The sequence below is a fragment of the Elgaria multicarinata genome, chromosome 2 (genome assembly GCF_023053635.1).
Source record: "Elgaria multicarinata webbii isolate HBS135686 ecotype San Diego chromosome 2, rElgMul1.1.pri, whole genome shotgun sequence".
NCBI lineage: Eukaryota > Metazoa > Chordata > Lepidosauria > Squamata > Anguidae > Elgaria > Elgaria multicarinata.
In genome coordinates, this window is record NC_086172.1 from 45,209,033 (window position 1) to 45,353,211 (window position 144,179).

Genomic DNA, 144,179 nt, shown 5'->3' on the forward strand with positions numbered 1-144,179 from the left:
GGCAGGTGGGGAGTCTATGGTAGAGAAACTGCCAGTTCCTAATCCCTGGAGGGCTTGAACCAGCCACAGGAGAAGGTGAGGAAGAGGCTTCCTACTTCCCCTGCTTTTTTTCTCACTGCTCTCCACCTCTCCCATTGGTTCCAGTGGGAGGGAAAATAACTACATCATCTCCAGGGCTGGCATAGATTTCTCCCTGTTCTGGGAATGTCCAGGATACGAGGGGACTTTATTTATTTATTTATTTATTTATTTTATTATATATTTATACTGCCCAACTGACTAGGCTCTCTGGGCAGTTTACAACTAAAACCATAAAATCCAATTTAACATTTTAAAATCACAAAAACCCAGAATAAGTTACAGTCCAGGGAAGGCTTGTTTAAAAAGATGTTTTTAGTAGGCATTTAAAAGATATTACATTTTCTGTCCTCCTGAACTGCACGAGGGAGGGTTTTCCAGAGGGTGGGTGCTGATACAGAGAAGGCCCACTGCTGAGGTTCTTCAAGAGGACATGCTCTTCATCTCGGAATGACGAGCAGGGCCTCCTTTGAAGACTGTAAATGTCGCCTGGGTGTACGTATATAAAGGAAGGCGGTCTGCTAGGTATCCTGGTCCCAAGTTGTTTAGGGCTTTGTACGGTAACAACATAACCTTGTATGTTCCTCAATAGCTAACAGGCAGCCAGTGCAGTTCTTTTAACTCTGGTTTTATGTGGGCAGAGCTCAGCGTCCCCATGAGCACCCAAGCTGCTGCATTCTGCACAAACTGCAGCTTCCGAACCACACATATGGGTAGCCCTACACAGAGTGCATTACAGTAACAAAACTTTTCTTTTTCCTAAAGCTTTTAAAACTTGATGTTGTGCAGACTTCTACTGTTACTTTCTACTGTTAGTTTTACCCTACCCTGTGCCTGCTTACCCTACCCTGTACCTGTTTGCATTCTCTTCCCCTCCTTATTGTTTTACTATGATTTTATTAGATTGTAAGCCTATGCGGCAGGGTCTTGCTATTTACTGTTTTACTCTGTACAGCACCATGTACACTGATGGTGCTATATAAATAAATAAATAAATAAATAAATAAATAATAATAATAATAATAATAATAATACAGTAGTCTAATCATAAGGTTACCAGTGCATGAATGACCTTAGCTAGGCTATCCCTATCCAGGAAGGGCATAGCTGGAATACCAACTGAAGTTAATAATGGGCGCTCCAGGGCACCTGGGTCTCCAGTGACAAAGATGGGTCCAGGAGCAGCCTAAACTATGGACCTACTCCTTTGGAGGGAGTGCAACCCCATCCAGAACAGGCAAACACTCCAATTCCCGGACCTGGGAACCACCAACCCACAAGGTCTCTGTCTTATCAGGACCCAGCTTCAGTTTATTGGCCCTCATCCAAACCATAACTGTATCCAGGCACCCGTTCAGAATGTGCATGGCCTCTCCTGATTCAGATGTTACAGAGAAATAGAGCTGGGTGTCATCAGCATACTGGTGACACCTTGCCCCAAATGTCCTGATGACTGCTCCCAATGGCTTCATATAGATATTAAATAACATTGGGGACAGGAAAATGTGGATCCAAAGCTTCCCCCGATCTGCCTCTGACACAGTCCTGGAATGCCCCCCTGCCCTTTACAGCCAATGGAGCACCACAACTTTCTGCTGACCATCAAGGGTGAATGTTTGGAGTAGACCACCCTCACTGTAGGCGAACCTTCTTCTTCTTTGCTCATTGGATGTACCCTTCCACAGCTCAAAATCGTGCTCAAAAGCTGTTTTGTTTTATTTTCAAATAAATCAAAATGAAAGTGGAATTTATCAAGTTGCCAAATGCTGGATTATATGGTTGCATCTGTGGATGCACGCAATTCATACTGCCTATGAAAAACAGGAGTGGCCTGGCCTTGGGATACCTAAGAGTTCCTCTGTTCTATCAGTCTTCAAGTCCAACCAGTGCCTTTTTAATTATATCATCCTTTCTTAAATTGCAGTCAATTATAGCATGCAGCTGTTAGTGCTATAAGGGTTACAACCTCCTTCAGTCGTGCTGTAAGACATGTTTATCAGAGATTTTGTTTTATTTAATTTGCTATAGCCAAGGGCAAGTTGTGTTGCATGGATTTAGAAGTTGGGAGCATGAGGTGGGGGAGGTATGACAACCATCTGATGCCTTGCAATGGAGTAAACCAGCCTTACTCAACTTGGTATCCTCCAGATGTTTAGTGCTACAACTCCCATCTTCTATGCAGGGCCGGTGCCAGACTATTTTGCGCCCTAGGCAAGGTGAGCTACTTTCACACACACACACACCCAAAAAATGCCAACTTTGTTTTTAAGAACATACGTTTCCTGGAAAAAAATAAGAAGCACAAAACTTGAAACTGCTAAATTTATTTTAAAGTGCAAGAAATACGTCATGCCAATTATAGCAAACAAATTGGAAAGGAACGTTTATGGGTCTAAAATGCATTATTCAATAGGAATATCACCTCCAAATCATCCCCCCCAACTCACACACACGCGCACACACACACTCAGCATCACTCACTCCAAACAAACACACGCATGAACACATGCATTCACTCAAAGACCCCATGCACCCCATTCACCCATATGTTCTCTCTCTCTCTTCTGGGCACATGCCAGAAGTCCGAACGTGGAGCCGCCCCGCCCCCACCCCAGTGTCCCTGGCATCGCTTCGGCTGGGCGGGCGTAGGGTGCCATCTCGCCCGCCCAGGCCCAGCTGAATCCTCGGGCCGGGATGGCTCACAGCCAATGTGCGTGAGTGCTGCACTGTGCCCGGCACCCCTCTTAGCTTGGTGCTCTAGGTGGCCGCCTGAGTGGCCTCTATGGTAGCACCGGCCCTGCTTCTATGGCCATTGGCCATGCTGGCTGGGGCTGATGGAAGTTGCAATCCAAAATATCTGAACTCACTGGGACTTGCTTCTAAGTACATATGTATAGAATTGTGTTGTAAAATGCCAGTAAACCACAGATTCTCTACCACTCCTACATACACACACGATTGGTAAAGTCCATAGACTTTTATGGGATATTTAATATGGTGGCTCTAGCAGTGAATGCAAATTGGTATGGGAAAATACACCGTTTCCCACAAGCTGAGTTGCACAGAGTCATTTCACCTTCTGTCCAGAAGCTCCTTCAGTTTCCACAAGCCTATAGGACCTTCATTTTTCTGATTCCCTGTTAACAGGGCTCATTGAGTTTACCACCTTACCCCATTCTGCTTCAAGGTCTTGGGCAAAAGCTCCAGCTCCAGTTTGTTCTTCTCATATTGTGTGCAAACAGCCCTTTGCAACTGTGATACTAGCTCCCTTTCCCAGCTTTCATCTGAAGCAGTGCTGCTAGTCATCTGAATTTCCCCCCACTCGCAACCCTGAATATGGGCACGAACACGTTTTCTAAAGGTTCACCACCACCCCTCCCTGCATATTCCTGGGCTTCCAATTGCATGAGAAAAGATTGCATTTGAGAGGCGCATGTTTTGCCTTCTTCTGACCTAACTGGGTGAATTCAGAAATGTGGGCTGTGAATTAACACCGATATCAGGCTACCTGCACGCTGCGTGGGTCACTTGCATTGCATTGCCTGCAGCAACTACTGCACATGGCCCAGCAACCCACACTTCTCAAAGGTTTCTAGGCTCAATTGGAAACCATTCTTCAAACATATTGCAATATCAACCTCTCATGGCTGGTTTAATATTTTGCACATTCAACGCCTTCACCCTGATCCAGGCAGGCACCGCATGTGCCTGTTTGTGATGGTTCTAGCTGAGTATTCCTAGGAGGAGGAGAAATCATGCTTTCAAATGAGAATTATGCATGTGGTTTCTTGATCACTTCAGCAGATATGCAGCCCCAGTCAGAATACTGGTGATTCATCACCAATCTGCCATGGTGAAAGACAAGGAAGAGGGAATAAATACATCCTACACTTCACCCATCCAAAACAGCTGGTCAGTGCTATCTCTGGGCTTTAGAGATACGGCTACATGGGTGCAGTCCAGATAGTGTGCATACACGTGGCTCGATTGCAGCAGTTTCTCAGTTACTTCTCATTGGGGACGTTCTTGTGGGTAGGGAATACTTTTACTCCGTCTCCCCGATACTAAAATTCAGGGTCATCCAGCGAAACAGATGAGCTCTGCAGTATATTAGCACTGTTTGTCAGCACAGACAGAAGGAAGTTCTTCACACAACGCATAATTAATGTACACAATTCACTTCCACAGTGGTGATGGCCACTGGCTTAGATGGCTTTAAAAGGAGATCAGACAAGTTGATGGAGGATAGGTCTATAGCTGAATCTCCCCTTCAGAAGCAGCCTGTAGAGGAACACCTTAGAAGGGCTTTTGCCTTCACCTCCTGCTTGTGGGCTTCTCAGAGGTATCTGGCTGGCCACTGTGGAAAACAGGATGTTGGCCTAGATGGGCCTTTAATAAGGCTCTTCTTATGTATATTACTTCAATTATGAGCCAGTATTTCCAGTAAGGAATAATTTTGAACCTTGTTCTTTCAGTACCCCTTGATTTTTAATGCCCTCTGCAAAGTAATTCTAAAACGATTATAATAATTTGCTATTAGCAACCTTTTTAAAGAGCACCGGACTTCAAAATAAATTCAGAAACAGCATTTTGTAAAGTGCTTTTTTATTAGGCCTTGTCAATTGCCCAGTGAAGTGCTTCCATGCAAGCTCAACTAACGTTAACCTAGGAAAACCACTGCTATTCAATACATACAGTTAGGCATCAAAAGTGCTAAATGTGACTAAGTACATGCAGAATCTACAACTGAAATGGAGCTTGATTCGCTTTCCAACCACATCGGAATATTTCGGTTAATTAACACTAGCTCCGCAGCTCACCATTCCTGTGGATATTTTCCATGATGTTCTCCCTTCAGGCTTTTTCCTTTAAAGTTTTACATATCTTGAACACACTCTAGTCAAATGTAAGCAAGTTTAAGCCCTACTCATTTAAATGGGAGAAATGTAGCAATTCTCTCTCCTTGGATTCAATGAGATTTGCAGCCTGCAATCCTATATTGATTTACTTGGGAGTAAACCTCACTGTATTCAATGGGACTTAGTTCTGAGTAGACACACGTAGGATTGCAGTGTTAATCTGCAAACCATGCACCCTTACTTCAAAATAAGTCCCATTTAACTCAGTAGTACATACTTCTAAGGAAACATGCACAGGGTCTTTATGATGCTCCTTATTTCTAGTTTTCAGGTGACATAATGTACACTCTTGATTCAAAAATGCAAAGGCACATCATATTTCACAAAGACCAAAAATGAGGAGCATAATGTACAATTGCTAGGGGGAATGATCATGGTATATTTTGATAATTTATTTTAACTAAGGAACTCCTACTTGAATATTTCTTTTAAAAGAGGAGAGAGAGAGAGAGAGAGAGAAGGAGAGGGAGAATGCTATTTCTATAAGCTAAGAAAGCAAGTGTACGTGCTATATCATGGAACAATAGTTCATCTACTTACAGTAAAACAGTAGGTGAAAAAATAACTTAAGAAATATTTGTCTTCCCCTTAGAGCACACCAGGTGCATAATCTCCACGTTCATTAAAATGGATAAAGCATACAACTGAAACAGTACACCGGTAAGGGAATCATATTGGAGCCTGTTTTCAGGGGGTGGGGGGTGGACTCATACATGCACATTCATCACTTGACTGCAACAGTAAGTGGTGACTTACATGTGTGAATGCACTCATCACAGGTCTAACGCCACAGATGGAACTTTCATACGTTCAATGTCACCTCAAAAAAGTTACGTTTCAGTCTACAACTTCACCTGGGAGTTGTCAAGTATTGAGTAAACAGGAGATGTACGTGCAATTATGAAATAGCCCTTAATAAACATGAAGAAAAGTCAAACTACAGGTTATTTGTGTTCTGAACAGATGAAACCATCTTCAGTTCCTAGGTATACATGAATTATTATGTACTGTGAGCAAATTAACTGGTATACATGAATTATTATGTATTATGAGCAAATTAACTGTGAATCATTGGTAATTTCTAGTACAAATTATAGAGTTCTTGTACAACATCAGGGTATTAAGTTGTTTCAAAAAAAAATCTGGTAGATAATTGGATTAAAAAGGTATATTCCACAAATTATAGATGCATAAACATTTAACCACATTCTCCCAAGTAAGTTATAAATGTAGCTTGGTCAGTGGAACTGCATTTATTCCTTTTCATCACACGGTCTATTTCTTTTCATTTGATTTCCTGCAGTTGGCTGTTCCATCTTGACTCGATCTTCTTGAGAAGAAAGAATAGCTCTACAGCTTGAGCTCAGTAAATCTAAGCTTGTGCTTGTACCTTTCCAGAACATTTCATCTCTGTGACAGATATTTATGTCATAATCCATACAGCCTTTTGAATATGAACTGTAAACATTTTTGGTTGTGGATGTAGAGGCAAACAGACCGATGTCGTCATTTCCAGGTAAAAAAAAACTTTCCACATTATCAGATGAAATAGTATTTAACTGTTTGACATGTTTGATTGCTTCCTGAGTGCCCAGTAATTCACTACCAAACGGAAATGTTGTATTAGCAACTTCCTTTAAACTGATAACATTGCTAGTGCGTAGTTTTTGACAGCTGGCATCTTTATTGTGTGTTATTAGATTATCTGAGGTAATGGTACCTTTTTGTTTGATGTTTTCTTCAACACCTGAAAGATTTAAAACCTCTGGTGAATAGCCCACTTCAGAGTCAGTTATACTGAGCAGTTCTGAATTTACAGAGCATTTTCCTAGCCTTTCAAATACATATTCATAGGTCGAGTTCTTTGCTTGGCTCAATTCTGTTAATGGATTGTGAAAATCATCAGTAGGTGCTTCTTGCCTACAAAGGTTTTGATGTGGAAACATGTTGTTGTTGTTGTTGTTGTTGTTATTGTTGTTATTGTTGCTGTTGTTCAAATTGCTATCTTTATTATTCTGCAAGATGGGTTCATCATCAGTGTTTGTAACTGGTATAACTTCCAGAACATCAGCTTTAAGCTTTTCATCTTTCTCCTTTTCAGCACTCTGCACGATTGCATTATCACATTCTTTCACATTCTTTCTACTTCCCTTCTCCTTTTCTGATTCTTCAGCTTCATTCATTTTCCCTCGCACATTTGCTTGTGAGTCAAGAGTCTCATCTTTCTTTTTCTCCTCAGTCTCCCAAAGATTGTTTGCTAGCTGATGCTGGTTTCTGTCACCCATGCATAGTTTTGTACAGGTTCTGGTAGTCTCTTGTTCAGAAACCTCTGGGGGCCATTTTGGTTTATTAACTTTAACCTCCTCTTCTACAGAGAATGCTTTTTTCGGTGTTTCCATAGAAGGAGGCCATGTAACGTTTAATTTGCCCCTCTCTGTGTTCTGTTTTAAATTGTCACTCAAAGTTTTACAATGTACTTGCTGACTGTCAGGATGCAAAATTTGATCACTTGGTTTCTCCACCTTTGATATGGGTAGATTAACTTCTTTAGCATGAACATAGCCAACGGGACCTTTTTGATCTTTGGAAGCCCATAATTCTTTATGTTGCTTGTGTCCAAAGCCTTCATCATAATTTCCTTTGGATTTGAAAAGTTGCTTAAAATGGGTTTTGCAGTATATTTTGCCATGGAGAGAAGCATAATTTCCCAAGCTGACAAATCAAAGAGAAAATGTTTTATGGCATCTATCTATCAATCAAATATGCTCCAAAAATATTCAATTTTAGTTGACATTTTAAGTACCTATAAATAACAGGGTCTATAAATGCAACCTTAACTCACATCATTTCTAAAAAGAAATAATACATACATTTAATTTAATGTATGATACCCAAAAGAATAAATAATATTGGGTAGGATTCAGACTTAGTCAGTGTTGACCACTTGATTTCAAAAGGGACATTAAAATATTCACACAATAGCATTTGAATTTTTAAAAAGTGCTGTAGAGTGCAAAATAATTTTAAAAGAACGCTGCCTTTCAGTCTTCACCATTTTGAATATTATAATGCAATATCTGGAATATTAATTTCATATTGAAATTAATATGCAATGTATGAAAATGTACTAATTTTCTTTTTTGTTTTGTTGATCTTTTAATTAGTATAAATGTACTTTTTAGCCTGCCTAACTTTTAAGAAATCATCAAAATTATAGCACCTACATTAAAAAGTGCTTTAGTGCATGCTAAATACTTCATTTAAAATGGTGGGCTCAGAATAGTCCATTCCCAAGTAGTATGGATAGAACATAATGGGAGTATGAACACACAAAAGCAGTATATCCCCTATTGGCATGTGGAAGGTACCCACTAAAGTCCCTCTCTTGCCACTTGAGATAGGTCTCAATCTCTCCCTCTCATAAGTAATGCATATGTGAGATTTCCTTCACTATTAATTCTGTGAAAAGTAGGGCATACTTAGGCCTTAGCTAGACCTACCTTTTGTTTCGGGAGAGAGGAGGGGAGATCTCACATTGGGATTAACACGAGATATCTCCCCCGTTTACACGTACGATGCAACAACCTCAGGAAGAGAGGCGTCACGCCCACCATTTTTTATTACTTTCTTAAAGCGACGGTAGTGCATGAACGGTCGTGCACAAAGGTGAAGTTTTTTTTTTTAAAAAAAATTAAATTAATTTCCCCGCTCCCCTCACTCTACCCCCGATGGGCACAGCGCTCCTGAGGAGTGCTGCGCCCTGTGCGCGGCTCCCGGCTCCTTGCGAGTAATTGTGCGGAGCGGGGTCAAGCCGTGGAAACGGGCCACACGTTCCGTGGTCTTGGGCTCAGCAGGCCCAAAGGGGAGGGCTCTATCCCGGGGCAAGGGACGGATGATCCCTCCCTGATCCCGGGATCCCCTGTGCATCCCGGGGTATAGCCTGGTCTAGCTAAGGCCTTAGTGCCCATGTATTCTTATACTTCAAACACAGGCAATGGCAAATCACTTTCAAGGGACAAATCACCTCAAGAAATCTTGCCACTTCGATTCTAGTTCTAAGATATATATCACAATTTTCATCCAGCAATGACAAAGTTTTAAAACACGGAGAGCCAATATTTTTCTCCTTTTGATGGAGATTCCCAGAGAAAAAGAGCTCAAGTGACCTGCCAAATGGACATCCCGGTGACAGAATTCAACAGGAAATTCAGATTTCTTGACTTCTGATCCAATACCTTGGGCATCACTCATATGAAAACAGATGCCAGCATATGACAATATTCACACGTCAAAGCTTTAATTGTTTGCTTCATCTTACCTTAATTTACTGCCACAGTGGTGACATCGAAAACATGATTTATGAAAAGTCTGCTTGTCGGCAACCAGACACTCCATTGGATAAACTCTCTTTTGACAAAGCAGGCATGTTTCCTTTCCCTGAAGTTGCAGTTTCTAGAAATAAATGAGACAGGGTGTCAGTGTCATGGGGTGTTATTCATTTTCTCTCTCTCTTTAAGCTATGCACAACATGTTCCATCACCACTAGAAAAGCTGAAGTGCTTGGCTCACAAATAATTAACACCTAAGCCTCCAGTTTAAATGGCCAAATAAACTTCAAGTAACAAAGCAACCTGTGCTCCATTCTTGAGAGGCTGGACCAATCTATTTACTTCGAAGACACAGGCCAGGCTTTAATATTTCAATAGGAAGAGGGGAAAAGAGGAAGCGTGAGGTGATTCATGCTTCCTATTTTTAGATTTTCACTGAAACTTGCGAAGCAGAAACTTACACAGTTAACTTCCAAGGGCTCAACCACATCTCCTCACAGGGAAGGGGATGCATATGGCCCGGTTCCCCTTTGCAATAGACAGTGGAAGTACTTTCACTGTGGGTTTTCTGCTGGCAGAAGATCATACATTTTTTTAAAGGGATGAAGCTACAGTATTGATCACTAACATATATGTATGTATGTATTTACTTTGCTGAATCAGACCAATTGCAAGAGTGTTGATCCTTTGTGTGGGGATATGACCTGACAACTTGGACGGCTTTAAAAGGGAATCTGACATATTCATGAAGGGTAGGGCTATCAATGGCTACTAGTCATGGTGGCGACAGGTTACTTCCAGTATCAGAAGTACTGAGTCTCTGTATACCAATTCCCAGGGAACGCGAGCAGGGTGTGTGCTGCTGCACTCAGGTCCTGCTTGAGGATTTCCCCATAGGCATCTGGTTGGCCATGGTGTGAACATGGTGTGGGAAATGCTGGACTAGACAGGCTGTTGCTCTGAGTCATGATTTTTATGTCCTTCTGACATAGGGCACGTCTATACCAGCCCTATTTCCCGGGATTGCCCTGGGATCGTTCCTGTGCATCCTGTGCATTCTTCTTTCGGAGAAGAAAGAGGAAGTAAACAAAGACCTGGCCCTTTCAGGGGTCATTTTTATTGTGGTGCTTTTCCTGCAGGCAGCAGGAAATAGCAGCACATTTCGTTCCCCCCACCCCCCCCCACCCAAAAAAAAGTCAGATTTTTTTTTCGGGGGGTGTCAATTTTGTGATGGAAAGAAGGCAAGAAGGAGCATTAGGTTGGCGAGAGGTGGATGGCTTCATCTAAAGGATGCAGGAAAAACCGTGAGTGGGCAGTAGCGAGCATGCAATAAATCACTCGTCTGATGAACACAATAGTTTCCTGCTACTTATTTGTGTTGCTTGCAAGGCTGTCGTGGGGCCCCTTCCTATGTCAATGCTGCCTTCCGTACCTCCCCGGTGATGTGGATAACCATCATTTTAATTTCCAACAATTCAACCAGAGCAATGCTATTTTGGGGACATTGTGGGAAATAAAAATTGTGATTGCCTGACACAATACTGGTTGCCTGACATTAAGGGCTGGGAGGGGAGGAATTAAGGAGGTCCCGGGCAGGTGTAGGCAGTGGGTGTTACTGGGCCTTGGCAGCTGCCCCATGATGCTGCTTGGTGATGCTGACCTGCTTGCTTGCCTCTCTCTTCCCCAATTCCTCTTAGTTCCTTGTCAGTCAGATGCTTTTTGCTAGGATGACCCACCTGGAGTTCAGCTTCTGGAAGATGCTTCTATCAGTTTTTAAGCCAAGATTCTCTTCAGCCCACTGCATGCCATTGTATGCAGTTCAGAAGGGTCCCCTACTCCCTAGAGCAGGCATTCAAGCCTATGCTGTGGGCACTGCCCCAAATTGTCTAATCATGGATCACCACTGTGTCGCCTGTCACATCTATGGATTTTAGGCTGTGTCTTATTCAGCAAAAACTTTTGTTTCATGTCTATTGGACCCTGTAACATCTCTTTAATAAGGGGTTGTCTAATTTGGCTAATTGCTGGTGGTGCAATCCAGTGAATGCTTCTTTTAAATATGCTTCTTTATGATGTTTTTTTCTTTCTGCATAAAGCTCTGGGGCTATCATTCTATGCATACTTAATTGGAATAAATCCCATTAAGCATACTGAAACTGTCTTTTGACATGCTTAGGATTGGACTACAGATTTTTTTTTAAGGCTGCGATCCTACACAAACTTACCTGTAAGCAAGCCTGGCACTCACGTCTGTGTAGACATGTATAGCATTGCGCTGTAAAAGCTCTACACTTCACACTATCTTACACAAAATGAAATTAAAATGCATCCACTATGGGCACACTCTACTAACAAGGGCTCCTGCACTAGCCGCTAGGAAATGAATGGAAACTACTACACAAGCTCACATTGTATTGTATATGCCATGCAAAGCCGAAAGCTTTCATTCAGTTCAATTTCCCAAAGGTGCACTCACATACATTTTTTAAAAACTAAAACGCATTAGTTGAGGTGTTAATTTTTTTTCCACTTTACGTTTCGTGCTCAAGAAAATATTTTCATTAGTAGAATTCAAATATAATATTTACCTTTGTCAAAATAAAACCTCAAACTCTTTCAGTACTGGTTAGTCACATGCTCAGCACATATATTAAGGCACATGCCTTTGGAAAAAGAGGAAAGAATAAAGATTTCTGAGAGAGAAAGAGAGGGAAAAGACAAGTGAAGAAACGTTAGTATGTCACGTCACCCTTCAAATTTCATATTAATTGCACAACCTTGTTTTATTGCCGTGGTGTCATACTCTTTAGAGCCGTAAAAAAACACCTTTCTCCACACCTCACATGCCTTATTTACCACTTATAAACTCTGCTTGCTCATGGAAGCTGCTCCGCACTTCCGCTTCCGCAGCTTCTGATACGGTGTAGCCGAGACTTTTAAATACTCTCTCACTTTCTTGCCACGTCTTCTGAAAATTCCTTAGCAGTTCTTCCGGCGAATCGGCAGCAGAAATATCCAAGAGGTGGCCTGAGATCACGTCTTCGTACGTCGGAGGTGCGCGTTTGAAGCCAAATCCTCCAGACTGCATCCCGTCGACGCTCCGTGATGTGGAGGTGGCGGATCTCGATTCAACGATGGTGTTCTCAAAGGAGTCCAGGCCGGAAGAGCGTTGGGCATGAGACGTTGCGTCAAAGCACACCATCGGTTCCAAGGGATGCTCTTTAACGACACATTGCTTTGCTTTTGGTTCTCTTTGCCGCTTCCCTGGAGACTTTTGGAAACCATCTTTTTGCTTTTCGCTCTCTTGAGAAATTTCTCCAAATTCATCCTTCCTAAACCTCTGCCTTTCTTCCTTTATTTTGCCACTGATGACACCATTTTTGACATACCTTTTCTTGCATTTCTCTTCTGCTATTGGCTTATTATTCAATGTTCCTGACACTATATCTACTTTATCCTCACTCTCATGGCCTAATCTTTCAGGTATATCTGGTTCCTTCCTTATGTGAATCATCTGCTCAGATGCTTCAAACCTATGCACAAGCCCTTTAGGATCAGCCTTAGGAACCTCAAATGTTTGCGTAATGGAAATCGGGTCTAAATTCTGTCCAAGTGGCTCTAGGCCTTCTGGAATGTTTCCTCTCTTTTTGGAGATGTATGTTTTGCTTGTTTCAGATTCCTCACGAGTTCCTTTCTTTTGCTTCACTGTACCAGCAGTTCCATGTGATTCATTTACAGGTGACACTTTTGAAGATGAAACATCAGATTGTCGTGCCTCAATCTTGATTTGCCGACGGAGTGTTGCGGGGGATTTCACAATCTCTGACCTTCTTTCCACAATAGGAATTGGGGTTACTGATCGATTTTGTGTTGCTCCTTGAGACAGTTTTACTGTGGTGTCTTTAAGCTTGGCAAGTTGCTCAGAACGGCTCCTTGGAGGGGATGGAGAGAGGCAGGCAGCTGGCTGCTGCATCTTACACGTTGGGGTAACAGACCTGGGAGGGGGTGATGGTGGAACTGGAGTACTTTCCCTTTGGACAGGAGATGAGAGCTCCCTGAAAGGGGATTCAATGCATCTAGATTCAATTGTAATGTAAGTTGGCGAGGGTGCTCGCATTCTTAGGGATGGCGAAGAACTTTTGATTTCTGAAAATCTGTGCGCATTCACTTGCTGCTTTATTTCTTGATGTGCCATTGTGTCTTTGATCATCTCTTTCGTCTTCTGTGAATCTTTCCTGCTAGAGCCAATGCTTACTTTAGCCATTTTCTGTGGTGATCCTCCAACTCTAAGAGAGTCTTTTCTAGGTCTTAGGGGTTTCGTGGAAATCATGACTGTCTGGATTGCATCTTCGCATGACTCAAGCATTTTGGCAGCTTGATCTTTAATAACTGATAATACTTCTTTCATCTTTTCAACATTATTTTCTTGTGCGATATAAGTTAAGCTTTGCTTCCTTTCTTTTTCTACCAGCCATTCTGGAATAACATTTAGGAAGGTCTGAAATGTTTTGATTCCATTTTTATTTGGCTCAGTTTCAAACTCCTTCACTCTGGACAATACTTGCTGTACTTCCTCACGTTTCCGCAAGAATGCTAATACATCTATGGAGCCTTTCTCATTATTTTGTACTGATTCTCTTGATGGACTAGATAATAATATCTTTTTCTGTGTAAGTTCTTGTTGCGGCTCCATTGTCTTAAGAAGGCCTTTTTTCTGTTGCATTATCTTTTCCCTAGCACATTCCCTTCCTTGCAGAGTACTGTTTTCCTGGGACAGTTTCTTGTTTTTGATGTTTATATCTGAAATAAGAGTTTTCTCTTGTTCAGAAGTCAAAGTCTGTGACTCTTGATGTATACCAATTATCTTTTGTTTGACCATTTTTTCTGATTTATTGCTAACCTCTTCTTGTTTACTTTGAATTATTACTTTCTCCTCTTTAGGGCAAGAAATTACCTGCCTATGCCTTCCTTCCATAGCCAAAGAGACTCTTTCTTGTTTAATTTCGTCTTTCCCCATTTCTTTCCTTTGAACTAACTTTTGTTTCACTTCACTGGATTCTGTGTCCTTTACTTCATGCCTGCCTTCAGTGAATTTTAAAATCGGTTTCTCCATGTGCATCTTCTCATCAACATTCACATGATTATTTGCCTTTATAGTGCTTTGCTTTTTTCTATTAGAATTGCTTATATTTTCTTTTTGTTTTTCTTGAATGCGTTGGTTCACAACATTCTGGACGCTAGTTGCCTCTTGCGTTTTGTGGGTCACAGAATCCTTGTGGGTTCCATGTAAGCTTTGATCTAAAGCAGGAAGCTTGACAGTTCTAACTTTGAAAGTAGGGGACCCAGTTTTACTTTTCGTCATATGCAACTGCTCCTCATTTTGGTGCTGCTCTTTCTTTTGCATAGTGTGTTCTCTTTGGGTCTGTACCTTCTGAGAAGACACACAGTGTTTTGTAAGGCTTTGTGACTCGTGGACTGCCTTTTTTCTAATGTGCTCTTCTGCTGAGATTTTTAAAACGTTTTGGGACTGTTCCACTGTTGCTATGTTTGGCACAGGCTGAGGATCATCCTTTTGCAATCCCACGACTTGCGGCTTCACCTGACGTTCAGGCTCTGCAAGTATATCTGGAGTGGCAAAGGGTGGTGGACCTTGCAGAGGGTTTTGGTCCTCCTCATCTGGTTTTAATACTGGCAGACAATATTCTGATCCTGTCTGAATGGAACTTCCCCACGTTTCACTGTTTCTTCTCATAACTAGTTGACAAACATCTTTCGCTTGCTTTTGCTCCAGCTCTTCCCTTTGCTGTCTGAATTTTTCTTCTGCAATCATTAAAGGGGTTTTAAATTTCCGTACATAAGGCTTAGGCTTCATTTGTGTGGCCTCTGCTGGAAGGGAAGGTGACCTAACAAGCGGGAAAGCACTTGTTTTCTTTACTGCTGATGTCTCCAGCTTATTCGCTTCCATAACAGATGCAGCCCTTCTAACCTCTTCTGTTTTTGTGCAGACTCTGTCCTCTTTCTTTTCAAGGCTAACCATTTTCCGCACCATTGCGCTCTCCGTTTTTTCTCCCGTTGTTTTTGCCATATTGTTTTCTTTCTGCATCTGAACAACATTTGGTTGGATTTTCTGACCTGTTTGAGGTGAGCTTCCTTCTAACTCATTTGCAAGTTCTTTCTGGGGATGTTTCTTGATGTATGGGCCCCTGCCGGGTTTAATGCCAACAGGAGGATGTACGGATGGTTGCAATGCTTTCTCTAGATCTTTGAGGAAATGTTCTTTCTTCTGTTTTGGCAGAGGAGGAGGTGGTGGAGTCAAAGCAGATGCCAATCCACATTCATGTTTGTCTTCTGCTGGAGGTGGTGGAGGAAAATGCTCGCACTCCGTTTTCACCTGTCTTACTGGCGGTGGAGGTGAAGGAAACCCTTGTCTGTCAGAATCCATCATTAAATGAGTTAGAGGAGGGGGAGGTGGCGGCAGAGGCAAGTCAGCTTCAGAGGAAATGACTGACAGTGGTGGTGAAGGAGGAGGGGGAGGTGGGGGCGGGGAATCAACTTCTGATCTGTCTGGGCCCTTGGGGTTCTTCTTTGGATTCAGGGGATTTTTCACCAGACCTCTGACGTTTGACTCAGCGTCTTCCAACTTAGCCTTTCCCCTGAACCTCGACATGGATTTCTCATTTTGCTGGATAATGTCACACTTTTGCTTCCTTTCAGCTTCTTTAAATTGTCTGTGCATTTCCTGTGTGACTTTGACTTTTTGATTAGTTTTTATATTCTGTTCGGATGCCATGGAAACCTCAGCTTGGCTTGCCTTAACATTATTTTTCATCTCTTTGAGAGCCTCCTTTGAATGCAGAGATTGTTTTCTATCTTGCTGCACTTCTTGCGTTTGAAAATGACCAGCTGCTTTGGAAATCATGCCAGTTGACATGTTGACCAGTTGCTCTGCACCTCTGTGATGGGAGCTATAATCGCTCGTGGACAGTGCTGATTTTTCTTTCATCTCCTCGTGACAGTTCATGTCAAAATATTCTTCATCTTTATGTTCGTGAAATGCATTCCGTTTCTTTCCAGTAATTTGTTTTGCGGACTGTACAACACTAGATGAACTGTCTTTCCTCAGTATTCTGCTTGCTTCTGATTTCTCTGTTCCTTCATTTTTCTGAACAAGACTACAAAAAGCAGATTGATCAATCACATATTGATCAGTACGAGTCTTTCCTTCTCTTTTGGCAACATTCTGGATTCTGACTTTATCTAGAGATTTATCTGCTTTTTCAGTGACCTTGTATTGGGAATTAGATAAACACTTCACATTTCTCTGATCTGCCTCATGAATCTTGGTGCTCTGTTTTTGATCCAAATGGATCGCTCTGGTATCTTCAGTGAAGATGCTCTCCTTTTCAAACTTCGCTCCTGCATGATGTTCCTGATGAGATTTAATATTATTTTGTAAACGTCCAGTTACATTAACTTCGTTCTTGACTAATTTTTGAGATGGCTTAAACGGCATCTGGTTGGTTCTTTTCAGGTCTCTACGCACGCCTGCTTGGTGTTGCATTGTTTTTCTTTCTGCAGAGGCTTCTAGCAAGCTTTCTCCAGCGCCATGAACAACTTCTTTGGCTATTTCTTCTCTACCTACTTCTTTGAAAGACTGCTGAACTGCTTTTAAAGACTTGAGTGTGGACTCAAGGTCAGCTCGAACAACATCTTCTCTTAAGACTTCATTTTTTGTGTGCATTGCTTTCTCCAGCGATTCAATCGCCTGCTTAATATCGCCAGGGATGATATCAGGTTTTTCTGTTTCTTTCAGGCGATAAGCTGATTCTTTAAGAGACTTCAGGATTGCAAGGATATCAGCTTTGATAATTTCTTCCTTTTCTGTAACAGTTGTTTGATTTATGGCCTGACTAAGGGAATATAAGGCTGCCTTCAAATCACCTTTTATAATTTCTTCTTTGCATACATGACAAGATGTATTTTGCGGCTCAGTCATAAAGATCTTAACTGCATTGCACACATCTCCAGGGATGATGTCAGTTTCATTAACTGTCCGTTGAATTTGAGACTTCTTTTTCTTAAGTAACAGTTTTGTGCCTTCCACGTCACCCCCAATTATTTCCTCCACCTCTTCCTCCTCCTCCTGATCCCTTCTTGCAAATGTTTCATTTGTTCCTGTCTGGAGTAGTTTCAAATAATCCAGAGCCCCGGCTTCTATGCATGTTGTAAAAAACTGAACATTGCCCCTTTCTGAATCGTCTATTTTAGGCCTTTCCGATATTTCATTATTCATTGCAGAGGAGAGGAGGCTGTGAATCGTACGCTTCACATCGCCACCTATAACTTCATCTTGCTCGATTTTATTGTTGTCCTTTTTGTGAAAGAGAGAATAGACTGTCATGTTAATATCTCCCCTCTCATTTTCTTGAATTAAAATTCCACGTGTTGCAGAGTTCTCCTTATTAAACAGGCTGTTTATTGCTTGCTGTATATCACCTCTCACCACCTCTTCCTTTTCAATGTGAACATCTGTTGCTCTAGTCAGCAACTGCTCTTTGGTCAAATTCACATTGCCCTTTTCGTCCTCATTTATTTTAGCTTCCCTTTCAACAGCGCTTGGTCTGGACAGCAAGTTCAACATGATGTTGGCTAAATCCCCTTTAATAATCTCTTCTTTTTGTACTTCAGGTGCCTCCTGATTCATCAGTTTATATTTTGCCATTCGGACATCTCCAATTTCATCTGCCTCCAGGATAATTCCATGAGATGCCACAACTTTGTGAGAATAAAGTTCCTTTAAAGTTTCTTTCACACTTTTCCCTACGATTTCCTCCTTTTCAACCTTACTTTCATTGAATTCATGGAAAGGAGTGGTTTCAAAAAGCCATGTTGTGGTCTTCACATCTGCCTGTGGAATTTCTTCTTTATCTATTTTTGTATCGCTTTCATCTGTTTCCTTAATGGAGTCCAGGGGCTGGTTTTCAAAAAGCCACACTGCATTCTGAACATCACCTTCTTGCACATCTTCCTTTGTTACTGTCTTGACATCTTTGTACTCTGACCCCTCTCCTCTAATTTCGTCGATGGTATGTGATTCAAATAACCAAGTAGATGTTTTAACATTGCCTTGCTGTATTTCACTGACACTCACTGTTCTTACATACCTGCCTCCTTGGGTTTCTTCAGATTCAAATAATTTCTTGTTGGCTTTCACATCCCCACCCTGAACACTGTCAACTGTGGGCATGATGATTTTTTCTTCATCTGAAATGGTGTCCAATGCTTGCGTTTCAAATCGGTATCTGACTGAGCTAACATCTCCTTTCTGAATATCTTCCTGGGTGACTGATTTTATAACATACACATTATCAGATTGGTTTATTGATCCTAAAGGCTTCGTTTCAAAGAGCCACCGAGTCCCACGTACATCTCCATGAATCACTTCTTCCTTTTTAACGGTCGTCACTTCATGATAATACCCTTCTTTGTCTTGAATTGCATAGAGGGGCTGGGTCTCGAAGAGCATTCTGTAGCTTTTCACATCTCCTTTTGTGATCTCTTCTTCACTAATGGTTTTCTTGATGCTGTCTACCTCTACAGAAGATTCATCTTTAATCTGATCCAAAGAAAATGTTTCGAAGACAAAGCAACCTTTCCTCACGTTTCCACCCTGGATGTCTGTAACAGTTTTTGCTGAGGTCCTGTCTCCTTCGTGCTCCGTTAATTCATCTAGAGACTGATTCTCAAAAAGCCAGCAGCAATGCAAAACATCCCCTTTCTGTATGTCTTCATTTTGTATGGTTTTAATTTTGTTCAAAACTTCCTCCGAGCTGAAATTGATTGAGTCTAATGATTGGTTCTCAAATTTATACTTCATAGTTGAGACATCTCCAGGCTGGATATCAATTTCCACAACTCGCTTCAGCTCTTGGTCTTCTTCTCCTTGTATATTTTCTAGCTTCTCGGTCTCAAAAAGGAAACACGCGGTCCGGACATCGCTGCCCTGGATGTCCTCCTGCTCCACTGTGTGTAGTTTTACAGCTGTTTCTGATTCTTCCCCTATGGCATCAAGAGGTTGGGTTTCAAAAAGCAGAGTACAGGTTTTGACATCGCCTCTATGTATCTCTTCAGTATCTGTCACTACCTCCTCTTTGTCATACAGAGTTTCCATTGGCTGGTTTTCAAATAGCCACCTGCACGTTTTTACATCCCCTTTGACAATTTCTGTTGTCTCCATCTGTTCTTTGCTTTCTTCATCCTCCACATTACTAAAATATTTAATGGCGTCAAGAGGCTGAGTTTCGAACAGCCACTTAGCTGTTTTCACATCACCTGACTGTACTTCTTGTGAAGATATCCCTTTGATGATCTCAATTTTTTCAATACTCTCATCAAACTGGTCAATGGGCCTTGTTTCAAAGAGCCACCTGCAGTTTCTGACATCTCCCCTTACAACCTCTTCTTGTCGAATTGTTTTAACTTCATGATATTTCCCAAGGCTATCCTGGATTGCATATAATGGAGTTGTCTCAAAAACAGCTTTATTTAATTTCACTGCACCTCTTGTTACACCTTCAATGAGAATTTTATGAGCGTTGTCTTGTTTACTTAAATGGCATGTTTCAAATGCATGCTTGCAGCTCCTCACATCTCCCTTGTCAATTTCCTCCAGTTTCACCGTTCTTATGAATTCTTTTCTTTCCTCCCTGATCTGTTCCAGAGGCTGAGTCTCAAAAATCCACTTCTGATGCCTCACATCTCCCTTCTCTTCCTCAGTGGCAGCCATTTTTGGAAGCTTTCCAACTTCTGGGCTGTCCTTTAGCATATCCATTGGCAATGTTTCAAATAAGTGTTTAGTAGTATTTACATCCCCTCCTATTATTTCTTCTGTGGGCCAAAAATTTGTCTCTTCCCTTTCTTTTAGGGTATCAAGAGGATGAGTCTCAAAAAGCCAACATTTTCTGCAGACATCAGTGCCTACAATGACTTCTTTTTCCACAACAGATTCTTCGGAATCCTCTTTAATAGTATCCAAAGGCTGGGTTTCAAATAACCATTTTGCCCTGCCCACTTCACCTTTGATACTTTCCTCCATGGAGATTCCACGGACAACTTTGATTTCCATGGAATCTTTGTTGATCATGTCTAGAGGCTGTGTTTCAAACATCCAGCGTACTGTTCTGACATCTCCTCTCTCAAGGTCTTCTCTATGGACAGTTTTAATCTCCAGCATTTGGCCTAAATTGTTTCTAATGACATACATTGGTAGAGTTTCAAAATGCCTTATGCTTCTTTTCACGTCGCCTTTAATCTCCTTTAGTTCAGATCGGAGCTGCAGCAACTTAGCTTCATCCACTGAATAAAGCTGTCCAAGAGTGTCCAATTGCTGGGTTTCAAACATATAGCTCACTGTTTTGACATCTCCACCAGTGATTTCCTTAATGAAGGTCTCATTGGATTCTTGTTCCTTCTCGTGGTGAATTTTATTCATTGAGTCCAATGGCTGAGTTTCGAACATCCAAGTAGCTGTGCGGACATCTCCCCGAGCCAGTTCAGGAATTTTGTCTTCACTTTCTGTGTCGTCTGGGGAATGAGTCCCCAGTGCATCCATGGGTTGTGTTTCAAACATCCATGTAGTATACTTAACATCTCCGCCTGCAATAATTTCTTGGTCTGCAATGCTTGGGTCAGGGGATTCATCCTTGATTGAATCCAGAGGCTGATTCTCAAAGATCCACCTCATAGACTGGACCTCTCCCTTTAGGATTTCATCCCATTCCAAATACTCTCTTTCTGGGCTCATGCACTTTTGTGGGCTGCTTTCTGTGTTTTCAAAGACATACCTAACCTGACGTACATCTCCTGCTACTGAGCTACCTATCTCAGTGTCCCTACTAGAGACTATCTCAGAAACATCACTGAAGTACTCTTTTTCTAAATTCTTCCTCAATTCCGGGTGAATGTGTTTATATAAACGCTTTAATTCATAAAGATTTCTTTGCTTAGAATACAAATCTTTGGGAAGAGGTTGCTTTGATGGTGAGGGAGAGGGTTCAGGGGACTGGGAAAACTTTGTCATATCAGATGGAGCCTGTAATAAGTCTGGAGATGGTGGAGGAGGAAATTCCTCTGTACTCCCATACTTAGAAGAGTTGCTGTAGGCTGCAGCTGAAGCAGCGGATGCGTATTCTGTTTTCCTTTCCATATATATGTCCTGTTGTCTACTGGATGAAGCTGATTCCGCAGCAGAAGAAAAGGCTGCAGAAGGCCAAACCATGTCTTGATACTCATTTTCAATCTTTAGGGGATAAAATTAGTATTTTTAAAAAAGCTATTTCCCTGACCATAATCCGGTATTCATACAATACAGTTGAGTCAGTTGGGTGAACAGCTAAGCAATAAGAGTCTTCAAAGGAAATCAAATTCCTCATTTCACCCAAAATAATACTTACATGCAACAGGTCATTTAATATACCCTGTGAACTATGATGTAATTCATCCATTGCTTTCACTATTGCCAAGAACTAGTTTATATCTATAATGTTTCATTTATCTACACTGAAGTATATGTACATTCTTAGATAATCTGGATATTATCTGATTTATCTTATATTAGCAGCTGTAGCAGTCATGGATTCTCAGTTTCTTATAAGAATGGGAAGTGGACAGAACACAGAGCATGCAACCAGGGCACAAGAATTTGCTGATACAAAAGAGAATACATTAAAGAGTAAGGATGTACCTATAGATGGGTATTTATCAAAGGATATACTTGAGGATGTTACACTATTCAAGATGATTTCTGTTAAATATAATTTAAAGTGCAAACTGCTCATAACAGCTCGATCCTATGAGTCAGTGCTTCGTGAGATTGTGTTTATGGATCCCAACATAGGCATGATGCACTAACAGACAGGGATGCAGGAATAAAGCATCGTAGCACTCTACGCAATCAAGGGGAAGTTACGTAATCCAGTCCCATTACTTCTTTGCAGTAAGGACTTGGTAGGCAGAACAGCTGGCAGCCTCCATCCTGCTTGCCAGAGATGAGAGGACACTTTGGGCAGTATCTAATGGGATTGCTGTGCTTACGCAATTGACATAGCACCAGCATAAGTGACCTCTAAGAGGACTTTCAGACAGGTTGGCAGGAGGGTCATGTTTCCTTACCGTTGCTCTCTTCCAGGGCCGGATCTACACCTTGAAAACCTTTTGAAAATGGTATACAGAATGTGTCCTGGGCCCAAACAGTTGTCAAAACCATTATAAACCATTATAAACCAGTAGTGTAGATCCTGCCCTGGTTCTCTTCTGTGTTTGAAACAAGCACAATTACATGGAGAAGAGAGCAGTGACCATATGGCCTGTACATTTCAATGGGACAGCACCCTCTAGTGGGCATTAACGCAACCTCAGAGGAGTCGGGTTTTCTGAGGTTTATTTTATGACTTTAAAACTGAGAAAAGGAGTGGGAGATATGCAGGAGGCTGACATCCTCATCAAAAGGACCTGTGAACATCTGTGAAAAGCCAGTAACGAGCATGCTATAAATCGCTCCTTTAAAGAAGCTCTAAGGCGACACTAATAGCATAGGTTTTCCAGGGAAACCAATTGTGCCACCTACACTATTGGCATTGCACTAGAACTCACTAACCCTAGTGCTACCTCAGTTGCATAAACACAGTGTTGGATATTGCCTTTTAGTGGCAAACATTTTTGCCCTCTGACTTCAAACTGTCCCCCAAACGACTGGAGCATAAATCACCCACTTTCCAAACACAACCATAGTTTACAGAAAATTGCATTGCAAATATCACCTAAATGAATTAATTAAATAATGTTATTCAATACTTACAGCTATTGTAACTTAGAAAGGAATTTGGGTGTCACAATAAAAATGATAATAATTCAGTATCGGTCAGATGAAGGATTCCCTTTCCATATACCACTGACCTTGATCTGCTTTGCAGGCGTTCCACTCTCTCGTCCAGAATGAAACATCTTTCCCTGCGCCGTTTTTTCAAAATGCTGCTTTAAAGATTGCGTAGAAATCACTGGAATCTCCTCATTCTTGGTTGTGTTGACCACTGTGATATGAAAACATAACTAAAAGGCTTATTCCAATAAGGTATTTCATTCAAGTAAACTGGCATTCAAGAGGCAGCTGGACAGCCATCTGTCAGGGATGCTTTAAGGTGGATTCCTGCATTCAGCAGGGGGTTGGACTCGATGGCTTTATAGGCCCCTTCCAACTTTACTATTCTAAGATTCTATGATTTGGTTAGAGGCTAGTAATGTGGAGGTGCCTACTTTTCCTCTGAAACAGGTGGAGCTGATCATTCTCCTTTTGAAAGAGGAAGTAAACAACTTGCATGTGGCCAATTAAGAGGGCTGTTTCAATCACACTGCTTCTCCTGCACACAGCAGGAGTTAGCGGCAACTTCTGTCTTTAAAAATAAGTCAGACTTACTGGGGTGGGTTTTTTTGTGGTGCAAAGAAGACTAGAAGAGGCAGGAGGCAGACGATGTCATGAGAGGGACCCACAAAAATCTGTGAGTGCCCATAACAAGCGTGCAATAAAACGCTCATCTGATTGAGCTATTTGCTTATTATTATTATTATTATTATTATTATTATTATTATTATTATTATTATTATTATTATTTTCTTCCACCTTTTTCCAAGTACTGGGACTCAAGGCGGTTTACAAGATTAAAACATGTACAATTAAAACATATAAATATAAATTACAAAAGTCTATATGTATACAACATAATTTGCTGTGTGAACCAATTGCTGTTTCTTGTTGTCTTCCAGTAAACTCTGCCAGTTCTCTTACCTGTTTCATCAATACTTTCAGTAATGTTAGAAACTGTCTTAGCCTCAGTGGAAGCTTGCTCATGATGAGAAACCTGTACAAAACAATTGCAATTTTATTTATTTATTTATTTATTGTATTTTTATACCACCCAATAGCTGAAGCTCTTATGTGATCTTACCTATGTTTTCTGTGACTTAGAGGACAAAGAAACAAAGTCTTTATTAAGGGGAGGGTCTGATTTCTACTCCAACCAGAGTTGGTACTCCATAGTTATCTGCAAGCCAGGAAGTGAGCAGTTGAAATTTCACCTTTCACACAAATTCATAAGGCAGAGTCAGGTAAGACTCTGGCTGCAACCCTGTAACGCTTTCCTGAACTTAGAAATGTGGGGCTTACTTTCAAGCAGACTTGTATATGATTATGCTGGCTATCACTTAGCTTCCCCCCCCCCCAATTACTTGAAATGCATTTATTTATCTAAAAGATTGGTCTTCTGCTATTCACAAAAGATGTCAAAATAAATAATACCAGTGTGTTTGACCATGCTTGAATTAGAAGGGGTCATAGGGAAACCAGCTCCCTTTCCTTTTGTGACACACCTTCTAACTATTGGTTTTAGAAGGCTACAGGTTTGCATGATTTGGCTTGAACTGGAGAAGCCAGGGGTTTGGGGGTCCCATTAAGGCCCCTCTACCATTTTTGCCATAATCTGAGCAGTGCTATTTAGTACTTAGATAATAATTATTGTGGCTGCACTTTTCCCCAAATGACACAAGAACAGAAACTAATCTGGTTATCTCCATGTATTGTTCCTCTGATACATCACGCACTAACATCTCTTCTAGTATTTGGGCACCTGTCTACCCAAAAGTGTGGTTAAAAAAAAAGACTGCTCACAAGTCTGAACTGGTTCTGCAGGTTACTTCATATATGAGATGACTGCAATATGTGATGACAGGGTAGAATGAGGATTGCCATTGTTGGGCAGCTCCTGATGCCCATGTATTCAAAAGGACCCACTAATGCTTCACTGCCACACCTGAATTGCCCGTAGCCCTTCCACAGTGAGGACTGTCCTGCTTTAGCCCTTCAAATACAGGTCTGTCCTCCATAAAGTAGGACATTTGGACTCCCTACCAATGGACGACAACAACAAAACCCACAAAAACAAAACCTGGAGCCCTGTTAATGATGACTTTTTCATGCAAATCCTCAAATTCAAAACTGTTGATCACAGCAGTTCAAATTTGTCTGTGAATCACTGTGTGATGAGTAATGCACTTTCCACTCTGAATCATCACTAAAAACACATTCTTGCCACCAAACCAGATTGGCTGCCATAAGCACAGCAAGGCAAGACTGGCATCACACTCTGAAAACCTGCGTTGCTGTGCCGTTGCCTGGTGACATAAAAACTATTAAGAGATACAGGTACCTTTTCTGACTGAAAGGCTTCCAGCTGCGTTTCTTCTGAAGTCACGTCATCTACTCTTGTTTCTGTGCTGCTTCTTGACATCTTGGCTTGACTTTGACTTGTCACCTTCTGAAGATGAATAAAAATAATTCCACCTGTGTAACTTTACAATAAACTTATAAACAAAACACACACAAAAACACCTTATTTTTGCCTTTCAAATGATTCTTCGGTAGAAATGATCAAACAGCTAGTTATTGACCAGTAGATTATAATTAATAATTTAATTGGCAAGGATAAGATAAAACTGAGATAGTTTTTGTTGTAACACACATAGTAGGCTCATTTTCAGAGTGCATCCAGATGATTTCCTTTACTAGACTCTGTAGCATAAGATTTATATTAAAAGAAGTAGTATGCAGTGACCAGAGTTTTAATGCAAACTTTTTCCTGGCTCAAGAATGCTGAGAGTTAGTTGTAAGAGACCACCGCTGCCCAGACGCGGAGGAGAGAGAGGGCGGCTACACTGGAGCAACAACAGCTAGGTAAGGAGAATGGGCATGGAGTGTCACAGTGGAGTGCTTGTTTAAAGGAGTGCCCCCTTTCACTTGTAATACCTAGTCCCAGTCTGAATCAAGCTTTGGAAATTTTGGCAATCATTGCCATTTTCCCTGGGAGGGAAACAGGCAGAGAGGCCATTCACCTTCCTAAAGGGCAAGTGAATGTAGGTCGGCAATTGGCCAGGATTGTAGTGATCTCTAGCAATCAGTACATTCGTGGGAAGCAATATCTGTGGTGTCAGCAATTATTATAAACCTGCTGCCAGGAGGTTAGTATTCTGGCCATGATCAAGGTAAAATCTTATTCATTTCAACAAGTGATTTCTACTTTGTAGCAATCGTGTGTGAGAGCATGGAGCATACTCAATAGATGGAGACAAAAGATCCCTCTGAGATCCATACTACCACGATACACCAGCAGGCTTTGGTGGCCATTTTGAAAATGAGATGCTTGATTCTGTAGGGTTCTTATGACTTTCCACAGGGAAACATTCCGAGATACACAAATTGAGGATTGTGCAGCTCATATCTTCCAAATCCTCAGCAGGGATAATTGGGAGTAAATTTTAAGGAAAGAATTTATCCCCTTGTTTGCTATTTTGCTATTTACTAGCGAATTGATCTGGCTTCTCATGGGTTGGAATAGCGCTTAGTTTGATAGAGTGAAGTCTTCAGGCAAACTTAGCAGCTGTTAGAATTCAACATATTGGGCCCATTCAATATGACCGAAGGCCTGTCTTCCAGCACCCTTAGGCGAGATTGTTGCCATGGTGTACCTGTACAGCCCCTTAAGAGAGGTCTGTTCACTCTATTCCTTTGAGGGAGGGCTTATAAGTCTGTCTCTTGGTCCAGTAACCTTCTCTGGCTTTAAACTGTATCAACTGCAAAGTTTTGCCCTGGTTAGGGAAGCCTTTCCCTAGTGACTGAAAATGTCTTCAAGCACAAGGACACATTAAAATCAATTAATGCATTTCATAAAATAACCACGAGGTGCACAGTCATAGAGTCCCCTTGGTATATATGCCAAGTTTCAGGTATCTAGGTTTGACCATCTTGGAAGTATGGTGCTGACAAACGGATAGGCACACATCCTCTTTTATTCTTACACTTTAATATTTGTATACTGTCATATTTGCTAAAAAGCCATCAAGCTAGTACCCAGCTATTTAAAACAATAAAACAGTAACAAAGAAAAGAAAATACGAACATTAAAAACACGAATACATTAGAATATTCAAACAACTATATAGATTAAAAAGATGTGACTTACACAAATTCATAAATGCTTTTCTGTGTCCAGACATGAAAGAGAGAATGTGGTTTGCAGAATGGAAGGGTTTTAACACTCCAATTATTGCTTGTAATGGCAATAACATAAGTAGAGGCAGCAATCAGGTTGGCTGACGGCATAATGCATCAAGTTCAAACTAGCTGCATAGCAGCAAGAGGAAAAATGGGCAAAATTATTTAGACAGGCCTTTTTTCATAAATGTAATTGTGGAAATGCTGTTGTAAAGTGATTTTCACATAAAAATAGTGTGTGGTAGAAAGCAAATGCAGAAAAATCAATACACGTCCCACAGGTAAGAATGGATGTTAAGATGTGTTCAAGATTGATTTTTTACATTCAGAATTCTCTGGAGTAAATCACTGTTGAAAGGAAGCAGAAATCGAGGACTCTGGGATTTCACCATAAATTGTCATCTCTTGCTTGTTATGAGATCAAACTTAAGTTGCCTGAAATTAAGTATTTTCCTAATTATGGTTCCATTATGGTTACAGTTGGATGCAGAATGACAGTGAACAATGGTTAGCAAATGTTCCAATGTTTGTTTTGTATTTATAGGAGAATCTTCACCACAGCATAAATGGGGCTGTGATACAGTAAGTGGTTTGAGTGGTTAGTGGCATGCCTTTTACAATTTGCCTTTCTCTTTTTCACAGAGTGAGTAAGAGGCATAGTATACGTATGGTGCCACCCACAGTTCATTCTACTTCTGTGTGTGTCATATAAAGCTGCTGTGTTGTGTAGGCTCGGTAATGCCATATTGTACAAATATAAGATAAGGTCTCTAATCTTAGACTATAACTCCAAGTAACATTGTTAGATAAAATAAATTCTACATTGATAATGGAAAAGATTATAGAGATAAATCTGTGTATTAGGAGAGAACTCAGCCACTCAGATTCTCTTGATGAAAGAAATTCTACTGGCTACATTAATTTGATGTGTTCATAACTAATCCATCAGTCCTGATGATCATAGTTACTTAAACATAATCTCCTTTATTCCTACTTTTGAATGGAGTACTGTGAACCTATGCTTACATTCTTGGAACTAGCGATAGAGAATCATAGAATAGTAGAGTTGGAAGGGGCCTATAAGGCCATCGAATCCAACACCCCGCTCAATGCAGGAATCCACCCTAAAGCATCCCTGACAGATGGCTGTCCAGCTGCCTCTTGAAGGCCTCTAGTGTGGGAGAGCCCACAATCTCCCTAGGTAACTGGTTCCATTGACGTACTGCTCTAACCGTGAGGAAGTTTTTCCTGATGTCCAGCCAGAATTTGGCTTCCTGTAACTTGAGCCCATTATTCCGTGTCCTGCACTCTGGGATGAAGAATTTTGGAAATGGACTCCCCCAGTCCAGAGATTCCCAAGCCGTTTCAAGTTGTGCCTTTCTCCCCACTGTATTTCAGTGGGCCTGTTCAGACAATACACTAAACCCTGCTTAGGTCGCTAACCCTTCTGCAGTAAATGGTTAGGGAGCATGTTTAAACCATGGTTATGTACCCACCATGCTCAGGACTGGTTCATGCAACATGCTAAGTCATCGTCTACATGACATGCTAAGTCATAACGTTTAGCTCAAAGGCTACTGTGGCTTAGCATGTTATCACAACAGGGTCAGTTTGGCTTATAATGCTTCAGCACCAGCCCTTTTAACTGCTAGTTTCCCTTCTCCTCATTTCCCCAAATATACCAAGATCTGGGAGAAGAAGGAATAAAAACCCCAGCTGAGGTGGCTTGCAATTGCCAAGGCCTGTCCATAAGTTCCTAATGATCTGGTGTGCAGACTTTTGAACATGGCAATGAGAACTCCGTGATGTTTTAAACAAACTTCCTGACCCACTGACCATAATGAATAAACATGAGTAGCAATGGGCAGGAGGAAGTCAGTCATTCCATTCAAAATTTAAAGCAGACTTATCTAATTTTGCACTTTCAAACGCCTGTGCAAATCAAAACTCAGTTATCCTTTGGAATTTTGCAAAGGAGTTCTCTAATTGAAAAAAACCACCATATATTAGAGAAAGCAACGTTGAAATATGCATTGTATTAGGAATGCTGTTTGCAAAAAACCCTGCATATATTAAGCAAAAATGTGTACAAAAATGCATGCATTAGGAGAAATGTGCACAAAAATGTTCATGCATTTTCATGCAAACTTTTTTTAAAAAAAAATCTTAAAATTTAAGACTGGAAAAACTCAAAATTTGATAGAAGTCTAATTTAAGATTGGAAAAATGAGAAACATTGAGAAGCCAAAACTGACAGATTTGTCAATCCCTCCCTGAGAGTTCCCAGCCAGAATTCATGACAGTGATGCTGTCTGCTAGCATACTCAGAGAAGCCTTACAAAGAGAAGGTAATTTGGGGAGGGACTTCAGCTTTTGCTAACCCTCCTTGCTGCTGTTTTCCCTTCTCCCCTTCACAACTTGGAAAGGGAGAAGAGGAAGGAAAGTGGTACATGAGTGCCAGCCCTGGGGCCTAACTTGTGACAGAGTCAAGGTCTGGCACAGGGTAACAGGAATGTGGGGCAGAGGTAGGAGGCATGGGCATACATGGGCTGGGATCAGACCAATAGGAACTGAGGGCCAGAGGACAGGCTGGGGGTCCAATACCAGATTAGATAAGCAAGACAGGGTCTGGACTGTTGACCAATGGAATGAGTTGGTCAGATGGCCAACCCTGCCCAGAAGGAGGGGTTTTTATAGGCCATGGTGCCTGTTCATTGGGCTTTGCAGGGTCTGCTGATCTCAGGCTGTGGGGTCAGTTGACAGAATCCAGGCCAGTACTGCAGCCTAGAGGCACTTTACTTCTTTTCCCTTGTCCTGTGGAGTCTGGTCTGGCTGGTGAGTTGACTGAAGGCCAAGAATGATGGTGGTGAAAGAAGCAAGGTGCCACAGGAAGTTTGGGACCCCCCTCAGTGCTCCGGAAAAGAGCTCTCTTAGACTGCTTTTCCACACTTGCTGCTGAAAAATAAAGATTGACCTTTTCTCTGAGAATTATATATTTTGGAAAGACCCATTCCATTCTGAATTGTAATGGCTGGTCTTTACCCATCAGTACTTGAGGCTACTAGCCCATTGCTATGCTTGTTTAGTTATTTATTTACAAGATTTATATGCCGCTCTACATCCACTAAAATATCCAAGCAGTGTTTACTCAGAAGCACGTCTCAGAATGGATCTTATTGCCAAGTAAGTTTGCCTATGATTACTGCCTTGGTTCCAATTGCATGATTAACTTCTGATTAAAGGGTATTAGATTTGACTTAAATTGTCTGTTTCCTTTTATTGCTTATTTGATATGTTACTCAGATTCTTCTTGTTACATGGCAGCAGATATGCAAACATTACATTAAAGATTCTGATTTTGTATAAAACAACAACAACATATTGGACCAAACAGCATGGGAGATTAGAGAGTTTGCCACCCGCTCATTTATGAACCGCATTAGTAAATGGCATTGTTTAGTCTGTATAGTGTATTCATCTCTCAGCCTCTATGATTGTCCATCAAATCCATCCATCTTAGTTTGCTTTTATATAGCCCTGGTAACAAGCTGTCAACCCCCTTCAAGCAAACCCCTAAATAGAACAGATGAGCCCTACATGTCTGTGACCAATATTTCTAATCACATTCTTTAGAGAGATGTGCAGCTTGAGGTCTCTGAAGGGGAATGATGATCATATTCTTCAGCAGTGACCCAGGTGCACTTCCCTGGTTTTACTAGCAGTAATCCATTTTCCTGAGCTTTCTGCACTTTTTATGATGAGGCAAACTTCATATCAGTTGATGCTTTTTGTTATGGCTTGGTGTCCTCCAGTCTATAAGAATTCTGCTTCATCCCTTTTGTTGAAGAAGGCAGGGTGCTTTGTCTGAGAGCATTCGTATCCGACAGCCAGGTATTGACTGATTGACCTCTTTACCCTTTAGAATCAAGTTAGTACTTGTGTCTGAGATTTTTTTTTCGAGAATAGAAGACGTCCTTTCCTACTACAAACAATGCAGTGGAACATTCCTGTAGCTAGACAACATGCTTAGATGATATTGTGACCCTCCAGTTACACTTCAGTTTATAAACAGCACTTTCAGAAAGTTTTTGTAAAGCCGGAGAAAATGAGGCTTTTAATTGTGAAAGAGAAAAGGAGCACAATTTCTTCTAGTGCATTTGCACTATTCCACTATACCACAGTGCCACCTAGAGGTTATGTAACAGAAAAGCAGGAAAGGAAGTACATTTCATGTAGTGCTCAGATCTCAATTCTGTGACAAAACTGAAAATAGATGCAGCTGATTAACAGCTTTGTGCAGTAAAGCTCATTAGGCTGACTTTGAACTTTAGCTGGTTTTCTTGTTGGGTTCTTCTCCTGTTCTATTCTAGGTGTGCTTCCAGAAGTGCTGCCAATCAAAAGGCATTGTGCGGCTATCACATCTTTCTTTTTTTAGTGTATTTTTTTTCTTATGGTAAGAAAAAAGATGGAAGCAATAGTGGAAAAACATGGGAGGACTACAAATTGAAGATGTTGTTGTCTGGACACTCTGTAAAAATCCGTGAATGAGGCAGAGTGGTTGCGCAATTTTAAAAAAAAACCTTGTCTGGAAGCGCTCTAGTTGTTTACAACATCCACCCTGATACATCTGAAGTCTCAAAAGTCCGATTTTTCCTTGCTATTTCTGATTTTCTGTTTCGTTCAATTATGCCCTTTGGTTTCTTCGGGTCATCCCCCCACACTGTTTCACTGGATAACCCTGCTCTGTTTACTACATGTAGAGAGCAACCCTCTGGTCCCTTGGAAGCCAAGGCAGCTCAAACCTTTGCACATCCACAGGGTGGTGCCCTGCACACCCAAACTCCAAACTGTCCCTGTCAGGGGCTAGAAGATATGGTGAATCTCGCCTCCTGGCCACCATGAAATCCTCCACAGTGGCTTCCTCCCTGAGGCTGGAAGTCTGACTTTGGGGAAAGGGGAAGAATATATGCCAGTGGGGTGGGAGGGAATGGATCCCCAGCCCTTCACACCACCCCTGGCAGAAGGTGAAAATTACACCAGCACTGCAGGTGGTGTAACTCATTTCTCTCCCATTGAGGGGGGAAATGTTTCACTGGGGGAGGGGGGAAACACAGCAGAGAGAGCAAGGAATGAAAAACAAAAACAAAACCTGGCTCTGTTTAGAAGTGGAGAAGGAAGCATAGAATAAAGACACAGACACCAGAACTTGGATTAAACTAGGGGCTCTTTATTTGAGTAATATGGATAATTCATCCCTCCCTGGATCTGCATGTGTAAGTGCGGGAATCAAAGGGTCCTGTCATAGGCCACTTGCCTGGCTTTATGGGCGAGCACTCCCCAAAGCTTGGAGCCAGGTAAAACACCCGGCTCCTTACTTATATGTCACTCTACAAGTGTGGGGAGACCACCCCACATCACCCCCTCCCCACGCCTCACAGCTCAGGGTAGGTGAGGCAGGAGGGTCTCCAAAGGCAAACCATATCCTGACACGGGGGCCTCACAGTTCCCTAACAGCAGGTCCTCCGGATATGCCAATCACCAAAAGGTGCCATAGTGCTCACTGTCCCTACCCTAAAATTACCAATTCCCGCACCTCACTGAAATAAATTAACCTATTTATCAATCCTCCTTCTTAGCAATTCCAATTTGAAGTAGGCAAAACCTCGATGAAGGAAATTCCTACTCAGCCCTCCTTCCAAAAGGAGCGACTGGCTAATCCCATACTAGATTAAGGGAGGGAGGGTGGCAGCCGAGACAAAACAGGGCGAGCTTCTGGGCAGGCTGGCTCTTATAGTCCTAGCTCCGCCCTGTCTCTTAAGGCAAACGTGCCTATGCACATGAGGTGCCTGCATCATCCTTCTCTGCTTTTTGTTCTCCAATGTGGTAACTTTGGTCAGGTGCTCAGGCTGCTTTTTAATTTATAGGGCTAGTCCTCAGCCCATGCATCATCATCATCATCATCATCATCATCATCATCATCATCGTCTTAGGGTAAATTAATGCTTGCCTCTTTTTCTTCTGTTCTCTTTTCTGCTAAACATTCTTATTTAAAAAAAAATCAATTTTTTTCTCATTCTTTTTCTCCCCGCTGCCTCCTTTCAGTGGTTAATTCTGTGCTCCACCCCCCAACTTCTCCTTCCTCCCTAAGTTCAACCCTCAGATTTTTGCTCGTTCCCCCACCCCAAGATAAATCAGCAACTGTTTATTCTTCTATTTCTGTTATTCCATCTTCCATCCCTTTTGAAATTCTTATTTTAGAATATTTTTTACCTCAGGGAAGGACAATCTTTGAGTAAAAGAGCAAATGTTTTGCATGCAGAAGGCCTGATATTCCATCCCTGGCAGCTCCAGGTAGAGCTGGGAAAGAGCTTCAGAGAGTCACTGCCAGTCCATGTAGGCAATTTTGAGTTAGATGGACCAAAGATCATCCAAAGAAACAGCAGAGAAAAACAAAGAAGTAGAAGAAATCTAGGAAGTTGCCTTATCCCAAGGACGCTTCTTAGGTGTCTTCTACTTAGGGCGCAGTCTGATGTTGATAGTCAGCAGCTTCCAAAGTTGGAGGCTGCTGAGTATCTTAATGCAGGGTGGCCAGAGCATGGAGGCGATCCTCACCTCTGTGCTCTGGCCACCCTGGAATTTTGCTAGATGGGCAATTTCACCCATCTAACCATGAGGCTTCAGAGTGAGAGGGAAGGACACTGGGGCAAGCATAGGTCTCCTCCCCTCCCCATCCCAGGGCCACCCCCCTTTCCATATTTCCGCACTCAGGTTTCCGAGCATGGAGATGTAAGTGGCTCAGTTCTCTCCACGCTGGCTACAAGGGAAGGGGAAAGGGGCAACGAGTGCAGTTTATTGGCTCTGAGGTCGGAACAAGTAAATTGAATAATCCTATTGCCCCCCAGGCACTGTCCAAGGGCCATAGGATTGCTTTCTTATGGTGTTCTTTCGTGTGTTTGTTTGTTTTGGTCTTCTTCTGCTAATTCTCTGAGTGATCTTTGTGTTCTTTTGACCTCATCATGGTAGTGCTATTGATCCTATTACTTCTCTCCTCCCATCCTTAAACATATCATCACACTTATCTTTGCTTCTTTACATTTTTGATCTCACAACAACAACAACAACAACAACAACAACAACAACAACAACAATATTTCTTACACTTGGATCAAGGCGGGGAACAACAGAAAATAAAACACATAAAAACTGATTAAAAACATAGTATACATGAATAAAACATCCTTAAAACATCCTAAACATCCTAAAATTCCACTGGATAGGCCTGCTGGAATAGATCAGTCTTTATTGCTTTTTTAAATGCTAAAAGACTGGCAAGTTTCTCATGAATTTTCTTTGGACTTTAAATCTAAATTAATTTCTCATTTTTAAAAAACAAAACTAACAGCTCTTGATCTTGGTTATCAGCCAGTTTTTCCTCTTACTTTTCTTTCTTAATCACTAGAACAATTTGTTTTCACACAGCATTTGGATTTCCCTTGGTTTAATACACTTCTTGACCCTTGTCAAACTGATTTCCATACTTACTATTGAACAGAAACAAGTTTCCTTTCTTTAACTAATTTATCTGAATGTCAGCTTTCTGTTGATCTCTTCTTGATCTATCCTCTGCATCCAATATTGTTAATCATCCTTGTCTTCTTTGTATGATCCTGTTTTTTGTGGTTCTGTTCCAATTTAGTTTTCCTTGTATCTTTCTAATTGGACTTGCGTATCTCTTAATCAAGATTCCTAAAACATTTTGTTCAAAGCTCATTGCTTCTCATTCTTTACCTTCATCCTTTTGGTTCTCTTATTCAGTTTTTTTCCATATTCATGATCATGTCTGCTGACAATATTCAGTCCTTCTTTTCTATTTCTGAGCTATCCTTCTTTTGTTGATCTTTCATCTTGTCTTCTTACTGCTTCCTCATGTCTGTCTGCTCATTCTTTGAAGTTAAATCTTTAAATGGAATACAGAATATCTTATTTTCCCCCCTCACTATCTTCTCTTCCCATTTTTTTCTGTTTCTTTGATTACGGCTGATGTTATTATTTGTCCGTCTCTTCAAGCTAGAGATCTTGGTGTTATTTATGTTCCTTTTCTTTCTTTTTCATCATAGATTTTATCCTGTCATTTACTCCTGTCATTTTCAGTTGTCAAAGATGGCTGAAATCCATCTGTTTCTTTCTGTTCTCTGCCTATACTTTGGATCATTCTCTTATTTTGTCGTAGCTGGATAATTGCAGTGCTCTTTTCGTTGGTCTTCCCAATTCCATCCATAAAACCTTCGTTCCTGTTTTGCCTTACCACCTGCCTTATTTTATTTGACATGAATATGATCATGTTTCTCTGACTTTGATTTCTCTCCGCTGCTTACCTTTTTTCTTTTCACATTCAATTTAAGATTCTGTTTCTGACCTTCAAATATATTCATTCTCTTGACCCTGCTTATCTTTGATCTCTGATTTCTCTATATTCTCCCTCTCCTGTCTACATTTTTCTGGTTCTTTGTTGCTTGTTAAATGCTTTATTTCCTCATTTCTTTCACACCTTCATGCTTTTTCTCTTATTGCTCCTTAACTGTGGAACTTTTTGCCAAATGATATTGGTTATATTGATTCTCTTCCTCTTATTTTTTTTAAAAAAATCTATATGCACTTATATACAATGTGATCTTATATATGTCTGTTTAGAAGCAATTCCTATTTAGCTGAATGGGGCTTCTCCCAGGTAAATGTATATAGGATTCCAGCCGAAACCTTGTTTATTTTAGCTACATTATATCCAACTTTTTTTTTAATCCATTTTTATTTTAAGATGTTATTTTTTAAAATAATGGTACATTTTTGTCTTACACTGATAGTGAGACCACTTGGCAAGGGGTGCCATTCTATGTTCTATACACTGCACGGCTGTTGTTTTTAGGCATTTCACAAAAAATAAATATGAAATAACTTTCAAACTTTTTTTTTTTAACTTTACCTAGACAAGTGGAAAAGAGGTACGATGACTTATCATAGAATTATATAGTTGAACATGACCTCAGAGATTATCTAATCCACCCCCTGCTCAGTGCAAGCTCTGTGCTGCAGGGTGCAGCTACCACATCCCTGGCAGTGGTCATCCAGCTACCGTATATCCCTCTACCGTATATCCCTCTACCGAAGTGGAGACCACCACCTCCCAAGGCATTGTGTTCTACTGCTGAACTGTCCTCACTGTTAGGAGGTTTCTCCTAATGTGTTTAGCCCAACTCTGCTTCCCTGCAATTTCCACCCATTGGTTCTAGACTTGCCCTCTGGAACAACAGAGAACATGTTTGCTCCATCTTCTGCATGGTAACCTTTCAGAAATTCGAACACCACTATCAAGTCTTCCATTAATCTCCTCTTCTAGAGGCAAACCATGCCTAGCTCTTTCAAGAGTTCCTCATAGGACCTGGATTTCCAGAACCCTCACCATCCTGCTTACTCTTCTCAGGACATGCTCTAACTTGTCATTGTCCTTCTTCAAACGGGTCTCCCAGTAATAGACACAGTACTCCAAATGTGGCCTGACTAATGCAGAATACAGAGGAACCATTATTTCCCATGATCGGGACACTATGAGACTACATTAGCATCACACTGCTGGATTATATTCCGCTTGTGATTTACTAGATCCTTTTCACATGTACTATTGCCATGCCAGGACTCCCTCATTCTATACTTGATTTTTTGTAGCTAATTACAAGATTTTACATTAATCTTGGTCGAATCCTATTTCGTTAGATTTGGCCCACTGTTCTAGTCTGTCTAGATCCTTTGAATCTTGATCCTTTCTTCTGTACTGTTGGCTATCTCTTCTAGCTTTATGTCAACGGCAAATGTAATAAGCAATTCCTCTATGGCCCCATCCAGGGCCTAGGACAGAGCCACACAGCACTCCACTCAGGCGGATGCCAAGCCATTAATTAGCACTCACTGAGTACAGGTGCTCCACCATTTGTGGATCTACTCCATTATAGCATTGTCAAGAAGGATATCATGCATGTTAGGTGGGGGCTTATCTGATTTTTATCCTCACCCAAACCCTGTCAGATGGATTCGATGGCGACTTGCCCAAATACTTTTCTCAATTGCTACATGAGTTTTGACCTTGGTCTCCTCTTACCTAAATCCAGTACTGTATCCACTACACTGCACTTGGGAAGGGGGTGGGATCAGCAACTCTCAATACATGAGGAAGTGCCTTCCGCTCATGAACAAGTAGTGGTGGGGAAGAGTTGGATACAGCCATCTTTAAGGTGGATTCCTGCATTGAGCAGGGGGTTGGTTTTGATGGCCTTATAGGCCCCTTCCAACTCTACCATACTATGATTCTTTGATCTTGCCTTGGATCCAAAATGTTCCTCTCTATGAAACTTTTTAGGGAAGATCTCCCCAGTGATAGGCCCCTCAGTGATTGGAAAAGAGCAAACCGAACTCTCAAAATTGAAATTTTAACTCCCCACCCCATTGACTATCCCAGAGGGAGAAACAAGTATTGAATTGAAAGCTGCAATCCTGAAGAAAGTTCAAGGTCAAACCAGGTAAATTTTCCACTGAAAAGTAGAGGAATGACAGTCACTTGTCAACAGATTTTGCTTATTTGTTTTAGAATATGAAGCACACAACCATAATTATTGCTCCTAATGTAGGTGATACGTGCCTTACATCCAAAATTTAAAATGTATCTTGGTCATGTTTCTATTGCTATCTGAGGTATTGCAGAAAAGGTTGCGTTGAATGTTGACTCTAGGTTCCAAAGTCAAATAAGGACAATATGCCAAGATGGATTTCCTTGCTACCATCAGCTACATGAATCCCAGTTTGAGATAGGGTAACACGGAGGACCTGATCTTTGTATTTGCTTGAGTGGCTTAAAACAGCTTTCAGTAGGGGAAAGCATCACATTGATTTAAAAAACACTGAATAATTTCCTGTGACAGCTCAGCAGGGGTTGGGTTCCCTTGAGAGTTGTCGGAAGTCTGTGGATGCGAAGACTTAGCTTGAGCAGTTCCAGAAGGGGGGAAACACGGCATAACTCAACTCGATGAGACTTTTGCTGGAGGCGACTTTCTCTGCATGTGTCACATATACCTCAAGGGATATAGCTACCACATGTATTTCAATATACACATATTTTTAGCCTTGGGTCTACTCTAAGTGAATCAAATGCACAAGGGATAAGTACCAGTTGAGATTGCACCCAGGAAGAGTGTGGTATATTACTGCCAAATAATGTTAAATCACCTATTTTTCACTACGGGTATGTGTGGTATTTATAATTCTACATCTAATAGAGGAGAAAGCTCCCTCAGATATAAATACAGCACAGTCACAGAAAGAAGAAGAAATATGTCTGAACTCTGTAAGGATGATCTGCCTTCTATATCAGGGATGGGCAGAAGGTAGATCTTTGCTAGTTCTCTGGCTGGTTTGGAGTAGATTGGCAAAGATTCCTGGCTCCCAACTGTTCACCGATAGCAGCAACAGAACAGCTCCCTACATACCCGAGTTTATACTGCTGAAACGAAGAAAGTGTGGGGCAACCAGGTGTGGATTTTAGATGGAAGGTCTCTTTAATTCCAAGTGTTTTTTGTTTTTGTTTTTTGGCTTCTGTGTCTGGTTGCTAGATCTCAGGGTCTGAAAAAAGCAATGCAGATCCTGCCTCTGCTGTGTGCAATGTATACATTTTGATGGTGTGAATGATGGGTGGGCAATGAATGCCCTCCCACTTTTGCATCCCCATTCACATTCCTTGATGAAATTCTTGTGGGCCATGCAAAAAATTTAAAATAGTTGATGGTGTGTGCGTGTGTGTGCGTGTGTGTGTGTGTAATAAAACATGATTAAAACAACAATAAAACAAATGAATTAAATCACAATTAAAACCAGAACAATAACAGAATAAAACAATATCCAAACCAACAGACCCATTTACACATCAAAGTCCTGCTTGAATAAAAAAAGTGCTTTGCCTGCTGGCTGAAGGATAGCACAGAGGGAACAAACCTTGTTTCAAATTAAAGGTCACTCCGGAAGACCTTAAGACCCAGGTGGGCTCATATGGGAGAAGGCGATCTTTCAAGTAGCCTGGTCCTAGTTATATAGGGTTTTATAGGTCATAACCTTCACTTTGAATTCTGCCAAAAACAGATTGGTAGCCAGTGAAGCTGTTGTAACAAGGGAGTCATGTGCTCCTGGAACCTGGCTCTGGTGGACATTCTGGCTGCAGCATTTTGGACCAGCTGGAGTTTCTGAACAGTTTTTTGAAGGCAGTCCCATGATGTGTGTGTTACAGTAGTTCAAAGGGGATGTAACTAAGACATGCATGACCATGGGCAGATCAGACATCTCTAGGAACAGGTGCAGTTGGTGCATTAGCCTCAGCCATGCAAACACACTCCAGGCCACCACTGACATCTGTGTATCAGGTTCAAGTCCAAGTCCAAGAATACATTCAAACTGTGAGCCTGAGCCCTCAGGGGAAGTGTAACCCCATCCAGATCAGGGAATCAGGTTGAATCCTGATTCCCTGATCTGCCGTTCAACTGACCAAGAGCCATTCAAGGATGATCAGCAGTCTGAAAACAAAGCCCTATGAGGAAAGACTGAAAGAACTGGGCGTGTTTAGCCTGGAAAAGGGAAGACTGAGGGAAAACGTGATAGCATTCTCAAAGTACTTGGAAGGTTGTCACACAGAGGAGGGCCAGGATCTCTTCTCGATCCTTCCAGGACATGGATTAATAGGCTCAAGTTACAGGAAGTCAAATTCTGTCTGGACTTCAGAAAAAACTTCCTGACTGTTAAAGCAGTACGACAGTGGAACCAATTAACTAGGGAGGCCATGGACTCTCCCACACTAGTGGCATTCAAGGTGCAGCTGCATAGCCAACTGTCAGGTATGCTTTAAGGTGGATTCCTTCACTGAGCAGGGGGTTGGACCCAATGGCGTTATTTATAGCCCCCTTCCAACTCTACTATTCTATGATTGTATGATTCTGTCTTGTCTGGATTAAGCTTCAACTTGCTTGCCCTCATCCAGTGCATTACTGACATCAGGCACTGGTATAGAACTAGAACAGCATCCTTGGATTTGGATGGAAAGGAGAGACAGAGCTGGGGCACCAAAACCCCAAACTCCAAACTATCCCAGCAGTTTCACATACTGTATATGTTAAATTTAGCTTGACTCCCTTAATATTGGTCTTTTGATAGCTGAGAAGAACTATACCGTTCTGCAGAGTTTTTAGTGATTAATGCCATTCTTCGCTTTTAGGAGGTTCCCCCACTTAATTGGAAGACTTTCTTTAATGAGGTTTAACTTTTGATTTGTTTGGGATCGTTGTATTGGGCAAAAGGTGGGATACAAATATAATAATAATAATAATAATAATAATAATAATAATAATAATAATGTTTTTATGATTTTACCGTAAATTGCCCCGAGTACTCATTGAGTTGAAGTGAGCTTCATGGCTGAGTGCAAATTTGAACCTGGGTCCTAGGATTTTCCAGTCCTAGTCTAACACTCTAACCACAACTGAATTACTTTTGGTCTATTTAGGAGAGTTTTGAATACTAGATTAGAAAGCCATCTGTAGTAACTAAGAAAACTGTGGTGCATATAACTATATCTGTTCTCATGTTTCTGGTGATGGAATCCCTAGAACCTCAAAATGAGCAAATTGAATGGTGGCAGCTATCCTGAGCCCGGTGCCGATGTGAAAGCCAGCTAGCCTATTAAAAATAATCCCAGAGTGCTTCTATTAAGTGGCAAATCTGTCCACTAGTGCAGCCTATGTGGAGTTAAACACTTCAACATGTCTTTGCCAGTAACAGAATACCACCTTGAAAAATCCAAATTGCCGCACAATTATTAAAGGTAGGTTACTGCTGGTGAGGGAAACAGTGGAGGCTGGTGGCTCTGATGTTAGTGGGGCTCTGGGTTTCAGTCAGAACTGTAAAGGAGCTATCCATAGTGCTGAACCCAGTTTGGGGCTAGGGTTGAGCTCCATGGATAGCTCCTTTGGAGTTCTGTCTGTTTCTAACTGACATCCAAAACGGATTCACAGCCCCACTGACATCGGACCCATCAGCCTCCACTGGAGGGAAATGATAACTCTCGCCTCCTCTTCTCATGCGCCATACTACACCCTCTCCAAGACTCACTCCCACGCTGTGATTAGCCTTCAAAAAGGCATTCCAATGAAGTCTAATTGCTACAGGAGCGCTCAGGAGGGGGTCACAGTTGGGGAGGTTAACTCTTCCCTCCCCAGCTGTGACCCTGCCAAATAGCCTCGGCTGTGCTGAAATTAGGCTTGGGAATACCTTCCATTGGCTTCAGGAGGTGTGTGTGTGTATCAATTTATTTATTTATGACATTTCTAATCCGCCCAATAGCCGGAGCTCTGCAATGGTGCATGAGCATGTGCTTGTGACTGGTATGTGCATGTGAGAAAGTGTGGGGTGGCCCTACCCACTGACATCACAGGACCCATCACCTTTGCACCCCAGACACTGCTGGCATGTGACCCCTGGCACATTACTTCTCAGGCAATGCAGCCCATGGACCAATTTCCCCCTATGCCTATATAGCAGAATAAACCACTATTACGAACACTGCAGCTAAAGTGGATTCCATGAATAAAGCACACCGACTATAACTTGTTTCTCAAGATAACACGTTATCTTGAGAAACAGGTTTGGGCATTTCGGTATGCTTTGACAAAAAAATTAGACGGACATCCTATGTAACTTTATTGACATGGACAATAACTAAGCTCCCTGCCTCTTTCTTGCCAGGCCGCAAATGGACTTAAAATGCTGACATCTGAATGGAGGTTGGAAGAAGAAAGAAACTGGCAGACATGAAGTTAAAAACATCATCTTAGCTATGCAGTATTTACTGCACAAATATGATGGCCACCCAGTAAAAGTTTAGCATAAAACCAAACTTTCAACTTTTTGAGTCTGAAAAGAGGCTTTTGTCCAATTAATCATATGTCCCATGAATGATGCCACTCTTAATTGGATTTTCAAATATATCGTGAAACAGAAATCAGCTTACCTACAACAGGTTTGTAAAAAGCCAAAGTAAGTGCACCTTTAGGCATCCCATCTCTGTGTGCCAGCTTTATACAAATAAATCCTATTAACATAATGTGAGCTACAGGGCTAAAACCCACAGAACTATCATAACCTTTTAGACTGAAAAGGAATTCCAAACACTGGAGACACTCACAGAGAAAATGGAGATAATCTTTTCAATATTAATAGAACAAGGCAGAGGAGAAAGGGGGACTGTTTGGATAAATTGTGTGGCCTGACCCTGTGCATGTGTTTACTTAGACTTTGAGCTTTTCTACATGAGGCTGTTAATCCACTGTATCTTCTTTCAGTTTCATAGCAGAACTGAGATCCAAATGCAACAAGAAGGGCATTCCTTTTCCTGCTTTTCTGCAACATAAGCTCTGGGTGGCACTGTGGTTCAGTGGGATAGTGCAAACACACAAGTGAAAAAAAAAATTAATTTATTTTTGCTTTCACAGTACTGCATTATCCCTGCTCTAAAAAAGAAAACTTGTGGAAAGTGCTGTTTAAAAACAGAAGCAAAACTGGAAGGTTTCAACATCATCTAAAGAACCAGTAATGTCAAGCACACAGCAAATGCCTCATGTAGAAAACCTCATAAGACAAACTTGGTTCAATGTGAATTACTTCCAGATAGATCTGCATAATATTGCATATTAAACCTTATTTAGATACCCATGAGGTAAAATGGGCAACAGTATGTAATTCCGCTGCTATCACCTTTGCTCCAAAATGACTAATTTAAATTCCATTAAATTCAATGGGTCTACTCTAATTATGACCTTACCCATAGTCTTCAGTCCATTTTCTCCTAGTCTCTCTCATAACTGCCCTCAAGTGTCCATTGTCACTTCTGTCAACATTTCTGTCAACATTTTAAAGGGACAGTGCACCTTGCTGAGTTCAGGACTATTTCCTCTGTTAATGAAGTGCGAGATTCTGACATAGTTCTCCCAAAATATTGTACCAGTTTAAAATCTTAGGGCACAATTCTCAGTATATTTGGATAGAAAAAAGTCCTACAAGTCTCAGTATTTCTAGGTAGCATGACTGCCTGCAGAATGATGGCAGTTGTAGGACTTTTTCTTCTTCTTAAGCATGCATAGGATTGCCCTTTTAAGCACTTACATAACTCGCATATAACTTTTAAACACAAATTTCCAACCTACCCACAGTTCATTTTATTACAACTCTTAATATAGATTAAGCTAAAAGTGTTTTTTCAATGATTAATCTTTGCTATGCAGCCCACTTTTTCTACGTAGTTTTCAGAGACGGTTGTTCCCTGCTTTTCCTATAGTGGCCCTGTTCAGATGCAACTTGGGAAAGGGTAGTTAGGCTAACCACGCTGCATAGTGGTTAACACTAATCACTATGTGTACTCTTGCCAGACAATCATGGAACCACTTTGCCTAACCACCCTCCACCCTAGCCACAATTCTTGAGGCCACGTAGCTTCTCCTTGCATTGCTGCAGTGTGTGGGAGTAGCTGCTTTTCTGTAACAGCTTGGAGAACCTGGGAAGAGTTTTTTGTGCCTCTTGGTGTACAGGGATGTTTTTGCTTTATGCAGGGCAGCTGATGTTTGTGCCTGGGAGCATGGAGCGCTCAAGGTTGCTGGGCTGTTAACAGCGGTGTGGAATTTAAGGATGCTGCAGGCATTCCATAGAAGGACAGACTCCCCACCCTCTCGCTCGGGCTGGTGGACTGGGGTCTGTGAACCCTCATGGACCATACATGCCTCTGATCTTCTGGAAATGGCAGCTATATGCCCAAGATTTCTGTAAAAGACCTTTTACGCAGAATAACGTAGCACCATGCCAGGGCAGGTGGCAGTGAGCGTTTGGTGAGCACCCACAGACCATGGACAAAGATGAGTCCTTACACCCCTATTTCCTGCACACTTCTCCAATTACATACTGGGTTGAGGGCAGAGAGCGAGGAGGCTGTGTCATGTGTCGCTAGGCAGATTTTGGCCATGGAGATCTTGCACACTGGCAGGAGTGGCAAGGGCTTTTCAGCTGCTCTTGCTGCTGAGCTCTATGGCAGCACTCAGTTAACCACGGGGGTCTGACATATAACACGCTAAGCTATGGTTGGGGCCGCTAACCCTTTTGCAGCACATGGTTAGTGAGGGTGGTTAAACCGTGGTTATATAGCCACCATGGTTAGGAAAAATGCCCTACACACAACACACTAAGCCATCATGGTTAGTTCAAAATGCTTAACCATCATGGCTTAGTGTGTTATCTGAGCAGGGACACTTATTCTGATCCACTGCCATGCTTTCTAGCCCAATTTTGGGATCTCAGTCTTACATCTCTTTACTATATCCTTCTTGATGCATCCTTGATTATGCAACCTGTCATCTTTGTCTCTGTCAATCATTACAGATTCTTTTATTTTTAATGGCATTTTCTCAAATATCATGCTCCTTGAATATTTATCATGATTTGTAAAAGGCCGACATATATTTTGCAGCCTTAAAAAAGAAAAGGATAGTTGTATGTATAAATGTATATCCCACATACTAGATATTCATAATCTCTCAAATGTTTTATGTTTTTATTATGATTTCCAGAATATAATTTGCCACAATGGCATCTGGACCATTATCATCAGATCCTTTGTTGATGGCAGCAGCAGTTTCCTGTTAGGGAACAGTTTCAGCATTGCACTGGGCCTTGTAGTTTATAGCTAAGACTTAATTAGAAGTAGTCTGGAAGGATTTGGGCCTATTCAGGCTGTGGAATGTCAGAATCTGTGTGAGATTATCTCTGTCAGCTTTTTCAGAGCAGAGCAAAGGGGAGTCACTCTACTCCACACGTCCGACTGCAGAGTTGGCCTTGAGAAGGAAGGAGGCTGGTAGCTCTCTGTGAGAACCTGCCAGAGATAATCTCACACAGCTTCTGTGTGAGATTATCTACAGACTGAATAGGCCCAAATCCTTCCAGACTAATTCTAATTACGTTTTAGCTATAAACTACAAGGCCTACTGCAGTGCTGGAATTGGGCCCTGACATTTCCCTCCTGGGACACATAGCAGGGAATTTCGATTGGAACAGTAACGGAAAGGTCTTTACCTCTCAAGCAAGGAGAAGATTGCTCTCACTAGTCATCATCCCCAAATGATAAGCATCAAATCCAGCAGAAAGATGAGCATCCACACTGATGGGGCTAGAGTATGACTGCTTAGTCATTCCAACCATGAAGACTGTGCAGGTGCAGAAAGTAGTAATAAATCTCAATATTAATTATGAAGATGTTGCAACTCCAGTTGATGAGAATCGTTGCTTACTATGCATTCTGAAGTTACAAACAGCCTAGACTCAAAAGTAAGGGCTGACAAATTACAAGTTTTGTCAGCATCACTAGTTGCAACTGGCTTGTTGTGGTGCAGTTGGTGGTGTTTTAATTCCAAGCACAGGAGAACTAAGTTTTAATTGGAATATAGTAAAGAAAGAAAGAAATGTGGCGTTTGGAAAGAGATCAGAAGCTAGCCTGTTCTACACTGCCAATAAAAGCAAAATAATAATATGTCTATTATTGAAGGGCAGAGTACGGGAATAATCATCACTATCCTCACAACACCCTGTTATCAAATTCCCATTAGCTCTAAGCCTTTTAGATAAATTTCTTGATGACAAAATGAGGAACCTTTGTTATTTAAGAAGCATACAAGTGTTGCATTGGGAGTTGCTATTTGTATCAGCTTCCCAAAATATGTGTCTGAGTGGGAGGCTAATCTCCAAAAAGCAGGGCTGCCCAAAGGGGGCAACTGAGGCAATTTCCCCCAGCCCCAACAAAGCAAGGGATCTTCTGCCTCAGCTCCTGTGCATGTCCCCGCCCCCTGCCCTCTACCAGGTTGCTCTTCACTTGACCTTTTAGGGAGCATCAGAAAGGCCTCCAACACAACATCTGCCCCAGGCCTCATAAACCCTCTAGGTAGCCCTGCTAAAAGAGCATAATGGGAAGCAATCTTTAATTACGTGGAAGGTGTCAACTGCTTCTGACCAGCCTGGAGAGGTCAGGAAACAGCTAACATGGCATGAAGTCCTTGAAGATAAAGCCCAGTATCAACATAAACATATTTAATACACTCTAAAAGACTAGTATAAAGAATTTATTTACACTTGTTTGAGATGACCTCTATAACTCTCTCCTGGTTTTTCTGCTGAGCCATGTTAAATTCACACCAGTAAAATGCTGTACCTTGCCATCAAATGCTGCCAGTATAGTTCACTGAATTATTACAGCTGACAGGAATTTCTGTCTGTAGATGCAAGAGCACTGGTCTGAGGCATATCTAAATTTTGAGTATGGTGCACAAAAAGCAATATTTAAGTTATACTTAAACATTGCTTTTTGTGCACCATACTCAAAATTTAGAAGGATTCTGGTATCTCACTTCACATTTTTCTTGCTATGTTTCACCTGAATTTGCCTACGTGTAATTTATAACGACATAGTATCTAACAGAACATCTAACTCCACTATTTTATAACAACATAGTTTCTAATGGAACATCTAACTTGTCTGGATCAGGCCTTCAGCCCTGGATAACAATGCTGACTTGTTGTCAGATACAGTTGAGAACATCAGTCATGTCCATTAATTCTAAAGTAAAACCATTACAGTCCTGATCCTGAATGAGATGAGGCAAGAGGCTAACAGTGAGATGAAGCAAGAGGCTACAAGACAGTTCTCCCAGAAAGACAGGAACAGGAACAGGACAGCACCACGGAGAGCTCCAAGTGGATCTGGAAGCCAGACAAGCATCACATTGTGACTGAGCCTTAAGCAGGTGTTTAGCTTCCTTTAGACTGGTTAGCTCTGCCTCCACACTGACTGATGCCTTTTCACTTCAAGGGGCCTTAGGCTGTCACAATACTGGGATCGCTGTGGCACGCTGGTGTCTTCAGGTTGTGAGAGTCCAAGGATGGCAATGCATCGTCCGGATGCAGGGGGCGCAGGTCCCTGGGGTCTTCTTGGAAAACTGGGTCCTGAGGAGGTGGAAGCCTCATGATGCTTTTCTGTAACCAAGTCCTCTCCCTGAAGAATTATCTTAGAAGCCTCTTCTTCTGAAGATGAGGGATTGGGATCCTATGAGGATGAGGGTTCAGGTTCCTGGTCCATGATGCCATTTTAGATGTTTGATTCTTCTATTCTATTTTTTTATTATTATTTTAACCTCTGTTTTGGGAACCTCTCAGAGAGATTCAGTGATCAGGTAGTATAGAAATGTCATCAATACATTAATTAATAAATAGAACTAAATAAAACAAATGTGGCCATTTTTGTGGTTACTTAGTGTGCAGCTACTCCACAAATTACACTAAAAGCCCTGATCAAATGCTCAGCACGATCAGCTCAACAAGGAGCAACATCCCTAATTCCCAAACCGGCAATCTGTTTTGTCAAAGTGAACAGTGCTTATTACCATCTGATCAAGGCTGTACATGCTCAGATTTCAGTTCAGCAACGGATTCAGCCCTAGCAATTAAATGCAGTGATCTACCCTGGAATCCTTGCATACAAGTCACCTTCCCCTTTATTTGAGTTTATGTTTAACGCTAAAAGAAGGCTAATAAAGAAGTTAAGGGTGGAAGTAAGCATTGGGTCCAGCAGGGGGCTACTAAAAAAATGCTATTTCCCCACTGAGTTCTCCCTCCAACCCCATGCAGATTATTATATCATGGTGGTGTGCATTTCCCCACCCGTAATCTGTATCATTGGTTGCTGCTGTCAGAGTGGAGAAAAGCAGTATGTGGTAATGTCACAACATGGGGCGAGTGCTTCTCCTTGCTACAGAAGTGAGAAAACTTGACATAGATTTTCAATGGCAGTCCTGTGTCATGGATAATATGTAGTCCCAAACTGAGTATTAACAGAGAATTAAGAAAGCAGAGCAAAATATTGGAAATTGTTCCTTTAAAAATATAAAGAATTGGGTACAGATTTGCTTTTCTGTGAATGGAAGAGTGCCTTTTTGTTAGTAAAATGAATCTAGGTCCAGCAGAGACTCCCTGCTGAAGGAAGTGTGTGTGTGTGTGTGTGTGTGTGTGTGTGGGAGGCATCACCTCCAACAATGATCCACAGGGTCCTGCAATGCTCTAGAATAGCTTTTCAGGAGCTACAGGGGGAAAGAGAAATTACCAAAATCACCTCCTCTCTAGCAGCATCCGAGGAGCATCATTCTTTATTTGTTTACAGCACACACACACACACACACACACACACACACACACACACACATTATGATGTTTTCAGTCTGTGGCCCTCATCAGGATTCTGGGCTACTTTTAGCAATTTCAGTCTATTTCATCCTATATTTCATAAGTGGCTTTTTTGGAATGGATCCAAAAGCATCCTTTAGAGCCTTGCTGTGGATCTTGCCCCACTCCCTTAATTTGAAATCTGCCAAACCCCAAACCCGGCAATGATATGACATCTCTGCAGGGATGTAATTTTTCCGGCTACGGGTTGTGCGAAAGGAATTAATCGCAATGGTCACTGTGAAAAACACACACGATTCCATTGACATGTACCTCCAGCGTTAGACCCAAAGCATTTTCTGGTAATGTTGTTAATTATTTATATATTCCTCGTTGCAACTGGAGGGGGGGGGACTGCCTTTGGACAGAGCTCTGTTTTTATGTAAATAAAACCTGCTCACATTGACCCCCAAAGGCAGCTAACTGTCTCTCTGTGGTCTTTAATAACTGAATGGCATAATTGACAGTGACCTTGTGTATATGTGACCTTGATTTAAGTACCCTGAGACCATCGCACATTATTTATTGGTGCTACTGAGTTTCAGACTAGCATCATTTGGCAGTTTCATAGATGAGCACCGAGCATTAAAGTAAATGTGGCTGTTTATCAAGCCATTACTATTTTTCAAAATGAACAGAACACAGAGAGTGCAATGAGTTTCATTATACCATCCCTTCCATATTCCAGAAATCATTAACTTGGCTGCAACAGTTTCTTCTTCTTCATGATATATGATAATGAAGTAATAAAATACATAAACCTCTTATCTAAACCAACATTTGGAAACTGCATTTATTCAGCTTTGTGTAGCATCTGGTTCTTCTGTGCCATTTTTGATCTGTTTAGAGAAGCTGATTAAATTTAAACACAAAGAAAACAGCAAACTCTTTCCCAAAGAAAACCGCTTAGCATAGCTTCCAGAAAAAAAATATGCAAAACACTTGCAGATCATTTATAATGAATTATAACCCTAAAGATGTGGTTTACATTTTCATATATCTTGGGCTACAGATCAGATGTATGTTTGGAATCACTACTCTACAATGAGAACTTTGTCTATTATTTGGGTGTTGGTTGTTTGCCTTACAATTCATTAGCCTTGCTAAACAGAACATCTCCAATATTCATGCACATCTAGGAAAATGGCCTATCAGGGAATCTCATATTTATTCAAAGCCAAGTGGATGCTAACAGTGATTCCGTTCACATCCTTCCTCAGAGTTGGCTGTGGGCACAGCAGTTCTCAAATTATGTTTGGGTCTCATGACACTGGAGGGACTCACAACAGAGTTGGCATGTCTTTAAAAAAGCAACATACAAATTACCTATAAGCATGATTGGATAGCATACACAGCATGAGCACTATTTTATATGATGATTACCCAGAAGGTCAGTCGGTATTATTGCTACTACTACTTAATATTACCTGTACAGATTTATGTTGGTATTGGTATTGAGTATTCCATGAAGAGCTGGTTTCTTCTTTTTCAAATTGGTTCTTCACACTTGCCAAGCCTCCAGGTATCCTGCAAGCCTCTGAATCCTCCAGAGCCTGTTGGGAAAACAAAATGGATCTGTTTATTCAGCGCAGTAAATAACTTCTTTTTCTCCTTCTTCTTCTTCTGAATATATATATATATATATATATATATATATATATATATATATGGATGTTTGTGTATCTAAGCTCCATCCGACGAGCGTTTTACTGCACGCTCATTACTGGACACTCACAGAGTTTGCTCAGGTCCCTCACATGACGTTGTCTGCCTCCCGCGCCCCTTCCGCCCCTCCTGGCCTTCCTTTCGCGACAAGAAAACCCTAATTAAGTCTGATGATTTTTTAAACTCGGAATGGCTGCTCTCTCCTGCTGTGTGCAGGAGAAGCAGCGCCATTAGAGCAGTGGACTCAATGGGCCTCGTGCTCGTTCTGTACTTCCTCTTTTGAAAAGAGGAAGTAACTGAGGAACAAAAACATGGGTGGAGAAGCGAAGGTAGGGAGTGTGTTAACCCCCAGTGTGATGGAGCTTTCTCTTAATTTTTCATTACAACTATAAATGCATTTATTTGTATGGTCCTACATTCCGGAAATGAATATTTACTTGGTTGTTCTCTCTCTTAAAGTACAATCCTCTATATGTCTACTCAAAAGCAAGACTCACTGAGTTCAATGGATCTTATTCCTAGGTAAGTAGATATGGATTTGCAACCAGACCTAACTATAACTCCATGTCTGCCTATACTTAGACATTATGCTACATCATTTTGTAGGGTTATACTTTAAATTGTATCTCCCCCACAAGAAAAATACAAAAACATTTTAAATATTAAAGGTGTTTAAAAGGAAAGTTGCAAATGATTCAATGTGTGATGATTTTTTTTGGGGGGGGGGGAGGTTTAGTTTTATTACTCATCTTGGCTTATATGTAAAGTATATTTTGGTACCTGATGGGTCAACACTGTTCATTATATTCCAACTGCAGCTCATTTACATACATTTCTTAATAAGTCATGCCAATGTTTTGAAGCAAGCCCATTAGGAGACTGTCAGCAAAATACTTAGAATATGAATGGGCTATACATTATCGAGATTCATACATAGAGAAGCTTGCTGTGGTGTTATTATTACCTCATTGATTTAAAAGATTAAAGGCACACTAACAATAAGCAGCCTTCAGAACCTCCTAATCTAGTGCTTCTTCAATACCATTAACTACTTTATGCCATCAGGTGTTCAGAGACATGTACGTGATTCTGTTGTTATAGGGCTATGAATTAATCTCTTTTTAAAACCAACATGGGAAGTCTCAGAGGCCTCTTCCATAATGCTAAGGATTAGTGCAATGATGGAGGCTGCACATTGTGTTTGGGAAGAACAGCACTCAGATGCCGACACAGTGATCTGCGGAGCAGGTTACAAGCTGAGGCTCAATGACAAATTGGAAATGGGAATTCTGGTGAGACCATTAAAAAAAGAAGAAGCTCACAATGCATCTGGAGGTGACGTCCTCTTGTCAACCACAACAATGACTAATCAGTGCCCCTTTGGCTTCCCCCATTACCTATTAATCTCACTTGTTTCTCTCAACTTGAACTTGTTATTTTTAATACCTTGGAAGCGGTGGGAGTAGATGAGAGGACGAGCCAGTAGGGTAATAATTGCTTAGTGGTTCCAAAAATGCCCCTCCTGAGTTTTCGTCTTCCTCTGCCTCCAACTGAATATGGCAGTAGAAAATCTCTCATAAGCTACCATTCCTCTGCATTAACCACATCTATCTCTGTGGCTGGTGCTATTGTACAGATCAAACTGTGATGGGAACATTCAGTAGCCTTCTGTAGTCATGCTCTTAGTGCTCCACCTCAGGGAAGTGGGTGTGACCACAGCCCATAAACAACTGGACCCCACACACTGTTAGCATCACCAAGGAACCCCTTTTAAAGCAGACACCAGAGAATGTTAGGAGGTAGTTAGCTGCTGTGATGTCCTGCCTTCACCTGTATCATCTTGGTTTCAACTAAGATGCCCACAAGCTACCTGACAGGACTATCCACGCCACTAGCACCCAGAACCTACTTTCATCCCCCCTGTGCTAATGACGTGTGTGAGGGTTTTGGCCTACTGCTGCCGCTCCTGTGTCGCCTTTATTCTTCACGCCCCACAGCTCCACAGCCCAGCAACCTAGCCCTCAGTTTCCCATTTCGTTGCCACCATTAATAGTTTTCTCCACAGTCATTCTTCCACAGAATGTAATTAGAATTTAACTTAAGTAAGTGTGTATATGTAGGCTTATTGGTCTCCTCAGTTGAAATGCGTATGGTTACAAGGTACCTAAGCGTATCGGTTTCTGTCAGCTTGTTCTCTTACAAGTTCCACTACAGAATACTACCATCTATTCTAAAGCACAACAACCCACACTAAACCTTTCTATTCAGTATCTGCCTCTCACAGAATCATACTCTTTAACTCTCTTTTAATCAATCACTTCTACCCTTCACTTCACAGAATCCTAACCCACACACTCTCTGGGCTCATCTACACCAAGCAGGCTATTCTGGTATGAAAGTGGTATATAAAAGGCAGGAGCCACACTACTGCTTTATAGTGGTATTGAAGTGCACTGACAACTGTTGGGGCCTATTGACATATACCATATACCACTTTTATACTGCTATATCCTGCTTGGTGTGCCTCCTGCCTTTTATATACCACTTTCATAGTGGAATATCCAGCTTGGTGTAGATGAGCCCTCTGTCTCCCACTTCTCCCACAGAATCCTACACTTCTGTCTCTTATCATACCCCTTACTTAACTGTCTTGCTGTCAGCTCAGATTCCCTATATAAAGTGCTACATTTCTCCAGCTCCTCCCACTCTCACCATCCAATCAGCATTCACGCATTCAAACCCCCCCCCCCTTAGGAACCCAACCTGTGCATAGAAATTGTAAGTACCGTACATTGAGGCCTACTTACTTCCTGGAACTTTATACATAAAATAAACCATTAACTTTTCATATATTTTAGGGCTGTGCTCTGCTTTGTTTCGGGTCGAAGCAGCAGCATTGGAGCGGCCTGATTTGCCTCCGTTAAAGGCAGATGCAAAGCGAGTCGGGGGCTTAGCAAAGCATCGTGAAGCGAAGTGCCCATTTGCGGAGCGATCTGCTTACTCGCGAGGCTCCGCCCACCATTTTGGAACTTTTTCCCCATAGGATTGCATTGGGCGAAAAAAGCACGTATAACTTTTTTGTTTTTAAAGCTACATCCCTGAAACTTACTGTGCTTAGAGAATGATGATTGGTGGTTATTTGTGTCTATTTTCATAATTTTTTGTCGTGCAGTTTGCTTGCTATTAATTTTTATAGAATGGGTAAAATGGGAGGGGGGAAGCTCTTGACATATTCAACTCCACATCGTGATAAGTAATCACCTGATGTGAAGCATTCTCCAATCCCAATGTTGGAGGGGTGGGGGAATAAGCAAAACAGGATACTTAGTAACTTTACTTTCTTGTCTTTGGACTGGACTTTTTTCAGTGTTTTGAAGCAGTAGCCCCAGTAAACTCACACACACAACCTTAAATCATATACTAAGTAAAATAACAGATAGGCAACACACCACTGCAAGGTACCCACCATAACCTTGGTAGACAACTGGATAGAAGTGGTGCAAGGGGATGATGTCCATACAGCATGTGGATGTGCCCAGTGCACACTGCCCTGCCTTGGGGGTCATCAGAACCCTCCATAGGGTAGCCAGTGGAAAAGCCAATGAGTTGCACGGGTTGAGGTGTGACATGGCTTCTCAAAGGCAGGTACCTAGACAGGACCGGCCAAATGAGTGGTGGCACAATCCCCTGTCCTTCTGGGCATGTCCACTTTCCCCTTACTAGTAATAAAGTCAGACACAGCCTTTTAAAAAAATTCTTGTTGTTGTGATTATTAGCAACACTGCTGCTTTTAATTCAACCCCTCCTTTGTTTGTTTGTTTATTTATTTATTAAATTTATACCACCCCTTAGCCAAAGCTGTCCTGGCTTTCCCTCTTCAGTGAAGTCAGGCAGGCTGTTCATTGTGGTTCAATTTCTTATTGTTGTTGTGATTATTATTAGTAGTACTGCTATTATTAACGTTATTATTATTGTTTAATAATGGCTGTGATCACAGTGCAGTCAATCAACTCTGAGGGAAGGAACACAAAGCTTTACTCTTATCCTCCTTGCCCCGTATTAGTTATGGGATGCAAAAGGCATCTCTCTCTGCTGTTCCCGCCTCACAGGGCCGGTTTGCATTACTGGCTTTGAATGGCCTAGAAACAATCCTTGGCTCACTTACTTGTGCCTGCAGAAATGTCTGCTGCATGCCTGCCTTCCCGCCTGGGTGCTGTCATTGCGGTGTATTGGGATCTGCTGGAACTTACTTCCCCATAGATCTATGGCATAGTCGTACATCGTGTAGCACCTCTCTACCTGCCCCTCTGTCCTCCTGGTGCCTGGGAGATGCAGATGGGCTGTGTGGGTCAACAACACAACAAGCCTATGGCACGCTACAGGGGCATAGCCACCTGCTTCCTCTCCTCATTTGTGCCTGCCTCACAGGGCTGGTTTGTGGGTTATTATTATTATTATTATTATTATTATTATTATTATTATTATTTATATAGCACCATCAATGTACATGGTGCTGTACAGAGTAAAACAGTAAAACAGTAAATAGCAAGACCCTGCCGCATAGGCTTACATTCTAATTAAATCATGGTAAAACAATAAGGAGGGGAAGAGAATGCAGACTCAGGGCATTAGTCCTTCCTTGTGATGAAAAGGCAGCTGCATTGCTGCTGCGCTCACCCTGTTTAAGATTTCTGGAAGTTCCGTGTGTCCATTTTTTAAGTGTTTAACCTGAGATGAAGATTCTTATTTAGATATATCCCCCCAAAATCAGAGCATGCTTGGATTTCCTCCAATATTGGCAGGAATAAGGATCTAGGTGGAAGTTCTCATGGTGGGGCAGTTGCAGGTGTATATCTGGAAAAATGATGAAGATACATGCATTTCTGTAAATGGGGGAAAATATTTTTTAAAAATCCCCCCAAAATCAAAGCATGCATGGATTTCTTCCAAAATGGGCATGAATAAGGATCTAGGTGGAAGCTCTCATGGTGGGCAGTTGCAGGTATGTATCTGGAAAAATGATGGAGATACATGCCTTTCTGAAAATGGGTTGGTTTTTTTCAAATATTCTCCAAAAATCAGGGCATACTCGGATTGCCTTCAAAATGGGCATGTATCTGGATACATTTATAAGCTCTCATGGTGCCCATTTTGATGTTTCTAACTTTAAAACTAAAAAAGTTATAGGGGGTTGACATTTTCAATGCAAGTCTATGGAGAGGGGCACGGAGCTCCGATCCGGATCCGGAGTCCCGCAGCGGAGCGGACTGGACCATAAGCGGATTGACACAGGGTGAAGCGGACCCGATCCAGAAGTTGTGGATCAGGATCCAGAGCGGATCGGGGGGGTCTGTGCACAGCCCTAATATATTTACATTTACGGCATATAAGGCAGCTGAACATCACAGCTGCCACCTCAATTCTTGGCAGTCAGAAGTCAGGGCATTCACACAAATGAACATAAGGACATAAGAAGAGCCATGCTGGATCAGACCAAAGGTCCTCCTAGTCCAGCACTCCATTCATACAGTGGCCAACCAGCTATCAACTAAGAAGCCACAAGCAGGACATGGGTGCAACAGAACCTGCCCACTCATGTTCCCCAGCAACTGGAGTATATAGTTTACTGCCTCTGATACTGGTGGTGGCACATAGCCATCAGGTCCAGTAGCCATCGATAGCCTTCTCCTCCAGGAATTTATCCAACCCCCTTTTAAAGCCATCCAAATTGGTGGCCATCACTACATCGTGTGGTAGTGAATTCCATGGTGTAAATATGCACTGTGTGAAGAAGTACTCCCTTTTATCTGTCCTGAATCTCCCACCAATCAACTTCATGGGATGATTCCAGGTTCTAGTATTATGAGTAAGGGAGGTATCTTTTCCCAAAACGTGCTCTGATCAAAATGGTCCCTCCCAAGCTGCTTTTCTTCAGAAAAATGAGCTGCTGGCGTTGCAATACACACAAATGCATGTAACGTATAGTTTGCTTGTGAGTGTATAGATTTCTACTTGTTTCTTATATATCGCTGCATTGTTTAATAATATCAAAGTGTGGGTGGGCGAAGCTATTTTACTATTCTAGTGCCAGCTTGATAAATCTTACATTTGCTTCTAGCATTCTTGTATATTAAAGCTGTGAAAAATAGATGAACACACACACACACACACAGAGTAAATCTCCATTGTGCACTTTGCTTTACAGAAATGCAAGGGAATATATTTTCAGAGCATACAGTGGGATAACAAACATGTTTTGGACAGGTATGAATTCATTTGGGGATTTGACAGTGCCAAGCCTGGGAAATTGCCTCCCAAAACAGCCTCAAAGGCATATTGATTTTATTTTTTTTGATGGAACATGTTACTTGGTCAAAAAAAGAAAAAAAGAAGAGACACCAGGGTCATTTTATATGGTATATTTGCCCACTGACACGCACATTTAACAGCTGACATGAAGGGCTGACTTGTATGAATAGTAGTGTGACAAATGAATGTGTGCTGTACTGAACATCAATAGAGCCTTTCATGTAACCTCTGCTTTGATCTCTTGGACTTCAGAAGGTCCTTCCTCATATGTTACACCAGGGGCAGGTAACTTCTAAGGGTCCAGGTGCCAACTAGCAACCCCCAGAACTGGTTCTGGACTGCACTTCCTACTGCCAAAATTGCCACTCCCAAATCCCCCTTTCTCTTTAAACAAGGTGTGTGAGGAACACACACCTTGTTGTAATGTATAATCAGACTCCCAGAAGCCCTTGGGGAGTGCAGATTTGCATTTTAAAAAGTTCTACAGTGAAAATGCTGGGGTTTCGCCCCTGCTGCACCACCACAATTTGGTGGCAATTCGGCCGCAGATAATGTGGGGTGTAGTGGGTAGGGTGACCATATGAAAAGGAGGACAGGGCTCCTGTATCTTTTACAGTTGTAGAGAAAAGGGTATTTCAGCAGCTGCCATTTTTATGCAAGCAGCACCTGGTGAAATTCCCTCTTCATCACAACAGTTCAAGCTGGAGGAGCCCTGCCCTCTTTTGTATCTGGTCACTCTATTATAGCTCCTGCAGCTTGACCTGCTGTGATGAAGAGGGAATTTCATCAGGTGCTGCATGCATACAAATGGCACCCACTGAAATTCCCTTTTCTGTACAACTGTTAAAGATACAGAAGCCTGGTCTTCCTTTTCATATGGTCACCCTATTGTAGTGTACAAAGTCATCTTTAGTTCTACACATACCTGTCTTTCTCAGGGGAAAGCTTGCTGTGGCTGAAGAGGAAGACAAGTGGGATTTGCTGTAGGTGTATAAGAGTTTGTTTGTGACTCTACCTTTTGCTGCCAAATTATGCAGGCGCCTTGGCAGAGGGACTGGGGAAAGTTTAATGACTGATCTGCCTATGATAGAACAGGCATTACTGAGGCTAGGAACAGAATGGGGAAAAGCAGAAAATGATCAAGGAGCTAGTCCAACTACCTCATGTTTTCACTAGTGCAAGCAGTGGACTATAAAAAATATGTATGATATGAGAGCAATGCATTTTATAAATACACTGGTCCTGTTCAGAAGACACGTTAAACCATGGCTTTAACCATGGTGGTTCAGCCAGAAAGCTAGGCCATGTTCAGAAGACACCTTAAACCATGGCTTTAACCACAGTGAATAAGGCTTTTTGCTTTATTCACTGTGGTTAAAGCCATGGTTTAACGTGTCTTCTGAATGGGGACAATCTCTGATTAAGGATCTGTCAACTCCATTCCGCAGTTCGATATCGAACCTCGGCATGGAAGTTCTCCATTTTCTCAGTTTAGGGTGCAAGAGTTTTCTTATAGTTTTTCCACATTGACTTTTGCACAAACCCCCCACCCAATAAACCCTCAGTTTTGACCACGAGTATCAACCCCAGCCAGGCACAACCCCCCTTGGGGCTATGCTGTTCCCAGCTAGGGGTAGACAATTATGTCAGTTTTGGTTTCTCTCAGTTTCTCATTTTTTCTAATCTTAAGTTTGGTACATCCCAAATGTTGAGAATTTATTTAAAAGTTCACATGAAAATTTGTACACGTCTTTGTGTGCATTTCTGCTAATACATGCATTTGTGTTCTCAATTTTGCCAAATATGCACATTTTCTCAAGTAGTTTACCTAATATAATGCATTTCTGAGCATTATTTTCACTAATATATGCATTTGCATACATTTTCTCCTAATATACACATTTTTTACAGGTTTAATTTTTATTGGAGAATTCCTTTGCAAAATTTGGAGAAGCATTCACTCGCATATTGGTTCAAAAATGTGAAATTAGGTAAGTTCACGTTAAGATGAGAATTGAAGGATCCCACCCCCCATCCCTCTCTCTGACAGTACCTGTCATTTTGGGAACCATTAGGGGAATTATCAACATGTTGTGCCTTACTTTTACACTTGGGTCTGGTTTTACCTGGTTTTCACACCGCAAACTAGCTAAAGCTGCCAGGATCTGACATAGTGTTTCTAAAAACACTACAGGAACTAGCAAGTCAGTGGGGAAGGTAATTTCCTTGAAATGTCCCAGTCATTTTGGGTAGCTACTACATATATCTGAGGAGCAACTAGGCATGTCCTAACAAAACAGCACTGCTTTCCAAAGGATGCAAAAGACATGAAGTTATGTTTGAAGATCTATGTTTTGGCAGAGTAAATGTGAATAGCCAGTTATATTAGCAAGTGGCCATTTCATGCATGCCTAGCACAAGGCAGTGTATTTTCAATGATTTGTAGTGGGCAATTTTAGCTTGACACTCTTTAAGCTCTCTGTTGAATGTTACTTATATAAAAGGCCATTGGCAAATATCCACTGTCCTTTCAGACATCCTGTTCAAGAAAAACTAGCATTGATTTCAATGTTAGGTTTGGCTATGTTTGAAGTCCTTAAATGGCACCAAATGCACAATATTCAGTTAATTTATAATGCATAGGTAACTAGAATTCTTACTGTAGTTCTTCCTTTTGAAAGAGACTACAGGTTTCCATTAAATTCTCTATTTTCATTATAAAAGATCTCTCTCAAGCAAACACCAAAACAAACTAGTAGAATCTTCCAACAGAAAGTATAACACAAAACGTAAGATATAATGTGAAATGACAACAACCTACCACCCTTAATGCAACAGCCACAGTATGATAGGTAGCAGCTATGAGGTGATAAGTGTTTGGTTGTCCAGTTGGCTCCCATTGCTGAATAATGGGATAAAGTGTCATGGCAATGATAAGTGATAGCTAGTCCTAGGATGGCTGATGATAGCAATTTCACATATTCATGAGCAAGTAAAAACAAAACCACCATGTGGATACTGCATTGTGCGAAACCGCTTAGAGAAACAAAAACATGAATTTGTTTTGCCTGTTTGATTGTATGAGGCCTATTCTTCAGCTGCAGCCTGTGGCACTTGTATACATATATATGTTTTGCGTGTATGCCTGAGGGATACCACAAAATGTACCACATTTCCTGCATGGGGGAGGCTGCATGGGGGAGGGTGTTTCGCAGGGTGGGCATTACTGCAGAGAAGACCCGCCCTTGAAATTCTGTTGGTCACAGGACATTCTGTTGGTCACAGGATAACCAGTAAGGCATCCTCTGGAGATTGGCTGGGTATATCTAGCAGGAGACTGTCTGCTAGGTATCCTAGTCCCAAGTTGTCTAGGGCTTGTATGGCAGCAACATAACATTGAGCATGGCTCAGTAGCTAATAGCCACCAAGTGCTCTTCTTTTAACACGAGCATTATGTCCCAGTGAGCATCCTAGCTGCAGCATTCTGCATCGTTGCAGCTTCCAAACCAGGTACAAAGGCAGCCCCACATAGAGCACATTATAGTAGTCTAATTGTGAGATTACCAGTGCAGGGACCACTGTGGCTAAGCTGTTCCTGTCCTGGAAATGGGTGCAGTTGGTGCACCAACCACAGTTGATAATAAGCACTTCTCTGGCCACTGGGGTCATCTGGGACTCCAGGAGCAAAGATGGACCCAGGAGCACCCCCAAACAACATACCTGCTCCTTCAAAGGGAGTGCAATCCCATCCAGAACACGCTAGCAACCCAATGCCTGGGAACCACACACCCATGGGGACTGAATCTGATCAGGATTCAGCTTCAGTTTTTTAGTCGTCATCCAGGCCATCATTGCACCAGGCACCAATTCAGAATTTGCACAGCCTCCCCGGATTCAGATGTCATAGGGAAATAGAGCTGGGTATCATCAGCACAGTGCTGACATCTTGTCCCAAATCTCATATATATATATATATATATATATATATATATATATATATAGTGTGTGTGTGTGTGTGTGTGTGTGTGTGCTTTCTAAAGATTAAAACCTAAAATATTGTATGAAATAACCCCCCACAATGTAATCTTTAAACTATACTTAATTTTTAACTATTTAACTTTTAACTATCCCTAATTTGGGTGTCTCCCTTTGAGCTATGAATTGAATCATTTTTGATCAGGCCCACAATGTCTCTTGGACTTTTGTTTTCTTTAGCATTTGCCCAGCGCTGGAAAGTAAAATGCTTCTAAACTTATTTCATGCATGTTGGGTGTGAATTCTCATGTGCAGCTAAATAAAGATTAATTCTAGAGCAGAAGTTCTAAGTGACAGAGTCGAAGTCAGCAGTTCTAAGCAGAAAATAGGCACCCCAGTGGGTGCACAGCAGTGATCCCTCTGACCCATGTTATTATCTGTGCAGAGAGCAATTTATTTTTCCGAGCAATCCAGGAATTAGTTACACCTTCAGAGCAAGCCCCAAGGGATTGGTTCCTAATCATATTTGTTATCCCTCAGCAGGGCCTAAATAAGCCTTTCTTAGTATTTCCAGTTTAGTACACAACCAGTTCTCAACTTCTTTCAGATATCTCTACTGGGAAGGGGGGGTCCCCTAACTCTAGAACAGTTGCAATCACTGTAGTTTAGATTATTTGGGGGAGTTTATCTTTTTTATGAGAGGTTAGGAACAGAACTCTGAAGTTATGTGATGGCTATCTTGAAATTATCTCCATCCCAGCAGAATCTCTTATTTAATAACGAATCCATTAATTAGTATCCCGCCTTTCCACCAAAAATGACACTTGGGGTGGTTAACAACAATAAAATAGAGGTTAAAAACAAAATCTTAATGAAAACATAACCTAAAAACAGATCCATAAAAACACAATTAGCAAAATAATAATAAAAGGAATAGACAGCACCCAACTTATTGAAAGTCCCTTCAGCAGCAGACCAGTTTATGTACCAAGGACTTGCCTGAATAAAAGTCTTTGCCGGCTAGTGGTTTAGCAACAGAGATGGAGCCAACCTAGCCTCTCTCAGCAGGGAGTTCCACAGCCTGGAAGCAGCCACCAAGAAGGCCCTCTCTTACGTCCCCACCAGATGTGCCTCCAATGGCACTAGAACTGAGAAATGGAACTTGCCCCAAAGTTCTTAGAACCTAGGCAGGATCATATAGGAGAATGTGGTCTTTCAGGCAGCCTAGTCTCAAGTCATAAGTGTATAACCAGCACTTTGAATTGTGCCTGGAAACATACCAGTAGCCAGTGAAGCTGTTGTAATGAAGGAATCACGTGCTCCCTGAAACTGGCCCTAGCCGCATTCTGGAACAGCTGAACTTTCCAAACACTTTCCAAAGGCAGACCCACATAGAGCACGTTACAGTAGTCCAAACAGAATGTACTTAACGCCTGTGTGACTGTGACAAGATCAGGCTTCTCTAGGGACAGGGACAGCTGGCAGACTAGCCACTAGGGGTGTGTAGAGTGGGACTGCTCCTCCCAAAATTCGGAGCAGTGCTCCGATGAGGTGATTCCCTGCCCTGATTTTCAGGGCGATTCTGTCTCCCCGCACTGTCGGATTACCCATTGGAAAACACTAGCACACAAAAGAAGCAATTTAATGGGAAATGTGGAGCTCTTACATTGGCAGAGGAGTTGCTGATCTCGACTTTGGACACAGCTGCCTGGTACAAAGCCATCCTTTCCTTCAGTGGGACGATCTCCTGGGAGTCCAGGAGGTCCTTATCACTCTGGTTAGTCCTTCCTGAAAGTCCACTTGCTGATTTCTGGCCACCAGTGGAAGCTAAAACCAAGAACAACAGAACATTTTTTAAAAAAAACCTTTCTTTTTGCATAAAATAAGCAGCAAAAATTGCTCATACTATAGGTACGCAAAGCTAATATTTTCATTCCCTCCCTAGAGAACATTAGAAATAATGTTGCATAATTCCCTTTTTCAGATGGTTTCACTTCCTGTGACCTGTCTCTAGCTCTGTTGGGGGTTTTTTTATGATATATTTTGTTGTTTAATTGAATGTTATATGAGTGGCCCTGAGCGTTGTTATAAATCTTTTAATAAATATTAAATGCAGTGTGCTTTTTCTCCCATGGATAGGTGTCCCTCACGGATCTCAAAGATGCCCAGTAGAAGAAAATTCAATTTCAGAACCACCGGGTGGAAAAGTAGGAAGTGGGTGAACCATTAATAGATTAACGGAGGCGAAAACATGCTAGATGAGGGAAAATTCAGAGACTTAAACTTAACTGAATGTTTCAGAAAGGTTGAACAATTTAAAAAAGGAACACAAAAAGAACCCAGTGAACTCCACCTATAAGGGGCAGTCACAACAATCGATTGACAGAGTATGTTAGTGGGATCTGCAACAAAATGTAGCAGTGCATTCAATTTCCACACTCCTCAGTTTTCCATTTCTATTTTTCAACATATACTCAATGTTCCATGGCTACTGAGCACTGTCAGTCCTCATTTGGGTGTAATTTAAGCAGATTGCCCATTAATCTTTTTGCTCTACACAAAGTCCTCACTTCTTCCATGTCTTCTGTGCTCATTCATCTCTCAACCCCAACATTTCACCCTCCATTTTCTGTTTTTTTTTGGGGGGGGGGGTTTCCGGAGGGTGGTACCCCAACAAGTCTACTTTCTGGATATATTTTTCTACTTCTGCAGATTTCAAAGTTCCCCCAAGCATCCTGATACTTTCTTCCTAGATGGCTCCAGCTTCTCTACATAATGATTGAGAGGCACCACTAGACTTGGCCATTAATAGAAATGATAGCCACATTGAGGCTATAGGTGACAGATCAAGGTAGAAATAAGTGGCAAGGTTAAAAAAAAAACCCTCCCCCTTCAATCCAGTACATTAGCCAGACTCCATGTTATTATTATTATTATTTATTTATTTATTTATTTATTTATTTATATAGCACCATCAATGTACATGTTATATTGCTCTTCTGCTGATCAACAAATGTCAGAGGTGCAAACAAGCCATGTCAACTCTAACTGGTGCTGAATGATTGGTACAAAATAAGGAGGAGTGTGAGTCGTGTGTCATCAGAACATAAGAAGAGCCCTGCTGGATCAGACCAAGGGTCCATCTAGTCCAGCATTCTGTTCACAGAGTGTCCAACCAGCTGTTGACCAGGGACCCACAAGCAGGACATGGTGCTACAGCACCCTGTCACCCCTGTTCCCCAGCAACTGGTGCATACAGGCTTACTGCCTCTGATACTGGAGGTTGCACATAGCCATCAGGACTAGTAGCCATTGACAGACTTCTCCCCTAGGAATTCATCCAACTCCCTTTTAAAGCCATCCAAACTGATAGCCATTACAATCTTGCTCCTCATAGCTCATTAAACCATTGAGCGATGGTCTTGCAGGGAGGAATTCAGGAGCTTTGGCACCTGTGGCCAGCTTCCATCAAGGCCTCAGAGGGTCACATGTATCTTGCAAGACATCAAGCAGGACATTGTGCAACAGCATTCTCCCACCCATGTTCTCCAGTGACTGGTGTATATAGACTTACTCTCCATGTGTCCTCTCATCTATCCATCCATCCATGCCAAGCTGCCTTGAAATATATATAATATGCTGCACTCCAGACTTCACTCATAGAGTATTAATTATTTTGTCTGTACTACTTTGATAAATCCCTCAAAATAATTAATTATTTTGACCTCACTTGACGCATTGCAAAATGAAGTCACTGTGCAAGAGCTGAATACTCCAGAGTCCACAGGTTATTTTAATTCTGTGATACTGCTTGTAAAAATGCAAAACATACAATATTTCCTCTATTAACCTTACAACCAGGTCAGCCATTTTCTTTGCAACCAGCAATTAATGAAATTATCCCTGTCAAATATGTGTATTTTCTTGTCATAATATGCTTTTTTATTTGCAGCTTAATGAACTTCAGAAATGTTGGATTAAGCTCTTAGCCAGACTACAACATAAGCTTTTTAGTAGAGAACAGAAAAGCCAGCATTTCTATATTTGACAAAAACAAATTCATATATAATACATTATAATTTGATCCATACATTCACACTTTTAAAAACTATACAGTTGAAACAAGCAAACTGTTTAGAATTTCTGCATTGAATATGCTGCATAGAATAACCCTGTTTTCATGCATTTTCCATTCATTTTTATAAAGCTTGTAGCTTTGGTCATCATGACTTGTGCCCAATATTAATTTGCTTTGATTCTGATTGTTGTTTGTTTCCTCCACTTTGATCACAGTAGGGAGTGTGATGCTAGGAAATTGTTAGGCTCTCCATGGTGACAGCATTCATAGGTTTCACTAGGAACTTCACTGCAATTCTCAATATCACTTAACCCTGATTTTTTGGGAGTTATGAACCAAAAGATTCAGGTCTTAAAACACAAATTTGTTAGCCTTATATAGCTGCAGACATTTTTCAGCCCAAGAGATTATAAAATACTCCCTGTTTTAAGTACTCTGGCTTCTCAGGGGATGCGTTTGAGCATGGCAATCTGGTATACCTATAAGAAAAAGAGGCTACTAGCTCTTTGTTTGACTGTTGATGGAGACAGAATGAACGCCACTGTGGTTTTGTAGACGGTTTTACATTTATAATTACTCCAAAAAGTAATTTATTTCGTTGTACAGCTCCTGACGAAGGATCTCTGGATCCGAAACATTGAGCGTTATACAAGTTTGATTGAAAATTGTTTTGAACATTTTTAAATTTTTATATTTCGGATAAAAATAAAGAAATTTATTTTGACATTTCTTAGCACCAGAGCTAGTAGCCTCTTTTTCTTATATTTATTTTATTTATTTATTTATCATACTTATACCCCGCTCCTCAGCCAAAAAAGGCTCTCGGAGCGGCTTACACTTAGCAAAAAAGACAGTCCCTGCCCTCAGGCTTACAATCTAATAAAGACATGACACACAAGGAAAAGGAGTCCAGGAGGGAGGGAGGGAGGAGAGAGAAAGAAAGAGAGAGAGAGAGAGAGAGAGAGAGAGAGAGAGAGAGAGAGTCCAGCAGGAGCAGGCCCCGATGTTACTTCTGCCTGCTCCTGTCCCCTCGGTCCTTCTTCTTCCCCACAGGGCCAAGATGGCAGTTTGCCCTGTGGGGGGGGGGAAGAGTCCAGCAGGAGCAGGCCCCGATGTTACTTCTGCCTGCTCCTGTCCCCTCGGTCCTTCTTCTTCCCCACAGGGCCAAGATGGCAGTTTGCCCTGTGGGGGGGGGAAGAGTCCAGCAGGAGCAGGCCTTTTTTATAGCCTTTTTGTGGTGCTTTCCCCCTCTTTTTCCTCAACAATCTGGTATACCAAACATGGATTTTCAGAATGCAGCGTGAGATCAAACAAATGAGCAAGGAAGGGGAGAATTTGGCTTTTGCTATACATCTGTTGAAAAGCCACATATGCATGAAAAGGCACAGAGTCGTTAATGTATGTGCAAGTTGAGGCTTCCCTTAGCTAAAACAAGGGGAAAGTCAATGAGGTCTGCAAATTTCATCCATTTCTCACTATCTAAGGCAGCCTTCCTCAACCTGGGGCGCTCCAGATGTGTTGGACTACAACTCCCAGAATGCCCCAGGCTGAGCCCGAGACTGTGGAACATGTGGCCAGGTGCTGCGGGTTGACTCTCCTCCGCACGATTCCTCACGCGGAGCATGGAGCTGCATCCATTGGGGGTAGGGTGGGGGGAGCGGGGAAAATAATTTACATTTTAAAAAAACACTTACCTTTAGCGCACGAGTGTTTGTGCGCTGATACCTCTTTAAAAAATATTTTAAAATGGCGGACGCGAAACCTCTCCTGCTGTGGTTGTTGTGTGTCACGTGTAGACAGAGGAGGGATCTCGCGATAAACACATTACGGGATCTTCCCTCCTCTGTTGCGGGCTAAATGGTAGGTCTAGCTAAGGCCTGAGTGCCATGAACTTCCTCCACCACTTGCTTGATGATCAGCAGTGATCTACAGCAAACCACTACCACCATGACCACCCATGTGGGCTGCACTTGTTGGCAGAACATTACATCCAGGAATAATTTCAAGGTGTTCATGATTTAACCTCCATTCAGAACTGCTCTACTAACCTGACCTGTCCCAATCTAGAAATGAGCATTTCCACTTTTTGCAGGACATCCTAAAGGAATTGCTGTTGAGCAAGTGGTAGGCCCTGCTTGCAGAATGGAATCAGCCGTGAGCATCACTCGCAGAACTGCCTGCTTGGATACTGCCCAATATTTGTTAAGCAAGTTTAGAATGGGTTTGAGATAGGCACCTCTTCCCATAAACACACACACCTTTGTTGGAGTTGTTTCACTGTCACCTTTAGTCAAACGAACAACAATACAAAAAACTGCAAGCGTGTTTTCCAGGTAAAAATGGAATGAGTACACATCCCCCACGAGCAGTGAACTCTATTTTCAAACTCTCTTAGGAATAAACTTTAGTATTATTTTATGACAGCCAACATAATACTAAATTTTAATTAGTTTAGAAGTTATAAGTTACAAGATTTTGTAGGGATGGACAAACTTCCCCCACATCCTGTTCACGCTCTGCTCACCAGACTCCTGTTAGTTGCCTGCCCCCAGCAGACACGTGGGGTGATCCTTCAGACAGTCTGTGGGTGCCCAGCGAGAGCTTGTGTCTATTTTTTGTATTCATGAGCCACGATTTGCACAAAAACAGGGCTGGGAATATTTACAGAAATCACAATTTACAAAAAAAATACAACCATACATAGTGCAATTTGTGCAAAATTGCAGGTGTACAGGACCATTTACAACTTTGAATTTGCGCAGGTTGTGATTTCCATGAATATTCCTAGCTGCAATTTTGCTCAAATTGCAATTTGGACCAAAAAAATAAAAGGCAGTCTTAACTGAAAATAGCTTCCAGCTATTTCTGCTTGTTTTAAGAACTAGGGGACAAAAATTAATCAGGGTTCAAGCCAGACAATTGTTTCTAAGGACCCAATCCCATGCATTTAGACAGAAAAAAGCCCTACAATTCCAAGCATTCTCTAGACAGCCTAAGAGAGTCAATTAGAGATAGGCAGATCTGTCAAGCTCTAGCTCATCGAGGTTTTCATTTTTCCACCACCCAGGTCATTCCATTTCAGTTTTGTGGTCCCCACCCACCCCGTCTGCACAGAACTTTGTATGCATTTTTGTGTGCATTCTAGAAATGTACACAATTTTCTTTGTGCATTTTCCACATGTGCCCATCTTAATGAATGCAATTTGTTTTGTTTTACAGAGCACAACCCAAATGTACAGATTTCTGACCACAAATTGCATTGAGATCAGTTGCAGGAAGAGGAATGAAGTGGGTCAATCATGGGAAAGCCTCGATGGAGTGATTTTCTCGCCCATCTCTAGGTATGGCTTCTAGGTATTGTTTCCCATGGCTTACTCTGCAATCATTTCTTTTGTCCTACTGTCATCTGTGGTCAACCACACTGTTAAGATGACAGAAGCTCTAGACAATCCTGTGAATAGAGCAAAATACATCTGTGTGCTGTTGTGTGTGTGTGTGTTTTTTAAACTACCACCCTGGAATGGTACTTTAAAGTGCAGTGGATTGATGCTTGCAATGATTCACATAATGGAAAAGTTACAATAAACTGTGAAAACAAAGTTTTGATTATATACTACATACTTGATATGCCTGATAACCTAAGAGAGATTATTACCACTGAGTTTGAATTGATATCCAATGGGCTTAAGCACACTTAATTCTGTGCTGCATTGTGGACAAAATGATTAATGATTTGTTCTGACATAATTGAACTGAAAGAAGACCCACCAATTGGGAGACTGAAATGCACATTTTTAAAAAAATGTTTTGAAGATGTATGCCAGGAAATCAAAGGAAGCAGAATGCAACCGTGAATATATTTTTTTCTTTTCTTTTCATTTGCTTGTTAGACAACTAGGATAAAGATAAGAAATAAAATCCCTGTGTCACCTTGATTCCTTGGGATCACATCACAAAAGTACCTGGTATTTTTGTTTCCTTCTCTAATGTATTGTTTCTATATTGTTTTCAGTGATAAGGGTAATTGCTCCCTATTGATCCTTTTAGTGATTTTTTGCAGACTTTGATAGAGTTAATCATGAGGTGCTTGTGATACAGATGAGAGAGATGATGGGCATGTAAGGGGACATTCTTGAATGATTACATTTATTGATGGCAAGGAAATGCAAAAAGACGCTCATACTTAAATGATGGTATTCACTGCCACAAGATGTAGTGATGCCCACCAATTTTGATGGCTTTAAAAGGGTGTGTGGCATTACCCCCACTGTTCTGTTCCCTTAGTTAGGTATGTCTGGTTTCGTATGTCTAGTGAGTGCAGAATGTTGGACTGAGTGGATGTGGCTGATGATGTTGTGAAAGGGGGGAGGAGTATAAATGGGGGAGTCTAAAGCTTGGTGGGTTATTGGTTGGGAGTGTCAGTGAGGATTGTCAGTGGTGTGGAGAGTGAAAGGAGATAAGATTTTAAAGAGACTTAAGATTACTGTTATTATTAAAACTAGTAGATTAAGCAGGTTAACTTGAATTTAAAGTAACTAAGATCTGTTCAACAAAAATAAACATTTTATTTTGTTTTGTTACCTCAAACCACGTGTCTTCTTGGCTTTATCACTTGCTCTACAGTTACTATTGTAAACACCTCATCTATAACCTTCATCTTATTACATACACAGTAAAACCTTTTCAGATTCTAGCCTTTGCTGTGTTTTACCCTACCCTCAGGTTGTTCAAGTGGTGGCACTTGGCTTGAGGAGGGTTTGTGTGTGACAAGGCCTGGTGTATGAGGTCTGTGTCATGACAGGGAGTTAGATAAATTCTTGGAGAAGGCTATCTAATCACAATGGCTATATGCTACCTCCAGTATCAGAGGCACTGGGGCTATGTACACCAGTTGCTGGGGAACATGAGCAGGAAGGTGCTTTCACACTCATGTCCTGCTTCTGATCCAGCATGGCTCTTCTTATGTTCTTATGAGGGAAAACTGTTCATTGGGAATTTCTTCAATGAGTTACATGGTTCAACTTCATGGTTCAACTTCAATGAGTTACAATCCTATTCTGTTTTCTGGAACAGCTGAGATAATACACAGATTTAGAGTGAGGTGCCATCAATTTGCTGACTATACACTGCTACGTCTCTTCATTCCAGTTAACCCAGGTCACTGGGTGTTTATGTAGTGTCTTGCTAGAGACACCCATCACTAATGGAGTTCTGCCTGCCCTATTCACACAAGTTCACAACCTTGGACTGCTACTGGATCTCCTGCTGCAACTGGAGGAATTTAAAAGTACAACTCTCATCTTTCCTTCTGTTTAATTTCGCAACAAGCTTCAGCTGTGACTATCCTACAGCTGTGAGGAGTCTTTGTGAGATGTGTCTGAATCCATTGATTACACATACCTTTCTGGCACAAGCCAAGGCACTCTGTTTGATATATGCCTTAAAGACCACCCCCCCTATATAAATATGATAGAGCCAGGCTTGCTGAACTGTTGACATGGCAACTTAATGAATTTTTTGCTTTTGTTAGCCCGTATAACTGCATGCTGTGCACATCCCTAAGCAACAAGTTTGGCATACCTGTCCTAAAAGTCTCAGGCTCACACATACATTTTGAGATCCACCCAAACAGGCAGAAACAAATCAATTAAATTATGATTTGATTTCATTATAAAAATGTTTATTGGAACTCTAAGGGTCAAACTAAACAGGATGTTGGAGATCTATGATCAGTTCTCTCATTATTTAGATTTATTTTAAAAACGTACGTGTGTGTGTGTGTGTGTGTGTGTGTGTGTGTGAACCCGTCCCTCCTCCAAAGGTGCCCTTCTAGAAGCACCACGTTTACCCATATGTGTGTTTTTAAAGAGACCAGAGATCCAATTGTGGATGTCCAACATCTCACCTAGTTCGGCCTTATATCATTTGTCATACACAGACTTATCTGGGCTGGATTGGAGTCTCTGAATTCAACTAGTGCTCTGTTAATTAAGAAGGAGTTGTAAGTACAGTGTGCAGGGCAATAATCTTACTCAACACTTCACCAGTCCCTTACACAGTTGTCACTGCATTGTTGGATCATTGGGATAACAGCAGTACAAAATGGGCACTAAATCGTCTCCTTGGATAGGCAGTCACTGATATTTGCTATTCTGCTCTGGCAGAACCCAAAAGAAAAGAAAGCAAGACCTTCAATGGCTGTAGGCTCAGAGAGCAGAGCAGCAAAATCATATCCACGGCTTTTCTTAGCATTCTGTGCTAGTCCTTCAATCTATCACTATTCAAACACAGTTTGATGTATGACAGGAAACTTTCCTAGTGTGAAAAGACTATATCAGGTCCTTTCAAAAGGATTGTGACTGAAGTGCCTTGCATTAGCTGCTCTGAAGACCTGTGCGTAAGCAAAGATCTGGGATGCTGCATAATATGTAATAGAGTTCAGCAGTACTCTGAAACACACCAGCAGATGGAGTCTCTCCTATAGTTATTTGAGGAATATGCTGTTCTAATGTCACATAAAACATTACACATGCAGCAATTTCCCTTTGGCAAAGTAATGCTGATTGTTAATAAACAGCAATCCATCTGCATACTGTTTACCATTTCTTTCATTTTAGACATGAAGTGAAGGAAAAGTACTTAAAAGATAATGCATCCAAGCAAAAAGAAGTTCCTTCCAAAATTATTGGAAGAATGTTTGCATTGGTTGACTGGAGAAGAAACTAGTGCTGTACATAATATAGAATACATACCCCTGTCTTCCAGGATTCTAATTGTGGCTTGTATCCCTTACCTTTCGTGATAGCCTCCGTCATCACTATTTTAAGAAGGCTAAAAATTTAATCTTTAACATGTCGCTCTGACTATTAACGTTACCGTTAGCTCTTTAATATTTTTAAATTATTTTTAAATATTTAAATATTTTCATGATGGTATCTATTGTTTTGGTTGTGATTTTATTTTTTATGACTGTTAAACCACCCCAAAGGCATCTTCCAGTTGGGCATTTTATAAATAAATATAGGGAGGAAGTATGGGGCAGTATCCAACACTGTTGCTCCGCTTACACCATTGACATAGTGGTAGCATAAGCAAGCTCTGTTGCAATAACAGTAGCGTATGCTGGCATGATGGGTTTCCCTGGAAGCCCCGTTGCATTGTTATTGGCATTGTGCTAGAGGCTACTTATGCTAGCACTATGTCAATGACAGAAGTGGAAAGCCAACAAAGGTTACTGCTCATGATTTGGTTTAAACAGAGGGAAGCCAGTAGGCGGAGGTTATGCATTTCATTAAAATCTCCCCTGCCTTTCTTGTCATAATTTGAGCGCATGGCTACAGCATATCCTTTTAAAACGTATATTCATAGGTTGTTGTTAAACGTTGGCTGTGACTAGAGAAATGCAAAACAGGTAAGGCAGAACTTTGCCCAAACTCTTACTTCCCTTGACTTACTCTATAAAGCTAATATATGCTCCTTGATCCAGTAGTACAGAGAATGTGTACGCAGCCATCTCTAGCATCATGAAAATAGCAGTATTCACATGTAAGCACCAAGCCGTTTTCTCTTGGCAATTTCCCTATGCCTCTGCTATGCTAAGGGGAACATATATAATTAACAGGATGCCTTAAAAGCATCACCATGAATATCCTCACTCTCGGCGTAGATGAAGAAAAGAAGTCGTGAGCATCCTCTAGCTTATTAATAATCTCTCTGTTGAGAATCAACCACCCATCTCCCCCAAGTTTACAGTCATGAAAATTGCACCAATCAAGTCTGGGTAAGGATGGAAACTTTTATGCAGCACCGCACAATTCCTGTAAACAGGATGTTTCCTTCAGAAATGGGAAATGGTCAGCCTGCAATTCTATATTTATTGAAATATTCCATATGCTCCACCAGAACCTTGCTATTAATTCCCACATGGGTACGCAGCGCTAACAACATCTGAACATTGTTTTGAGGATATTGGCAACAGAAAGCTCTTAAGCTGAGCACATCGCCCTAGGAATGCAGTTCCTATGTGGTGAATCTCAGTAATCACTGTTGCATGAGAACGGGTTGTATTCAGTTGGTGACCCTCCACTGATGGAAGGCTCTTTGATGCAGCAGAGGCTTCTGTCAGCAGAACTGGGATGGAAATGATTTCTGGAAATTTACCCTCCCTCCTGCAGGACACCCCCTGCAACCCTCAAAAATCTCTCCAAAGAGTTGGCAATCCCTTGGAACAACATGGCAGGTGGCAAAGGGGGCTGGAAAGGGGAGAGAGTGTTGCCAAATATCACTTACCTCCTTGTTCTGCTGGCAAAAGCTATTGCTGCATCAAAGAGCATTCCCTTAGTGGAGAGACATCAACTAGATACAATGGATGAATCTGTCAATTTCAGCTTCTCTCAGTTTCTTGTTTGTCTAGTCTTGAGTTTGGTTTATCCCACACATTGTGGGGTTTCTTTTAATAAAAAGTTTGGAGCACAATCTGTGTTCATTTTTGTGTGCCTTTCTCCTAGTACATGCATTTTTGTACACACTTTTGCCTATATAATTTTGCAAGTAATTTTCCTAATATAATGCATTTTGAATGCTCTTCGCACTAATATATACGTGTGGGGGGGGGCTGTTTCCGGCCTTAGGCCTGGGCGTCAGTTAAAGCCGCCACCCAGAGCACAACAGAGGCAGGTAAGGCCCCCTCTCCACTTACCTGGCTCCGAAGCTTCGGACCAGTCCGAACCGCTTTGGGCTGATCTGGACCTCCCCCAATGTGCTCCGGAACTGGGCTTTGGAGGTCCGGATTGGCCCGCTCTGCTTCGGGTCCGTGGCTCCTTAATGGAATGGAGCACACCCCTACTAGATACATCCCAGAGGATTTAAAAGATTCAGAAACTGGAAGACAAATAACTGTTGACTTCTAAAATTTCAAAGGGGCAACAACCATGATGTTCCTTTGTTTAAATAGCCATTGGTCCAACCTGAAATCTGTTTGGCGTCTAGCACAATCTAACTTAATTAAGTCTGCATAAAACTTCTAGCACCGTGTTTTAAAACTATTATAAACAGTACACTTTGGAGCTCTTGCGCTCATGTATTCAGCCTCCCCCAGCCTGAAGAAGAATTCTGGGTAATTTGAAAGCTTGTTTGCTACACTTTGTAATCTAATAAAAATACTATATTGTTACTGGTAGGGGAGAAATCAACACAGCTATTTGTGGTTGGATTTTTACTGAGCTGCAGCTGGAGAGGAAAGGCTTAAACTTTTCCTCCCCAGATACTATTTAAGATTTGAAAAACATTTAAGATGAGACAAATATTTAAGATGAGGTATGAAAGGGCAAAAATAAATAATGGTAGAGTTTAGGCTTTTTGACAGGTTGGAGGAAGGAGGCACTGGCAAACCGTACATCACCACAGTCCCTATAAACATTGCTGGAAAAGGCCTTGAGCTTTGTACTAGCTTGTGGGTCAGATGGGGAATGAGTGGGAAAGGTCCCATAAAATCTACCAGGAGATTAATTTAACTCCTATGTTGGAGATGTGCACAGTAATCAGTCATTTTGGTGTAAATTTAAAAATGGATTAGTGTGAAGCACTTGACATCACAGAACACAAGTTTTAAAGAATTGCTTCTGAGATATACATCAGAATCCGGTCATTTTACATTTTTTCAACAGAGATTTATTGTTAAAGGTAGTCATTGCTAAAAGGTTTGTTTTAGCACACTTGAAATCTACTTTCCCTCTACCAGTCAATATGTGGTATACACAATAAGCCTCTTCATTCTGAAATGATACAATAGTATGTGGAAAAAAGGAACAAACTTGAGAGCTTTTTGGAAACATGGTCTCCTGTTTCAACTTATGCTAGTGCTTGATGGGAAAATAAGGTGGTGCACAGCCTCCCAAATTGCCTCAGAAACTGTTTTGGAGCCTCCGAAATGGCCCTGATTCAACTCGGGGTGCTTTGAGGCAGAGCCACTTTGCTTTGGAAATGAATCCGAAGTGAGGTTCTCCCCGAAGCGGATTAGCTGCACAGCAGGTGCCCAGAAAAGCTGGATGCAAGGCCAACCAGGAGTCCATTGGACTCCCTGCTCACCCTCCCCATTCTCCCCCCAAACCTGGAGCTGCCGCCTGCGGGACTTACCTTTACCATCTCTCCTCCTACATTTACAATTTAAAAGCAAGATGTGGGCTCTGTAGTTCTCATAGATCTACAGCAGCAACTACAGAAATGGTCCTTCAAGGCTGCCGTAGTTTGCTACCATAGATCTATGAAAACAGCAGAGCCCCCATCTTACTTTTAAATCATGGCTCTAATGTAGGAGGAGGACAGACAATTCTGGGTTTGGGGAGTAAGCAGGGGTTTGGGGAGTGAGCAAGGGGACTAAGTGAGGGGAGTCCAATGGACTCACAGCTGGTTCATACAGGCTTTCCCACGCAGGCAGGCAGATGGGGGGAATGTCCCACTATTGCCCTAAACTGGCCCAAGGCACCTAGAGGCACTTCAGACCTGATCCACTTCACCTCGGGGTGCCTTGGGCTGACCCAGTACTGCCTCATATTCGGGCTGAGGCAGGCCGAATCAGCCCGCCTCGGCTCAGCTTCAGGGTTTCAGCCTGAGGCGATGCACAGCCCTAATAGAAAATAGTTGGATGTAGATTTTATTTATATGTGCACAATCCATATTGTAACGACCTCGTCCCTTTTTATGCGTTGTTGTAGAATGTTCCAATAAATGTAAGAGTGTGTGTGTGTGGGGGGGGGAATCCCTTTGGAAGAATAATTCAGAATGTAAGAGTAACTAAAAACACAAACCCAGCTAATAAAAGGATTTTTAAAGAGTGCTATGATTAGACTCTAATATGTAAATTGTGGTTATTTTTTCAGGCATTTGATTGCTATGCCTCATAACTGCAGACATATTAAATAATGTTGCAGTCTTGTCCTCAACTTAATGAGGGGTATTTATTATCATAAATGGAAATACTGAAAATTGGATATGTCAGCTATGGAGCAAAGATTAGAACAGATTTCTTTCCTACTAGCATATACTCAGTCTCTCATCTCTGTAATAACTACATCTGAACTACTCAGCTATAACTTCAAGAAAGATATGATGTCACAATCAATACAGCCCAATCCATAACGAGAGCCCTGCCAGTGCAACAGAGGTATGCTCTTGTCTTAATAGTTTCCTATCTTAAGTGCTAATATCTTCCTTTTCTCTTCGTCTTCATAAATTAAGCCTGAAGAAGTAACAGAATCTGACAGACGAACTACTGGGAAAGGGTTTATAGAGGTGGATGCACTCAAATTGCACATAAAGTGGGACATACTAAAATATTCAACCTCATGGGTAATTCAACCTATAAGCTGTGTGAGCCTAGAAGTGTACAGTTAAATACAAATGGAGGGAGTGAAGGCAGGGGGTGATGAGAGAGAGAGTGAAAGGGAGGGGGGAGAAACCATGTATCTTTCTTGCCATTAAAATGTTACTATTCCTTTCTGACAGCCCTGCAGTTCTCAAACCCTTCCTGACTCACTTTGAAATTATTTCCCAGCATCACAACATTTCCCTAGTTAATAAATGCAAACCTGACACTCCGTTCAAATATGCCTATGAGGACACATAAGGCTACTTGCTAAGCTGTCATGTTTATCAGCAGAGACCAGTCAGATGGGCACATTGGGGAGTGGGATGGGCGCATTGCGGGGTGAGATGGGTGCATTGGGGTGAGATGGGCACATTGGGGATTAGATGAGCACATTGGGGGGTGAGATGGGTATGGTCTGGAGGCTGGCAAACCATGGCTGCCTGCAAAGGCTTCTGGGTGAATGGCTGCTTCTGCTTCTAAGCTAGCAAACTCTTGTTGCCTTCTGTACCAGCTAGCAACATTCCTTTGAATTATGAGAAAGATGGGTCAAAGCACAATTGCAGTGATCTCATGAGAACAGCAAGTGTCTTATCTGTGTAGCCTGGTACTGTATCTGGAGGTTCTAACGAGCTGACATTCCAATCTCTTCATCCAATTTGTAAGTGCACAAATGCCAAGTAGTGCCTTTTTTATCACAACAATGTGGACTTACGCTATAGATTCCTATGATGAGAAGAACTGCTTTGTTATTAGAGAAGGCAGAACAGCACATTGGGGGTGTGTGTGAGAGATGAGAACGTTGGGACAACATCCTCAGCTGGTGGGCTTCTGCTGCTAAGCCCATTTTCTTCGCCCATCACTTTGATTCTGTTTCTCCACTTCTGAAATCTCTTCTCTGGCTTCCTATCTATTCTAGGATTCAGTATAAACGTCTTCTTTTGACTTTTAAAGTCTGTCATGATCTAGCTCCTGCTTTTCTTTCCGCCCTTTTTTCATTTCACAGCCCTGCTCATGTTCTTCACTCTTCGAACACTACCCTTCTTTGCAGTCCGAGGGGTTCTACTTCCTTTGCCGGCTCCGTCCATTTTCTCTTGCTGCTCCGTGCACTTGGAATTTTCTTCCAGAGCATTTGCAGACTATGGGTTCAATTACCGTTTTCGAAGCTCAGTTAAAAAACTTTCTCTTTTCCAAAGCTTCTGGAATTTTAGTTTAGATTTTAATTATTGCTGGTAAGGTTGATTATTTAGTTTTGTACTGTTTTCCAGGGCCTGTTTCATGCAGTCCCTTCCCTTTCCCTTGATTTTATTTTGAGATGAGTTGAAATGCCTGGTGTTGCTTGGGTCCGTGAATAATGTTTATAACATGCATTTGATAAATAATAAATTCCTCTACAATTCATTCATCTTTAGGTTAGTTGTGTTTTTTGTTTGTTTGGTAGAGTTCATTGTTTTGTTAGAATGAATGGAAAATTGTGTGAACTGTATTTTAAATTAGAGCTTTGTGATAAACCACATTTTTTGTTTTACTTGAAATGCCTACACCTCCCATCATGCCTTGGCCAGAGCAGCCGTCTAAATTAACATCACCAGGATTTCACCTCCAAGTTGGTCATCAGCTATTGTGGTCCCAATCTATAAAAAGGGGCCTAGAAATGATCCAGCGAATTATAGGCCAATTGGTTTATTAGATGTTCCTGGGAAGATTTATGCCAGGTCTCTTGATAAACTGGAGGACTGGGTAGAAGCTCATGTTTTTCTAGCTCAAGAACAGGCTAGCTTTTGCCCAGGTTGGTCAACTCCAGATAATTCCTTTATGCTGAAGCATATCATTGATAAAATATCTGGCCATAATTGTAAAGCATGTTTATGTCTTTTATTGATTTGAAAGGTGCTTTCAATTCTATTCCTTGGGAATGCCTTTGGAACAAATTACAATCCATGGGCATTGACATGCAGCTTCTAAAATGTATAATGACCTTATATTCTGGAACATCCTTTCAAGTAAGGATTGATAGAGGACATTTATCTGACTCTATACCAGTTACAAAAGGAGTAAGACAAGGGTGTCTACTTGCTCTCCTTCTCTTCAATTTATTTATAAATGATGTAGTTGAGTTCTTAAGTGGTGACTATTATTTTCCAATTAAAATGGGAAATCAGAAATACTCAATCCTCCTTTATGCAGATGTTGCAATCCTGATTTTTTACATTCAGCTGCACCTGCACAGATTGTTGAACCGGTTCAGTTCATATTGCAGGAATGAGCTGCTTTCTATCAATTAAAAAAAAAAAGTCATGATATTTGGTAAATCTAAGGAAATCCATAAGTGGTCACTTGATGGGAATACATTAGAGCAAGTTTTTTCTTTTGTTTTAAGTATCTTGATGTGTTTTTTCAGTGGTCTTTGCAGCTTCAATCAAGCACCTTGTTAGCTGGTAGAACTTTAAATGGAGTATTACAGGTCTGTCATATAAAAGGTGGACATCTGGTTCAGCCCAAGGTTCTGCCAAAATTGCTATATGGAACACAACTGTGGGCTATGGCCAACTGAGATCCATTAGAAAGAGCTCAAAAAATTTTTTTTGCATAGACTCCTGGCAGTTCCCATTTCTACCAAATTAGAATTGCTGCATGCAGAACTAGATGTAATGACAATCAAAGCTGAAGCTCTTAGACTAGCCTTGCATTTCTGGTTAAAATCATTTTTAAGCAGGTATCAGAATTTCTTCTGATGGTTTTGGAAGAGATGGGCCCAAACTCATGGAAGCAAAAAAATGCAGTTGGTTGCCATGAATTTGGGATTCTCCATCTCTTTTCTTTTAACTCAAGGTTATGATAGTGCTAAAGTATTTCTGCTCCAAAGGCTCAAGGATACTGAGATGCAAGGATACTGGCTGAGAACATGGGCATGGCTAGATGGGGCGATATTCCAGAGATCGCCCCGGGATCATCCCTGTGCGTCCACATGACGCACAGGGGATCCCAGGAGCAGGGAGGGATGATCCCTCCCTTGCCCTGAGATATCGCCCTACAGTCTTATTCCAATTTTTCTGCGGTCTTGGGATGATCCCGAGACTGCAGAATGTGTGGCCCACCATCACAGTTTTGTCCCGGCTCCTCACTAGTAACCGTGAGGGGCAGGGGCACAGGGCACGGAGTTCCTCAGGAGCTCAGTCCCCATCGGGGGTGGGGTGGGGGAGCGGGAAGGGTGTTTTTTTTTAAAAAAAAAAACATTTACCTTTTGCGCAGGAGCACTTCTGCGCTCTTTTCTGAGTAAAAGCAAAAAACAAAATGGCGGGCGTGACGTCCTCTTCCTCCTGGGATGTCGCATGCCGCATGTAGACGAGGGCAACAATCTCGCGATCATAAAATCGCGACATCATCGCCCTCCACCCCCCTTGTCTAGCCATGCCCCAAGACTAGCCAATCCAATAACTTCTATGCCTCCTTTATTCCTCTGTATTTATATTTTCCAAAATACCTGGCAGACTTACCAAATATTAAAATGAGGGTAGCCTTCACTCGGGCAAGATTAAATTTTCTCCCATTGGTAGATTGGGTGGGTCGGCATAAGGGAGTTCCTAAGAAGGATAGAGTATGCGGTTGCAATTCAGTGTCAATTGAAGATACTATTCATGTACCGCTAGAATGCTCTATGTATAACTATCTTAGAATCAAATATATCCATCCGCTGTTAAGATCATTGAAGGGAAGGCCACCCCTTGTTAAGGCGTGTTTCCTATTGTCTGATGTTGAGAAGAATATATCTTTTAGAAAACCTAAATTTCTTGTCAATGCTCTACAAATACGTGCCATAAAGCTTAAAGGTTGTATGGGAAATTATTCAACTCTTAATGGTCTACCAGTAGAGTTCTAAATTGTATTGGGTTCCCCCCACCCTGTGTTTGTATATAATGGGAAATAATAAGCCGCCATGAGAGCCCTTTTTGGCTGAATGGCGGCATAAAAATGCTTAAATAAATAAATAAATAATAAATAATGGCAATTTGCTAAGACACAATAAACTATGATTGATTGATTGATTGATTGATGGTTCTGAATAAATAAATAAATAAATAAATAAATAGCAACCAAAAATAACTGATCATGCATGTTTAGGGAATAAGTCCCCAAGGAAGATTAGGATTGTGATGGCCACCTATTTGGATGGCTTTAAAAGGGGGTGAGATAAATTCCTGGAGAAGAAGGCTATCAATGACTACTAGTCCTGATGGCTATGTGCAGCTTCCAGTAGCAGAGGCAATAAGGCTATCTACACCATTTGCTAGGGCACATGGACAGGACAGTGCTGTTGTACTCATGTCCTGCTTGTGGGACTCTGGCGACAGTTGGCCACTGTGAACAGAGTGCTGGACTTGATGGACCCTTGGTCTGATTCATCATGGCTAGGTGGCTGGCCGGCATATTCTTGTGATGGAAAGGACAACATGTGGGGAGAGTAAAGCCCACATGTCTTCCTCTTCAGCTAAAGACTCCCACCAGTCCACCAAAGAGCTGTTTCTTGGGTTGGTCAGAGCATGACTGGGATAGGGAGAAAAAGTTTGCATGAAGATTCATCTCCCCACACCTTCCTTCCTAGCTAAATCAAGCTGCTAGCTTCTCAGTCCACTGTTATGTAGCCTGGGGGAGCACAATTTCAATGTGGAGGGAGGCACATGGGGAAGGTCAGTCCCACATGCCATCCTACCCACTTAAATAGTGGACCTCCCCACTTCCTAGTTGATTCATGCCAGGAAAGTCCCAGTGGTGAGGAGGAAATGTGTGATATGCATTTTGAGATGTGGCGGTGGAGGTGGGAGAAAGGAAATGTGTGTCATCTCAGCGTTTACATGTGGGGAAAGTGTGTGTGTAAATGTGTGTGTGTATGTGTACAAGGGGAGAAGGCACCCTCTGTGTTTGTGTGTGTGAGAGTAGAAGCAAGAGCTATCGACACACACACACACACTGCTGCCTTTGGCCATGCCCAGCACTACCATGCCCAGCGCACCATCCATTGCTGCTTGTGGCAAAAGTTGACTTAAAGTACATTAGCTCAAGGTTCATTTTTTAAAAAAACATTGTGGTGTAGCATGGTGTAGTGGCTAGAGTGTTGGACTGGGAGTGGAGAGATCTTGGTTCTAGTCCCCACTCAGCCATGAAAGCTCACTGGGTGACTTTGGGCTAGTCACAGACTCTCAGCCCAACCTTCCTTACAGGGTTGTTGTCATGAGGATAAAATGGAGAGGAGGAGAATTATGTTCCTTGGAGGAAATAAGGTGGGATATAAATGTAATAAATAAATAAATAAACATTCAACCCATGAGATTCAGTCAATCGTCATATATTTATTGGCAGGTAGAGGCAAGAGACCCTTTTGGGAGAATCCCTTCTTGTGATGCACTGGCATTTCTATGGCAATTAAACAGGTGCATTTAGAAGCCAGGCTTTTAGGTTGCTTTTTCATTCTGAACAGGCCCCCCTTGACAAGCATGTTCAGTGGTAGATAAAGATCAGGAAGGAGTTGATTGGTTTTTAACCTCACAAAAATTACCCTTCCCGAGTTCAGGGAAATCTATATTCTCTCTCTGATGGTAGATAAACCCAACGAATTGGTGTGTGTGGGAGGGGGGGTCCATTTGCCCTTGTCCTCCTTTATTATTCAAAGCCTGGTTTTCCCCTTTTAATTATAATCTCAGCCCCAGTCAACGAGCAATTTAAAATTTTGCATTCATTTCAGTGAAAGAAATTCACCAGTGAGCAAATATGCGTGGATTATTCCCTCTGGAAGAGGTAAAACAGTTCTGTATTTAGAACAAAAGCCACTTCCAGGAATCAAGAACTTATGCTCCAGGATATACTGCCATGACTAAATTCTCCATCTCCTCAGTCGTAAACAGGTTTTATTTAGAAACGAGTCCTGTGGATCTCATATTCCATGACAATTAATGATGGTGAATGTTCCCATGTGTGTATGTTTTCTTAGCAATTCATATCATACATGGTGTGTGGTTTGGCTTCACCTTTTTAATGGTGGCAGTGGGGGTGGGGGGCGAGGAACATGTGTCAAGAATATCACTTAAGTAATTATCATTGTAGCACTTATAAGGAATGAAAGAATGGGAATTAAACTCCCAGGGCAGATTAAAAATAGAAGGCAGCTTTGAACCTGTGAACCTCCGATAATGCAATCCAGCTCACTGCCAAGAATCTCCAAAAGCCGCCGCCACATGAGCAAGTGAAAATTAAAACTATAAAACCGTTTGTATGGAAAGCAAAACAACTACCTTTTGGACTTTGGGCCAATTCTGCTCCTGCTAGAAATTGAATGTTTCCATTATTGTAGTGTAGAACAAGGGAATTTGGGTGCCTGAAAACTATTTGTTTTCCTCACCAAGCACAAGGATCTTTTTTTTTCACCTGACATTGGCCAAGTCACAACTCAGAGCTTACATTTTCTTGTGTGGCCTTGGAATCAGCAGTCACAACCTGCCATCTGCCCCCAGAATTCCATGAGAAAGTCAAGCAATGGCATACAGTGTGTGGTGTGTCATCGAATAGCCAAATGCTAGTATCCACCCCCAAAAGTCAACTATGTATGTAACACATTTATTGAGGTGTATAAAATGGGAGACCACCCTTTACTAGAAGCAGGCAGGCCTCAAGGGAAGCAGGCAGGGCACTCATGGAATGTGTGGGGACCTCTCCAGGGATTTGCACATCCTGGATGCAGCTGGGTGGGTGATTGAGCCGGTGGGCTGGAGATCGTGGTGGCAAGGCCACGAGCACTTGCCGTTCCTATGCCCGGTAAGTCCCTCCCACTCAGGCAGTGCATGCTGGAAGCTGAAGACACTTTCCACGCGGCAGAGTCTAGGATTGTGCAATGAAATGGCAGATCCATCCTAAAATGGTCGCTGAGGCTTCCTAAGATCTGAAGCCGACGCTTGTACAGCCCTATTCAGTAGTTATTCTCCAGGATCCCCCACCGATGGAAGTGAGGTGGGTGGCTACTAAGAAGAGGGCCTTTTCTGCTGTGGCACTCGAATTGTGGAATGGGCTTCCCAGAGACCTACATTGGCCTGGGACCTACATTGTACTAGTTTCAGAGACAAGAGAATACCTTTTTATTCTCCCAGGCATTTTAGATTATTAGCTTGTTTTATATCTGGTATTTTATTTTACTTTGTTCTCCCCACTGCTGCTAGCTTCTATTTGGTGTGTGTGTGTGTGTGTATATATATATATATATATATATATATATATATATATATATATATATTAGTTTTAAACTTTAATACTGTATTTTATCACCTGTATTTCATAGTTTAAATTGTTAGGCACTGCTCAGAGGGTTTTGACTATTGCACTGTGTAAATAAAGCAAAAATGTGGCATGGCCCTGCAGCCCCTTTTAATGCTTGGACCTCTTTCCAGTGATGAGCAAATGAGGGGAGCTAGAGAGAGAGAAGAGGAACTGGAGAGGTAAGGTTAAGGATGAGTGTCAAGAAGTGCACTTGGGTAGTGTTGCATGTGGGTGGATAGGTGGACAACTAATCTCCTTTTAAAGGTCACAAGGAGCCACATTCCCAAATTATTTTTCAGAATTCCACTATGAAAGTGGAAAGGCAGGAACCACACTACTGCTGTAGTGTGTAAGGCAGTACTGAAGTGCACTGACAACTGTTGGGGCCCATGACACATTCCATATACCGCTTTCATACCACTTTCTTAGTGCAATATCCTGCTTGGTGTAGATGTGTCATGGGCCCCAACAGTTGTCAGTGCACTTCAGTATCACTATAAAGCAGTAGCATAGATCCTGCAGTGCACTTCAATACTGCTATAAAGCAGTAGTGTGGCTCCTTCCTTTTATATACCGCTTCCATAGTGCTTTCATAGTGGAATATCCTGCTTGGTGTAGATGGACCTAAAGACTTCCAAATTTGATCTTGAGAAGAAGTGGGAGGGATCCTATTGATCTCTCTCTCTCTCTATCTCTCTTCTACACACACACACACACACACACACACACACACACACACAAATAAATTTGTCTCCATGGGCCACAACAGACATGACTTTAAATCTCTATCTAGCAACTACATCTATTCCCTTTCATTTTTACGCTAGAGTAAATAAAGGTGGCCCAGTCTGGATTGGGCCATAGAATGCGGGAGGGTTTTTTAAAGATGTGTATCACCCCCTACTCTAGAGTAAAACATTTTAAAAGGTGTTACCGCTAGTTAGATACTTACTGCCTGATTCGGCCATGGGTGACAAAGAATTTTGGACAATATCGTGGCCTATTTAAATAATAACAAACAAACAAGAAGAGAACGTTCTCTGATATTTGAGCTCAGACATCTTCTGCGCCAACAGTTAAAGTTGTTCTTCAATTGCATCCTTCCTATTTAAAACTTGGATTCCCACGAGTTTCTGCAACATATTTAAATATGTAACCAACCATTTTAAAGCACAACTCACAGTCAGACAGAATGCAAGGAAGCCCAATCAGGAGGGCGCCACCTGATCCATGGCTAGCACGGCACTCTCTCAAAATAAACCATTTTAGGAGCCATTTTATGACAGGTCGTATTAACAACTTAAGCCAAATGACTGTCTTTTTAAAAATCCTTTTAAGTGAACAGACATATCTAAATTTTGGTCAGACAAGCCATTTCTTGTATGAACCCAGTAAGCTCGGAAACTCTTACGACATTCAAAAAGTCTTCAAGTCGGGGGAAAATGCATCTAGTGATGGGGTTCTTGTGACCGACGGGCTCATATAACATGGATGATGAACAGATTTTAACACATACCAGAGGTAAAAAATAAATCAGTTCTTTTATTTTTGGCTTTCATTATGCATAAGATCAGATTTCTTATGTGTTCAGTTTATCCCTGAACACAACTATTTTTAAAACTTGTGGAAAACAAAACAAAGAATGGGAATGGGGCGATTTGTTCTATTTGTATGAATGAACAGGCACTGAACGGAATGCTTTATGATGATAGTTGGTGGCTCTGTACCATATTCAGGATAAATGTTCCTACCCCTCCTCCAAAAATATATCTAGAAAGTGTCATGACCCTAGCTGATGTTACCCCCGACCCAAATGTCCTGGTATTGAGTGAATTCTAACTCTAGCTCTCTGGACAGAGATAGCATGGGATATTTGAGCCACGAGCCGTTGCAATTAATACATTATACATATAACACAGCAGAATTAATAAAATTGTCAAATTAAAAATTACAAAATTATTTATACTAACTGAAAAATACATCAAATAGAAAAGATTACTGAGCAAGCAAAATTGCAAAACATTTATTTAAAAACAAACAAACCACTCAGGGCACCATAACAGACCATATTTTAACAGCAGCTACTGCCAAAAAACTTTGCAGATGTTGCTGCCACTAGTTTTTCTTGGTTTGTAAGGAGGAAGGACACACACAAATCAGAGGAACGCCCTGAGAGAGATGCTAATAGTGGGGTAATTAACTATTTCCACAAATCTCTATTAAAAGGAGCTAAACAACAGTGCATGAGCGAGTGTTTCAATACCATCTCCACATGAGCATCTACTATTTTCCAAGGGACTTCTCTTGAAACTACCCTCACATAATTCAGAGAGCTAATTTTAACCATTTTTTGGTAACATCTAGGGCTGGACCAAAGTAACAGCAATTGTTGAGGGGATTTTAGGCCACTGACCTGCAGCAACTGGTGTGGGGATTTTAGGCCCCTGAACTGCGGGGCAACTTCAAGGTTGGCGTCTGAAATTTTCAAATGATTTCAGCAGGCAGAGAGAGAAATACTTACTGTGGCAGTAAACAGTAGTAGCTTTCTCTTCTACTGCAGCTTTGCCATTGTTTGAGACAGCAATGGAAGTTACTACAGTAATGGCGCTCTCCCTACCATTGCTCCTCTCCCCCTAGAATAATGAGCGTCATCAGACGAGCGTTTTATCGCACGCTCGCTACTGCCCACTTACGGATGTTTGTGCATCCTTTACATGACAACGTCCGCCCCCCACGCGCCTCCTGCTCCTTCTGTTCATGTTTCCGTCGCAAAATCAACCCCTTTCAATCCCTTTTTTTAAAAAAAGGAATATGTGCTATTTCCTGCAGTGTGAAGGAAAAGCATTGCAATATAAATGGCTCCTAAATGGCCCATGTGGTCATTGCTGCTTCCTCTTTCTCTCCCTATGTAAAGAGATTTGTGGGAAAATCCACCTGTCTGATGATGCTCAATTTCACCAGAACTGGCTTAAAAATACATTTTTTTCCAGTTAAAAAAACAAACCGCAGTACGAGATCCCCACCGGAAACATTAAAAATAATTCCACCTGTACCCTCCAGTCAGGGCCTGATTTAAACTTGTTGTGGCCCTAAGCTATAACATGAGTGAAGCCCTTCCCTTTTCAACAAATAATACATTTTTAAAATGCAAAATACGGGCTGTACAATTAAACGGAACTTGATAGTTGTTGTAATATAGGTATTAAAAATGGAAGTTATATGTGTGCACATTCTTTATTTAGGAGTTTGTCAAACACATAACACAATTAAACAATATAACATAATGTTATGATGTATAAATTAGATGTAAATCACAATAAGTAATTATTCTTTGCACATTTCCTTTAGTTTTTGTAAATGTTGTAAACGTCTGTCTGTCTGTCTTTCTTTCTTTCCTTCCTTCCTTCCTTCCTCACTTCCTTCCTTCCTTCTTTCTAGTGTGAGGCCCCTCAAAATGTGAGGCCCTAAGCTGTAGCTTGTACATAAATCTGGCCCTGCCTCCAGTTGAACAAATGCCCCCACCCCCGCAATTCACCACCTGAAACTGGCATAGTAGGATTTTGTTGCAGCCCTATACTAACATCCCAGTTAGATGACTGTAAGCTATTGTATATGGAGCTGTGTTTGAAAATGACTTGGAAACATCAATTGTTCCAAAAAACAAACCCTACTGAAGGCAATTGATCTGCACATCCTGCCATTTCTGAAACAACTATACTGCCTCCCAGTCATTTCCAAGCATAATTCAAGATGCTATACTCAACCTTTAAAACTGTATGCAACTTGGGATCTGGTATCTAAAACACCAGCTCCTCCTGCATTAACCTGCCTGATAGTTATGATGGCCTCTTGAGGCCCTTCATCCAGTGAGCCCCATCTGAGGTTAGGCAGATGAGAACTGGAAAAGGGCCCTGCTCGGTTGTTGTGCCCTATCTTGCCTGGTGCTGATTCATATGACCACCTGACCTCTTTTGTGTCAGGTAAAAAACTCTTTATCTGCCCAGGCCTTTTAGTCTTGGTTATCCTGCTGCCGATGAAATTTGTGTTGTTCTGAGGTTTTTATTGCAAATGCTGTTTTGGACCTGGATTGTTTCATGTTTTCAGTTGTATCAGTGGCTGCCATTTTGTAGACTATTTTAGTTCTGTTAATTAAATTAAAATTGTAATCTACCCTTGAAGTTTCTGAACTGAAAAGCAGGATATTAGGATTGTACTCAATGGTGTCATTCTACTAGCACAAAGCTTGTAGCAGTTGTGGAAACCCTGGCCATAGCTAGACGGGGCTTTATCTCAGGGCGATCCCCGGGATCGTCCCTGTGCATCCACATGATGCACAGGGGATCCCAGGACCAGGGAGGGATGATCCCTCCCTTGCCCCGGGATCTCACCCTCCACTTTAGGCCCAGAACATGTGGCCGGGCATCGCGGTTTGTCCCAGCTCCTCGTGGTTCCTCGCAAGGAGCCAGGACCCACACACAGGGCGCAGAGCTCTTCAGGAGCTCTGCACCCATCGGGGGTGGGGTGGGGTGAGCAGGGAAAATATCTTTTTTTTTTTTTTTAAAAAAAAGGACTTACTTTTTGTGCACGAGCACTTGTGCACTCCTGTCGCTAAAAAAAAAAGGCAGTTGCAACACCTCTCCCTCAGGCCATTGTGTACTGCGTGTGAACAGAGGGGGAGATCTCGCAATAAAAATATCGGGGGTCTTCACCCCTCCGTTGCGCTTGACCGCTGGGACTAGCTGAGGCCTCAGTCAATTTTAACACTTCGATTCCACTTGCATAAGGCGTTATGACTACATTTGGCCAGGTGTTGCTTCCACTAGTTGTGCTAGTTCTTCTGCTAGCAGTTGTGCATCAATTAGGAGAACAAGCTAACTCTGGAATTTTATTCTGGTAGCGTAACATTGGATATAACCCTACATTTTCAAAAACTGCATGAATAAAATATTACTAGTCCGCAGTGCCCCTGAGCGTATCTAGTAGCTTGTGGTTGCCCTCGCTGATGTTACCAGATGCAAATATCCCAGTATATCTACAATCTGCTCTTGGCACAGAAGCTCTGATGTGTTCATGGATTTTCCCCATGTGAAATTGCTGCCCCCTTCATTTCAGCAGAGTGAATCATCTTGCAGATGCATTTATTTGTGGCTGTGCATCAGCTCCATGTGAATATGTGAGGGACAATGTGTCTATGGGTAGTGATGATCATGTCTGTAACATCTGACAAATGAATTATTCTGCATACTCATAGGCCCTTTCTACACCTAAGGGTTATCCCAGGAAAATGGAGGGATCGTCCCTGCCTGCTCCCGGTATCCACTGTGCGTCATTTGGATGCACAGGAACGATCCAGGGATGATCCTGGGGGAAAAGACAGGTGTAGAAACGGCCATAGTCACTGTAGACAAGCAATGTCAACTTTACCAACCTACATTTTTTCACATAGTACTAAGGCAGATCAAATCTGTTTTCTACTTGTCCCTTTCCTTGGATTGCTTCAAAATTTTCAGGAGCCATAGGTGCGTAATATTGATCCCTGGATCATTTGACATTCAAGTGATCCCAGATAAGGAGGGAAGAAAACAGCATAATTTATGAACAGTTTGAATGTCAGATGCTGAATCAAGCCAAGCATTGCTTGATTAGAATGAAAGCTGTAGATAGACTCACAATCCAAAATTATCTGTCTCATAGGGAACTTAAAACTGCATCTCAGTTCTGTTCTAAGTGACTGGGCAGCAATCCTTAAACTAGTTATGGCTTCAGCAGGGTTTACAAACTTATAAATAAAGACAAATCTTTGAGATATAATATGGCTGGTCAACAATGCTTAATTTGTGGGTGGTGGTGAAGAGATAGGTGTTTGCCTACTAAATGATGTGGGGAAACAGAGACTGAGAACCTAGGTACGGAGATGGGGTTGGATTTTCAGTAGTTCTGAAGCTAGCCTACAAGAAGTGGCACATAGCCTTGCTTCATAAGAACATAAGAAGTACCCTGCTGGATCAGACCAAGGGTCCATCTAGTCCAGCACTCTGTTCACACAGTGGCTAACCAGCTGTCGACCAGGGACCCACAAGCAGGACATGATGCAACCGCATCCTGCCCCCCCCCCCCGTTCCCCAGCAACTGGTGCATACAGGCTTAATACCTCTGATACTGAAGGCTGCTCATAGCCATCAGGACTAGTAGCCATTGATAGCCTTCTCCTTTAGAAATTCATCCAACCCCCTTTTAAAGCCATCCAAATTGATGGCCATCACCACATCTTCTAGCATCCAAAATTGAGAAGTTTAGGCCACAGCTAGACCAGGCCTATATCCCGGGATCATCCTGGGATCATCCCTGTGCATCCATATGTCACACAGGCGATCCCGGGAGCAGGCAGGGACAACCCCTCCATTTGCCTGGGATAATCCTTAGGTCTAGCTAAGGGCCATGTCTCAATGCAGAAAACCAGTGCAAAAATATCAGTAAGTGAAGCACCATTGTTAGATTCATATCTTGAACTCAGTTTGTGAGGAAAAGGGCATGTTCCTGTAACTGTTTCAGCCCATGGCAGTTTTTAGTCATCCCATGCAGATTGTTCTACTAGAGGATGAGTCGGTTAAGTACATGTGAATACTGCATGTTAAAGTCAGTGACTGATGATACAATTGGGGTTATGGGGAAGGAAAATTCCACTGGGAAACTGTGATGAATGCTGGGTTCAACTAAAATTGTCTTCAGATTTAATTAAACTCTAAATCCCAGCTGAATGCTAGTGGGGGGCAGGGTAAGGAAAAGTAACTCAATCCCTGTATTAACATCAAAAACTTTTCACTCAGAAGCTCTAGCTCTTTACTGTAATGTTAATTGTACAGCATTAAGCTCTTGGTTTATACTAATGATAGCTGGACATACTTCTTTATTTTCAGCATGTCTATTTTTATAAAGGTTGTGACTTGGTAATGATCTTTAAATACATGCTGCATGTGTATTGCTTCTGATTATCTTGTGAACCCATTAGCTAAGGTGGCACAGTTAGGGGCTATGATCTCATTGAAGGGACAAGTAAAGGGTAATGTAATATTAAATTAGGTTATCAGTGAAATACCTAACCGGCACGCAACAACACCTACCTAACATTAATGACTCCGGAGTAGTATCGCTATCCAATATTTTCCAAGATGAATCATAAAGAAAATATATCAGTGCACTAATTAGAGAGTCAGTGTGGTGTGCTGATTAGAGTGTTGGACTGGGATCGGAGACACCTGGGTTCAAGTCTCCACTCAGCCATGAAGCTCACTCGGGCCAGATCTACACCTTGTGTCAAATCATTACGAACGTGGAATAAAAAGCAGGAAATAGCTCTATGAAAGCGGTATAGGGAATGTGGATTGTGCCCCAACAGTTATCAGCACGCTTCAATACCGCTATAAAGCAGTAGTGTAGATCTAGCCTGGGTGACTTTGGGTCAGTCACTAACTCTCAGCCTAACCTATCACACAGGGTTGTTTTATTTATTTATTTATTTATTTATTTATTTATTTATTTATTTATTTATTTTATTACATTTATATACCGCCCCATAGCCGAAGCTCTCTGGGCGGTTTATTGCATTTATATCCTGCCTTTTTTCCTCTTAAGGAACCCAAAGTGGTGTACATAATCTTCCTCTACATTTTATCCTTACAACAACAACAACAACCCTGTCAGGTAGGCTGGGCTGAGAGTCTGTGACTGGTCCAAAGTCACCCAGTGGGTTTCTATGGCCGAGTGGGGACTAGAATTCGGATCTCCCGACTCCCAGTACAACATTTTATCCACTACATCACACTGGCTCTTGTTGTGAGGGTAAAATGGAGGGGAGAAGGATCATGTCGGCTTCTTCGAGGAACCGATGATATATAAATGTAACAAACAAACAAACAACTAACTAACTAACTAACTAGTTGCCATGACAATCTAGTCCTAAGGAAATGACATTGACCACATACAATTTGAAATATTATGGTACTCGGCTTTCAAATGGAAACCCATTGTATAAAAGTGCTGCAAGGTCTAAGAGCTGTTCAAAACCATCTATGCTTCATATGCACTATAGTTATGAATTGAGCAAAAAGAAAACGTTAGCAAACAAACTATTGAAACCATATGATACATGCATACACACACCCTTGCTTGCTTCTAGGCCCCTGTTCTGTGAATATGCTTATCATCACAGCCAATGACATTTGAACACCCTGAAATTCTTTCAGTCCCCAGTCAAATCCTCAAAAATTCAGGTTTGATTTATACAGAATCTTAAAGGCAACCTCTAATTAATGTCTTATTTTGTTATGATAAAAAGCATTAAATAATAAATTAAGCTGTAACTTGAGCGGGTATGAAAATGACAGCTGCTTTTTCTAAAAACAAAACAAAAACCACCCTTAAACACTTAAGAATATACCATCCCAGAATACACACACACACACATTCAGTTTTTCAAGCAGCAGCTGCTAGTCACTTCAAAGGGTTTGTTCGGGAGTCTTACCAGGGTAGATTGCAACTCAGACCACAGTTTACTTTCAACAAAGTGGGATTTGGATTGCAACCTTAATTTCACTTCTTGCAGAAGTTTTTTTCCCCTTTTGTTTTGTGACACCCAACAGCAACTGCTCAAAGTACAGCCATTGGGACTGAGTGCTGGAAGTCTACCCAAGTTGACTTTGGTGGGCTGTGCCTACATGCACATAATGTACTCACACAGTCCACAGCAGCACAGCAGCTGGAAGTCAGCACAGGCTGAAAACAACAAGAAAATCAACAACGTAGCTGCTATAGACCGAAACAGTTGTATGAACAGGCCCTTAGTCCAAGCGAGACATGTTTCCAAGTATTAGAGTGGCATTTTTGTTGATGCTAACTAAAAATCAAATGCTACTTGTCTATGGTTTGTTTCACCACCACCACAGTTTATACAAATGGTGTAACATATCCACAGGCCATAAAAGTCACACCTTGAGAGGTTCTTTTCACTGCTCACACAGAAACCATTTCCCTCCCTCAAACAAATACCCAGAACCTTATCAAACCCACTTACTTTTCTTAATGTTCAGGCTGCATCCGCATGGGATAGAGAACTGCGGCCTCTTCGTGAGGGAAAAATCTTTATAGTCCTCTCCAGGCAGACTCCCCCTGCCTTGGTTTCCTTTGTAAGACAAAGTTCCCAGTCCCCTGAATATACAGTCTAGTGGAGACCAGCTCCACTGACACACGCACCTCTCCCTTCTCTCAAGCAAGTCGATTGAGACAGCTGATTTTATTTTAGCCCTGCATGTACAACATGGCACTTGGCACCTATTTTTAGGGACTGAGGCCTGCCGAGTCTGTGCCTGAGTCAACTACTTGTTCTAGAAACCTGTTAGTAAAGGCCATCTTATAGCGTCCTTTTGTCATATCTCTGTGCATGGCATAGCCACTTGTTCCGTCAATCAAACTTTCACTTACCTAAGCCTCTATTCATTTCTTCTTAAGATTTTTGTTTGAACAAGCAAGCAAGGAAATAAGCAAACAAGAACTCAGACAGTCTGACAAATTCTCTCTCTCTCTCAAATTAATATCTTACTCTTTTCCCTTAACCCTTGTGGTGGATTTCCTATACACTAAGGGTGCAATACTATGCATGTTTAGACAGACAAAAATAAAAAAGCCCATTTGGGGGAGGGAGAATTGGGGCAAAATGAAGATACCCATGTAGATGGGATTGGGTGGGAGAACTTTGGTGAAATTTTAGGGGAAGAAGGAGGTTGGTGCATTGATTACGAGGTGGTCAAAGGCTTACTTGCTTTATAATGGGCTTTTTTTTTAATGCCTCATGCTCTCAGCAGCCTCCTGGTTTGGCTACATTTTCTGTCACCTTAGTTTTCCCACCTCTCCCAAAGCAGCAGAAAATCACCCACACAATTTCTCAGTGGATGAATGGACCCACAAAAGTGAGGGGGGGGGTGATTTTTGAACCACCTTTAGTTTTGACAAGGCTAGTAAAGTTTATCCCAGGAGTTAGGCACCTGCCTGCAATGTCACTGGATTTCACCTAAAGTGAAATTGGAAATACACTGGCCGTTGGAATGCTGGAGGGGGGAAAAAAACGTGCTGCGGACTCAAATGAGACCAGGTTCCAAAGAATCCAACCCACGAATTCCGCGGTGGACAAGCTCCTCAACCTCAGGGTCCCCGAAGGGCAGCTTTCAGAAAGAAGCAGTTGCAATTTACATAAAAGGCTTCCATTTACATAAAAGCAAGTGCTTCAGAGCCTCAAATGGTGTAAAATATATCATTTACAGCTGTATTTTCCCCATGATAGGCAAATGGCAGTCTCCATCACTCCTTTCTGAAAGCCGAACAACCGCCCTGTGAACTCTGGCAGCTGTGCCAGGCTCCAGGGAAATCTGCAGGGCCCAAGCAGTTCAGTTTTCCCTGCCGTGGATCACCGCCCCTGCTCCCCGGGACCAGACATCAGGGAGTTCATCAAAATAATTTCTATAAGGCTAGCAACATTTTTCGATGGTGGGGATGTTTTTGCACATACCTACAAGTACATCTTCTAAGCAAAGCTAATATTATGTTTCTTTTTTTTTAAAAAAAAAGTAACCATTGAGGGGAGTAGACATGTTCAATTTCCATTGCAAAGCTGATTTTATACACCAGCATGTATGAATTCTAAGTATTATATAGAACAAGACCATGGATTCCAGGACAGTATTTAGAAGTCATCATTGTGCTACAGCATTTCTCGTGAACAAGCCTCTATTTGGGGGAGCACCATCCTTGGCTTCCTTTCAGGTATGTTCAAATACTGTGCATGACTATGTATCTCTTTCCCTTCTCCCTGGAACAGCCTCCCTCTGGCACTGCCAGCCTGTCAATCAATTCGTATGTGTTTTACTGTGGTAATGCTTTGGGAAACCCCAACTGTTTCTCTGCCCACCTTTTTGTGAGAAGCTTTACCAAAACAAACACAGAGTTTGAGAAGGTCTGCTGTGGATGAGCCTGAGTCGAAACAGGATGAAACGGTAGGTAAGCTGCAGCAAGGGAGTAGGATGCATATTCCAACCTGTATCAAGGGATGTGTTTTATATGCATATTGTTTCTCCACATTGCCTCCACCAGATATTTGCTTGAAGCAATTAAAGCAATTAAAGCCTGAAGTACTTAAAGGCAATGATCCACATTGATTGATTGCAGGGTGCCTGATGGCAAGCATTTTCACACACTTATAGAGGGGAAAGCTGCAATTATCATGTGAATAATGGAGATCCGGGTGTGAGAAAAAGCCACCAGCGTTGGTCTTCTATCCTTTTGCTCAGGATTTGTACAATAATCGCTCCACCCAAGATGAAGAAACAGACCCAAATGGTACCTGGAAGATCAATCTGTCAACTGCAGAATTTAAACCCAGTGAGATAAAATAATCTGGAAAGTACACTTCTGTCTTTTGTGCAAATAAAATGTCAGGCAGGCTTTTTCTTTTTCTTTCTTTTAAAAAAATCTAATCTTATTTACAAACATGACAAGGAGAAAGCACTGTGCACTGACATCAGCTCTCCAAATGCTTGACAGAGTTAAAGAAATACATGCAGCTGAATATTGTTGAAATAAATTCCCTGCAATAGGTGTATAGAATCCAAGTGCTTCGGCGCACACAAAGTGGTATAAATGAGCAATCACTCTGGGGTGACATTGCTATAAAACCAACATAAGTGCAAGGTGAACTCTGCCTATGACTATTCGCATTTTTCAAATTACGTTAACCCAACAGACGCTACTAGTACTCACCGCCGCTGTTTATCATTTACAGTTTATACACTCTAAACAAGCATAATTTCAAGGTCGATGGAAGCCATGCTCCTACATAACTTAGGGTGGTTCCCCCCCTCCAAATCCTAACCTTCACTTCCTTTCAAAGAGTAGAGTTAACAACATCCATCTCTTGTCTTTTACTATAGGAGAATGTTCCATTTCTATTTTAGCTTCATTTTCCATACTCAAATACATTATCTTCCTCAGCCATGATTCCGGTTAATGGTGAACAAGATTAGCCCAGGTGTAATGACTAATTAACAGTTGCTGACAGCATTTAAAGGGTATAAATTATTATCGTCCTGGCATGCTGGGCAGTCACTGTGCCCATACCACCTCCAGCATAACGTCATGATCTTATGCTCAAAGCAACCGCAGCGTCAACAGTACAACTGCTGCAGAAACAAAAGTGAATGTATCAACACTGACAATCACCCCCACAGTGTGCCTGGAAACTCTGCCACCACCCATCAATCACACCGACGATGCCTCCATAATAATCGTGCACTGAAAGCACCAATAAGTGCGTGGCACCAGTTGGATGTTCCCACTGTATGTCCCCAACCCAGAACACACACACACACACACACACACACACACCTACCTCACAAGCAGTCAGTCAGGAGCAGAGCTCAGTACGTTTCCCTGTGCAAAGTGCCATGATGCTACAAGAAGGCACCTTGCATGGCGAATCCCAACATGTTCGAGTCCTGCTGTGAGAAACATGATTCTGTGCATGGCTCTCTTGATAGACTGTTCCTGTCCTGGATTTCCTACCCCACCACACACCCAAATCTTCCTGGTTTCCTTCTCTTTGCATTTGATTGACCATCTCCCACTTGTGCAAGAGTATGGATACATAAGCATACTTTTCTCCTACCAGTGTAGTGTTGTGGTTAGGTAGTGCAAAGGAATTTAGGAGTGACTGTCCCACCAATGATTTGATTTGATTTGATTTATTACATTTATATACCGCCCCATAGCCGAAGCTCTCTGGGCGGTTTACAAAAGTTAAAAACAGTGAACATTAAAAAGTATACAAAATTTAAAACCATCAAAAACATAAACAGTATAAAAACAACTGTATCCATTTAAAAACAACAGTTCTGGGGTCTGTTTAAAAACAAACAAACTTAGCATTGTTAAATGCTGTTAAATGCTTGGGAAAAGAGAAAAGTCTTAACCTGGCGCCGAAATTATAACAACGTTGGTGCCAGGCGAGCCTCATCGGGGAGAACATTCCATAATTGGGGGGCTACCCTCTCCCTTGTTGCCATCCTCTGAGCTTCCCTCGGAGTAGGCGCTCGGAGGAGGACCTTAGATGTTGAGCACAGTGTACAGGTAGGCTCATGTTGGGAGAGGCGTTCCGTCAGGTATTGTGGTCCCAAGCCGTGTAGGGCTTTATAGGTTAAGACCAGCACCTTGAATTGGGCTCGGAAACATATAGGCAGCCAATGCAAGTGGGTCAGAATTGGTGTTATATGTTCAAACCTCCTTGTTCCAGTTATCAATCTGGCCGTTGCATTTTGCACAAGCTGCAGCTTCCGAACCATCTTCAAAGGCTGCCCCACGTAGAGGGCATTGCACTGCAGTAATCTAATTGGATATAAATCCAATGGATATAAATCCAGGACAGGATCAGCCTGTCAGTTAAGTATATAAACTATTTGCATAACTGATCTCTAGTTCAAAGTCTTGAGGACTCCATTCAGATTAGCTACAAAATCTAAATAGACAAGTCCTTTTTCATACAAGCGCTTGCAATCAAACTAACAAAACCACTGAGGGCAGTATGCAATGCTCCAGCAGGACATACTTCTGGTGCAAGGGGAAGCTAGCATTTCCTAAAGTAACCGGCAATGAGCCAAAACGCTCATTTCCGGAATGGAACAAGTCAGTGGAGCTGGCACAAGGGAGGTCTGCTGACTTGTCCTGTTCCAGAAAAGAGCATTTCAGCCAGTTTCTTGTGTTGCTCTAGGAAGCACTAGCTCCCCATTGCACAGGCGGTGGGTCTCCCTTGTGCAACATACTCAGCAGTAATGGAGTGGCAGCATTGGATACTGCCCTTTATATGTAATGAAAAAGTGCAGCTGCAGGCCTCATCTGCAGGGTGAAAAATCAATGCTGCCATCGTTAAATACAATTTCTCAGAAGTTGCGTGGGGAAAGTAGTACTTTTCTTATGTCCCACTCCAGCATGAGACTTTGACTTGGAGATTGATCCATGGTGTCCTGTGTAAGGGAATGTCTCTATATTATGAATGCTTCATTCAAATCCGTATTACCATCTCATTTTAGGCTTTATTCATTTCAATGTGCATTGCTGACAGTATTACTAACAAAATCTGAATCTCTCACTCTCTCTCTGTTCACAGAAATCCACTAAAGGCAGTGTTATCACACGGGGAATTATGAATATGGGAGAGTACAGTCTGAAGAATTTCTATTACAAGGATCAAGAGGTCAGTGGTGGGGGGAAAGCTTAAATTAGAATGCAAGCTGAATTGACCAAGCTGGCATTTAAAGAAAAGGAAACATTTGAGCAAGCTTGATTCACAAGGCATTGGGAAGATAATAAACATGAAAATTCATTTTTATGAAGCCATATTTCAGAGTAGAAACACATTTGGGCGCATTGCTTTTAACCTCCGACACCCTAAATGGCTTATGGTGGCTGTTTGACAGCTCTCTTTCTCTATAACATATAGGGAAAGGCTGTGTTTGCGGTCAGCAGAGGAAAGTAGGTGGAAGTCTCTTTAGATTAACGGAAAGTAGTCAATAGAAAGAGTCTAAGGACAGAAAAACACAAAGCAAGACAAAACACATACCCTTCACCCTCCAGATTGAGAATGGTTTAGCACAGAACATGGACCCTTCCTTGCTACATATTATTAATCTTTCTCTGTCCTCTGGTTCATTTCCTTCTGCTTTTAAACATGCTACAGTCTCTCCCATTCTCAAGAAACCTACTCTTGATAGGCTATCTCTGTCTAACTACCGACCTGTCTCTTTGTTGCCGTTTGTTTCAAAGATCCTGGAGCGTGCGGTCTACTCTCGCTGTCTTGACTTTCTTTCTAGTAACTCTGCTTTGGATCCTTTTCAATCTGGATTCCGTCCTCTGCATTCCACCGAAACAGCCCTTACTAAGATCACCAATGATCTCCTTACTGCCAAGTCTAAAGGCCATTATTCCGTTCTTATTCTCCTTGATCTAACTGCAGCCTTTGACACGGTTGATCATGATCTTCTCTTAGATTCCCTTCATGACCTTGGATTCTGTGGCTCTGTCTATAACTGGTTTGCCTCCTATCTAGCGGGTCGCTCTTTCAGCGTGTTGGCTAATGGCAGCTCGTCTTCCTCCTTTCCCCTTTCAGTAGGGGTTCCGCAAGGCTCGGTGCTTGGCCCGTTGTTGTTTTCCTTATACATGTTGCCCTTGGGCAAGCTTATTCAATCTCATGGCCTCCAATATCATCTGTACGCCGATGATACACAACTATATCTGTCATCTCCGGAACTTTCTCCTGATGTTCACGATCGTATCTCGGCATGTCTTTCAGATATCTCAGCTTGGCTGCTTCATCGTCGCTTGAAGCTTAACATGGCAAAGACTGAATTGCTTGTTTTTCCTCCTAAACCTTCTCCTCATCTCTCATTCTCTCTTACTGTCAATGATGTTACGCTTACTCCGGTCAAGGAAGCTCGTAGCCTTGGCTTTATCTTCGACTCCTCGCTCTCCTTTATTCCTCATATTGAGGCAGTAGCTAAATCTTGTCGATTTTTCCTGTATAATATTGCCAGGATTCGATCATTTTTGTCTGTCTCTTCTGCCAAGACGCTTGTTCATGCACTGGTTATTTCACGGTTGGACTACTGCAACCTTCTTCTCTCTGGCCTTCCTTCTTCTCACATCAGTCCGTTGGTTTCTGTTCACCGCTCTGCCGCAAAGATCATCTTCTTGGCTCGCCACTCCGACCATGTCACTCCGCTTCTGAAATCTCTTCATTGGCTTCCAATTCACTTCAGAATCCAATATAAACTTCTCCTGTTAACCTTCAAAGCTTTTCACGGTCTAGCTCCTTCCTATCTCTCCTCTCTCATCTCACACTATTGCCCCGCTCGTGCTCTTCGCTCCTCTGATGCCATGTTTCTCGCCTGCCCAAGGGCCTCTACTTCCCTTGCTCGGCTTCGTCCATTTTCGTCTGCTGCCCCTTACGCCTGGAACGCTCTTCCAGAACATTTGAGAACTACAAGTTCAACCACAGCTTTTAAAGCTCAACTAAAAACTTTTCTTTTTCCTAAAGCTTTTAAAACTTGATGTTGTGCAGACTTCTACTGTTACTTTCTACTGTTAGTTTTTCCCTACCCTGTGCCTGCTTACCCTACCCTGTACCTGTTTGCATTCTCTTCCCCTCCTTATTGTTTTACTATGATTTTATTAGATTGTAAGCCTATGCGGCAGGGTCTTGCTATTTACTGTTTTACTCTGTACAGCACCATGTACATTGATGGTGCTATATAAATAAATAATAATAATAATAATGGAAAGCCTCCCCCCCCCCGGCACACATTTCCTAGGATGGTGGAACCATAACCCTACATTGGCCAGATTGTGTACATGATTTAAAAGCCCTAAGAAGAGGCAAGATGAATCAGACCAAAGCTCCATATAGAACAACATTCTGTCTCCCACAGTGGTCAACCAGATGCAAATGGGAAGCCCACAAGCAGGATATGAGTGCAATAGCACCATCTTGCTCAGATTCCCCAGCAACTGGTGTTGAGAGAAATACAATCTGCAATACATGAGGTAATATATAGCCATCGTGACTAGTGGCCATTGATAGCCTTATCCTCCATGAATTTGTTTAATCTCCTTTTAAAGCCATTCATGTTGGCGGCCTTCACTAAATCTTGTGGTAGCTAGTTCCATATTTTAACTATGCACTGTGTAAAGTACTTCCTTTTGTTTGCCATGAATCCCCCCCCCCATTCAGTTTCATGAGGTGACCACGGTTCAAGTATTATGTGAGAGCTCCCCAGCAGCTGGTAATGAGAGCATAACACCTCTGATACTGAAAGGAATAGAATCACCATGACTAGTAGCCGTTGATAGCCTTATCCTTCATGGATTTAAGGAAAGGTGGACAATGGCAACAGCATTCCTATCTTGTTTGCCCCCAGCAACTGGTAGACAGAGGGTTACTGCCCCTGTACGTGGACATGCATGGCTAGTTGCCATTGATAGCCTCGTCCTCCATGAATCTCTCCAGTCTCCTCTGAAAGCCACCCAAGCTGGTGGCCATCACCACGTCTTGTTCAGCAAATTCCATAAATTCATGGCGTAGCATGCAAAGGATGACTTTCTTCATCTGTCTACAGATAATCAATTTCATTTTCCAAGTTCTAGACTAGAGTTATAGGAAAGAAAGAAAACAACCTCTCGATCCACTTTCTCCACAGCATCGGTAATTTATAAAGTTTGTCCATGTCTTCCCTTAATCATCTTGATTGCCCTAAACACTTCATCCGTTCCATTTACAGAAAGTGCTCCAGCGTCTTGATCATTTCAGTTGTCCTTTCCTGCACCTTTCCCAGTTCTGCAATATTATTCAGCATCACCATCACTGTCAGGAGACTGCAAACTGAAGGAAAGAGGCTCAGAGGCACTTTTAATGTATTGCAGGAAGCAGGGGGTGTCCCCACTCTTCACCTTGTTGCACTTCTATTAGAGACCAGCTTTGACACCTTAAGCAGACACAATAATAGGCTTACTCATACATGCTGTTTAAAGAGTGCTTTTTCTGAATACCAGAAAGAGGATGAGAGGCACTGAGAGCACTTCTTGTGCAGACGTTAAGAGTAGGCAAATCTCCCAGTTCGCTTGCTCCCACATTAGATGTTAAGAGTAGGCAAATCTCCCAGTTCGCTTGCTCCCACATTAGATGTTAAGAGTAGGCAAATCTCCCAGTTCGCTTGCTCCCACGTTAGATGTTAAGAGTAGGCAAATCTCCCAGTTCGCTTGCTCCCACATTAGATGTTAAGAGTAGGCAAATCTCCCAGTTCGCTTGCTCCCACGTTAGATGTTAAGAGTAGGCAAATCTCCCAGTTCGCTTGCTCCCACATTAGATGTTAAGAGTAGGCAAATCTCCCAGTTCGCTTGCTCCCACGTTAGATGTTAAGAGTAGGCAAATCTCCCAGTTCGCTTGCTCCCACGTTAGATGTTAAGAGTAGGCAAATCTCCCAGTTCACTTGCTCCCACGTTAGATGTTAAGAGTAGGCAAATCTCCCAGTTCGCTTGCTCCCACATTAGATTTTTTTTTTCAAATGTCAAGTTCTTTTTCTCCTGAACATGAACTTTATGAATTTTGGTAAATCCTGCTTTTTAAAAAAATGAACCAAAATTAAATTCAATCCCATCTGCACAAGCCAAATTCAATAGGTACAGCTGTTCCCAGCATTTAGAGGGCCATGATGAACTGAGTAGCATTCAATGACCTCCCCTCTTAATCACCTCTATAACAAGGACAATACTTAGGTTGACCATATGAAAAGGAGGACAGGGCGCCTGTATCTTTAACAGTTGTGTAGAAAAGGGAATTTCAGCAGGTGTAATTTGCATGCATGCAGCACCTGGTGAAATTCCCTTCCTCATCACAACAGTTAAAGCTGCAGGAGCCCTGCCCCCTTGACCAGATACTTTTCATATGGTCACCCTAACATGGATGGCAGGTACTTCATGGTCCTCTAAATACTGGGAATATCTTTTTGTCTCTACCAATGTCAGAGCTCCAGCATCGGTATGGAGGTCCCTGTGGCAGCTAGGAGGACTGGCACAGGGACCTGCCCTCTTTTGTAACTGGTCACTCTAAGTATAGCTCTTGCAGCTTTAACTGTTGTGATGGAGAAGGAATTTCATCAGGTGCTGCATGCCTACACATGACACCTGCTGAAATTCCCTTTTCAATACAACTATTAAAGATACAAGAGCCCTGTCTTCTTTTTCATATGGTCACCCTAATCAAACTATTCATTTGAGGCTGCAGTCTTATGACCCCTGGAAGGGTGACCCAGGGCCATGTGATTTTCTGGATCTCCTTCTCTGAGGGTGAAGAGTTGGTGAAGGGAGAGATCAACTTTAGGAGAGGGAAGTTTGGACTTGGAAATCCCCTCCTAGCTGCCACAGGGACCTCCATACCGGTGTTGGAGCTCTGACATGATAGAGACAAAAAGAGGACCTTCTGTGGGTTTTTCAGGGGGAGGATCCTTGAGATCCCATTGCCCTGGCATGCTATTAAACTGTGTGTGTGTGATTTACACCAGCCCTAAAGCTGGCATAGATTAATTCCCTCCCATTGGAAACAATGGGAGAGAACATGGAAGAGGAGGGGGAAATGGCCTGAAAAGGGGGGAGACAGGTAAAATGCCACCTCTTCCATCTGCCCCTGCAGGCATCAGCCTGGCAAAGATTTGGATATTTGGATATGGCAGATCCTATACTTTTGGTTGTCCCATCTTCAATGGTAGGATTGCCTTAAATTAAAATTCTGATTAATACTGGAATGGAATTATGGGTAAAAATACACACAAGTGCATAATATTACTATTTTGTTACCAATATTTTGTTCAACAAACTTTATTGAGATATAAATTAGGAAGCCTAGAAGATCACATCTAGTGAGAAGTTGACTTTGGGGTTCACAATTTCTATTATTGCAAGGCTGGCCTTCAGGGATTCAGTTTAATAATGGGCTCATCTACACCAAGCAGGATATTCCACTATGAAAGAGGTATGAAACTGATATATAAAAGGTAGGAGCCACACTACTGCTTTATAGTGGTATTGAAGTGTACTGCAGGATCTACACCACTGCTTTCTAGTGGTACTGAAGTGCACTGACAACTGTTGGGGCCCATGACACATCTACACCAAGCAGGATATAGCACTATGAAAGTAGTATGAAAGCAGTATATGGTATGCGTCAATGGGTCGCAACAGGTGTCCGTGCATTTCAATACCGCTATGAAGTAGTAGTGTGGCTCCTGTGTTGTATATACCACTTTCATAGTGGAATATCTTGCTTGGTAAAGATGAGCCCGATATTTTTCCCTTTCTACGAATGTTGTGGATGGAAAGCCAACCATGGTGTCCCTCACTGAATTCATAACCACCCAGAATCAATTTGTGTCCTCTGCCTCTCATCTGTTTATTATCTCTGTCTCATCCATATGTTCAGGCAGGGTTTTCCTCAAACCTGCATCATATGCAAGTCCATCTCTTCCCCAACATGTTGTTCTCACCATCATCTTCGCCATCATCATTCTTTTCTAGGTTTCTTAGCTACAGTCCTCCCCTCCCTAAATGTATATGAAACTGAATAAATGGATGCTTTGAGTCACTACAACTAAACAGGCCAATTTTGATGGAAATAAAAATCCAGGCTTATGAAACAATAGCCACATAATAACTCTCTCAGAAACACAGATGAGTAATACAGATGTCAAAATATTCTGAACTACATGATTTAAGTGTCCAGTTTGGTCTGTCACTGAATGAAAAATGGATTGTTATCAGGTTGCATTTCATCCTTTATGCTACATCATATGAAATCATTTGACTAAAAATGTGCCTTATTACCCCCCTTGGTCTTTGACAGCCTACCCATTATATATATATGGGAGCGTGTTAGAGCTGCTCAAGACCTTGATTTATGACTCTCACTTGTGGAAAACACAACAAAATCTCTTTTTAAGAACACTTTTCTGAGAAATGTATATTTTCCCTAGGTGGAAATTCCCACAAATCTGTTCATATAGCTATGGAGGCTGGTGCTCTGGTTAATGCACAAACAAGGTAAGGTTCAAGCTCAGATCTGACAGGGTTGTGCTTATTCCTTATTCATGTCACTTTGCTTCCTAAAGATTTACTTGGCTCATGCCAAAAGATAGTGCTTCCCTCAAGGATGATAGATCAAGGTTGATCTGGAGATTTCACCAGTCTGCATAAACAGAGCAAATCAAATAGGCCTCAGTAAATCTTGTTTTGCTGCCATTCTTATTTACTGTGCTTACCTTTTAAAATAAGAAGTACGGAATTTCAGGCATGCTGGGAAGAAGCCCCACTTCCTCTGATCTTCATTGCTTGGATGTAGAGGAGCATAAGTGGCCTTCTCCCTTATAAGGAATAGCATGCTGCACTTGCTCAGGTGAACTCTTTCCATAAGCCACAAACCTGACATATCAGAGAGCTGAGTCCTGGCATGGAAAGCTGGGCTAAGTTTAAGATATCACCCTCTTTTCTTTTTATTGTTAATGATACATGCTTTAATACAGTTCTACTGTTGCTTTGGAAGAAGAAAGGAAGGCTGAATCTGCACCTATTTTTCTCCCACATCTAGCTCCCCAACATTAGGAGTTGCTCCTTGTTTGCAGGGAGGGCTGGTTTGGCACTTGGGTACAACTGCCTCCTATCTGGAATATGTTGCCATACACCCCTTCATTTCTGGAATGGTGGAAGTAATTTATGGACCAAAGCCTTCAGCAAAATGGATGAAACACGGTGAACTAAATGCACTGAATAGGGTTTCCTAGAGGTTGATCAAAGCAATTTTAGAACAATCTCTACCTAGAATCATAGAATCATAAAATAGTAGAGTTGGAAGGGGCCTAGAAGGCCATCGAGTCCAACCGCCTGCTCAATGCAGGAATCTACCTTAAAGCATACCTGACAGATGGTTGTCCAGCTGCCTCTAGTGTGAGAGAGCCCACGACCTCCCTAGGTAATTTGTTCCATTGCCATACTGCTCTAACAGTCAGGAAGTTTTTCCTGATGTCCAGCCGGAATCTGGCTTCCTGTAACTTGAGCCCATTATTCCATGTCGTGCAGTCTGGGATGACCTGCTAGAAGCTATGAGTTGGACCTAAGTTGCTCTGTTCTTATAAGGGTGTATGTGATTTCCACCAACTCATTCCTCCATCTGCATCTGCCACAACAACAACAACAACAACAACAACAACAACACACACACACACTTTTATCCCACATCATTTCCAAGCTGAAAGAAAGGTCTGTTCCATAAATATGGACTCTGTTCCATTCACAGAAAGAAAGTTAGGATCCAAGCTGTAGGAAGGTTGTCAGCTTTAATTCAGATTTTTTAAAATGTTGATGATGAATGAATGCTAGATGCTATGGAATGCACAGCATGGACACAAAATGACCAGTGTGACATTGACTTAAAGTTGTAGGATTTGTGGACAGGCAGCCTCTGAAAATGAAGCTGCTACTCATACTGTTTGGCTACTTACGTCCTACCTTCCCATAAAATGTCCAAGGCAGCAGGCAAGCAATTAAAAGAACATATTATAATAAAATATTTCCATAAAAATCCCACAAGCCTGCAGTTGAAAATGAGCCATGCTTAGATCCCTCTACAATTCAGGAGATGCAAGTTAGTTGTAATGAACTCGTCCTCTTGATTTGAATGGGACTTGAGAAGAAGCATGACTTACATTCTCTGGGCTGGGGCCAATATGTTAGATTTTTTACGTTATTATAAACATAAAATTGAATGGCTTTCACTGATGGATCCAGATGGCCATTTATCCTCATAAACAGATGCCTGGAACCCCTGGAGAGAGTAGTGGGATGTGCGAAGAGAGAACTGCAGAAGAAAAAAAACCTGGAGTGGGGAGAGGTTAGGTTCTCCCCACCCCCTCTCTTGAATGCCCCAATGTCTTCTTTACAGAATGCCCAATGTCTTCTTTACTGTCGTCCTCTATCTGGAGGGCTACAAGAGGACCATTCTCTGTTTGAAAGCATCTTCTATTTGAAGAGCTGTCCTGTCTAATTCTAGGTTAAAAGTAATAAACCATAAGGACTGTTGCCCATCAAGAGTTAGCTCCTAGATAGCAAGGTTAGGGATGAATGGATTATATAAAACCTGTTCTGTCTGCTTTTCATGGATTGTCACACACCTTTCATTCTGTCCACTCATTCATGGAATCGGATTATTTTTTAATTTCTGAATTTGCGCAAATCTGCATTTGCGCAAATCCGCACTTGCGAAAAATATGCAAATCCCCCGAAATGTTCATTTTTCTGCTTTAGCCTATGGGGGAAATGTGCATTTTCAGTTGGGTTTTTTATTTTGCATATTTTCTATTAGTAAATCTGCGCAAAATTCAGGAAACTTAGAAAAACGGTCTGCAAGCCTGCAGAATCTACCCGATTGGGGGAAAGCCGGTCAGCTGCAGAATCCATGGGTCAGATTCATAAAAATCCAAACTTATTTGATTCCATTGCGGAGTTCTCCAACATCCCTAAGCAAGCTGAATAGGTAGGCACTCAGGCTATCTAGTCACAGTCTTGGACAGTATAGTGTCAATGAATTTCTATTTAAATTATAATAATTATTTCTACATTTCTATGTATACATAGAAATTAGCACATACAAATTGCTGCCCTCTTTTCTCCTCTTTTTTGGGTGATTTGTAAGTGGTGACCCTGCCCCTCTTCCACTGTTTGTCTACTAAAGAAAACCCTACCCTTGAAGCGACTTTCCTGTATTATAAAATAAGCTACCGGGTTTAAATATGCACATGTGTCTAATGTTTAGTTAAGCTCTGAGCTCTTCATGAAGTGGTTCCTCCTGCTTGAGTCCCTACTGAACAGCCTTCCTGCCTCCAGGCTGTCAGCAAAGTAGCATGAAGCAAACTGGTCAGCCTGTTCTTCATGATAAGAAAGCACCCTACCTATTCTATAAGCCACTACGAAGCGACACAACAAGTGAGTAATGCAGGCTGCTTAAGTCAAGATGTACCAGGTGCTTGACAGCTTGCAGAAGACCCCTTTATTCCTTATACTGAGGTGTGTTCAGCCTGCATCAGCCACTTCACAGTCATGATTCACCATGAGCTAGAAACCACTGCACAGCTGACATTTACGACACAGCTTTTTTTCTTCTTCAATTGAGGGCCAAAATCCACATTTGTGACCAAAAACAAGACTGTCTCCAAAGGACATGTGAAACATATGACACCAGGCCATCTGTGCATTGGTACGTTCAAGAAAAACCGGAAAAATATTTGGAAATTATAATGTTTCATTGTGAAGTCTACACAATTTGGGAGGAAAGGAAAACATACATACACACACATCAGCATTAATTCCAGTTTCCTCATTCAGAAAACGGAACAAAAAATGACCATGTTTGCAAGTTGCAATGCCCCTATCAGGCCAATAGGGGCATGCAATCCAAAGTGAAGCCTCCAGTTGATTGAGTTCAATGACACTTCCTTTCTAAGTGAGAATTCTACACAGTTACACATTACCTAGCCCCATTGAAGTCATTGAGATTTAAGCAGCCTAACTTTGCAGCGCTGCAGCCTTATTCTGCACCAAATTGTTTAACTATCAAGACACCTTCTTTCTTTCTTCATTATTTTATTTACATGTATATCCCACCTTTCCTCTAAGGAGATCCACGCCATCTACATGGTTCTCCCCCTGCCCAACTGTGACCTCACAAGAACCTTGCAAGGTAGTGTAGGCTGAGAGACGGTGACTAGCTGAAGGTCACCCAATGATCTTCATGACAGAGTGGGGACTTGGTCTCCCTGATCCTATTCTTACACTCTGACCTCTGCACCATATTGGTTCTCCTTGCATGGATTTAATAGCAGATACAACAGTGCCAACAAAATCTTCCTTATAATCCCTATTTTGTAGGCGCTACAAGGAATGTGAACTGGTTTCAGTGATGTGGCATTTAAAAACAACACAGGGTCATTTAGTTTAACAGGGCTGGGGGGATGTGATTAGATGCAATGCCTTTTACATTATATGTAAAATACGTTATCTAATATATATTCAATGTCGATACTTAAAAGAAACCAGGTGAAGCTTCTATATAAGCTTTTGCCATATACATTGCTGGCTTCAAAGTAAGAACAGTATGTAAAAATCCCAGACTTGCAACTTCAGAACTGCTAAACAGGATCTGCAATCCTTTAAATTAAGGATTTCTATATTGTTCTTTTGACATTGAAATTTATGGCACACCCTACAATTTTAAACATATGAGCGATTAACATCTAAATAGCATTTTCAAAACATTAATAAATCAAAATTACACCCAATAATAGTTTTCCTAAAACATGACACCATTCTGTCTTGTTCTATCCTAAAACCATTAAATATGTTTTAAGGTAATCATCTGAAAAAGAAAAGATGGAAAGCTCAAATGGAAAGCACAATGCATCCTTTTATTGAATGCAGCTTTGATTATACAGTCACGATTTTCTTGAGGTATTTTGATGATCAAGAATACTTTTTTTTTTAAAAAAAAAAATGCCTTGCACTTTTTTTTTCTGGTGAAGAAATTAACATATCGTTCTGTTTGAAGCTTGAAAAATGCTTTTAAGAGGAGAACAATCAAAGTTGTTCTTCTTGCTTGCACTTTATTTATTGCAAAAACACCTTCCCAAACATTATACTACTGAAATCTGCCTTTCAAAATTACCAGAATGTCAGAGAAATTCTTGCTTTACAGCATCTAAATGTTGTTTTCTTCAGAAGCCGAACCATATATTATCATCATCACTCTGCTTTGAATCTTTATTGGGGAGGGACAACACCCCCCATATAATGTTTGACTCTCTTACTTGTTCCGCGTATGGTAAGAAAGCAAGAAATCAGATCAAAAAGTGTGATGCTAACCTTCAGCGTTGTTGTGCTGAGCATTTCCTGATGACATCTTGTCAAAAACTGTTTTGCCACCTTTTGCTTCTGGGTCTTTCACAGGAATGATGGAATGGCTCCCAGGCTGGTTTTTAAATGCCGGTGATCGCAAATTTCTCTCAATTTCTACTTCCTGTTAGAAGACATTAAGGGGATGTGTATTAAAAGCTATCAGTAGGAAACAGATGTGGCTGTCTGGGGGAGGAGGATATGAAGAGGTGAGGGAAAGAGCAGTGGGGTTCCATTACATGATTGATGTTTTCCAATATGCTTCAGGGTAAATCTCTGTAATATTACAGAGGGTTACAAATGTACATTTGCAGTCGGTTTACATTTCAACACCTAGAGCAGCCATGGAACCGCTGCAGTTTTCATGTGGCATTCTTTTATGGGTTTCTCCCCCATCAGCACCACCTTTCCGGAAAGAAACACTGCACACAATGAAGGGTCACAGTAAAAAGGACCCATGGTGCATTTTTTTTTTTTTTTTTTTTTTTGCAAAGCCATGGGTGTGTTTTCAACTGCTATGTTGGAAAGTGGATGCATTTCCGTTCCAGGTTTTAATTGACTGTTAAACATTGGGTCTTCCAAATAGATTTCATTAATCTTCTCCACCAACCAACCCATTTCCCTTCCATCCATTTTATGTGGCAATCTTCATAAACAGAATCGTACCACCAAAAGACCACCCAGTAGTTCCAGGTTTTGGACATCCCTTGGGCAAGTCCCCCTAAATGGGCTTCAATGGGTCTACCTTCTCACCACCATTATCACCACCTGCTATTTTGTTCTTCATCCTGTTTCTCATCATTGCTACCACTTGCTTGACAGACACAGAGCCTGTGAACAAGCAGGCAGTGGCATCTACTGCTGCTTCTTCTCACTGCCACCCTTGTCTGAGCTAGAATGAGAGGCAGGTGAACAAGCAGGCTGCACTGGTAAAGAGGAAGAGCTAATCTAGGGGGAGATTTTGTCAGTAGGCCCTTTCCGAGATGTGGGCCCATGTCACGTGCCCAACCATGCCTACTCTTGACATCAGCCTTGAACCCACCGTTGAGTATCCCTCTTTTAAAAACAACACAAAACCAAGCATTAAGCACGAAGTTGGGTGATTCAAAGCCTACTTGATATGCTAGGCAGGACACAACAGGGAAACATACCGGGCTCTTTGCAAACAAATACTGTACACAAATCCTGGATGTTAAATAAGGAAGTGGAGTAGTTGCAGTTGCAAAAAAAAAAAAAAAAAAACACCTGATGAGATATTGCAAAGGACTAAGCTGTAAATGTTTCCTGTGGATTGAAAATATTGTATTCATCTATCGTGTAAAGAATAGGTATTTCCAAAGCAAGTACAAGCAAGTCATATACCTTCTGCTGTTTTACATGCTGAAATTAAAGCAGAATGAGCATAAAATATAACAGAGTATAGCTTCTAAAGCACATTTATCACAGTAACTTTTCTGTTAGTTAGTTCACAAGGCAGAGTTATTAACCAAAAGTAGGGTGACGATATGAAAAGGAGGACAGGGCTCCTGTATCTTTAACAGTTGCATAGAAAAGGGAATTTCAGCAGGTGTCATTTGTATATATGGAGAACCTGGTGAAATTTCCTCTTCAGCACACCAGTTAAAGTTGCAGGAGCTATACTAGAGTGACCAGATTTAAAAGAGGGCAGGGCACTTGCAGCTTTAACTGGTGTGATGAAGAGGAAATTTCACCAAGTTCTCCATATATACAAATGACACCTGCTGAAATTCCCTTTTCTATGCAACTGTTAAAGATACAGGAGCCCTGTCCTCCTTTTCCTATGGTCACCCTAACCAAAAGTATAGTTATGCATTGGTTGTACATGAAACATGAGTAATCCTTCCATTTTGGTAAAAGGCTTTTTCTGCCTTTTCTCTAAATTCTCTTCATCTTATATGGTTATAATAAGTACCGAGTAAGCACTGGATAATCAACAATATAATAGAACAGGCATCTCTAAAATCTTATCTTGAGAAGCCAGAGCTGTACCTGCAATGAAGAAGACAAAACCACAGGGCTAGAGAAATACAGCAAGTTTAGAATAAGGAATTATTCATGATCTATGTGATGGAAGCTTCAAACATCATTACATGTGGCCATATAGCATATCCAGGTATGCATATCCAGGTGATATAATTTTGGTTCGGTCTGAGCACACATATCCATGACAGAGGTGCAGGAGTCACAGTACCAGAATCAGAGACAAAAATAGTGCTTGTACAAGCAATGGGAAAGGCATGTCCTCCTTTGTTATATAAGCACCCTCATGAATCTGTGGTTTCCCTGTGGGTTTGTATGGCGTTGAGGACTCTGCATGTCCCTACAGCTCCTGGTTTATATTTGCCACCCCAATCCAAAACTACAGGAATGCACTGATGTGCACACAAAGTTTCTGCAGGTGTGGTGGAGGTTCCCGATCTATTTCAGCGGAGGCTGCCTGCATACGTACATACCAAAGAAAGTGTATCTTTGCGTTCCTCCATGTTTACCTCTCTCTCTCTCTCTCCTCCCCACCCTTAACATATACAGCAGCAACTTGGAAGCCACTTCAACTTCATCAGTGCTGCACTGAAAGGGAACATGAGTAAATTATGGAGAGATGGACAAATCTGTCATTTAAATTGAGTTCATCCCAAACTTTGAGTCTTTTTTTTTTTAAAAAAAAAAAAGTTCATTAGAAAATTTGTACGCATTTTGTGCATATTTTCCCTCAATACATGCATTTGTGTACACATTTGGGTTTGTTTGTTTGTTTGTTTGTTGGGGTGGGTTTTTTTCCGCAAGCACTTTTCCCAATATAATGCATTATTGTGGTCCGTCTTCCCCACCGCCTCCCGGATTATACACATTTTTTAATTGGACTTATTATTATTATTATTATTATTATTATTATTATTATTATTATTTATTTATATAGCACCATCAATGCACATGGTGCTGTACAGTGTAAAACAGTAAATAGCAAGGCCCTGCCGCATAGGCTTACAATCTAATAAAATCATAGTAAAACAATAAGGAGGGGAAGAGAATGCCAACAGGCACAGGGTAGGGTAAGCAGGCACAGGGTAGGGTAAAACTAACAGTATAAAGTCCGCACAACATCAAGTTTTAAAAGCTTTAGGAAAAAGAAAAGTTTTTAGTTGAGCTTTAAAAGCTGCGATTGAACTTGTAGTTCTCAAATGTTCTGGAAGAGCGTTCCAGGCGTAAGGGGCAGCAGAAGAAAATGGACGAAGCCGAGCAAGGGAAGTAGAGGCCCTTGGGCAGGCGAGAAACATGGCATCAGAGGAGCGAAGAGCACGAGCAGGGCAATAGTGTGAGATGAGAGATGAGAGATAGGAAGGAGCTAGACCGTGAAAAGCTTTGAAGGTTAACAGGAGAAGTTTATATTGGATTCTGGAGTTTGCCATTTTGAGTAAACAGAGCAAAAGAGCTTTGTTCCTCCTTTCTGCTTTGGCATGAGGTTAAAGTACTTGTACCAGACAAGAGAGAAGGCTGGGTGTGGCACTTACACACCTTCTTTTCTGGTAATGGCACATTATGCTCCAGTGTGCACAGACCTACATGCAAATGGAGGAGGCGGGTTACAGAGCTCCGTTGAGCCCTCTGCTGATCCCTTCACACATGAACATGGCAAAGGATGGCCTGCAAACGCAAATGCAAGTTCAGGAATTTGTGAACATGGTCAGAGAGCATGCGCTCCGAATCGCATTTGCATTCGAAATTGCGAATGTGATATGATTGATTTGAGAACTGAAACAAAATTCTCATACATTCCTAGAATGGTGTGAGGCCCTTTTTAAAGTCAAAAAAGCAAGAAAAATCCTAAGCTACCCCTTGAAGTCATGGAAAGTGGCCCTGAAAAATTAAAGGAAATGTCTTTTCCCCTGCCAAAAGCAGCTGTGTATTGAACCCATTTTCACCCGGGGAGGGAACTTAGTTTTCAGAAAACATAGGAGAGAATTTCAGCACAGCACTATTTCAAACTAAGTAGCTTCAGACAGCTTTTATGGCTGTAAATGGTTCCATTCCAATCTTATGTTGTGGGAGGGACCCATGCAATTTCTCCACCATTCCACACAGAGTCATTTTGAAGACGGTTACTAATGTACTAAGTATAGCCTTAGTAGTTCGGATCAAAGGCCTTTATTAACAGGCTATCCTGTCTCTGAAAGTGGCAATTTCTGGATACGTTAAAGCAACTGCTTAAGAGCCCAGGCTGCTAATAGCGTACACTCATCCTCTACTCTTATCAATCACGCACAGCTTCCTCCTGGTGTTCAGTGGTTTCATGCTCAGGAAAACCAACTTCAGCGTTCCTATCTTCCATGAATTTGCCTCGTTCTGACCCCAGTTACATCGTGTCAGGGACATTGGGGCTTAATCATGCCTGAGTGTGGAAGTCATGAGCAATGCTTTGGGAGCTTTACTTCTAATCTTCATCTCAGAAGTCTGGGAATAGTTTAGAATCACACAGCAGTGAGGGAAAAGTATGCTTCATTCACACAAAGGAACTCTAGCATTTACTATTTCAAATTCCAAAGCTGAGCTCTGTCATTTGAAGCAAGTTCCTGTGCGATGTAAGGCCTAGGAATGGTTTGCATTTGGTTTGCATTTTAATGGATTTTGAGAAAGTTGTGCCTTTTTCCAGTGCACATTTTGCGAATGCTTCAGGAACTTGTGGACATTTTCAGAGAGCATGCGCTCCCAATTGCATTTGCGTTCGAGGTTGGGAATGCATTCAAAATTTGCATCCAAAAATGTGTATATTAAGGAAGTGTACATACTCATGTAATTAGTGAAAATAGCGTCCACAAATGTATTATATAGGGGAAATTGCTTACAAAAATGCATATATTTGGAAAAATTGCTAACAAAAAGGCATCGTTTCATAAAAGTTATGAAAATGTAAAAAGCTATCATGCAGACTTTTATTTTTTAAACTCCTCCCCCCCAACTAATTTGGAAACAGGATGAAACAAATTTGAGATTGGAAAATGGAAAACTGTGAGAAATTGAAACTGGCAGATTCATCCATCACTAACAAGGCCTGCTAGGGAGGGGATTTTTCACACCTGACAGAAACGTTTTGCCTACATTGAAGAGTTGGGTTTTTTGTTTGTTTGTTTGTTTAATAAACCAAACCCAATATTCACTTCCCTTGCATAATTTCTCCAGGCATTTAGGGGTTCAAGCTGGAAATGTTTCTGGACTGGACTTTGTAACATTACAATCTAGTTTTTGTTTGTTCAGTTGTATTTCCAGAATACGTAAACCATTTTAAACACTGGCAAAAATGTATTATTTTTAAAGGACTCGCTTGTTGTTGATGATGTTTCTACTTTTCACAGAGATGCTCCTGAGGGAAGGTTTTTCTCCTTCTCATGAAAGAAGAAAAATTAAAAATATTTTTTTAAAAAATTCTTTTTCTGGTGTAAAGTAAGAGTTTATTTTCTGTGTTAAAGAGGTATTTATTTCCTGTGTTATTATTATTATTATTATTATTTATTTATATAGCACCATCAATGTACATGGTGCTGTACAGAGTAAAACAGTAAATAGCAAGACTCTGCCGCATAGGCTTACAAGTTCACTTGGATGCTTCTGCAAGGAGCTGAACAATTTTTAAAAAAATAAATAATCCATAGTATCAGAGCTGAATTTCAGGGTTGCTCCTTTGAGCCTCTTTTGCAATATTTATGCACGTGTGATAGTTCACATAACTATGCATTGATACTCACTGAAATACACAGATCAATCGTATAGAAGCAAAACCAAACTTTTATCAGCTATAACACCGTGATTCTATTGACCCTAGTTTAAACTCCTTTCATACAACATGCTATGTAGATTCAATCCTCATTGGAAGTGGGGTGGGGAAAGATCATTTCACCTGGTCCTACCTCTGACCTATGTATGTTCATTCTACTGTTTGTGCATACTGTCTGTGCAGAAGTTTACACAAAGTACAAACAGAGGCTTAGAACATGTGATCTCAGTCCCTAAGAAAGCAAGGTCCTCAGTAGCCTATGGGCATGGCTATGGGGGAGGATCTTGCAATTTTCTGATCATGAGCTCCGCCCCCTCAGTCCACACATGGCTGCACGACATCCTGGGCATCGCGCCCATCATGGCGGCCATTTTTTTAAAAAAGAAAGAAGAGCTGGAGCGCACGAGGGCTCCAGCGAAAATAAAAAGGTAAAAAAATAATGATCCCATTCCCCTCCCCACCTCCGATGGGCACGGAGCACCTGAGGAGCTCCGTGCCTGGTTTCCGGCTCCTTGCATTTATTCATGAGGAGCAGAGACAAAACCGGGATGGCCGCCCACACCTCCTGCGGTCTCAGGACGATCCCAAGACTATGGGAAAAGTCAGGACTAAAGCCGTCCCGGTTATCCCGGGGAAATGCAGGGATCTTCCCTCCCTGCCCCGGGATCCCCTGTGCATCATGTGGATGCACAGGGATGATCTTGGGGCGATCCCCGGGATAACAACTGGTGTAGACATGCCCTATGTGTGTCCAGTTTCTACATGCCTATAGGGTCTGTTCGAGAGTAGGCTGAACGTAGGTAATTTGGGATGGGTCAGGTGGGTGCAATTCTCCTCCACAAGCTATATCACCTGAATGAAGCTCTAATACTATGGCCTTAGCTAGACCTAAGTTATCCCAGGATCGTCCCGGGGTCATCCCTGCTCATGTAAATGACACACAGGATATCCCGGGAGCAGGCAGGGACGACCCGGGGACAATCCCATGATAAACCTTAGGTCTAGCTAAGGCCTATGTCATCTATGCATAGATGCTTTCTGTTTTCTGTTTTCATTAAAGAGTTTTTATTATCCCTCCATCATATTCTTAGATGTGCTAACCTTTCCCTAAGCTCCATTAATAACAGGCTTTTCATGAATTATTATAATTGTTTATTATTCATGAAGAAACAACCAGTTTCATTATTTGATATCCATGGAGATGGAATATTCCGAGTAGCTTTGTTGATCCCTGCTTTTATATTTATCATATTTATTAAAATAGATACTGCTACATTCCTTGTTCAGAGACAAATGAAATCCATTGACACTACAATTCTTGTGTGAAGTTGAAGGGCTGATGCTCTTCTAAGTGAACTGGATGTGAAAGATTGACACTGGGGCTGAATATGATTGCCTCCTTTTTTTCTTTTTTCTTTCAATCCATGGAAAAAGTATTAATGAATTAAGGCTACAATCCTATGGTCCAGGGGGCGGGGGTGGCTGTTTTTTAAACAGTTTAAAAAATACAGTTCCAAAACAGGAAAAAAGAAAACGTCACACCAAACCACACTGCAGGTGCAAGCCTGGCAGGGCATAGGATAAGGTAGTTCCTCCACGTCCATTTCTTCCTCTCCCACTGGTATGACAACTCTGACTGCCTATGATACTACGGTGAAGAGTGGGGGTGGTGGATACCAGGGGGATCTCCCTCTCTGAAAGCAAAGAGAAAGAGAAGACCACAGCTGGAGAGGGAGATCTTTGACCCCATAAGTCTGTTCAGCTGTGATTCTATGCACACTTACCTGGGAATAGCTCCACTGCGTGTAATCATGGGACCTATTTCTGAGGAAACATTAGAGTGACCATATGAAAAGGAGGACAGGGCTTCTGTATCTTTAACAGTTGCATTGAAAAAGGAATTTCAGCAAGTGTCATTTGTAGGCATGCAGCACCTGGTGAAATTCCCTTCCTTATCACAACAGTTAAAGCTGCAGGAGCCCTGTCCTCTTTTGTATCTGTTCACTCTACAAAAGAGGGCAGGGCTCCTACAGCTTTAACTGTTGTGATGAGGAAGGGAATGTCATCAGGCGCAGCATGCATATAAATGACACCTGCTGAAATTCCCTTTTGTCTACAACCATTAAAGAAACAGGAGCCCTCTCCTCCTTTCCATATGGTCCCCCTAGGAGACATGCACAGCATTAAAGCTGCACTTCTGTGCACCACTGAATACAGCTGAAGACAGAATGCACGATTATTTGCAAGGAAATTTTGGTATAATCAAATGAGGTTTTTAAAGAAAAATGAAAAAAGCCGACGGAGGAGAGTAACCAAAGTGAGTACCCCAAGAAGAGAAAAAAGTTCCAAGGATGCAAGATTAAATTTTACTAAGAAAAAGCTTAGCTGTTAATAAATTTAATCTCGCACACTGAGAACTTGTTTCTCTTCTTGGGGTACCAAAGGAGGTTATTGCCAGGTAGGTGTGCATAGGACTGGAGTCTTAGAGCTTCATCCCACATACCTGTTTCCCTTGAATTATCCCCTACAGCACTAAGCTGTCACCATTGTTGTTGTTGCTACCAGGTGGCTAGATCTTTGCATACCAGGAAATGGGTTTAAGGGGGGAAATGTAAACAAATCATAAAAAATCAACAGATGACCCAATCTTATTCAAATTTGGTATACTTAAAGTTCTCCTTAATATCTATTACTGTGCCAATTTTGATGTCTTTATCTTTAAAGCTTACGCAGATGTAAGCATTTGTTTAATTTTTCTTCAAATCCTGCTCCTGCGCCCCAGTGGCCGCTCGGAAAACAACAAATGATATGCTCGAAAACTAGTAGCAAAATATTGCACTTCTTTTGGTTAAGAAGCACATTTACAGCAGGATGCATGGGAGTACTTCACAATAAAAGCAGATTATAAACTGGAAAACTTTGGAGACCTTTGAATACAATTCGCAGTGATTGCACAGTATAACGGTGGTGTGATAAAGCTCTTAGGCATAAGATTGCATGGCAATGCAGGGACCATAGCTTAATGGTAGCACACTTGCTTTGAATGCAGAAAGTCTCAGATACAGTTCCCAGCATCCTCAGCTAAAAGGACCATATAGCAAGTGATGGGAAAGGTCTCAGGAGAGCTGCCACCATAATATAGAACACAGGACAAGATGGACAAAACATCTAACTTTGTGACAACTTCCTGCCCTGGTCCAGGTTATCTAAAAGACCATATTCTCCCATATGAGCCTGCCTGTGCTCTGAGGTCTTCAGGGGAGGCCTTTCTCGCTTCCACCATCATCTCAGGCATGCTTGATGTATAGGCAGGACAGGGCCTTCTCAGTGGCTGTTCTAAGGCTCTGGAACTCCCTTCCCAGGGATGCTAGGCTGGCTCGCTTCTTCTTCATAGGCGTGCACAGCACATCTCATTAGGGTGTGCACCCAGGGAATTCTATGTTTTATTTTTTAAAAGGTGAACATTTATTGAATATTCAATCATAAAGGACATTGTTTTTATTCATTTATTTTTTAAACAATGTAGACACTGATGCCCTACTCCATGTACAACTTGCCTGACCGCAGGGAGGTAATCCCATTACACCACTTTTAAAATCTCTTCACTTGCTGCCGATTAGTTTCCGGGCGAAGTATAAAGTGTTGGTTATCACCTTTTAAGCCCTACATGGTTTGGGTCCAAGCTACCTGCGGGATCGCCTTCTCCTGTACAATCAGCCCCCACACTCAGGTCCTCTGGGAAGAACTTCCTTCAGCCTGCCAAAACCAGGCTGATAGGCATTACCCAGAGGACCTTTTCCTCTGCTGCTCCCAGACTGTGGAATGGCCTGCCGAAGGAGATTCATCAACTTAACAGTCTTTTAGCATTTAAGAAAGCTATAAAGACTGATCTCTTCCAGCAGGCCTATCCAGTGGAATTTTAGGATGCTTTTAGGATGCTTTTAGGATGTTTTTAGGAAGTTTTAACAAGGTATATTGTGTTTTGATTAATATTTTATGTATTTTATACTTGCTGTTGTTCCCTGCCTCAATCAGGATGGAGAGGCGGGTTAGAAATAAATTATTATTATTATTATTATTATTATTATTATTATTATTATTATTTCCTTCTTAATGGGATTTAAAGCCAATTTTTCTCTTCTGTCCCACTTCTTCTCTCTCAACAACTATCATGGAGAAGATGTAGCAGATTTATTCTCTGTAGTTCCAGAGGGTAGGACTAGAGCCCAGTGGTGGAAATTGCAGGGAAACAGATTATGGCTAAATGTGAGGAGAAACCATAAGAACTGTTTGACAGTGGAGCAGACTGACTCAGGAGGTCATGGGCTCCCCTTTGCTGGAACTATTTCAGCAGACTCAGGACAGTGATCTATTAGGGATGCTGTACTTGTATCCTGCAGGGCAGATCTTGCATCAAACGAGGCGCTTGACTAGATAGCCTCCAAGTTGCCTTCCAACTCTGATTCTCGGACTCCCTGCAGCCTTCTCCAACCTGGGTCACTCCAGATGTTTTGGCCTACAGTTCTCAATCTCCCTGGCCATTAGCCATGCTAGCTGGCTGGGGCTGATTGAAATTGTAGTCTAAACATCTGAAGGGACCTAGGGGAGGAAAAGCTGCTCTAGACTCTTAAGAAGTAACTTTTAGAAGGTAAGTTTTCACTAGGCAAAATGTCACTGTGGGAGAAAAAAATACAACGTGAAACCTGCAATCCATCTTTTAATTGGAACAGCCTTAATCTGCTTTATTCAGGAGATGTCCCCCAGAGATTTCATTTAGTCACATTACTACCTGAAGGGATACCTTCTACCTTAGGACATAAAATCTGGCATTGGCTTCAACTTAATGAGAGAGCCGTGAGTCAATGAGTTAAGCTGCCAAACTAGTATTTCATTCTGAATGCTTGCGCTGAGGGAAAGTTGCAAAGCAGAAGTTTGAATAAGGATAGCGAGGATTATTTTTATTCTTTCTGAATGGATTTTATGTTAAGCTCCGTATAGTTCTGTGCCCAATGAAAGGCTGTCTTCTTTAAATAGAAGCAGTCACTTAATCTAACCAAGATTCATTAGGAAGTCCCTGTTAAGCAGATACTCCAAGCTCATTGCTGGATAGATATTGCACTATTTTAAATGTTTAAAGATTGGATTTTTTTAGTTGCAGATGCTCTCTTTCCCGCACCCCACAGTGAAAGAATGGCTTTGTAAAAAAAAACAATTTTTAAAATCTTTTGATATTTGTTGGCTATTCAGTGTCTTATGGACAATTTTTAAAAATGAAGTATCCAAGTGCCATATGTCAAGAAATATGTCGTCATTATATTCGGAATATGCCAGAGATAAAGCCTCCCCATTTCACTAGCTTTCTCAATAGTTACACTTCATTTAGATAGTGGTTTTTCTGCTTGTTATCTAACACTGTGCTGATCTAGAGGTCAGTAAGCCAGAACATGCGAGGCTTAAAATAGAAGGAAATGCTTTATCAAATTACTGTTATCTTTTTTCCTGTGCACAGCTGGGGAGAGGAGGAAGAAGAGGAGAGAAGCAGGTGACAGAATATTGACTAGTGTATAACACTGTCCCAATGGTACAAAATGTAATCCTGTCTAAATTGCTTCTAATAAGAGACAAGCAGAGTTAAGCATTCTCAAGTCCCATTCATTTCAATGGGAATATTTACATACTTTCATGTGTAGTGTTCATGGAAATGTGGAGTAGAAACTGGAATTAAGCCCCCTTCTGGCTTAGCCGGGTTCCTTATAGTTATCGGCTGCAACACAGAGCAGGCTGTTACTGTTAGGCAGAATGGAAAGATTACCTCAGGATGCTGATTTTGGGTGTCATGAAAAGGGAGCAAATTATTAGTTTTGTATTTAATTATTATTGTACTATTTATTGTTAGTGAGGGACAGAGGCCCTTGTGGTATTTCCTGCCTCGGGTTTCAAAACGTTGAAAAGGAGCAGGATGGTGGAGGAGTGGCGTGTGTGTGTGTATTTAACTACATGATCTAAGGTGGCTTTTTTTCCCATATGGAGCCTCCCTCTTTTCTTTCTCTCTCCCCCCACCCCCAGTTAGGCAGGATCTATACTGGGTTTTGTTACCTGTGGTTTTGCAACCCACAATCCACACTAAGCCCCTTTCCTTGGTGGTCAAAGTGGGATTGTGCATCCGCATGAAGAGGGCAGTCCATGGCAGAATGTGTCCAGGTGTCATTTCCCCATTCCTCCACTTGCCCCTCCCCCTTCTCTGTACCCCGCCCACAATGCCTTTTCTCCATTCTGGGCATGTGTGTTGGTGAGTGTAATTTGCTTTTCTAAAAAATAAAATAAAAGTATTTGAAAGACATACCATTTTTCTTTTAAAAAATGTTTTTTACTGGAAGTGCAGTATTTTGGAATTCCTTAGTGTAGCAACATGGAATTTCTCAATTCCAGGTCTCCTCCATCTGCTAACTTCCTGCTCAGTTTCCCCAACAAATGCGGCTGCTAGAAAGGGGATCTACTGGTGGGTGGGTGAGAGCAGACTGAGCAAATTCCCCTCTTCCCCCCCTCCCCATCACAAAGTTGTTTCACACATTTTTAAAATAATAATAATATTTTTTGTATAGTCCTTGTGCAATTCTGTTACTTTGGAATACCACTAACATGCATTTATATTTGTTTTATTTAAACTACAAAGTTAAGCAAGCAATCTCAGTACTGCGTGCCAAGAGTAAAACAGCAAAGGAAACAAATGATCAAGCAGCTGCTAATGCTGTTTTGAAGAGCTCAAAGGAGATTGCACCAGTTTCCTTTTTAAAGGACTGAGCAGGTTCCTCTCTCCCTCAAAGCCTTGGTCCCCTCCACCACCACTACTTCACCAGCAGCAGCGCAAAACTGTCTCACACAGTTCAAAATGTTAACAGTTTTATTTCTAGTACTTGCGCAAATCTGTTCTTCTGGAATACCACTAACATACATTAACAAAAAAGAAAAGAAAAAAGCACCGAAGCAAACCACAGAGACAAGCAGGCAATGTCAGTTCTGTCACTAAAAACACTGTGTTCCTGGCATAAAGCCGCAAAAGAAACAATTAATTACGTGGCTGCTAATGCCGTTTTGAATAGCTGGAAGGAGCTGCAGGACATGGCTCTGCAACAGGAAATTCACAGCAAGCAATCAGGAAAGGAGGGCCATCACCAAAATGCCATCCACCTTCCCTAGGGACAACTCCTCCCACCCTGCTTTCATTCCACGTGTTACTGTCCACACCATCGACGAAAAGGCGGAGCTGTTCTGCTCTTTCCCTCCTGAACAGATTTTCCACATTAAACCCAAAGTCTGAAGAACTTCTAGGAAAACATGGGCAGATTACCAAAGGACAACAACAAAGTCCGGATCACTCATGAAATGTTAGTGAATGAACCATGGTAAGTCCTTGTTTGGAAAAGCCCCAGATCATATAGCCATTTCCAGTGTGAATAAGCCTACACTACCCTAAGGAGACAGAAATACAAATCAGTATGGTAAAAATCCTTAAGCTCTCTTTTCTCTCTCTCCAAAAAAGTGACATTTGATAAAGTGATAGCCTTTTCTTTGTTTTATATTTCGTGACCATACCACAACCTCAAGGTTTTTGTTTTTGTTCATTCTTTGGCTTTGTTTAGGTAAGGGGACTGGGGTGATGGGCTTCTAGGCTGCTGTGCCAGATCAAACACAGCAGTAGAGAAGAAATCCCAATGAACTCCATGGCTCAGTGAAATCTCTGTGAACTGATGTTTACTGCACTAGTAAACATGCTTAGGATTGCACTGTTGAGATGCTAAACTTCTGAGACAGGCACACACCGATTTTGCTAAGATAAAGGATTAGATGATCCTATCTTTCATTTATTAGAGAGGGTGGGTGGGAAGGAGGACTTTGCTTCATGGCCATTAGTCAGACTGACTTTGGCACCTCACGTTCTAATTCACAGCAGCAAACTGCTGAGTTAGAAAATGTGTTAAGAGTGATATGAGGTTCATATGACTTCTGGACAACCCAGAAAATGCCTCCCCTTCCACATACGCAGTAATGTACCATAAAATAAGAAATGAATGTAAATGGGCGTCACTGTTGGCTTGTAACGAGAGAGAGAGAGAGAGAAAAAGAGAGAGAAGAAAAGAAACCCTTTGCTTGCAAAAGTGGCAAGATAAAAATCTGTTCCCAACGTGGTTCACATTTGTTAATTAAAATATGATGGAAATTTATCCTGCTGCAATTTAGCTCACACTGAGCTCGGAATCATGTTGAGCATCTGCTGGAATGCTAAGGGCATTATTAAGATTGACTACAAGCTCCACAAATGGTCTATTACAGGGGAGAGCTAATAACACCTGCTGCATAAAAAGGGGGAAAGAGGAAGGCAAAATGGAGAGAAAGAGAGAGAGAGAGAGAGAGAAAAAAACTCCAGCACCCTTTCAGCCAATTCTCTGCAATGCACCATTTCACTTTGCTCCAACGTCTGAAAAAGCATTTGCCGGGGGGTGGGGGGAATTGCAGCTTTCTAGAACTTGTTCCCCATCTTTTCTCTCTCTGGCTCCCAGACACACCTGCCCTTTCAGTCATTGTAAATGGGTCAATATGTAGATTGGTAATTTAAGGGCACGGAACAGCTGATGTGTGCTGGAAGCAGTGATCAGAGGGGCTTCTAAAAATTACCTGTCGAATTAGCCTGTCGTCACATTAAGCGAAATGAATTATTAAGAGGCCTACCTTCGCAGCAAAAACTGTGCACTCTCGTTACAAATTCTGCTTCAAACTAGATATTAAATTGACAGCAATATTAAATTGACAGCATCCACCAATGTGGAAAGAGCTGTGCTACCCCCACTTAATATTCCAGTCTCTGGGTGAAACTGGAGACTGGCAGTGGTGATGGCTCTGGGCTGACGTGTTATCCTAGCATTATCCACAGCAAACATGTGCATGGCAGACATTTATCTATCTTGCTTGTTTATTTTCAGTTTTTATACCTCCCTTTCAATAAATATGCAAGTTGCTTTCAAAACATAAAGGCAATGTAGAATACTAAAAATAAAACGATCCATCTAAAAAGGACGGATAAAAAGTAAAAGGCAGAAGCAGCGTAAAAGGCAGCAGAAAGACGGCATCCTGCAATAGTTCACAGAATAAAACTGTCTTGGCTGCCTGTCTGAAAGTGAGCAGTGATGGAGCCAGGCAGGCCTACCTTGAAAGGCTGTTCTAGATCTTGCGTATCATCATCATCATCATCATCATCATCATCATCATCGAAAAGCCCGTATATTGGGTACCCACCCCACCATGATGGGGAACCTGAAGGAAAGCCTGAGAAGATGAACGATGTTGTCGGACAGGCTCACAGGTAAAAAAGCAATAATTGAGATATTCAGGTCCCAGACTGTTTAAGACACAGGCCTTAGCTAGGCCTACCGGTCTAGCAGGACGGAGGAGTGAAGATCTCACGATATTTTTATCATGAGATCTCCCCCTCTGTTCACACATGGCATGCGACAACCTCAGAGGGAAAGGCGCCATGCCCGCCATGTTTTTTTCTTAAAGGGGAAGGTGTGCTCGTGCGCAAAAGGTAAGTTTTTTTTCTTTTTTAAAAAACTATTTCCCCCCGGACCGCTCAGCCCAGGACCACGGAAAAACTGGGCTCAAAGGGTAGGGCAAGATCCTGGGGCAAGGGAGGGAATCATCCCTCCCTGATCCCGGGATCCCCTGTGTGTAGAGTGACCATATTTGGGAAACCAAAAAAGAGGACACCTAGTGTGTGTGTGTGGAAGCAGCTTTCTGAGCCCTGCAGAAAGTACGTTATTCCCCCGCCACCTTAAAGAACCCGATTGGAGTGGAGGAGGGGAAAGGATTTCATTCTGCACCACCACCATCCACTCCAATCGGGGCCTTTTCTATAATGTCCACGAATGACCCACTTTCCCCTTTAAGACCTCAATTGGAGCTCAGGGTGGGGGAATGATGTGCCTCAAGAAAGCATGTCATTCCCTCCTGCCATGCTAATGGCAGCCTTAAAGGGGAAGGTGTGTCATTCCAGGACATTATTGAAAATTATAGAAAATCCCCCCTGACACCATGGAAAGAACAAAAACCAGGACAAATCCGGGGAAATCCTGACAGTTGGTCACCCTACCTGTGTGTCATATGTGTCATTCACCCCATCTAGCTAAGGCCTTAGACAGCTGGGGAAAGTTCATGATGGAGGAACTGCCACTTCCAAGCCCTGCCTGCCTGGCTCACACATTGGTCAGGGTGGAAAGCATGTTTGTGTGGATTCTAGCTAATTTCTTTCCTATGCCAGAGGAATGAAAGGGCTTTGGATTCTCCATTGATTTGCCACTAGCATGTGCCTTTTGTGTATACCTCTCCCTGATATACTCATTTTGTGTCCCTTCCCCCTTCCCCAATATATACATTTTTGTGTGCATTTTATTATTTGTGAAGTGTGTTGCAAAATATGGGGGGAAATTCAGATATTGCCATATTATTGCATTCTGGCTTGTGTGTATGCTTTTGAAGTACACATTTGGTAACTTTATAATGTGAAAATGCAAAGCCAATGAATTTCGCTCCCATCCTAAGTTAATAAAGACTTATGAGGATGCACCTACCAAACAGGTGGTTCTGCAATTCATGAGATTTCACAGCAAGCTGCAAGAACTGCACTGAGAATGAGGGATTAATATTAAAGAACTGGATCTGCTAAATGATGAAGAAAAACTTCTAGATGAAATTATGCTATATGCGTAAAGCATGGAATCTTTACAAGCTAGACAGATGCATATGTACACACTATGGAATGTCGAATGTAGATGCGGTCACAATAGGGACACACTAGTGTCATTCACACTGTATATATTTGCTGCAGGAAACATCAAAGTAATAACAGTGTCCCAACAATAAGCACAACTGCCATGCATGGTGCGGAACTGCTCTTAGATTCTATACTCTCCTATTAAGTGCAGATTTAAGATATAAAATGGCATATCAACCATGCAATCATAGGGAAAGATAATTAAAAAAATAATTAGTGAAAGTTAAAAGTTAGCAGCTTTTAAATTTTATCTGAGTTCAATTAAATGTATAAGACAGCTTCCTATGTTTCTATCCCATATTCCCACATTTAAGTAGTTAAAAGGTAAGTGTGACAGAACATAGCTGACTTCTTTTTGTATTTAATTGGTTTTAGGATATTATGGGGTTAAATCGTTGTATGGGTGTTAGTTTCAGGCAAAGCTTAACATTTTAGAGGTCAAAAGTTTAGTTAGAATGTCAAACTCAGGAGATTTTGTTCAGGAAACAAGAAGGTTATGAGATTCAACAGAAGGTTAGATGAAGACAGACAGAGAGAGAGGGAGGGAGAGAGTTTAAACTTCGGAAATGGAAACTTAGGTCTCATCTACACCAAGCAGATATTCCACTATGAAAGTGGTATGAAAGCAATATATAAAATGCAGGAGCTACACTACTGCTTTATAGCGGTATTGATGTACACTGACAACTGTGGGGCCCATTGACACATACCACAAACCACTTTCATAGTGGAATATCCTGCTTGGTGTAGTTGTGTCATGGGCCCCAACAGTTGTCAATGCACTTCAGTACCACTATAAAGCAATAGTGTAGATCCTGCAGTGCACTTCAATACCACTGTAAAGCAGTAGCGTGGCTCCTGCCTTTTATACTGTATATTGCTTTCATGCCACTTTCATAGCGGAATATCCTGCTTGGTGTAGATGAGCCCTTAATTTGCAAAAAAAGGAACAACAACCTACTCTCCTGATTGGTTGGAATTAGAGAGAAATAATAATATTTTTAAGAATTAAAAGCCTAGGCAGAAAGGCAGAGGGACATAGAAACAGAGATAAGAAGAGAGTGAGGAAAAGTAGGAAGAAAAGAAACCCAGAGTCCTACAGGGAAAAAAAAGCTGCTGGAGCTGAAGAAGTAATTGAGGCCTTAACTAGACCAGGCTATATCCTGGGGCAAACCCCGGGATCATCCCTGTGCGTCCATACTACACACAAGGGATCCTGGGATCAGGGAGGGATCATCCCTCCCTTGCCCCAGGATACAGCCTCACCCTTTGGGCCCACTTTTTCCACCGTCTCGGGCCACCCAAGACCGCGGAGCATGTGGCCTGTTTCTGCGTGGAGCCGGGAGCTGCGCCCATCAGGGGTAGGGTGGGGGGAGCGGGGAAAGTAGGTGATTTTTTTTAAAAAAAAACCTTACCTTTGCACACAAGCGTTTGTGCGCTACATCTCCTTTAAGAAAATAACAAAAATGGCGGGCGCAATGCCTCTCTTCCTGAGGATGTTGCGCCTTACGTGTAAACAACAGCGAGATCTCGCATTAATCCCAACGCGAGGTCTCCCATCCTCTCCCCCGGACTTTCAGGTAGGTCTAGCTAAGGTCTGAGAGAGCTGGACCAATGCCAGCAAGATATTATTTGGATAAGGGATCTGGATAAAATAGGGACATAGTTAGGTTTGCTGGATAAATTTACTGCTGGTAGTTTTATTATGGATTCATGGCTTGTGTTACTTTTCTTACCCATTGATGGGCATTTTCAACGGGTATTAAAAGATTCTAACAGTAGTTGACATGCAGTGTTAAACTAGCCAATGATCAATTGTAAGTGTTACCGTCATATGAGAAGTCTTCTGTGCACTAGGTTCGTTCCAACCATAACGCAACTTCAGTTGATGATTAAATTGTCACTTTGGTAGATTCAGGATTATGCCACAATCTCACTTTTAAACTGGGGCTGAGGGTAAAGTGCAGAATCCCCCGGAATCATGGTGCCTGTGCAGGTTTGGCACTTAAGCATTGATGCTGGTTTCTAACAATTTGAAATATTTTATTTTCACCCCTGCTAAAAGTCATTAGGATGCAAGTGTAAAGACCTGCCCTCAATGAAATCAATTAAACCTTGCCCTAATTGATGTCAACAGAAAACATTGCCATTGATTTCACTGGGATTAGCATTTTACCGTGTTGAAAATTAGTGCCTCGAATTTTTTTTATTGCATAATTATTTGTCAGCACTGCCATTACAATCAGCTGGCAAATCCTCTATCAGCTCTATGATATTGCTGCAATATTGCCTCTGTCAGCTGGCAAAGTCATTTGTGGGTGTTTCATCTCAGGCATACTGTTATAAACTGAATAACTTTGGCATTATTATGGAGTCAGAATTAAAAAGTGCCCACCTATGAAAGAGTTTCCTTTCCTTTCACCATGTACTTGTACCCTGATTTCTCTTCAAAAGTGGATAAAAATATCATGCAAAATTAGCCTCCAGGAGCGGACCATTAAGATGGTCCGCTCTTGGAGGCTAATGGATCCGGATGGTTTCCAGAGGGCTTTGGGGAGTTTTCCAGCTGATAGGGCTGGCTCTCCTGTGGAAACTCTGATTGATCTGTGGAATGCAGAAATGATCCGGGTGGTTGACACGATTGCTCCTGAGCGCCCTCTCCTGTGTAGAGCTCATACAGCTCCATGGTATACCCCAGAGCTGAGAGTGATGAAACAAAATAGGAGACGGCTTGAGTGCATATGGAGATGAACTCCTAGCGGATGCAATCAAACACTGGTAAGTGCCTATGGTAAGTTGTATTCAGGGGCAGTGAGGGTAGAAAAAAACCAATATTTTGCTGCCACTATAGAAACATAGTGGAGCTTTGCAGAGTTGTCCGGGGGCTATTGCATGTTGGCCCCAAGGACACTGTAGAACCTTCTGAGGCCTGCTGTAATCTATTTGCTAGACACCTCCAGAATAAAATCTCCTACATCCACCAGGACTTGGACTACAGAGTTATAGCAGATGAATCAGAGGAGGTATCCAGAGCCCAGTCTTGTCCAGTTTTCATGGATGAGTTTCAGCTGATGCAACTTGAGGACATTGACAAGGTGCTTGGACAGGTTCACGCAACCACCTCCGTATTGGATCCTTGCCCCTCTTGGGTAATAAAAGTTAACAGGGATGGAACAGCCAGCTGGGCCAGGGAAGCGATTAATCCCTCTTTGCGAGAGGGAGAGGTCCTGGGCTGCCTGAAAGAGGCAGTAGAGGCCACTCCTGAAGAAATCTTCCCTGGACCCTGAAAATTTTAATAACTATAGGCCAGTAGCAAATGTTCCATTCCTGGGCAAGGTCCCTGAGCAGGTGGTTGCAAGTCAGCTCCAGGCACTCTTGGATGAGACCGATTATCTGGATCTATTTCAGTTGGGTTTCAGGCCTGGTTTTGGTATGGAAACAACCTTGGTCGCCCTGTATGATGACCTATGTCAGGAGAAAGTCAGGGGGAGTGTGGCTCTGTTGATTCTCCTTGATCTCTCAGTGACTTTCGATACCATCGACCATGGTATGCTTCTGGAACGACTGGCTGAGTTGGAAATGGGAGGTACTGCATTGCAGTGGTTCCGCTCCTACTTGGCTGGTTAGCTCCATGGATTCTCCAGTATGGGGTTCCACAGGGGTCAATCCTGTCCCCGATGTGGTTTACTATTTACATGAAACTTTTGGGTATGTTCATCCAGAGTTTTGGAGTGCATTGTCATCAGAACACTGAAGACATGCAGCTCTACTTCTCCTTCTAATCTTCATCAGGCGAGGCTGTGGATGTGCTGAACCTGTGCTTGGCTGCAACAGTGGACTGAATGAGAGCTAATAAACTGAAACTCAATCCAGACAAGACTGAGATGCTGTTAGTGGATGGTTCTGCTGACTGGATAGAGGGTGTTCAACCTGTTCTGGATGGGGTTGCACTCCCCCTGAAGGAGCAGGTTCGTAGCGTGGGGTTTCTCCTAGAAACATCTCTTTCACTTGAGGCCCAGGTGGCCTCGGTGGCACGGAGTGCCTTTTACCAGCTGCAGTTGGTGGCCCAGCTATGCCCCTATCTGGACAGGGATAACCTGGCTTCAGTTATCTACGCTCTGGTAACCTCCAAGTTAGATTTCTGCAACGTACTCTACGTGGGGCTGCCTTTGAAGATGGTTCGGAACCTGCAGTTTGTGCAAAATGAAGTGCCCAGATTGATAACCAGGACCAGAAGGTTCGAGCATATAAGACCGACTCTGGCTCACTTGTATTAGCTGCCTGTATGTTTCCGAGCCCAATTAAAGGCGACTGGTTTTAACCTATAAAGCCTTAAACGGCTTGGGACCATAATACCTGACGGAACACCTTTCCCGACATGAACCTACCCAAACACTACAATCAACATCTAAGGTCCTCCTCCGGGTGCCTACTCCAAGGGAAGCTCAGAGGGTGGCAACAAGGGAGAGGGCCTTCTCTGTGGTGGCCCCCCAACTGTGGAACAATCTCTCTGATGAGGCCCGCCTGGCTCCGACATTGTCTTCTTTTTGGCGCCAGGTCAAGACTTTTCTCTTCTCCCAGGCATTTAGCAATATGTAATGAGCCTGGGTCTGTTTTTTGGCTCATCAGTTGGAAAATTGTTATAGTGTAAGTGCATTTTGCATGTTTTTGTGGTTTTTAATTTTTGTATATTGTTTTTAAGTGTTTTTATCTTATGTGAACCGCCCAGAGAGCTTCGGCTATGGGGCGGTATACAAATGTAATAAATAAATAAATAAATAAATAAATAAATAAATAAATAAAAGGAGAAAATCAGGGCAGGAGGTGGGAATTGATAAAGTCTCTCACCACCACCACTACCACCACACCACTACTATTCCTGGTTCAGAAGTGTAGAATCCCTATAAGAGCCTATGCATAGGAAGTAATATGTGGCCTGGTTTTAGGTGCATATTGATCATGATAGAATACAAAAATTTGGGTCATGAAACAATCCCATAACCAAAAATCCATACTGTTTTTTGGGGGGTAAGTTAAATCTGTAGACTGGAAGTCATATACAATCAAAGGCATTAGTTTTCCTAAAAATAATCAACTGCATGCTCAGACACTCTTTTGGAGCAGCATGGGGAAAGGAAGCAACGGATTTTTCTGTATTAGTAAACAAAAGGGCCTACCCCACCATGGCACTGTAAATCTTCCCTCATAAAGCTTGGGGTGGACTCTGGGCTCAGTGGTGACCTCTAGGCTCTGGCAATCTCTCTCTGCTTTGGGTTGGACTCAAGGCCTTTAAAAAATAAATAAATCCTCCCCCAAAACCTTGGCTTTACACTGCTGATCTTTACATTATTGTGCCTGCCTCAGTTTCCATTTTGCGTACAATGCATTGTAGCAAAATATGGAGAGTGTTGTCCTATGGGTTGCTGTAGCAATCAGCTCTCTGCCCCACCAGCCTCAGTAGATACTAGCTGCCAAAGGATTAAGGTTTATCTTCTGTTTCCCTCCTTTTGGAAACAATGGAAAATATTTTTTTACAGGAGGACAAAGGGGAAACATTAAAGAAAAATGTCACAAACACACCTACACACACACCTTCTCCTTTGGCCAATGCGAGTGTAGCAGGGCATAGCAAGTGGTGGGAGCTCCACCATGGATTCTTCAATAGCCAACACCATAGGACCGTTCTTCCCATTGGTCAGTAGGTTAAACTTTTAGGCCAACTCATATTCAAACCATATAAGGTGTATTTAGATGTCACACTTTGTGTCCATTTGATGGTGTATACATGTAAAACAACAACAACAACAACAACAACAACAACAACATTCTCTTTGAGGACATGCCCTTCAAACAGCATTCCTAAATAAACCCAGGATTCCTGGATAGTCCATTGCAGTTCATGGAAACATGTTGCATGGATGACCCATTTCCCTACAAAAACCAACGTACACAAGGACAACCCTCTAAATCTAGCATTAAACATGTCAACCTTCATAGATGGGAAACAAAATCTACCACTCTAAGAGAAGCTTCCTTATCTGGAAAATCCCATTTTCTGCAGCCAGAGAACTGACAAATGCTTTATTAGTTAGAAGGAAAAACAGCACCACCATAGATGACACAATTGTACTTTTGCCTGCTGTATTTCAGGATTTATTTCTATACTTATTGATAGGGATAAGCAGTTTCAAAATGTGGTCATAAAGATTTATATAGATGGCTTAGAAACTGATATTCATAAATCCGATCAGTTGCCAAGTAAACATCCCCAAAAAGGCAGGTAAAAAGCCTCCTGCTTCTCCATTTCTGACTATGGGGCTAGAATTTAAAATTCAATCTAATGAACATAAAGCAGGACGTTTATTCAGTTCTACTTTCATATTTTCTTTGTTGAAATGTTTTATGTTGTCTGTCCCTCAAGCCCTTCATTATATATCTGATCTCAAAGCAAACAAGAGAGTTGTTAATAGAATATATGCTCTCAGATAACACTCAAAGATAGTGGTAGAATTATTTATAGATTTTTGTTCTGTGGCTGATAAAAAATGATAGCTTTGTTCAATGCAAATGGAAGGCTGTTTGTAGTTTTCAAGTTGTAAGTCATGCACTGGGCTGAGAAAATATAGGAAAGAAGTGAAGAATAAGCATTTAAAGAGGTCACGAATATGGTTGAGCTGTCTCATAGGCTCACCTGACCAAGGACTGCTCCTTTTACCAGATGGCCCCCTGAGCACTTCCTGAGCACTGAGGAGGAAGTGCCACATTGGTCAGATGCTCACAGACAGCACAAGATTTCCACTCTCTCATAAGAGTTTGGAACAAGTCTTCAGTAAAGCCTATGTAAGGCCTCACTTCGTGTGGCTTGGCCTTGGATGGTCAGGACTGGCAGTGCAATCCACACACACTCAAGTTTAGGATTACCCTAGGCATTAGCTGGTCACACAATTGAGAACTAGGATGGAAGTTTTTCATGTCTTCCAGACTGGCTACGGTAGGACAGGTTTCTCCTCAGGGGTATCATCTTAAGGACTTGTACCAGCAAGGGCGTGGGGAGACTCTGTGTGTGTGTGTGTGTGTGTGTGCTTAGGAGGGGGGCAATTAACCACACATAGTCCAGAATGGATTATAAATGGCTACCTTTTGATTGCTTACAGCGCACAGAGTTTTGGCGTGGCATAGAGCAGAGCTTTCCAAACTGTGTGTCAGCTGCAGTGTGTAGGTGTGTCGTGCGAACGTAACGAAAAACCTCTGAGTCTATGTGAAATAAGCAATACCAACTTGCATGCATTCTTACGCAGCAAAGGTGCCGATTAGTATGGTGCACTAGTATATTCCCCTTCCATCATATCTGTGTATGCACACCACGGTGGAGGGATCATACAGGTACTGCGCATGCGCAGTATGCATAATCGGGTCGAAACAGCTGAAGTGATGCGGCTGCACCTGAAGTGATGCATTCAAGAAATTCCATGGCTCTAGTTTTTTGATAGAACACCGTCTCAACCGCTGCTCGATCGCAGCTCGACAAAATTGGTTCAGTGTGAAAAGTCTTGGAAATGTATGTTATTATCTTGCAAATCATATATTTTTAAAAATATAAATGAAAGGTTTTCATGAGATATGTTGTGTCCCCATACATTTTGTTATTACAATTTATGTATGTGTCCGTATCTCTTATAAGGGGTTAGTTTAACCTCCGGTTTGCTAGTAAAACTGAATTACTGTGTCGTGAAATGATGCATGTCTAAAAAGTTGTCACCAACATGAAAAGTTTGGAAAGCTCTGGTATAGAGCATGGATCCCGTCATTGGGCAGCTTATCAGTTAGCACATACTGCACCCCAGCCCACATGTTGTGGCAATGTACATGAAGGAAAGATTTAGAGGAGGTCCCACCATGGCATGAATCAATCGTGTGGGTCCCTCCTGTGACCTGATCTGCAGCAGGCATGCAAGCTGGGCTGGACCCTTGCAGCACAACCCCCAGGATCCGTTATAGGCCCCTTTCTTTGTGGGAGTGCCCCCCACCCTAGTTCCCCCCTGAAATGGATCTTGCCTAATGCCTACAATGCCCAACATGATGCAGATGTGACAGAAACTACAGTGAAGTAATGTTCCACACAAAAACCTATTGCTATGGAATGGCAAAGCACCTCCCAATGGACAAAACACTGATCATGTCCATACCTATCAGTGACTAGTCATGATCCATGGTAAACCGCCCAGAGGGCTTCGGCTATAGAGCATTATATAAATGCAATAAATAAATAAATATAAATAAACATAACAAATTAGGGAGGTTGGTTTGTGGATGTCAGTCTAGGCACTCACCAGGGCCACGTGGAGGCCTTTCTTTTATGCTCTGGGGGCAGACCAGAAGGGAACTTCCTTTCCCAGGTCCACCACTCCAGCCCCAACCCACATTGCTGATTGGTCCCTGGGAGTGCTCCCAGCATGCCGCACACCTGCACAGCCCTTTGGACTAAACAGCTGCACAGCAGCAGGGGGATGTGGTCCACTCCTTCTCTCCATTCCCAGCACCCACACGATAGTGCAAAACAGGGTCCTTAGGTAAGTGGGGATCTGGGCTTGTATAGAAATCTGTCTTCAAAGACTAATGATGCCCCCTGATGCTCGAGCCCTGTGAGTGGTACCTGAAAGTCTGAGAAGCCCAGGATTGGACTCTGCTCATTGATGAAGCTCTGTCCTCATCAGATGGCCTTAGGCAAGCTGTTGTTTCTTAGTCTAACCCAGGGCTGTTGTCAAATTGTGGCCCTCTGGATATTTTGACCATTGGCTATGCTGGTTAGGGTTGATGGGAATTGTAGGCCAAAGCATCTGAGCCACAAGTTACCCACCCCTGACCTAACCTCCATCATGAGGTTGCTATGTACTTAAATCACCACCATTCGGGTTGCAGCTCCTTGAAAGAAGGGTGGCTCATCCCAGAATTGAAATCATCCTGGCACTGGAGGCTGGGGGCTCCAAGGTCAGTTGGGCTGAGAATCCGCTCTGGGTTTCAATCAGAACTCTAAAGGAGCTACCAAAGGTGCTAAACGGTTTATAGCAGTAGTGACAACAGGTGGGGCCCAGGGCACACTATGTATACAGTTTTCAAACCGTTTTCAAAGTGTCATGTCCTGCCTACTGTAGATCTGGCCCTGATATAGGCATAGCCTTTTTTGGAATTCTGCTGGACTTTGCCTTCGGAAACTGGAATAGTATAGCGCTCATTTAAGTGGAGCATGTAAAACCAAAGCACCACCACCACAAAACTGGTGGTGATTCAGATTTCTTGTAAAATGCTGCTCTTCTTTAATACAATGCAACCTTCTTTGGCCAACACAGAATACTTAAAATCCCTGCCCCCTTTTAGCTGTTCTTCATCTTGTCCATTCAACCAGTGCCAGTATGTTTCCCTCTTGTAAGTCCTTTCACATGCAGTTTATTGTGAACAGATGGCCAAAGGAAAAGGCCACACTGAGATGTTTGGGATGCCCCAAAATAGAAAAACAGGGATTAACATAGAAGCTTTGTCAATTATATGAGATAATGAAACAAAAACTGAGGGTTTTTTTAAAAAACAGGTAAGGATGATTCCTCAAACACTTTATAGTTACTGTGAGGGTTTGTAGGGCACTGCTCAGTTGTTTGGGTAATTTTAATATTCTTCTGGTTCATTTGCCATTCTAATATTTGGTACATGTCATTTTCAGATTATTGTACTTTGTGTTAGGAAAGTGAATATACTCAGGGTCCTATAGCGTCTTGATTAAGGAAGGGCTGCTTTGAACAGTGGCCTTAGTGTAAGAGCATCATAATCATTCTGGTATAGCCCCCTTGGAGTTCTGTTTGATGTTGCCACCTAGTGGCAAGCAAAAAGCTGTACGCTATGTCTGCTAACTTCCTGTTTCGTTTCGTTTCGTGTCCCTTAATCTAGGCAAAACTTGGGCATGGGTTTTTTGGACAGCTCGGGCAGTGCCTCTTCTGCTCTTTGGAACAAAAATACAGGGATGAAAACCGTTTCGCAGAAAAAGCACTGGAAGCCGTCATAGCCAGCGCATGTGTTTGAAGAGACAGGGTAGGCATATAGTTCTACATAAGGGATGACTAAAATGTGTGAAGTGATCATTTGTGTGGGGTGGAAGATGGCTGTGCGGGTAGGCTGACTGCCAAGTCTGCTCTGTACCATTCCATTGTGCAAATAGGTGCTGTCGAGCCACATCGCTAATTTAGATCAGCGGTGAACAGAAGGTTGTTGTTGTTGTTGTTATTTATTTATTTATTTATTTATTTGTATCCCGCCTTTTGCCCAATACTGGGCCTCAAATCGGCCAAGGTGTTTAGGATCTAGGTCTAGTTCTCTAGGTGTTTAGGACTTCAACTCTCAGAAGCCCCTGACAAAATGGGCAACAGTCAGGAATGCTAGGAATTGAAGTCCAAAACTTCTAGAGACCTACTTTCTGCCCGCCCATAATCTAGATTGTTCACTCACCAACTGGTTCCTCAGAGATCACTGACTGATCAAGGCAACCCTCTTCCTGTCATTACCTGTTGCTGGCAGAACACGAGAAATCATTGACTTTTTTGTTGGAGAAACACCATGCCACTGCATGCTAATTTGTTTGGAAGGTATTGCAACCAGAGTAGGCCAGTGGACCATTCTGCTAAGTTCACTTTCCCTTTGCAAAATCTGGGCCCCAATGCTTGGTAACTGGGCTCCGTTAACAGTGGGGCACCCTTCATCTTGAGGGAAGTGGTTGTAACAGACCAGGGACAGACAACCTGGTACCCTCCAGATGCTTAGGGCTATAACTCTTATAAGCCCCAGCCAGCATGGTCAATGGACAGAGATAATGGGACTTGTAGTCCAAAACATTCTTAGGGCACCAAGTTGCTAACCCTTACAAAAGACACACACACTCTGTGTGTGTGAATGTGTGTGTTTGTATATTTTTATAGGCATGTAAGATGGGTATTAGATGTCTAGTGCACTCAGTGTTAACATCCTTTCCCTCACAGTTCCTCCCTATCTATTTTATCCCACAATAAACAGCTCTGTTTATTAGCATCCTGGTGATTCTGAGTGGGGAACAATGACCTTCTAGGGCTCCCTATCCTGTTATCTAGATTCCCAGGTTTCTGGGTGGAGGCTTGATCCAAAGATGCCCAAAACCTGGCCTGTTGCTGACAGTGAGCTTGGCAGAAGAGTTACATCATAATTCTTTCATAACTGCACGGCAACAAGCAGTAGACTAGTTCCAAAGGAGTAGCTGTAAAAACAACAAATAGTATTCTGGCACATTAAGAATTTATATAGAGAGGGGGTGGGGAGTTGCATCAGCTTTTCTAGGCAAGAGCCCACTTTAATAGATACTTGGCATTTTTCTCTCTTTCCTTCTTTCAAGATCAAACAAATCTTTCTTAGTCAACTTGCATAGTCACTGTTGAAAAGGACTGTTGCATTACAACAAGCATCTCCACTTCAAAAATGGTACAAGGTCACAACCATCACCCTTACAACAACCCAGAACATTAAGAAAGGATGTTACAATTTAATGACATGCCAGTGTTTCAATATGAAAAGCCCCTTTCGTCCCATTCATCCCTAGTATGACAAGCAGCCCTCCGGTTATTTCTTTTATACAATGTAGAATACCTCTGGAAGAAGTTCAGATGGCAAACAATGAATTTGGGAAGGGAGGGAAATATGTTTTGATGGGGGCCACAGTAGATGTCTAGGAGCAAGGGAGAATACAATAACAAACCTATTAGCTCAGATGTGGAGAAAGAGCTACAGTAAATAGCAGGAAATTAAGGATTGTTTGAAAGCTGAAGGTGATTTCACTGAAATGTTGACATTTGAATGGTGAAAGCTTCTTAGGAAATGGAAATTACTGACTGTATGCTAAACCCAATGGCGTTGTCAAAAGACTGCATGTTATTTAGATATGCAGACATGATTCTTTTAATCTATTGGTAAGTCCTAGAAGGCATTTTGCACATATTAAAATAGTTTGTGCGTAATAACCATTGGCAATGCAAAATATGTGATAATTCAGTAACATAAAGAGACCTTTATAAAAGCGGAACATCAACTTGGTGTTGTTGTTTGCATATATGCATGCATAATTATGAAGCTATCTCTTGGAGTCCTTCTGACTTTCGCACCCAAAGTATTTCCAGTGATCTAATCTCAGCTGGCAGGGAAAGAGACCAGCCTCTGCCTGAGATTCTTGAGAGCAGGGTTTCAAGGTCCACTGCTATTCAAAGCTGTCCATATTAGGCTAGGTAGGCCTTGTACAATTTTGTAAGCCACAGAGCTAAATGCAGTCCATTAGTTTTGTATGGAAGTCCACTCACAATCTAATAAATCTCCCATTTTTGCTCGCTGCAAACATGAGGAGATTGGCAAGCACTGGACAGGCCATGAGATGTGTTGGGTGGGCTGCGTTTGACTCCGTAGTCACAAATTGTGCAGGTCTGGGGCCAGATGGACCACTGGTGTGACACCTTACATCAGCCTTCTTCAATAAACTTCCTGACTGTTAGAGCAGTACGACAATGGAACCAGTTACCTAGGGAGGTTGTGGGCTCTGCCACACTAGAGGCCTTCAAGAGGCAGCTGGACAACCATCTGTCAGGGATGCTTTAGGGTGGATTCCTGCATTGAGCAGGGGGTTGGACTCGATGGCTTTGTAGGCCCCTTCCAACTCTACTTTTCTATGATTCTATGAATATGGTCCTCTCCAGATGTTTTGAATTGCAACACCCGGCATTCCTGGCTGGAGCTGATGGGAGTCTGAAACATCTGGAGGGCACCAGGTTGGGGAAGGCTGCTTTACATCTATACCATACCCAGAAATAGCTTCCCATCCTTGTTAGGGCTCTGTAAGATCATTCATCATGCATGCTCTTTGGCCACAACTTCAGTTTAAACAGTCAGAATAAACCCACCTAACACTAACATCAATTTAGCAGCAGAGCAGCTCCCTGAAAAGGCTGTGTACAACCTTTTTCTTTAGAGGGTTTCAAGACAGGTACTTGGTAAGGTAAGGATCCCTTATGGATATCTGACCCCAGAACAAGCATTGAGCTATATCTGTAGTTTTCACACTGGCCTCATCTATACCTACTGCCCTTTCCCAAGGGAGGAGGGGTGGTTGCACATTTTCCCACTTGCGCAATCATTGCTCATGGGGGCACACATGAATGAAGTTTCCCGCAAGTAAAGGAGAGACATTGTGGGAGAACATGTGTCCCCAGACAGCACCTCCATATGTGGATGGGGAGAAATGGGTGAGCACATGCAGATGATGTGGCTACGGGGATTTTTTTTTTAATGAATTGGGAGGGATGAGGACACACACAAAATCACAGCTACGCATGGGGTGGAAAGGCGGTCCAGCGATTATGCAATGCTGCGCAGGGATTTGTTTTGTTTTTTTTAAAAAAATACACACGGTCGGCACCAAAACACTCTGATAACTCATCAAAAACTGTGCTGAAAATGGTGGGCGGTCCACTCCCGCACACCTCCGAAACTGCTGGACAGCGGGTTGGCTGTTTGCTAAGATGGGAGCTTGCTCCGAACAACAACAGCTTCACAAAGGGGTGGGCACACCAGCTGCAGATGTCAGGATTGTAGAGAGATAGCTGGAAGAACCGCTACAAAACCAGTCAGTGATATTCCTGAATAACTGAGGCGTCAACCCGAGATCACAGCAGAATCAGCTGTGTGTCATGTGGCCCAGTAGGGATGACATAGATATTTTCCTGGAATAAATGGCTGGTGTAGACATGGCCATAGTCTCCCAAGGAAAGTTGGGACTAGGCAGATACTTATTAGGGACTCTTAATTTGGAAGATCAGTAACTGCAGACAAGCATCCCTAAAAAGCAGCTTATATTTGTGAAAATAATCTTAAAAATACATTAACATTTGCAAAAAATATGCATATTAGGCAGAATTGCATACAGAAATGTGTGTATTAGGAGAAACGTGCAAAAATATTTATGCCAACTTTTTAATTAAAAATGTTCAGGTCTTTGGGGCAAACTGAAATTAAGATTGGAAAAATTCTCAAAGTTCGAGATGGATTGAATTTAAGACTGGGAAAATGAGAAACGACAATAAACAAAAATTGACAGATTTGTCCGTTCCTACCACAGAAGAGTGTTGGATACATTCTAGGATTCCTGGAGAGGTTGCCTTTAAAACACATCCCAGAATTCTCTGCAATGTGAAGGAGTCCATGATGAAGATATGGAGTTCCTCAACAGACAAACTGATGTGGAAAGAGTTCCCTAAGAGTAGCAAATTTGAGAACTACTAGATTAGATGACCCAGGAAATTAATTTTTCAGCCTTAAGATGGTGATGATGAGATTATCATCATCATCATCATCATCATCATCATCATCATCATCATCATCTTTTAAACTTAATGTAATAAATGCTTCTCAGAAAAATTAGGGGAGAAAAGTTGCAGGTTATTCAACCATAATGTAGGCATAACCTTTTACATTAAACATCTGTCCCTTCCATTTCCTCGCTGGCATGAGTTCAGATATTTTCTGCAGAGAGCTCTGCTTAATGAACACATACAAGGATTATTTAAATGATGGGTTTTAATTAGCTCTTTGAATGAGTTCTTAAAAGAGCAAGCATAAAAACCACTCAGTTGGGATGCCTTAACATATTTTAACAGAAACATATAATTGCTGCCCTATAAGCCAACCCTTAGCTGAATACAAATCTTAACACCGCTACAAGCCCAATTCATCAAAACAGTGGTTTGAGTTAAGTATGTGCATTCAAGATAGCTGTTTTTGTTTTTTAAATTTTTTGCAATAGGGCACATACTTTTGCTCAACAATCAAGTATTACACTTGGTAAAGACATGGATATTTTGATGTTCACTTTTTCTGCATTTTTTTTGATGCTTCAGAGCAACAAAGGTCTATCCAGTTCAATACTTTTTACCCAGCAGAGGAAAGCTAGGTGTACACACTCTCTGAAGATTTCTCCAATATCTGGTTACTGTAAACAAACTGCTATGCTTTTTCATGAATTTGTCTGGTTGGTTGGTTGGTTTGTAAAGATTCATTCAATGTACGATATCTGTATTTAGTTCCATAATATCTGGGCCTAAATACAGATATTATGGCTACAACAGCTGGCTTAATTCTTGTGTTATTTTGTTTCTTTCTCTTTCCCTGACCTCGTATTTGGTATCATCCAGCCTGATGAAGAGTCTTGGTGAACATGAAAGCTTGCAAAATGAGCTTTTATATACAAGGCGGTTAATCCACTGTACATTATTATTTATTTATTTTATTTGTGTATGTGTTGAATCATACCTATCTTTTGATTTAAAATGTTCCAAGCTAGCTTTACTTGCATGGATTTACAATCTCATAACATTATAAACAACATTATACAATACAAGCAGTAAATCCCACCCCCCAAATGACAGAGAAATGAGAGCACTCTAGCGACAAAACACCAGAATCATTGTACATTAAAAGCTGGGTGTCTAAAGCCTGGTGCCTAAAGCCAATCAAAATATGACCATGCGACAGAATCCAATAGGGTGTTTACACTCTCACCAATTCTCTTATGCCCTGCCAATTCTGTTGTGCAAGCAATCCTCACAGCTTGTGCGATAGCCATTTAGTGCTTCCAAGGCAACCCAAAATGAGTAGAAATGCAAGTTTCTGGAATGAAGCAGATTGATGGAGCTCACAAAAGGGAAATCCACCACTCTGCCCCTTTCTAAAAGAGTTTCCACTTGTTTCAGGGCTTCCTCTAGAAAGAACTAAATCTCCCTTGTGTACGCATTGGGTCCCACTTGCTCAACAGATTTGGTGGGACCCACCACATGTGGAAAGGAGCATAAGTGCCCCATTGGATTCTGCCCTGGCTCTGGAACACTCCCTCCAGAGTGCCACAATCTCTAGTGGCAACTTGGCCTTTATCTCTACTTATGCTCTGAAGGGGAGGGGGCACCTGGAAAAGGTCCTCTAATGAAGATCTTAATAACACATCAGGGTCATATAGGAGCAAGCAGTCATTAGATACTTGGGTCCTACTTGGACTTTGTAGGTTATATGTCTAATTTAATAACTCATGAGAACTGCTAAACCATAATGGCTGAGTGTGTGAGCTGGGATCTTCACTGGTTCGAATGTCAACTCAACCCCACTTTCAATAGGTGGCCTTAGGCAATCCACTATTATGGTGGCCTACTGTACTTTACAGAGGGCAGTCCTGGTTTTGAATGCCGTCAGAGGACTGTCTTCTGTTCTATTTGAAGACCTGCCCAGTCCAAATCCAGTTTAAAGTCAAAGAACCATAAGGAGGAAGTGCAGGATTGCTGAAGTTGCCCATCAACTGTTAGCACCAAGACAGCAGACTGCCTGCACACAAGTCACCTTGGTATGGTCTTACCTGCTATGGTGAGCTCCTATGGTATTTCAATTTGAATTATTATAGTTATTATTTCTAAATTTTCATTATATCTAATATCCATATGCAAATACCATGCAAATTGATGCCCTCATTTGTCCTCTTTTTTGGTGATATGTTTTCCATTTGGGGGGGCAATAAGTAAGTGGCCACCTTTTCCACTATTTTCTTAGCCACAATTTGTAATATGGGGATAACATTTGTAATATGGGGATAACTGGCTTACTTTACAATTCTTATTTATTTATTTATTGCATTTATATCCTACTTTTTTTCCCCCCGAAGGAGCCCAAGGCGGCGTACAAAATCCTCCTCCTCTCCATTGTATCCTCACAACAACAATCTTGTGAGGCAGATTGGGCTGAGAGTTCCGTGACTGGCCCAAAGTCACCCACGGAGCTTCCATGGCTGAGTAGGGACTCGAACCCAGATCTCCCGATTCCCAGTCCAACACTATAGCCCCAACACTACACTGGCTCTTGCAAGGATTACCGAAATCAGTGTCTGAAATGTCCAATATAAATGCTAAACCTTGTGGTGCATTCTCTTCCCCTTCTTATTGTTATATTATGATTTTATTAGAATGTAAGCCTATGCGGCAGGGTTTTGCTATTTCATTGTTTTACTCTGTACAGCACCATGTACACTGATGGTGCTGTATAAATAATAATAATAATAATAATAATAATAATAATAATAATAATTGTTGTGGTGGTGGTTGTCATTGACATCAGTATAAATATCTTTTCCATTATCCATTAAAAATATTTTTCTATAACGTTGGTGTTAATTATGAGCATTTCGCTGTTTCTAAGACTACTCAATGTTATTATCCACTAGGAGAGAAGCAGAGCAAAGCAGTGTCACCATGTGCACAGATGATCTTTAGCGCTGGAAAACCCAGGGATTTATAGCATGTTACTGCGAGTGCTTGGCAAAATTGTTGTCATGGCAATGTGATAAAACAAACCAATAAACCAATGCACAGAGTTCTCCATGCACTATTGGCTTGCGACCTGAATGCCTTTGTTCAAGGTGTCAACACCTACAAGTCAGTGTGAGGCATAGCTGCTATTCCAGATGGACCATAGACAAGGAAAAAGCAAGACAGCAAGAATATATCAGGTTCCTTTCATAACCAAAACCTACATGGTAATTTCAAACCTGAATGAATAGCTGAAGAAAAAGTACTTTTAAGTGGTGTAGCCTTTATTATTAAAAAGTTCTTTGTAATTAAGTTCCCACTAATTAAAACGTTTATAGCATTGGAGCCCTATCAAGCTTCCAACTTACTTGCCATCAATATTTTTAACTATGAACTGTCAGAGCTTACAACTCTATTCTCATTTAACTATATATAAAAGGGTATTGATTTCTCCCTCCTAGTACTCTGTACAATTAAATACATTAATGGGAAAGTTACATATTATAATGTGAAGAAAATTAGGTTCTGCATCAGTAGCAAAGTGCACTTGTGATACCACAAAGATCCTTCAAATGGCAGAATAATGAGATTTGCTTCACAAATACACTACATATATAATACGTATGCCATGAAAAACATTTGGAGCTTTTTGACTGGAAGCCTAGGCCTCTACAGAAGATGACTAGTTAACAAGATGCTAGCTGCAAAGGGTGGCTAGCAAATGCTCTTCAGGCACACAATGTGGCACAAAGCCTTCTTCAGCAGATCAGGGCTTGCCTGGGGGTGATGTGATGAGATAGATAGATAGATAGATAGATAGATAGATAGATAGATAGATAGATAGATAGATAGATAGATCTGATGACACTAGCAGAAGGCCATGGAGATGAGCATGACGAGAGAGCCAGAAGAACACAGGCCATGAGAAAGTAGAACAAGGCATTACTAAGGGGGTATAAGTGGCTTAAAACGTTGCTGAAGGTCTAAATATAATTGTACTCACCAGATGTGTTGCTGAACCTTTGTGAAGTCATTGATTAGGATTCATATGCTGTTCTGCTGAATTTACTATTGCTTTGCTGACACTACTGGATTGTT

At 41.8% G+C, this 144,179-nt stretch overlaps 1 protein-coding gene across 1 annotated transcript; it reads right to left on the minus strand.

Moving 5' to 3' along the window:
- Positions 1 to 7,620: 7,620 nt before the first annotated feature.
- On the minus strand, positions 7,621 to 109,877 carry XIRP2 (xin actin binding repeat containing 2). Its single transcript, XM_063118310.1, has 10 exons — positions 109,821 to 109,877; positions 109,046 to 109,199; positions 62,425 to 62,585; positions 50,237 to 50,362; positions 25,582 to 25,689; positions 24,165 to 24,237; positions 23,279 to 23,412; positions 12,182 to 21,623; positions 9,316 to 9,449; positions 7,621 to 7,709 (listed from the first exon to the last, which is right to left on the minus strand). The coding sequence occupies exons 1-9, from the start codon at positions 109,875 to 109,877 to the stop codon at positions 9,355 to 9,357; spliced, it is 10,350 nt and encodes a 3,449-aa protein (XP_062974380.1). The 3' UTR covers positions 7,621 to 7,709; positions 9,316 to 9,354.
- Between the last annotated feature and the right edge of the window lie 34,302 nt (positions 109,878 to 144,179).

Excerpts from the sequence above, each read along its gene's own strand:
- XIRP2 (XM_063118310.1), bottom strand. The coding sequence starts at position 109,877 with ATGATGAGAAACAGGATGAAGAACAAAATAGCAGGTGGTGATAATGGT. Across the intron at positions 25,690-50,236 it reads ACCAACATAAATCTGTACAG|AAGGTGACAAGTCAAAGTCA; the intron begins GTAATATTAAGT and ends ATTCATCTTCAG. Across the intron at positions 23,413-24,164 it reads TGAAAGTATTGATGAAACAG|TGGTCAACACAACCAAGAAT; the intron begins GTAAGAGAACTG and ends TTCATATCACAG.